The sequence below is a fragment of the Phaethon aethereus genome, assembly GCF_964289735.1.
Source record: "Phaethon aethereus genome assembly, chromosome: 15".
Classification (NCBI taxonomy): domain Eukaryota; kingdom Metazoa; phylum Chordata; class Aves; order Phaethontiformes; family Phaethontidae; genus Phaethon; species Phaethon aethereus.
Genome location: NC_138591.1, coordinates 5,364,613 through 5,507,860, shown reverse-complemented (window position 1 = coordinate 5,507,860; position 143,248 = coordinate 5,364,613). Strand labels below are relative to the sequence as shown.

Here is a 143,248-nt window from a genome sequence, read left to right as displayed (position 1 = left end):
AGCTCTTCCTCGGTCACTGTGACTGTTTTCCCACTTTAGGACATAACAGAAGATCCTTTCAACAACATTTCCTTTGAAAAATAATCCATCTAACTCTGTTTTTGGAAAGTGCTCCATGCTCTGCACAGGAAGAAGTTAATTACCGTCCGGGGGGTGAGGGCGTGTGTTCTCAAATGTTTTAAATGTTTAATTTTCTTGAAAGAAAAACCATCTCTGATCTCTGTTGGATCCTCTCCCTGTTTATACAGAGGGTTTCTATTAGCAGGGCCAACAGAACATCCCTGACCACCATGTCTGTGTCCTTTTCTTCTTCCCTCAAAACAGGAACCCCTCCCAAGGGGTGTGTGTCCCACCTCTCCATGCACCTCTCTCCAGGGAGTGGGGGTGGCCTGAGCCCTCCCACCAGCATCTGCCTCCGAGGGCTGCTCCTTCCGGACACTGAGCTGGGGTGAAGCTATCTCCGACTGCTGCAACTTCTCCTCATCTGCCCTTTTTCCAGGACGATGAGGAAGGAGGGGTGGGTTACCCTCTTCGCAGCCACTTCCAGCGAGAGACTCTGAGCAAAACGTCACTGAGACCTTTGCTGGTGGGTTCAAGCCAACTCCTGCTCACACCAGCTGAGGATGGGCCATGATGAGGAGGCATCCACAGCTACTTCAGATGAGGTTTCTGGGCAGAGGGTGTCTTGCAGACATCCCTGTCTCCCTGTCATAGAGAAGAGTGCTCGCTGTAAGGACATCATTAGCTTTGCTTACTCCTGACCTCCTCTAATGGGATTTGGCATCTCTCCTTGGCACCGCACAGGGGCACAGGCTCCCAGGCACACCCAGGGGGTCCCAGTTGCTGGCCCCCAGCTTGCTGGGGTCCTTTACAGTGTGCTGAGCACCCCTGATGTGGAGGCCAGGGGGAGATGGGATCTTTGCTGGGGTGGCCCTGAAAGCCTGGCTGTGCATCTCCTGCCAGGACACCCTGAGCCCCACGGGCTGCAGTGGAGGATTGATTTCCTGTTGTTACTGCTGCTTACCCCAGCCCCACCGGTGCCCCTGTCAGGGCATTGTCGGGGTTGCTAATTTGATGCTGATGAGAGGATAATGAGGACAACCATCAGTGCTGCAACACCCATTTGATTTTTAATTTATTACAGTAAGGAAGAGGTGACTGAGAGGAAGGGCTGGGGAGCAGCGGTCAGGGTGAGCTGAGTGTGCCGGCTGCGTGTTGTGGCATTTCCAGATTGTGCTGGAGACTGAGGTGGGCAAACCCTGTTGGGGCATCCTGATTTCAGATGTTGCTCCACAAAGAGCTCAGAGCTGGGGCTGTTGTCTTCTCGGGGCCCTTGTATGACACCATTGCATCGGGGTGGATGATGGTGTACTTCTAGTACCTCTAGGACAGCGTGGGATAGCGCTAAATGAGTGGGGTCCCACAGGAAAATGGATAGACAGGGTTTGCTCTTCATCCATGTGTGTGGAGATGGAGGGGATTAGCTTTGGGGCTGCTGAGGGGTGGAGAGGGCTTTGGCACCTGGCTGTGGGGCTGGTTTATGGAGGGACGTTGGACAAGTTGGGATGACAGTGGGGACTTTGAAGGTGCTGCAGGCTGGACCTTGTGTGTGTATCTCCTGGAGTGTCTTCAACCCTCTTCCACACTCAATTTCCAACTAGCAAGTTCCTCCAGAGCCCTCTGCCAGGACAACCAGTGTCTCACATGGTTTGCATGCTCAAAATTGTCCTCCTTCCCCCGGTGACTGAACAACACAGATCCCATCCTCCAGCGGATCGGGAATACGGTGTAGCACTGAGACCTGAGGAGCAGGCTCAGAACTGACCTCTGAGCTGCCTGTCTCCATCACCAGATGTAGTTTTGGGCCCCTGTGCTCATGATGAGCAGAGATCAGCTTGCAGCAAGCAAGCCAGGCTGGTGCCCTCAGACCACATCTGTGTCCCATCAAGTGTGCGTGGACCTACCCGGCAAAGCAGGCAGTGATGCCGGCGGAGAAATGGGAAACGGAGAGGACGGGAGGGAGAAGAGATGGGGTGGAGGGCAACGTGGGAGCACTGTGGGGGCTGTGGGCTCGTCCCGCCGAGCCCATGTGCTGCTCTTTGCACTGAAAACTGCCGTGGCTGGAGAGGGATCTGCCTGGGGAGCACTCAAACACGCCTCCGCGGGGTCAGGGCTCCTCACAGCTTTATTTTGGCTGTGGGGGCAGCAGCGATGCTTTGCAGCAGGCTGTTGGGTGGCTGGCGGTGCTGGAGGAGCACCAGCATGACTTTATTTTGGAAATATGTCCCTGTGGAGCACTCAGTGTCCCTTGGCCACCCCGGCCCAGAGCCGGCTGAGCCGCTGGGACCCCCTTTGCTCGTGATTGTGCTCACCCTGTCTCTTATCGCTCTGCTGGGAAAAGAGCTGTCGAGAAAGTGAGCCAAACCCGCGCACGCTGTCGCTCCCTTCGGCACGCTTGAGCCAAAGGCCTGTTTCTTTCTTCCTTTTTCCTTTCTTCTTTCTTTCCCAGGCACATTTTCAAGGTTGATAGCATGCCGGAGAGGGTGATAATGTGGCAGGGTCTTTGCCCAGGAGTGGGAAGGGGGGACGGCGTCGTGGCACTCAGCGGCAGCGTCTCTGCCGTCGGGCCAGCCGGGTGCCAGGCAGGAAAGGGCGTCCCCCGCCCCGCGCAGAGAGGGACGGGGAGGAAAGGAAAGGGACGGGGACAGGAAGGGCAGAGCGGCGCCCGGGGGGGTCACGCCAGGCGGGGGGAGCAGCCGGCTCCCCCCGGGCAGGTTGTGCCCTTCAGCCTCCCCGTGGGCTGGGGCTCGGGGCGGGGGGACACAGCGCGCTGTTGAATCTTGCCCAGAATAAACAGCCTTCTGCCGCTGGAGAAAACAGCCGGCCTGTTTTCCAGGCGGACGGGGAAACGGTGGAGCCTTTTTCCTCTGGCCCCGTTCCAGCGGAGAGACGCAGCAGCGTTAACCCGCTCAGCCCGGCGGCAGCTGGCGATGGGGTTTCTGCCCTTTGGTCTGCGCTTTGCAGAGCAGCGAGTTTTGGCACTGCCACTGGGTTGCCTGCTCTTACTGCATCAGCCGTGGGTCCCCTTGGACACTGTGGATTAGGGACTTGCTGCCTTGAGCCCTGATGTTCTCCCGGTGCTGGTGGTGACCTGCCGGGAGGAGGGAGGGAGCCGGGGCTGGGTCAGGCTCGATGTTCTCGCACAGCTTCCCACACACAGAAAGGACAGCAAAGAGAACCCACACCTCCCCAAAAGGCTTGATCTTTAAGGAAGATGCCCAAAGAACCATCAAAACCATCACCTAGTAGTATTATTGGTGCCAGAACCAAAGCCTTCCCTTCCCTACGGGACATGAAGCCCCTGCGTGTTTGCACTCTGGAGCGGAGCTGAGCTGAGCACAGGCACGTGAGCGAATTGGTCGCAGACCCCCGGGAGCCAGCGATAGGATGCCTCCCCATGGGAGGAGTAGCTTAGCATAAATATTTAATGGCTCCAGTAAATATTTAACTTCTCCGACATGAGTGAGGATGGAAAAAGTAGACCCTGGTGGGCAACCTCGCAAAGCCCTTGGGTGAGATGCTTCTGAGCGCCCTTCCCAACTCTCAGCCTGTTGTACGGGCTTCTAGGCAGGACCTGGCTTTCATTAGATATGTGTGCAGAGCCTAACATAAGGAGGCTGTGATCTGAAATCAGCTCATTATAAAAATAGCATGTCCTTTGCATGAGTCAAAAAAACACCCGCTCCCAATTAAACGGGAACGTCATCCATCTGAAATTTAGACCGGCACTTCAGCTGGCTCGTGCTCGGCATTAAAATCATCTCCCTGGGCATGTCTAGCTTGAAAACATGCTCCTGGGAGGATAAGTTTTTTTGAAGGATGGGCACAAAGTGTGCAGCAGAGGGAATTCTGCTGCTCTTTGCTGTTGAGGCTGCTTAATGCTACCGTTAGTGTTGACAGAAGGGTTTCTGCCCTCCCCGGCTATGGATAGCACGTGGTGGATTGCAGTAAATGCAAAATGCCTCCTCTCTGCTGAGGCATCAGGTACGCCTGGAGCAAGGGGAGACCCGTGCACTCATGCTGTGAACACATGCAAGCCAACCCTCTTGTCTGACACACTGAACCTCAAAATTTGATTGTCAGCATCATTTCCTCTCTTTTTAGATGAAGAGCTGCTTGCCAAGGGGATGTCCCACATGTGCGAGATGCTAGAAAAGCCCTTGTCCCATGTGCCCCATGGCCTCGGCACAGCGGTCTGGGATCTCAGGGAGCGGCAGGCGATCCTGGAGCTCCATCCCAGCCTGTTTTATTCCAAAGAGCCAGTTTTGCACAGTAAGACCTAGAAACGTTGCCATCTGGTTGGATGTTCCTGCGCTAATAATAGTGTGGCTAAATATTTGCATGTGGGCCTCTTTTAGCACTGGGGCTCCCAGAGGAATATGGGCCACATCTCTGGGGTTTTTAATAGAAAGCGAGCAAGGCCATGAAGTCAGAGGAAGAAAAGGTGTCAGAAAACACCAGGTCAATGGGACAGGGCAATGAGGGGACTCCAGCATGAAGTGTCCTCCGAAGGCTCTGCGTGACCAGCTCCAAGCGATGGCATGGGACTAGTATGGTGCCACGTGGGTCTGGGCTTGGGTGAAGCGCTGCCCCGCGCGAGGGAGGAAGCCTGACAGGGTCAGCAAGCTAAAACCACGCAGACTCACCCTTCCCGAGACACATCACCCGATACTGGGTCTCTGAATTGTGGTTTCCTGATGCAGCTGTTTGATAAATATTTATCTCTGCTCTATTGCAAAGCAATTAGGACAGCCTCAGAAGTGGGTTTACTCAAGAGGCACCACAAAAATAAGACAATTTGGATAATGAATGTATCTATTCATTTTCCGCTCATAAGGACTCTCCTGAAAGCTCCTGCGGAAGCAGGCGTTTCCCAAAGCCTCGTCTATGTGTCCGGTGCTGCGCAAATTTAAAATTCACATCTCTGTTCTCACTCATCTCATACTGATTTTACCCCGGTGTCCACCCACTGAAGCTGCCAGCTTGCACCCGTATAAGGGAGAGCTGGACGGACTTTAATCAGGCCACTGGCTGCGATTTGGGAGGCTTATCTCTTAGTGTCCGCACGTGCTCCCATCTTCAGCCTGAGAAGGGAGGACTTTCTCCTGGTGCAGGCTGTTGGGTATCAGTTGTACATAAATGCCCAGTAGCTGCAATTAGGCTGTGAGGGCTTGGTTTTCTCTGCAGAATAAAGTCGTGGTCTCGCCCCAGGGTAGGGGCTGGGGGGTCTCATATGAGGTGTTCGGTCATGGGGAAGAGAGTGGAGGGGTTTAGTCTTCAAGCCATGAGCTCATGAGAGAGCTGGTTTTTAGCTTTCTGCTTTTAGCTTTGCCCAGGACTGCGGAAGCACCGGGGCCATCCCCAGGCTGCAAACCCATACGGAATGGGGTGGGTGCAGGCAGGTTACACTAACCGCTGCAGGGTTAGCTCAGGGGTCAAGCCCCAATATCCTGCTCACACCTACAAGGACCCTGACTTCATTCTAGCCCCAGGCCATCTCCGCTGGGTTGCACCACGGCATTCCTCACGTCTGGTCATGGTCCTGGTGTCAAACGTGGCTGGATCACATCCATTCCTGGGGCTCAGCCTGATGGCCCATTCCTGGAGGAGATGTGGAGGGACTGAAGGGTTTGCGCATCCTTCCTGGAGGACTTGAGGTTGCTGCTTGCAGAAAAAGGAGCTCTTTTTATGGACATGTAGCACAAACCAAGCAAATCCTCCACGTGTTGCAGCCAGAAGATTAACTAGGGCTCATCCCTGGGAGGCTGACAAAGGGAAAGAGGAGAGGTCCCTTTGTTGGATTTGGGAAGAGGCAGCCCCTGCGCTCTCCTTTATGGGATCACTGCCTCTCGCATTACTTTCTTCCCCTCTCCCTTCAACTGGTTGCTCGACACAAGCCACCCCGGTATTTGGGGCCATCCCACCCCCTCGCCAGAGCCCATCACCATCTGCTCGCCGCCGCCCGGCCCCGATCCCTCGTCCACTGTGCCTCCGCAACCCTTTGTGCCGTTTTATCCCCTCGGCCATAACTCCGCCACTTGCCCCTCGCTCCCTCCTCCCGGCCCGGAAAGGCGAGAGGTGGGGAAGGGAAAGGTTTCCCCAGCTCTGTGCAGAAATGTTCAAGTGTGTCAAAAGACAAAGCCTGTCCCCTTTGCAACCCACCAGCTGCTGCTGCCACAAAAGCGGGGAGAGGAGGGGGGCCAGGAGCATGGGGGGCACTTTGTGACCCGAAAGGAAAAACCTTGAGAAAAGAACAGAATAAATATCCCCTCCTTCCGCCCCTTCTTAACAAGAGGGGACAGAATTAAACACTTTTGTTAAGTGAGGGGCTGTCCCCCACACCAGTTAACACGGCTCCTGCGCCCTGTCCTGGTGTCGGACTTTAACTCACTCTGTGTCGTGTCTTTCTCTCCACGGGCAGAAAATTCAATTAGTCTCGAGCAAATGCCTTCCTAAAGGACACAGAAAACGAAAATAAAGAGGAGAAATCTGCTTTCATCCTGTACAGAAAGAGGCTTTGGGAGGGAAATACAGATTAGGGAGATAAAGAGGCAGGTTTAAGGCTTTCAAAAGGGTTTTTTTTCCCCCCCTCCCTTTTTCCTTTCCTCTCCTCTCCTCTCCTCTCCTCTCCTCTCCTCTCCTCTCCTCTCCTCTCCTCTCCTCTCCTCTCCTCTCCTCTCCTCTCCTCTCCTCTCCTCTTGTTTACTTTCTTTCTCTTTCTTTTTTCTTCTCCCTCTCCTCTCTTTCACTCTCCCCTTCTTGCTTTTTCTCTCCTGCAACCATCTGATGACCAAAGCCTGTTCCCACACACACCACTGCTGAATCGATCCAAGCCCCTACGTAAGCGGAGCTGTGTTTGTCCTGCTATGAGTAAGACTCCAGACCAGCCCTGGGTTTTTGCCTGTCTATACATCTCCTCCATCCAGGTACTGGATACCCGCTGCCGGAGAAAGGGACGGGTTGATGCTGGGAACGCTGCCCTGCTGGGACACCCCTCCTGCAAGCCAAAGGGCTTGAGGATTGCTGTCGGAGCCCTGGCAATTAGTGGCCGCCGGAAACCAGGGGAAACGTTGCCAGCAGCTCAACGGCGAGGACCAGCTCAGCATGCGCAGGGCTCGGGCGCCGCGAGCCGAGCGCCGTGCCGGGGGGGGCACGGAAGGGCTGGGTGCCTCCTCCGCGGGGCACTCGGCGGCTTATCGAGAACGGTAAGAGAGGCGAGCGTTTCCCGGCGATCACGCTTCCTGCCTCTTGATTGCAGATGCTGGCGTCTAATCACCGCTTCCTCCCCTGCCTCTCACCCTGCGCCGGGGCTTGGGGCTCCCTTGCAGCCCAGGGCAGGTTGGCATCGTCCCATCCTCCAGGTTCACCCCCCACAACTGGTTTTCCCCATGTTGTTTACCTCCTCCTCTTCCACCAAGTTCATCTTTGTGTGTTGGGCTGGTCCTCGGCTGCCAACACTCCGGAGCAAGGGCTGGTGCCTGATATTGCTGCCTGCCAGAGATAAAAGCTAATCTCTGTTTTATGGTCACAAATATAACTTGCAGATCAGAGTCTCTGTGCGGAAATCAGGACCATACAAACACTCGCGGGAGAAGGGAGGGGGCTGGCAGCACATCCCTTTTATTGAAGCTGTTTGTTGTTTTCTTGTGGGCTTGCCCCTACAAAGTACCAGGCTTTATTAGCACGGAGGTACAGCTCCAGCAAGCCCTGGGTAAGAGGGACCAAATATATTGGTGGGGCAGAAGACTTCATTTTTTGACTCATCAGAGGCTGGGCATGGGGAGGTTGCCCATGAGCTTCCCTGGAACACAGCCTTCCTCGAAGGAGGAGAAGAGAAATAGGGCACTGTACCAAGTGATAACCCGATTTCACACTGAAATAACTCACAATCTGCCCCGAGATTTTAAGGCATTTGTAGCATCTCTGAAGGTCACGTCTTGGGAGGGAAAGAGACTCCGCAAACAACATAGGAACTGCCTGGAAGGGAGAAAATCTGGCTACGCTACCTTCCAGTATCAGCCACTGCCACCTCTTTAGGTGCACCCGGTATCTGTCAGAAGACTTTGGTTTTTTTGCTTGCATCCTTCTCCCCCAACGTCTCTCTCTATCTCATGAGCTCCCTGGCACACAAGCAATGGATACGCTTGGCTCTTTCTGCTGGCACTGGCTCCATTGGCCTCCCCACATTTGCCAGTCGGCAGGAGGATGAGCCAAGTCTCTGAAGTGCCAAAGGACAAGACCACGTGGGATGGAGAGAGGAGATGGCAGAGTCCCAAAGCAAAAGCGCGGAAGAAGATAAAAAAGTAGGAAAAGAGACAGGCTGCAGAATCAGAGGGACAAAGTCAGCTTGGAGACAGGGGTTTGTGTCCTGGCTTTTCCCCATTGCAGGTCCTCCCCGTCTCATCTCGCTCTGGCCGAAAGCTGGAGAGGGGCCGGTGAAAGAGCTGTGCGAGAACAGTACAGCCGCTCTCGCAGCGGCTGCAGCGCCTGGCGGCTGCGGCCCTGGTTAATCAGTTACTTGCTCATAGCCCCGAGCTCCTGCAAGCTGCTTTCATCTCCGAGCCAAAGGAAAGGATGGATCATTCTTCAGCAGCTTCCTCTGCAACATCTGGGCTCCACGAGAGCCGGCTCTGCCTCGCCAGGAGCAGCGCAGCGACCACAGCCCCCCCGGGCACGGGATGCTCCTGCTGTCCTGCGCCATGGATGGGTCCAAGGGGACCGCTCCAGCCCAGGCATAGTCCTGGTGCCACCAACAGCTGTTGTTCTGGCCCTGATTCAAGCTGTGGGTCTCTCCAACATGGACAGTCCCGTGCATTCCAGCCTCCTGCTCCCTGCTGAGGTCTCAGGCCGTGCACTACCCATGGTTTAAATAGTCTAAAAAGAGAGGGGATGGCAGACACTACCTCATGCCAAATCCCTCGTGGCCACTCGTGTGGTCATCGTGGCCTCCTTGACCATTGCCCTGGACTCTGGTTCTCCTGACTTCCTTGTCTTCCTTGCCTTTAAATAGCACTTTTTTTCCTGCTCTCCCTCCCATAAACAGGGCTACCAGTCTCTGTGCTCCCAGGAAAAATTCCCACTGCCACTAACCTCACGGTCTGATGAGACGAAGTAGAAAAAAATGGTCAGAGGGAAGAAGAAAGGAGCTGGTTTTGAAATGAATAGAAGCTGCTGGTCAGGCTGCCACTGAACAGACAAAGGCTTTCGAGCGTGTAACTGCTTGTCTATGCAGGGAAATTAATTGGAACAGCTTTTCCAAATTAGCTGCATCTGATGATGATAAAAATAATAAAAACAAATAGTGGATTAAGTTAAATTAGGAAAAAGCAGCTTTATTCTGGAATAGGCGTGTCCACATTCCAGCATATTTTATTCCACAATAGCAGCTTTGCTCTGCTCTTCTGTGCTGACAAGCCCTGACACCGGCCCCGTGCATGCTCCCGCTCCTCCTCTGAGGGCAATCCTGCCTGCTTGCGCTCCCCTCCTGCTGCCAGAGGCTCCTCCAGACTTCTCCCTTCAGGCTGCCATTTTCCAGCACTTCTCCCTGCCTGAAAGTCCTCCAGGAACCCATCCCAGGCTGTCTTGTGGATTTTTGGTGTTTCTTATCCCAGTGAAAGCTGGCCCCAGCCCTTCCCAAACATGTGTGTGACCCCACTCTCCTGCTGCCCCTGCTCCCTGCAACAGCCTCTGCGCCAAGTTTGGCATCATTCCCACTGTGAAAATTCATTTGGGTCCTTCATTTAGCACCCAGTCCTTTCTGCATCGCCTGCAGCCCTGAAAGCTGGCTCCCCTATTGCACAGGCGGCTTGTCTGCCTTCAGCTTAGCTCCTAAATAACATTTGCACACACATACAGAAATCCTGGATTTATTTTGGATGGGGAAAGATGAGAATTTGGCACACGCTACCAAGCAGCGACCTCTCTGACCACGCTGCATTCACAGAGCCTGGTTGCTGCATCCCACTTCATTGCTGCCAATTCTGTGGGCTTGGTCTCCAGTGGGGTGAGCAGGAGTGACTGCACTGACCGTACAGAGCTACAACAGCTTGCATCATATGAGGAGCTTGCCCTTTCTGTTAGAAGAAAGACATAATTTTAATTATCTTTACATGTTTATCACTGTAAGCCTGGGCCCGTTATCTCTACAGGTTCGTTCTCAAATGTGTAGAGCCGCAAGAACATAATTGTCTTTTATTAAAATCCCGCTTGAGGTATTCCTGCAGCTGCACTTTGTGTCAAAGGATAAAAAATGTGCAGAGTGACTTTCCTCGCATTGTTAACAGAGAGTAGCTGCTGTGAGCTTCGAGCCATTGCCTGCACAATGGGGCTTCAGCTATTACAGCTAATTTATGGGTCTGCGTGTGTTTGCCCTGTCAAACCCTCTTGCAGAGAGGGTTTAAAGCCATTTAAAAAATGGTTTGTGTTAGTTTCCCTAAAAATTGCTTCACTGCACAGACTGAAATGTAAGAGCTACTGGTTTGCCGTACATCGTGTTGTCTCTAGGTCCCTCCTGACCCCATGCAGCAAAGCTGGGACGCGTCCTGGGGGCTGGCCGTGCCCTGTTAGGAGGACAGAATCACTGTTGCCCCCGTCCACCCATGGGAGCATGTGTGGTTTAATGAGTTGCCCATCATCACTCAAACCCAGCTACTCCATCTCCCTCTCCAGTGTGCCCACAGCAAGACCCTATGGCCTCGTCTTCTTTGACCCTCATTTCATTTCCACAAAGGTTTTGTTTTTTATTGACATTGCCCATGTGTATTTGGAAAAGACTTTAAACATCTACCTTCTTAACTGCTGAGTTACCTGCCCGATTCTGCATCCATTTCGCTCTTAGACTGACCAAAGTTATCCCTGCAGATTTCCTCCTCCTCATTTGAACAGCTGGAGAGTTTGGATCAGATAGATACAGCAAATGCTCGGTGAATCATTATTTGTATTTATTAATTGCCACACCAAAGGGCTCAGGCATCCCAGGCACAGGGTGCTTGACCAACACACAGAAATGATTCTCTCTCTCCCAGCAAGCTTTACGATCCGAAGACAAAACACAAGATAACTGGGGCTCAGAAGGGCCCCAGACCACAGCGTCAGCCAGCCTCTAAATAGTCCCAGCATCATCAGCAGGGCTAAAAATAAGTCTAATGAGGTTTATTTTCATTATTATCCTGCCAGAATATGCCTTCTCCAGCTCACAGCCTCACACCAGCCCCGCTCCCAACGCTGCCAGGAGCAGCTTTCCCTCCTCCTCCTCTTCCTCCTCCCTGTCCCGCCATCCCGTCCCCTCAGGGACCCCCACACGCAGCCTCCCGCCAGCCCCGGGGGACCCGCAGGTTGCAGTAGCAGATGGCAGCCGCGGGGGCCGGGTGACCTGTTAAACAGCCACCGGTCACTGCCTGCGAGCCCCCGCCAGCCCGGGGCTCTGTGTTTATTTGTGTAACGCGGCCGAAAGGGCTGGTCCCCGCCGGCCCCGCGCGGCTGGCAGCCTTCATCCCGGCGATGCTCGTGCTTTCCCGCCTGGAGCACACTGTCGATCCCCAGGGCCGGCAGCACGCTTTCCCCCCACAGCAGCTTTCTCCGTGTTTTTATGCCGGGGTCTATGTAGCGCAAGGCAGGGCTGCCAAGTCAGAGCCCAGTAGAACCCAGCTCCAGCAATATGGGAAAGGATAAAGCAGCAATAACCCATCCAGGATAATAGCTCTGCCCCTCAGCGAGCCTGGAAGAGCATCACATGGAGGTGGCTCTGTCCCCTCCATACCTGCACTCGCTTATTTAGGGCAACGTGGGCGTCTGTCACTGCCCCGCGTTGGTCCATGGGGACCCATCTTGGCCTCCCAGCCCAGCGCTGGGGGATAAGGGACCCTTGCTCAAGTGGGCAGGCAAAGTGCTACCAGCAAATGGCAGAGTGAAAAGAGAGGGCGGCAACGGGAGAGAGCCCACCGTCACGGGGAACATGCAGGACCGTAAAAGCACACTGCGGTGTGTAATTACCAGGAGGAGGTTGGGGAATCAAATACAGCAAGTGGGTTATGAGAAGGTGAAAAGGAACAATGTGGACAACAATTTTTAATTAGTCCTACAACAATAAGGGGAAACTAATCTCCAGGCTCAGGGTGCAAATTTAATTTTCCCCTTCGCTCCCCTTCCCATCATTCAGCCGAGCACAATGGCACAGATGCAGCCTGGGATGCTTCTCCTTCCCCCAAGGGATGCCTGCCTGCTCCAGTGTGGCAGAGCCCATATCCTGCGACAAATGCCCTAATCTCAAGTCTAGAAGAGGAGATTCCCTTGGTGAATTCCTGTCTCTTGTGCCTTTCAGTTCACTGTTAGGATAAGTTTAAGTGGGAGAACAGCAAATCTCACTAGCATTCTATGGCGATGTACAGAGCTGCTCTGTCAAAAAACCGAAGAGTTTATATAAAGCAGGCAAAAGACAGAAAGCAAACTAGGGCACAAAGCAGGGACGTGACGTGCCCAAGTCCACTTGGCAAGGAGGGGCAGAGTCTTAGTATCAGCGGTAACTCATTCTCTGCTGCGCTGACAGACCCCATGGCAGCGCTGGAGCCGAGCTCGGCCCCGCTCACATCGTCGGGGATGATCATCAGAGGGACCAAGGGGAATGTTGTGGAGGGCACGGAGCAACCCTGCCAGCCCCAGGGCTCGTCCCACGGCTGATGCAAAACATGACACCACACGAGAGGAAGCCTTCAAGAAGCAAAACCCTTTTCCCGCTGGAGCATAATCGCTTTCGTAGCTACACCCAGCACATCCCAGCCCCTCTGTCCTTTGCTTAATTGACTCCAGAGCTTGTACAGTTTTCTTTTTTGGGGGTTAAAAAAAATAAAGAAAAGAAAGAAAGAAAAGCAGAAAAGAATGCAATTTTTAAAAAGCCCCCCCGTCTCCCCGGGTAGCCTGGGTCGGCAGCCCCACAGCCGGCTTCCTCCGCCGCCCGCCCCCGCAGGATGCCGGCGCTGGCCCAGCTCCCCCGCACACAGATGTGGGCTTCCCCCGGGCCCCGGCGCGGCGCTGGGAAAGGCCAAACCTGCCACGGGCCTTTTGCAGCTCTGCCGAGAATGTCACCCCCCGCACCGGGGCACCCCCCGCGCCCCACATCGTCCCCGGAGCGGCAGCCCCGAGGGAGCGGGGAGCGCTTCGTCCCCCGCTCCATCTTGCCTCGGTAGGAAGGATCCCTGGTAAATAAACAGCAGCTGCTGGCGAATTGGATCCGACGGCTTTTTCCCATTCTCCAGTCGGCTCTGTGATTGCGTCCAGGTGCGGGGAGCCGAGGCCGGAGGCTGAGCGCTGAGATGCTGGGACCGATTTGGCATCGTTCTGCTTGAACAGCGTTGGCTGCCGTGGGATGACTCCAGGCTGACCCTCAGTACGTAGAGTGAAAGGCAAGACCCCGTGGAGTGAGAGTGACCGTGCCTTGAGCCTACCACCCGTCCGCAGTACAGAGGCAGTTTTGGGGAGCTCACAAGGCGGGTCACCATCCCCAGTGTCCTCTCCTCCCATCAATCCAGCTCTCATGCCCCTCTCCACCCGAGGTGGACCCCAATCTCATCAGGCTGTGCCGAAGCCAGCAGTGGCCCTCAAGCTCGGTGGAAAGTTGGTTTGAGACACAGGAAACCAAACTCAGTTTCACTTTGGCTTATTATTATTTTTTTAAATATCAAGCTAGACCTACAGACCTGAGAACAACCCAGGCTCAAGGGCCTTTGCTGTCTGGTCTCCATCCCTGCCTGGGGAGCTCCCAGGGGAGTCTCGGTGTTGCCCCCCAGTGCGGGTGGCAGCCCCGGGCCCCCCAGCAGCAGCTCAGAGCCGCAGGGATGCTGATTGAAATGGGGAGTGAAAGGGCTCATCGCAACTCGCCCCGCGTGCGGCAGCTCTCTGCTCTCCCGCGGGGACCCGCGGCGCCCACGGGTGAAAGCGCAAAGCTGCATTTTCGCTCACCGGGGCAGGAGCTCAGTCACAGGTGAAAGGAGTCGGGCTGGCCCCGGAGACACGCGTCCCATGGCTGCCCCCGATGCCACCTCCTCTCCCGGCGCCCACGAACTGCCCGCCTTGGTCACGCCGACTCCTCCAGCAGGGACTTTCCCGTGCTGGGATGCAAACCAAAGCCGTTCTCCCTCGTGGTGCCAGTGCTCTCTCCGGACCCTGACAAAACCCAACGCGTCCCCAGCCCCGCTTTCCTCCCGCCGTCCAGGGGACATTTTGCCGTCTGCGCTCTGCGCCCACCCTGGCAATGGCACGGCGCCGCTCGGCAATGAATCACCGTCTGGCGCGGACAGCATCCCTCTCCATACCACACCTGCCACGCTTTGGTTCGCCCTTCCCCTGGACAAGTTTTTCCCCCTCCCTTTGAAAGTGGCTCTTTTCAGCCTCCCATGAAAGGAGCCTGTTCGCCAGTGATGGATTGCACCTGATTTCAATATCAATGAGGGCATCGGCTCTGCCTGCACAGCCCCAGCAGCCTGTTTAGCCGAGGTTTGTTAACAGGGTTGCCCTCCTCTTCCCTTCCCTTCCCGCCGCCTCCGCCTCTGCACCGAGGAGCCGAGGCCATGGCTGATCCCATCCTTGGGAACGGCTTCTCCTGCTGGCAGGGCGGGCAGCACCGGCGATGAGTGCATGATGCACAGGGCAGCGGAGGCAGGGATGGCCTCGCAGCGGGGTTTGCCGAGGGCTGTATGATGGGAGAAGGGTGGTTAGCTCAGGGCCTCCATGGCCGAGCATCCCGCCTGAGGAGCTTGGCGTTGCCATGGTGCCTCCTCTCCCTCTGCTGATTTACAAAAAAAAAAAAGAAAGAGGAGAAAAAGATGATCCTTTCTTTTCTCCCAGCCTTTTATCTCCCCCTCTAAGGCTGTTGCTTTGAGTCCTATGCCGAAAGCATCCATTGCTAAAGGAGCCAGAGGGTGCCATAAATTCAGGCAGCCCTGAGCAATGCCTCTTGCCCCCCACCCCGTCCAACGAGACACCTTTGTTCTTCCCACTGGCTGTGATTTATGGCCCTCAAGCCAGGGCCGTTCCCAAGAGTGCTGTCCTCTTGTCCCCAGGCTGGCAGACGAGCCACGGAGGAGGCACCGGGTGTGTGTGGGCAGTGCAATGCCTGCCCCAAAACCAGCAGCTTCGCTACATGCCAAACCCAGCCTGAACGGGGGCCTGCACCAAACCCAGCCTGAACGGATGCCCGCTGCTCCACATGTCGCATGTCCCGCGGGGATCAGAGTCATGATGACAGCCCCCTGCTAACCCGCTTTTTAAAGCTATCCTGTATTCTGGAGATCCTGAGCTCAATTCCCATCACATGGGCCAAATGGGTGTCAGCTTCCTGGCCAGCGGCAGTGTGGCTCGCAGCCTGGCGAGGCCGTGAACGGGCTTCCTAACTGCCAAGCTGCAGTTCGTTGAGAGCATCTTAGGGGTTTCTTCAGCGATAAAAATCCCCTGCTATACTAATATCTTACCCGAGAGAGCAGAAAGGGCAGAAACTCTACTGATATCAACCTCCAGCACTGAGAAATTGCAAATGAAACCATCCCGGAAAAACACATCCTTCCAAGCTGTCCTGTCTGCCATGCATGGCCAGGTCAGAGCCCCGATGAAGAGACTGGAAAGTCCCGTGGAAAAGGTGAAGAAGAACGATGTAAATTACTCAGCTCTGGCTGGCCCAAAGGGCAATCCCCTGGCCCTCCCTCTGCCAGGTGCTTAAAACCATGCCTGTATCTCTGGGGATCTTACAGAAACGCTGAGCCAGAGTTAGCCTCTTGCTCCTCCTCTCCCCTCCCCAGGCTTTAGTTAAGCTTCGTGTCATGGAGAAGAGGAAAAGGAAAACAGAGGGAGAGGGAAAGCAATGCAAACTGTAAAAACAGTGAAGGACTCCTTCAGCACCCCGGGGAGCTCGGGAATGGGAATGAGGGTCTAAATTTTCCAACAGGAAAAATAAACCCTCGTGATGAGCCAGAGAGGTGAGTCCCTCTGGATGAGACAAGATGATCTGAAAGTTCAGAGCAGCCAGAGGACTCGTCCTCCCCTGCAGTCCCCTGGCTTTGTCCCTGCAGGGCCCACGCCTCTGTCTCCCATGTCTTTGGCTGAGTTTTGGGTTTCTGTGGTGGTTTCTGTGCTAACACTGCTCCCAGGAATGTGGACAAGAGCCTGTGGTAATGCCAGCATAGCCCCTGTGGACCCTATTGCTGGGATAACAGCAGAGTTATCCCGCATCAGCTCTCACCAGGACATACATGGCTGTTAAAATTTGACACCCTGCCTGTTGCCATCCTTTTATTTATTAACTGGCATCTGTTGTCACACACAACATAAAATGGCAGCACAGTTGACCGCGTTGCCTCCAAGCCCTGCAGTGATACCCCGTGACAGCACCCTACTTGACGCGGGCACGGCTCCACCTCCTGCTGCGGTGCACCTTCACCAGGGCCCCCACGGCTGCAGCCGGGGTGGCCGTCCAGGCTTGGCTCTCGTCTCACTGACACCAGCTGAAATGAGCTTTCCACTTCTCCCTGGCACACGTGGTGACAGCGGCTACGAGAGCACAGGAACAGGTCATTCATATTGCTCATCCCTCCTGCTCTCAACTGACCAAGTCAAGCCTTTGCCCCTGGACTTCTCTCCCTGCAGCAGGAGAAAGCTTTTGCTGGCTTTTGTTGGGATTCACTTTCAAGGCCGGGGCTGAGCAAACAGCTGGGGAGATGCCAAAGCTCCTATTTCGGAGACCCGGTCTCCGGCAGAGCCGTGGGGGCTGGTGGCAGCGAGGTGAGCAGCTGCGCAGCAAGACGTTGCATCACGGAGGTGGATATAGGTGCGGCCCCTATGGCGGGCTGTTCGTGCCTGGGGGCTACTCTTTGCTGCGGTGTCTGACAGATGCTGGCAGGTAAGGGCTGGCCGGCAGGATCAGCGCTGTCTGAAACACAAACGCACACCAGAAAAAGGTGCCGGGAGGCAGGGATGGGTAAGCACGCTGGAGTCTTCTTGACAGCTGGATTTCCTGTGCCTGTGCCAGCTCCCTGCCGCAGGTCTCCCCCCGGCCCCCGTGCAGCTCCTGGGGGCCGCTGCTCCCCTGGAGACGAGGAGTCGGAGAAATCCAGGGTGCAGCGAGGGGTCTGCAAACCTCCTGCCACGCAGCTTTCCCAATGGATTTGCCCCAGTGCTCCCGGCTGGGGAGGGGCTGCAGGGGGGTAGGGGCTTGGAGCAGAGCTGCACAGCTTCAGCCCTCAGCTAGAGACTGGGTGTAATGGAAATATTCCAGCAGGTCTCCAGTAGGAAGGTAAAACCCCTTCCAAGCCCAGCTCCTTGCGCAGGTTGCCCCAGGGCCTGGCCAGCGGCTGTCTCGGGAGGTAACCCTGCACGGGTGAGACGCGCAGCCGCCTTCTGCACCCACCCCACTGCCTCCCACCAAGCCGCACTCCACGAGACAGGAGTAACTGGGATCGCATGAGCTGTATCTCCGTGTGTTTTCCAAGCGAAGTCCTGGGAAGACTAAATAGGGTTGATCTCTCCCCTTTCTTCTCCAGAAATTCCCTGCGTGTATGGGTTTTTCCATCCAGCCTGCACTTCGTAGCAAGGAATCCGGTTTCAATGGCTCCTGCCCTGCTGGTGAATCCCCTGTGGGAAGCGTGAGCATGGCTTGTACCACGGTGACGCCAGGCTGCACCACGTGCCCAATCGAGTACTTCTGGCAAGTTCTGGAACTGAGTAAAACTGCAAAATAATGCAGGACTGACACGTATAGAGACATCAGTAATATTTTCCCGGGCAGCTTTGTGGCATGCATGGCATCAGCGTTGTGGTTAATTAAACTGTGGTCTCCATAGCAACCAGGCAGGAATAGGAGGAATTATATATTTACTTTCATTTATAGTGGCAGCCTTCATCCTGAGATTAAATGGGAACCAGCCCCTCTCCCTGCACGCATGGCAGCTCTGGGGCAGCTTTTGCAGCGGGAGAGGGAAGAAAAGGCTGCTTGTTTCTCGAGATGCCCTTTACTATTCAAGCTCCTTCTACGTGGTTTTATTCAGCTGCATCTTACACCAGGCATCCAACAAGCCCCAGACTATTATGTGCTGAAAGCTTTCCCCGTGGAGAAAGCTGCTTGGATCTGCCTTGTGTTTTCCAGTCCATCTCCCCAGTGAGACATACAGACAAGTTAAAACAGGCAGATTTCAACAGGGCCCAGAAAGAGGACGGTGGAGGATCTGCCAGGCACGGAAGGGCTGCCTCCCCTTGCTCCCCACCCTTCCCAGTGGAAATCAGGAAGGTCGCTGCTTTCCCAGCTCCCGGCATGGGGGTTTTCTCCTCCATCGGCACCCACCAGACCTGATGTGAAGGACCCGGTCCCTGGCAAGGGGGAGGAAAATCTGCTGGCTGGTGGCGGGACGAGGAGGTGATGGGCAGCCACACGACGGGGCTCCAAGCGAGGGTGGGGACTTTGCCGCTAATGTGAGCTGAAGGGTGATTAGGTGAGGGCTGCTCGCAGCCCCGGCATCCCCACGTGTGCGAGCGTGCCTGCCCTGCTGCTTCCCCGCACCCAGCCCCAGGGCATCCCCAAGGCTCAGTAAGGAGGGGCAGGGTTGGGGCACCTCTTTTCTGGGGGGAGATTTTCTCTTATCCAGGGCTGGAGAGTTTCTCCAGTGGCCAATAAAGGCCCCCAAGGGGAGATTACCCCATCCTGGCGTTGAGCTTTATGGTTTTCTGGGCTTTCTGGGGCTCCAAGAATTTGCATCCAAGCCGGGCAGCAGCATTTTTTCACTAAATGACCCAAAAAAAGGGAGTTGGTGGAAGAAAGAGGTTTAGGTAAGAGGTTGGTCTGAGCATGGAGGCAAAAAGAGAAGAGACTGCAGAAAAAGGAGGAACAGGAAAGGGGAACTTTGTGGAGCTGAGAGGCGTATTTTAAGGTCCTCTGGAGAAGGGGATCTTCACCTTTATCCAGACCAGCCACTTAGTCCATCGTTTTGAAAAATTCTGCTTACAGAAGCTTGGCCCTGGAGCTGAGCTGCTTTTTGGTGAACGGGATTGTGTTCACTAAAAAATGTGCCCTTTTGTGGGGAACCAACAATGTGCAAATCCAGGTCAAATGCAAATGCAGGGCTTCAGCCAAAACAAGTGAGGGAGATCATTTGGAAGATGTCGAAACATCTTGTTTCAGCATTTTTCAAAACAAAACATTTTTTTGCCTTCTTTATTTCAAAACAGCTTTCCCTATTTGAACAGTGCTGCGAGCCAAAAGGAGAAGAAGGGTTAAAAAGGTGCAAAAAAGACACCGAAAAAGGAACAAAACATTGTGGGTTTGGTTGAAGGGATGTTTCAGGTTGGTATTTTTTTGGCACGGAGAGCGAGCGGAGAAACCCCATCCCGCGGAGCAGCCCTGCAAACCAGGGATGGAGTTTGCCATGCAGCCACTCCAAAATACCCCTCTGCTTTGTAGAAAACCCCCATTTTTCCCTTCTCTCTGCCAAATTTTCAGAACTGCGAATGCAGTCCCGTCTGCCTGGGGGAGACGCGCATCGGGGTGAAGAGCAGACCCTCCCGGGGTCGGAGATCCCCCCGCGTCCCCGTGGGGAGCCAGCTGCTCCGTCTCAAGAGTCTCCCCTCTTCCCTCGCCCCCGGCACCGCGCTCGTTTTCCACTTGAGCATGCGAAGCCGGCGCGGGGCGAGGAAGAATACGGCCCTTTGTGTGAGCTGAATATAGGCCATGTGTTGCGCTAATGCCGCCGCGAGCCCACCCCAAGCTGCACATTCAGCCCTAGATTAGCGCAGCTATCAGGACACATTTAGATATGGACGATTTCCTCCGCCGTCGCCGACGAGCGGGGACAGAGTGTGGGAAAGCTCTTCTCTGGGCGCGGGGCCCTTCTCTCGCCCATCGTTGCCCAATCCCAGAGCCGGGGGCCGGTTGTTAATCGGATTCCCACCGCGCTGGGCAAGATACAGCAGCAGCGTGTGACCTTGCCGGAGGTGCGGGGCGGCTGAGGAGCCCTGTGGGAACCAGGGCGAGGAAGGCTCTGGTAGAAAGGAGGAGATTTTTCAGGGTTCAATAGTCAAGGTCTTTTCCAGCAGGCCACCATGCCTTGCAAGCTCATGTCCCACCTGTGATGTCCCCAGTTCCCGTCCCCCCGCCACCAGACAGCCCACCGGAGCGGGGCGGCGTTAACCCTTGGTGGCCTGGGTGACTGGAAATTAATTTAGAGGGACAGAAAACGTGTAGGGGAGGGAGGGGAAAGGCAGATGCAGAACCACGGCAGAGGCTGCGTCACCCTGTGGCTGTTAAAAAGTTGAAAACCTCCCTGTCCAGGCAGGAGGGTTGCATCCAGCCTGGATCAGCAGCTGCTCACCTGCTCTGTTGTGGGCTTCGTAGCACTGAGGTACATCCCCAACAGTCCAGGTGCTTGTCAGCCCTGCCCAAAACCGGGGTGCTGCGTGGGAGCACCCTGCCAGGTGGGAGTGATATCCCCTTTCTGTCACTGGAAGGAATAGGAGCCATATAGTGGGACACCAGGCAGGACTTCTGGGTCCCTCTCCCCCCTAAAACCGTGCTGTTTGGTGCAAATGCATGTTGCATGCTGGTGCAAATGTGTGCTATTGCTGGCAGCTCCGTGCAGGCAGGACATCAGCTGTGACCGGCAGGGCAGACCCGGGCCCGGACCCCACGCGGGGCTGTGTGTCTCCTCCTCCCAGCAGCCAGCTGGGGGGTGACGGGTGCACAGACGGGCTGCGATGGGGACCGCAGCCATAGAGATCTGCAGGCACCCACCGTCTCTCCTGTCCTCTCCAGAAGCACCTAAAGCAAACACCAGGTGCCTTCAATGCTGCCCTAAGGACGGGGACCTTCAGGATGGTTCATGGAAACCTTGGGACAGGCTTTGGGGGAAGGGGCTTGGTCAGCTCGTGGGAATCGGCTGTGATGGAGAGCAAACCCCTGCGGGGACACTTCCAAAGCGAGTGCCAATCCTGCCACCTCCTCCCACCCCTGCGGTGCCTCCGCACCCGCTCCCATGCTGCCTGTGGCCTCCACACCGGGAAGGGGCTCTCATTCCCCACCTTCCCAAAGCGGGGAGGAAGGATGGCAAACTTCACACCACCGTGTCAGGCAAGCTCCCAGCACACCTCCGCAGCATCCTGCCCCTCCGCCCCCGTGCCTTCTCACCCACCTCCTTCTCCTCCCTCAGATGTTGCTATAAAGACATCAGTGGCAGTAAAGAGGTTAATGTGTGTGGGAGGAGGAGGCGGGGGAGAGCGAAGCGGTTCCCATGAACTGGGTCCAAGGCTTTTACAGCCTCCTTAGCAAAGCAGAGCATCTGGCTATGGGGTTCATTTGCCCTGGAGCAGATGGTCCTGTCCTCCATCCATGCGGCCAGGCAGGCGGGCGATGGGCTGTGGCTGACGCTGAGCCCTAAAGAGCCTTTTGTCACTTGGAGATTTCGCAGGAGACGGGGATGAGCCTCACGGGGGGAGGGAGAGGGGCAGGAAAGAGGTGCCTGGGAGAGCTCTGACCTGCTCAGTCTGAACGGGCTCCTGTGGGGGTATTCTTACATCAAAAATCTCCAGAGCTCAGTGCTGACCCCTTAACCCAGAGACCCCATCTTAGCAGAGCCCTCCACCAGCTCACTTCTCTCCCAGGGGACTGGTGTCCCAGCCACAGAGCGGCACTGGGACCTCCTGGCTCTCATACCGTTGGGTGCATGGGCATCAGTGCGGGGAGGAGAGACTGCTCTGGCTTTGGTCAGCCTGCCTGGGCAAGTCATCTCCCTGCAAGGAGGGTTGGCACGTTCAGAGCCAAGTGTCCAGCACTGTCTGTCATGTCACGCTGCCCAGGGAGACTCAGCTGGGAAAGGCTGGGAGCTCCTGCTGGGAGAGTCCTTGGGGAAGCTGGAAAAGTCACATCTTCTGTCACCTCCCCAGGGCCACGATGCTGGGCAACCCAGGCCTGAGCATGCCCTGAGGGCTACTTTGGGGCTGCCCTTCCCATAGCAGAGAGATACACCCCCCAAAAACAGCTGCCACATTTGCTACGCTGCTGAGCAAGGCGTTTGGTGGAGAACACCCTTGCCAAGGGTGCCGCAAAAAAGATTTATGACATGATGGTTTAAGGCTGTAACCAGAGCTGAACTTAGCAGGTTCCTGGTTTCCTAAGAGGAGTCTCCTTCCAGTACGCAGGTTTCCGTGCCTGGGGCTGCTGGGCAAGGCTGGAGCACAGTCCTGGAGTGGGACCTCAGCATCACGTTCCATGTGCCATGAATCATGCCTCTGGTTTGTTTTCTTTCCTGTGTGACATCTACCTGTGGTGCCTGGAGGGAACACAGGGCTCCACGTCCATCTACACTGGAGAACAACCTCCTTGCTTATCCCCCTCTGAAGAGAGAGTTGAGCTTCCTGATTTACCCATATCTGGGCTTACAATCTCTAACAAAACAGCTCTGGGCCATCTCCTCGGCAGCTGTGACATAATTATTGTTACCAGAGATTTAAGCAAATCCTCCCTTTGCTCTCCAAGCACTACAGCACTTTCTCACCATTTCTCCCTGCACTTAAGCAGGAGCCCTGAAATAGACCCTTCCAAATTTATGCTCCAGGGCCGAGGACCTGAGGTCCTTCTCTTGGATCCTTCCTCTTCCTTGGAGGACTTCATACCATGACACCTCTTCTTTTTCTCTTCTCACCAGCCTCTTAAAATAATAACCCAACCTGAGTGATGCAGGATGTTATGCAATGATTTTTAAAGATACCACATCTCTGAGGGGTGCTGAGACCTCCTCTGCTCAGGAGGAAGATCAGGTGTGCTGGCTCTTCTAGGCTTTCTCCTGAGCCTGGCCCAGAGACCCACCTGTACTGTTGCTCCTCTGGGTCTATGGAGGTGGGAGAAAAGGCTGAAGTCACCAGGGACTCCAGATGGACCTCCATCATCCCTGCTGTCCTGCAGAAACCGTGTCTTCCCCCAGCCCTTTGCCAAGAACTAAGAAAATTTATGAAATCTGTGACTTTGCCAACATGCTCCTCAGCCCTCCAGGTCTCCGAGCTTCCAGGACAGCTGTAAGTTATTCTAGGAGAGCCTATATCCTCCCATCCCGTTGGATTTTCCTACCTTGGCTCCACCATGTCCCAAAGGGAGGACAACACTAGCACAGATCTTCCTCTGCAAGCCTGTTTACCAGAGGGTGGGAGCAATTTTCCAGATGTGCTGGAGGGAAGTGGCTTCATCCAGGGACCTGCCCATCGTGTGCTTTGTATCCCCGCTAAGACATCTTTTCCTTGCACGGAGGATGCGTGTGTTCGGCAGCCGGCCCAACTTGCATAAGCCTGGACCTGCTCCCAAACACCTCGGTCAGGGCCACGTCCGACGGGCTGCACGCTCGCGCATGCCGCGGCGGCTCGGCAGCTGCAGGCAGCCAGCCCCACGCGGCACCGGGGAGAGACCAGCCTTGCGCCGGCCTTGCCACCACCTCCCCAGCTGCTGCGCGGACATTTCTACCCATCCAAGAACACCCCTCCCCATCCAGGGACATGGCGGCAGGTGACATCCCCTCCCCAGCCAGCCATCCTGGATGGCAGCCACCCATGGATAGCAGCATCTCCCACCTCATCCACAGAAACGCTCATGATTTCCCACCAAACTCAACATGCCCAAGCACACCGAGCCGCCGAGGGCTGCCTCGCAGCCTGAGAGAGGATTGCTCTTCCCAGAAGACATAGCAAGGAGCCAGCTTGGTTTAGAGAGCTGAGAATAATAAAAGGAAACACAACGAGCTGAAGTGCAATAGGAAGTGCGAGTGGCTGGGTGCTAAAGACAACAGGGGAAAGTCAATGGCAAACAGCTGTAGTGCAGATGCTGAGCAGAATCGAAAGCCTCGGCTCCTTGGGTAGACTGTGACTAACCAGCAGATGCAGCTTGGGATGAGTAAATTGGTTTATCACCAAGGAAGGAGGCCATTTGTCACCTTAGGCAAAACCAGTGTGTCACAAATGGGAAACTGCAAATTCTCCGTGACATTGCACCGCAGCAGAGAGAAACCACAGACGATGCCAAGGAGAGCAGCCAGGACACTGGAGGAGGAAGCACTGGGCAGGAAGGGAAAGGTCTTGATCCAACTACATCCCATGTTTAGTTTAAGTAAGTAAACAGTCCCATTCATGTTCAAGTGCTTTAATGTTTTATTGGGCCAGGATTTTAAAAGTGATGAAAAGTCTGTATGAATCCAGAGCAGGGGCTCAGATGAGAGAAGAGGGAGGAACCAATCAGTCAGCACTAGAAGGCTGGAGATAAGGGATCAGTCAATGGCTGGTTTATATCAGTGAGGCTTCACCAAGGTTATGCAGCTCCTCAGCAAAGAGGAGCCAGAAGTGTCTTTACATGGACCAGACGTGGTTAGTATCTGTACTAAATCAGGCATTTTAATGGGACTGGGGAGGGGTGGGTGCTGATTTCTTTGAGAAGAAGAGGCACTGCAGTCTCCTTGGACTTGTCAGTGCATTAGATGTCATCCCATTCTGGGACGGGCAGGGTCATGCAGCAGCCAGGCTCTGTTGATGCTGGATGGGGCTGGACATCCTCAGACAGGACACCCGGCAGCAGAGGCTGAGGACAGATATCCTTTCCTATGTCTGAGGGAAGCATTTAACATCCCTGTCCTGCAAATCCCTGAGTGCAAAAGAGAGTTGGAGACAGGCAAACGTCTCCTACTTTTTGCGAGAGTCTGTGGGTGCTCTGTGCCCAGGGCCAGCTCTGTCTGGCCCTGCCAAAGGATGCATGGAAGGAAAGGGAGACAGCCCTGGGATTTCCTCTGCTTTTCCCCACTCATTGCTGAGTTTTTGAGGTTGTTGCTGGTCACCCAGTGCTCTGGCAGAGCCAGGGGTGATGAGATGGTTTCCTTGTGTTGCCTCTTTCTTGCATATCCAAGGCACAAACCCAGCTCTGTGTGTGGTGTACCAGCCACCGTCCATTCCCTAGTTCTGCGTCTGTATGCGTGTATCTCACCCTCTCCATCTCCATGCACAGGCTCAGATACGCTTGCCAAGGGCATAGGGCGTCCATCCATACCTGCTCTTTTGTGGACATCTCAGTACAGAAGAGAAAGCGCCGGGAAGCAGCTGTCAACCCTACCTCTTCATTAGAGATCGGTCCCTCCGGACCACAGGAAGAGCTGCCGGTTGGACCGGTCAGGAGCACCGGTGTCTTTCAGCATTGTCCTACTGCCCCGGTACTGAGCCGTGCCGTGGGTTCCCACAGCTGCGTTACAATGGAGGCACAACAGGCTCCTCTGGGGACAAAACCTAATCTGAGAGATACTGAGGCTGAGAAAGCTCTTCCTAAAAAAGATGCAGTCAAAAGCTCTCAGATGCCCTGCGTCCACGGATACCCGATACGCCTGCCTGTGGTATGATTACCTCCAGGCAGGCTTTGTCCGCTCCGGCTCCCCTGAATGTCACACTTGTTCCCAAATACCAGCAGGGAACAATGTGGGGGCAATGCAAGGAAAAGCCTCCTGCGTCTCTCCCAGCCTGAAAGTAAATATCAAATGCCGGTGCTGAACGGGAGGGAGGGGAATGGCGAGAGAGGAGACGAAAAGGAAAAAACCCCGGGTTGAGAAATACCGTGGTGAAACTGGGTCATGGGTGTAGGGTGACAGGCAGGAAAGGGTCGCTGTTCTTGGGAAGGGTGAGCAGATGCCTCTGCCCAGCAGCTCCTCACTGCTGGTGGTCTCGTGAGCAGACAGAGCTGGAGGGTGCCCAAGGAGAAGGGGAAATATGCCGTCATTACTCCGTGTCTCTCCAGGTACCCTGTATGGTATTTTGTATGGGGTGAGGTGATTTGATGCTCCCCATAAAATCTTTTCTGGGATCTGAGAAGGGCAACTGTGATGAGATCCAGCAGAGGTTGGAGGGCAGCGGGTGGTGGTGGGGTTGTCTTCACTTTACCACACTCAGACCCTCCTCGTGCCACTGCCACCGTGGCAAGAGACGTCACCTTCTTGGGGACAAAAAGGCTTCACAGGGTCTTCTGGAGGCTCTCCCAGATTCCCCCAGCTTCCAACCCCTTCACACCACACATGGATCCGATAGCCTCATCCCCACAGGCTGCCCGGACGTGAGCTGGAAACAATCTGATTTTCCATCCTTATCTTCCCTCCCTGCTGCCGGTGAAGTCAAGTCCTTTTCAGCCCCCTTCTTCCTGTAGGCCACACATGGTTTATTCCTCTCTCAGCGACTCCCTTTGTCCCTTGAAGGGGATGTGTGTCCAGCTGAACGTGCCGCTGGGCCAGCGGCCTGGTCGCTGGCTCTCCCATGTCCTCTCCCAGATGGGGAGATGGTCCTCCCGGCATTCCCATGGTCCCTGGACCTTGGGCAGCGCAGGCAGGAGCCAGGCTTTATCAAAGGCTTGCTAGAAATGCAAATAAACACTGTCACGAATGTGGTTGCTATCAGCTGTGTGTCCTCTTCAAATAGCCTCAGAACATCCCCACCCTCTTCCCTGCCCAAGGGTGGAAAGGAAAATTGTCTAAAAACACATGTATGTGTCAGCATAGCCACCTGGGCCACAGGTCCATGCCTGGGCCAGCGCAACCAGGGCAATGGAGCAGGAAAATAGGCTTTTTGATGAGTTCAAGCTCAAGGTCTGACCTGGAAATTATTGACATTAGAGGCAGTTTTCTCACTGATTTTGTTCAGCTTTGGTGCAAGCTTTTAACAAGTCACTGGGAACATGGGAGGAGGTAGAGCAGCAGGAGCAGAGGACAGGTGAGCTAGAGAAACAAATCCAGCTGAGCACAAGGGACTGTAATGCAAGGCCTGCTCCTGAAAGAAATCCCTCTTCCTATAGGTGACTGAAAAAAATAGTCATATTTCGAAGAAACTGGAGAAGTTACTCAATACTGCACAGAGACATCCCCTAGTGAGATCCTGGGGGCAAAGCTGGAGGCATGCCATATTGTCTCCTTGGAGCAGGATGGATTGGTAGGGTGAACCACAATGGGAAGTCCTGTGATTTGAGCAGTGACCCACCGAACAAGCCACAACAGGCCAACTGCTGAAACTGTATTTTGGAGACATATAGAGGTTCATGCATTGCAAGAGTTGATGGAAGACTTCCTGTAAATAGAAGAAAACCCAAGGAGCAGACGGCCACACAGGGAGTGTGACCTTGTCTCACAAGAGAATAAGATTTATTCTGATCCTTTTGATAGGACATCGATTAAGGCTTCCAGCTTGTGAGGGCATCAGGGGTTCAAAGAGATGAGGGGACAGCACAGAGCAATGAAAGACAAGACTTTCTTGGCTTCACCCAGAGATTTATGGATGCAATTTGTCTTAGAGCAAGATCGGTATGAACATCTAACTACTTGTGACCAGACCAGAAAGGGAGACTCCATCAAAACTGCCAAAATGAGATGAACTCAAAATAAGCCTCAAGACCCATGGCATATCAGGAACCCAAACAAACCGTGCTGCCAGTTCTCGCGGGGCCGCAGGTCAGCTGGCTGCTCTCCCAGCAGTGTGCCTTGCAGTCCAGAAGAGATGAGCTCACCACGCAACGGGGCTGGAGATCAAACCCAAGGCAGAAGGGCAGTCTGTCTGTCTCATGCTCAGTCTGACAGCTAGCTGAGGCCAGTTTTGATACTTGTTCAAGAAAAATGGCTATTTTGAATAGATACAGCCATGCATTCCTCATGCTTTTTGGGTGACAGCCTCAGCTAGGGCAACTCAACGGGACTTTGCCAATGGAGCTGCATCCATCTGGAAGTAAGGGGTCCAGGAAGGCTGGACAGTCTTCAAGAAGGAAATCTTAAAGGCGCAGGAGCAAACGGTCCCCATGTGCCGTAAGAAGAGCTGGCGGGGAAGGCGACCGGCCTGGCTGAACAGGGAGATTTTGCTGGGACTCAGGGAAAAGAGGAGAGTTTATCACCTCTGGAAGAAGGGGCAGGCAACTCACGAAGAGTACAAGGATCTCGTTAGGTCAAGCAGGGACAAAATTAGAAAGGCAAAAGCCCAGCTAGAGCTCAGTCTGGCCACAGTCATAAAGGGTAATAAAAAATGTTTTTACAAATATATTAACAACAAAAAGAGAGGCAAGGAGAATCTCCATCCTCTACTGGATATAGCGGGGAACATTGCCTCCAAGGACGAGGACAAGGCAGAGGTACTTAATGCCTTCTTTGCCTCAGTCTTTAATAGCCAGTCCAGGTACCCACAGGGTATTCAGCCCCCTGAGCTGGAAGATGGGGATGGAGAGCACAATGTACTCCTCATAATCCAGGAGGAAGCAGTCAAGGACATGCTAAACCACCTGGACACCCACAAGTCTATGGGGCCTGATGAGATCCACCCGAGAGTACTGAGAGAGCTGGCAGAGGAGCTTGCCAAGCCACTCTCCATCATTTATCAGCAGTCCTGGTTAACAGGGAAGGTCCCAGAAGACTGGAGGCTTGCCGATGTGGCGCCCATCTACAAGAAAGGCCGGAAGGAGGATCCTGGGAACTACAGGCCTGTCAGCCTGACCTCTGTACCGGGGAAGATTATGGAGCGGTTGGTCTTGAGAGTGCTCACAGGGCATCTGCAGGACAACCAAAGGCTCAGGCCCAACCAGCATGGGTTCATGAAAGGCAGGTCCTGCTTGACCAACCTGATCTCCTTCTATGACCAGGTGACCCGCCTAGTGGATGAGGGAAAGACTGTGGACGTTGTCTACCTGGACTTTAGTAAAGCCTTTGACAGCGTCTCCCACAGCATTCTCCTGCAGAAACTGGTGGCTCGTGGCTTAGACGGGTTTACTCTTCACTGGGTGAGGAACTGGCTGGATGGCCGAGCCCAGAGAGTCGTGGTGAATGGCGTTAAATCCAGCTGGCGGCCGGTCACAAGCGGTGTTCCCCAGGGCTTGGTTCTGGGGCCAGTCTTGTTCAATATCTTTATAGATGATCTGGATGAGGGAATCGAGTGCTCCCTCAGTAAGTTTGCAGATGACACCAAGTTGGGTGGGAGTGTTGATCTGCTGGAGGGTAGGAGGGCTCTGCAGAGGGATTTGGACAGGCTGGATCAATGGGCAGAGGCCAACTGTATGAGGTTTAATAAGGCCAAGTGCAGGGTCCTGCACTTTGGCTACAACAACCCCATGCAATGCTACAGGCTTGGGGAGGAGTGGCTGGAGAGCTGCCCGGCGGAAAGGGACCTGGGGGTGCTGGTTGACAGCCGGCTGAACATAAGCCGGCGGTGTGCCCAGGTGGCCAAGAAGGCCAACAGCGTCCTGGCCTGTATCAGGAATAGTGTGGCCAGCAGGAGTAGGGAAGTGATCGTGCCCCTGCACTCAGCACTGGTGAGGCCGCACCTTGAATCCTGTGTTCAGTTTTGGACTCCTCACTACAAGAAGGATGTTGAGGTGCTGGAGCGTGTCCAGAGAAGGGCAACGAAGCTGGTGAGGGGTCTGGAGCACAAGTCTTATGAGGAGCGGCTGAGGGAACTGGGGTTGTTTAGTCTGGAGAAGAGGAGGCTGAGAGGAGAACTTATCGCTCTCTACAACTACCTGAAAGGCGACGAGGGTGTTGGCCTCTTCTCCCAAGTAACTAGTGATGGGACAAGAGGAAATGGCCTCAAGTTGCACCAGGGGAGGTTTAGATTGGATATTAGGAAAAATTTCTTCACTGAGAGGGTGGTCAGGCATTGGCACAGGCTGCCCAGGGAGGTGGCGGAGTCGCCATCTCTGGAAGCGTTCAAAAAACGTGTGGATGTGGCGCTTCAGGACATGGTTTAGGGGACATGGTGGCGCTGGATTAATGGTTGGACTTGATGATCTTAAAGGTCCTTTCCAACCTAGTGATTCTGTGATTCTGTGAAATAAAGCTCAGCTGCAGGTGCTGTGAGGTAGTATTTGCAGCTCAGGAGCCTTCGATGGACTGAACTCACTGCTACTGTGCGATTTTAACCCAATATCAGGCTAACAAGACCTTGCCACCTTTGTGTCTAAGGCAGGAGAAGCAGCAGGGGCATGTGTGCTCTGCCTGCTCGCTGCCTCCAGGAAGCCTTCCTGCACTATTTTTGCAGCACTGACCTCATTGCTCGTATCAGCCTGCCCTTTTCCAGCTTCCTCTGCCTGATATCTGGCTTTTGCCCCGTATTTCCTTGTGTGTTGAGCGATCACCTTAAGTCTCTCTCCACGTTTCTAGGATTCTTGTTTATCACCCCACGCGGCATGGGGCTCTGACGAGGCTCTGCCTTCCTGTCCTGCCTGGCTAGTTCCTCTGTTTACCTATAATACAAATTATATTTATTTGATTTTTTAACACAGAGCAACAATTCAGTTCCAGGAGATATGTTTTCTTCTCTCCTTTCTACTCATTTGTCCATGGTCCCTGCCACCTTCTCCAGTTCTTACCACTGGCAAACAGCATTTCTTCTGCCCTCACCGTGGGCAATCTCTAAAATTCCTGCTGCAAACATAAATTCCTAGCCCAGGGGAGCCTGGAGTCTCCCAAAACCTCTAACTGGTCCCATAACGGCCATTATTGTTTGCAGGGAGGTAAAAACTTTGATCCCAATGGGACATAGAAGGGAAATGAAAATCACTTTGCCACCCCCACCTCCCCGTGCTCCCCCATTGAACCCTCTCCCCTCCATGACCCCACACTCTTCCCTCACAAAGCAAATTCTTCCTGGATTATATTTTAATATCTGCAAAGCCTCAAGTTTGAAAGAAAAACAAATGTGAAACCAGCTCATGAATTTCCTCGATGTGAAAAAAAAAAAAAAGAGAAATGGCCTCCATGGCTCCTGAGAGCCTGTACAGGAGCCACATGAATGGGGTAGGGTGGGCAGAGCTGACAGCCACGCGCTCCATCAGACACCGGGATAGAGACATCAGGAGCTTAAACCGAAAAGAGACGGGACAGTCGCCCAGCACAAGGGGAAAGCACGACGGCAACCATCTTGAGAGCTTAGTCTCTCTCGCCCCACATATTTCTGACACACATCCCTGGCTAGTTTGTGCATTTAGAAGGCACGTTCCCAAGAAAAGTGATAAGGTGACACTGCAGGGTCCTGCCTCCTGGGGAAAACCTGCCTGCAACAACATCCCACCCTGCAGAGGCTGGGATCGAGCTGGGAAACAAAGTCTCGCTGTTCCCTGAGCTTTTCCCTTTCGCATTTGACCCAGTCTAGGCTTGAGGGAAAGGACAGCCTGTCTGCGCATGGCCCTCGGTGCGGGAAGCTCCAGCCCCGGCTGGCCCGGGCTCGCACGGACTGCGGCAGCCCCTGCAAAGCACCGCTGTGTTTTTCTGTTTTGCAAAGGGATGGGGTTGTTACGAAAGGGAAGCAAGGTGAGAGATAACAATATAATATGGTTTCCTCTTCCCTCCCAGCTGCCAGTTTGAATCCAGCCCAGGTCGGTACTGGAGGACGCCGCTGCTGCTGGGTGCCTGTCCAGCGGTGTGCGCAAACCGCGCCGTCTGGCTGCAGTCCCGCTTCCTACGGGGCAGGTGGCTGCATCCCCTCCGTGGGCTTGGCACGCTCCCTGCACCCTGTTCCAGATAAGCAGCCAGCAACTAGCTTGTTCCAGAACAAAAGCCATGTCAATCTGAGTGTAGCAACCAGGATAACTATTCTTGAACACTGTCCTTTCTCCACCCGAGTGGACAACCCACACCCAGGATGCTATTCCTGAATGGAGTTTGCAGCTAATTCTCTAACTGGGCAACACTTGAAATAAACCCAGAAGAAATGCCCTTGTCATCCTTAGATGCGGTCCTTCAAGGTCAGGGAACGGGGGACGAAGGGGACCCTCAGAAGGCAAAGGACAGAGGCCATTCTGCAACAACAAGAGGAGCAATCACTTTGCTGAGGACGCCTAGTCCCTTCCAAGAGTACAAACACGTCGCCTCCACCCTTCCTGACGCAAACCTTTCTGAGCCATGGGGAACAGGAATAAAGAATTTCCTCATTTTTTGCTACCAGGTTTTGATGATGATCACTGACCTAAGTTTTTCCCTGGTGGTATGCAGAAATATTGCACGGTTCTCCACTACATCTTGGTTTCACAGCCTACGGTACACTTGCTTGCTTCTTGGCTCATCTTGTTAGAGCAGGATAATAGGGGACCAAGGCTGTCCACAAGTCCCAGGACACCTCCCGAACTGGGACGGCTGCTCCCAGAGCAGCTGGTGCAGCGGCTAGGCTGGGTTATTTTCTCCCCTCCCAGATAGGAATATTAATTCTCCGTATTTTGCCTCTGTTTCCTCTTCTGTGTAAATAAATTCAGATCTGAAGAAAAGCTCTTGGCCTCTCTGGGTGTTGCGAGCATCTTTCCACATCCCTTGGCTGAGGACTTCCCCACTGGGCTCTGTGTGTGGGACAGGCATAGAGGACTGGGACAAGGACATTGGCTTGCAGTACACATGGGCTGTGCCTGGCTGGCAGGTCCTAAGGTCACCTGGGTGTCCAGGCACCTGCTCGTACACACGTGACAGTAACTTCAAGAGGACTGCTTAAATCCCCAAATGAGTGACCAGTGCTGGGCATCTTGGTGTGAGGTTCCAGCACACGGAAGGGAGCTGCAAACATGCGTGGGGGAGGGGGTTAGTCCTGGACTAAATATCATATGGGGGTTTGTCTATGACCGACTGATCTGGGAAGAAATGTTCTCAAGTCTCTTATTGCCACATGGGTTTGTTCTGACTTGTCTGTGTTTTGGGGTTTTAAATATTCTCTTCCCAAAGGGATCATCTGTTCTTGGTTAGCTACCACGAGGCCACCCCATGGCGTTGATGGATTTCAATGGCTAGAAGGACTTGTCATAAAAAACTCTTAGCTCCCGAAAGGCTTTAAAAAACCACATTTTTAATGAAGTTTAAGAAGTGGATCTGAATGCTTCTGAACAACGCGATCCTGGAGCAACTGGGCTGAAACCTATTCATGTTGGAAAACTGTTTCTGCCTGTGCCAGTATTGCAACAGCAAATATTGTCTTACAAGTATTGCATTTGCATCTATGAAGAATTCTTTCTCTCTTTTTTAAGTATCAGTCCTTTTCACCTGGAGCCTTTCTTCTGAATAAATCGCTGTTGTAAATTCCAGCGTTCGTTAACATCCTTGTCCTCAGGGTGTGGGTGTGTTCTTATGGGCTTCCATGGAAACAAAAAGAGAGGATCACCCTTGTTATACTGGGACAGAGTATTGCAGATTTCTGGGGAACGTTTCAAGTTTGGGTTCCCCATTTCAGCGGTTTCCATATCTGCCCATGGTTGAGCTCTGTGTGGCTAATTCCTCCTTCATCTGCAGTTGGGCAAAATGCTTCCTATTTTCAAGAGATGTGAGCCGAGAGCCTTGGGTTTGGGGGGATGCAGAGTCCAAGCACATCCCTCATCTCTGGGACAGCTGGAAGAAAACACCTCCAGCCCCAGATGCCGCAGCCCCCCTGCCCACATGGTGTGACAGCCCATCAGCAGAGCTCCTGGGGCTATTCTGCAGCACGAGTGGAGGCTGCAGCCAGATTCACTTTGAGATTTCCACTTTGAACTGTGCTACAATCTTTTCACACCGATCTGAAATGATTGTGCTGAGTGCCCAAACCCACCAGGAGTATTGCTTATAAGGCCAAGAGCTGTTCTGACATGGAGGCCACCGAGCAGTTAAACTTGCCAAGTGCAAATTGTATTGCTGTGATCCTGAGTGCTGGGGGCACTTGTGGGGGCACAGAGGGTGGTACAGGCTTCTGTGAGACCAATGAATCAAAGCCCTCTTGCATCAACAAGGCTGGTGGCTTCTTGCTGGTTGCTCTCCCCAGAAGAACACATGTAGATGGGCAATGGAGGAATCCCCAGCTGTTCGCATTCACAGGGAGATGAAATGCCTCCAGGAGTTACAGATCAGCTCCACCAGGGTCCACCCTAGAAGATGCTGCACTTCAGTGCCAGATCATATATATTAAGTGGCTTTCTCTGCCTGTGAAACCATGCAGCCTGGATGAAGGCTTCCCAGGGGACACTGGGGAGCAATTGGCGCTCTGTAAGATGGGTGGGGAGAACGGGAAGGAAGTGCTAATGCTAAACCCTGGGCCACCCTGCGGCGCAGTGGTGGGATGCTGCGCTGAGCCTTGGAGGAGACAGTGGCACCCAGAGAAAACCCTTCTCCCCAGAGGGGATGTGCTGGGGCCCTGACATGTTTCTGGGTCGCTGCAGTCTCAGAGGAGCTATTCAAGGGGAAAACCACATGCACATTCCTCAGCACCATGGAGCCCAGCGCCAGATGATGCTGTGGTCCAGGCGCATCCTCTGAGGATGAAGCCATGCAGGAACACCTGAAAGAGGAAGACTATAGTTAAACTTCCAGTTCCCCCAGAAGGTGGAAGACAATAAGCAGCCATCAAAAGGCATTTCCTGCCTATCTATTGTTCTCCGTCTCTGGGTCCTGATCAAGCTTTGCACAAACAGACAGACCTTCTAATTACGGCACCGGGTGAAGAGTGCCCTTGTTGTCTGCGTGAGCCTTGGAGCAGTCACTGAGCAGCAGGATGAAGGCGTTTCTTGCAAATGTTTGCCACGGGTGGCATTTCTCCATCTCACATTTGGTCTCACCAGTCCTGTGAGCCGTTCCAGTCTCCCACTCTGCTCCCGGGTGCCTGCACAGTGTCAGTGCCGCTGGAGGCTGGCACGGTGCAGTGGCTGTTCCCTGCCCGCTCGCCTGCCGGAGCGCCTGTGGCACGTCTCCTCTCCAGGTTAGGGCACCCGACCTGTCCTCCATCTCTGCCTGCCTTTATCTCATCCCATTTCCTGGCCCCAGTTTTTCTCTCCTAATTAAGTGGTAAAAACACGTGGGATCCAGGCCAGGCACGAATGGTTTCAGCGAGGCAATTAGCCCACGACGTGAGCGAGGAACAATTAGTGCTGCTCTCTGGAATTCGGCCATTGTGCGTCTCATTGTATATTTTTGCCTTAAAAGGGGGCTAGCGTGTTGGGAGGAGAGCGAGGGCCCCCGTTCGCAGAGCCGGGCTGACATTTGCACTATGTTAGTCATGCTACATGTCAACATTTTTGTGAGCTTTCCAAAAACAGAAATTCTAATGGGATGTTTTAATCCCATCTTCACCCCCGCACGTCCCCCTCCCCTTTCCCCCTTTCAACTCCCACCTCCCTCCTCCTCCTCCCTGCCTCGCACAGCGCTAACACCACCCTCTCTCAGCTTCGGCTCCCGGAAACCAGGCGAAGCCAGAGCAGCGAAATTCCTAGTTAAACTAACATCACATGAAAAATGAACTGTTGCTTTTAATCCCCTTTGCAGGGGGAATGGGAATGGAGTGAACAATTTCCCAGGGGTGTGATGGGGAAGGGGCTTTTGGAGACCACTGGGGCAAGCTGGGGGAAGTGGTGGGTGAATATTGACCTACCTTTGAAAAACCACTCGGCAACTTCATTGGAACACCCCAGGGGCAAGGAAGAAGCCAAGAAACTGCAGGGCCCGGAGAGAAGCCAAGTTCCCTGGGGGCAGCCAGCGTTTGGAAATAGCCTTGGCAGGAGCGTGTCGGGGCCGGGGTGACACACGGGTCTGGTCTGGGTTGGATGCAGAAGGTGTGCGCAGGCGGCTGCGGGAGCTATCGCTGCTCTGGGGAGAGCTGCGGGCACAGAGATGCTCAGGTCCGGGCAGGGAGTTAAAATGCGGCCCCGATCCTCTCCCTGGCTCCCTCTCCCCAGGAGGATCGGGAGACCTGGGGCTGCAGGCAGCTGCGGGCAGGAAAAGAGTGGCCAGCGTCCCGTCGTGAGGTCCAGCATTAAACATGGACCTTAAAGGAGTAGATTTACGTTGTTATTAAGGCAGGGGTTGAGCTGAAGGGGAGCCCGAGGAGCAGGCAGCCGCCTGGGCTCATCTCAGCTCCCTGGTGCAGCATCACAGCTGTCCCCAGCAAGTAGGGTCCTGGCACTGCTCTTGCCCGTGGCTGCTGGCACAGCTGGGCACAGCTGGGTTCTGCGTTGATGTGCGGCGTTTTGGGGCCAGACCTCACCTGCTCGCATTTTCTGCCTCCCTGGGTTCTTGCCCCCGCGCTCTTCGCACCAGATCCACGGCGGCGGCTGCCAAACACGGTGCAGGGCTTGGCTGGGATGGGGTCTGGGAGCAGCCTGCCTTTACTTGCTGTTCCTTATACTCTGGTTGCTGGAGATGGGACACTGGGTTCACCAGGACTTCATCCAGCCCAGTCCAGCCCAGTATGAGACTCGACTCCCGCCTCCTCGTTAGGGTGATCTCTGAATGCTTCCCCTGACATCAGCTTCTGGCTCATCTTCAGAAAGGCAGTGGGGAGAGGGACAGCTCAGGACAGGAATGTGAAAAAATTGGGGGCCACAAAGGACGAGAGGCCAGAAATTAAAGGCCAGGAGCTGCACGCTCCTCTGACCCCACCTCTGGCTGGAATCACAGAATCACTAGGTTGGAAAGGACCTTCAAAATCATCAAGTCCAACAAGGAAGGAGCTTGGGACAGGCTGGCCGTCGTCTGCAGCAAGCCGTGATCTCAGCTTGCTGTGCTCTGGCCCTGCCTGTACAGACGGACACGTACAGGCTCCGTCGACAGCCCATAAGGGAATCTCCCAAACAGGCAGCTGCCCAGGGGACAGGGACCATGGGATCTCTGTCGGGGGTGCGTCACCTCTTGGGAAACTGAGACAGGGTGAGCTGGGCACAGTCAATGGGAGTCTTTGCTGCTCCACTCGCCTCTGTCTGTCTGTCTGTCTGCCTAGCTGACCGTGGTTGAAGGCTCTGGCTCTGCAATATCTCATGCAGAGCAGGGCCACCAGTCGCTTCAGCTCTGCAAAATTAATTATTTTCTTTTACCACCCCAAACTCAGACTGCCAGTTAAATCTAACAGTGTGTGACAGCAAGCCTCCAGCCCAGGACAGCTCTGAAGCTCCCTGGTTTGCTGTCAGGGTCAATGCCAAGTGAGAGCCCTGCAGCCAGAGACAGCCTGCATCCCGCCCAGCATCCCTGGCCGGCGGCAGCGTCCCCCCGCCATGGCCCTGCGGCCGTACCCATGAAGAGGGGGGGCTCCTGCCCACCAGCCCAGGGGTTTTGCGGTGGGTGCGCCGGGTCTGCAAGGACAGTCCTCAGCTGCCCCAGGAGCTGCTGCTGGGAGGAGAGCGGCGCACAGACTGTGGGAAAGCTGGATCCAGCTTTTTTCAGGTTCCTTTTCCCTCCTGTTTCTACCTTCATTCCACGATTTTAACATTAAAAATTCACTCCCCAAAGGAAGGGGTGGAAGGCTTTCCTCACACACCTTACACCGCTGAAACTCCCCTGAGATCCCCCTCAACCCTGAAGCCCCGAGAGAGGCATTAAATCAGCGACGGCCGCCCCACCAACCTCCCCTCGCCCCACATCTACCTCCCCTCCCCTGGGCTGAATAGGGAGCATGAGAAACCAGGCCGGGTGGGGACGGCCCCGTGCCCCTCGCTTTCTTTCAGGATCAGTGTGTCTACGTGGCCGCTTGCGTTCCCCAAGGCCCTCTCCCCCCACAACACTGGGGGCTGTAATCTGGGGGCAGCAGGCTTGGAGATGGAGAAGAATGCGGGAACGAGGAGGGGGGAACGGGGACTGTCCCCTCCCGCCCCTGCCAGCGCCAAAGCCCCAAATTCTTAGACCTGGAGGAGTCACCACCAAATTCCATTCAACTGACAGAAAAGAAATCAAATCCTTTTAAAGAGAGCCCACTTTCCCCGCAAGAATGCTCCCTCGGCCTTTTGTTGCAGGGCTTTGCTTGCTCCCGGCAGCTCGAGGAAGCTGCTCCAATACATTAACCAGTTTAACTTGCTCGTGACCCCCTCTGCCCAGCGCACAATGAAGCTCTTCGCCCGCTTTTTTCCCCGGTTTCTTTTCAGGAGCTAAATCCCCCGCTGTTCTCCGCTCACTGCCTCTCTCGCTCAACCTTTCTCAGGCCTCTGCTTCAGCCCCGGGAAAATAATAACGCTTTGCATTTCTATAGCCCCCCGGCCCCGTGGGATCTCAAAGCGTGCTGCGCGATCCCATCGTGTCCCCCCCTGCCCTGCTGAGGGGACCCGCAGCCCTCCGAGGTGGAGGGGGAAAGCGATGCAGGGTCTGAGGCCACGGAGGGTGGATGGGGTTTGCAGCAGGTCCCGGCGTAGAGCTGTGCCAGAACTGGAACACGCTGGGGGACGATGGGGACGGGGACAGTTCAGCATCAGGAGATGCATCGTGAGCACCCATTGCAGGAGATTTAGTGCTGGGCAGAGAGGCACCGACGTGCTCCACTACCCACAGCCACCCCGATGGCACTGCCAGACCCTCTGCTGCAAGGACAGGAAGGTTTTATGTTCCCAGGGCGGTTCAAAAAACCCAACAGATGAAAAAAATGAGCCCTCGCGCTGGCCCTGAATAGCGGAGCCCGTCAGACAATGGGAAGTTAACCAAACCCGGCCCGGGGAGCGCAGAAGTCTGCCGCGGGGCGCTGCCGTTTTCCTACCAGTAATTGATGCAAAGGCTCTTTTGTGCTCTCAGAAAATCCCAGAAAGAAAAAAGCTGGGGGTGAGAGGGGGACCGTGGGCAGGATCTGGCTCCCCGGCCGCCCTCCTCCAACATCTCCCTCGCACACCTCGGCCATGCGGTTGGGGCAGCAGCCGTCCGGCCGCACGTCGGGGCCGAACCTCATTAAATACCCACAACAATACGACAGCGGCGAAGTCGGCGCCTGACAGAGCTTTTAACCCCTGTCCGACGAAGCGCGTAAATCGTTCTGGGCGGACAATGCAGCTTTGCAGCCCCGGCGCGGCGTTTCTCTCGGATGACCTGAACACTTTATTACTGGGGATTTATTAACCATTTTTAGCAGCCCTGAGAACCTGGCGGCCTCTTAGGAGACCACCTATCGAGCGCCGGGGTCAGGCTGCGAGTGGGGGCGATGCAGAGGGTTTAAACCAATTTAAACCGACCTAATACCGTGGTACGGCTGAAAGGGAGATGCCCCACGTGCAGCCCCAGCCTTGGGTCGGCACGGGGCTGAATCCAGCTGGCTCCAGTGGAAAACCAGTATGGGATTTTGGTGAGGTTAATTTGCAGTGGGAATGAGCTGGTGAGGTTCCTCTGCAAAGAGCATATCCCTGAGATTTGGGGGTCTAGGGCAGCGGGTTCTGGCTCGGACCCACCCCTGCAGAGCCGGGCAGGATGGGGAGCACACCATCACCCCTCAGCCACAGCCAGGCTCACCCTGCGGCGTCCCAGTGGGGTGAGTTACGGGCCATGTCCAAAATGAATTCCTTTTTGGGGGAGGAAGTGAGATGCCCCTCCCGGTCCAGCCTGGCACCCATCTGGCAGAGCAGAAGTGACACCGTCCCTCTCCCCCGGCCCTTGTATTTATGGGGCACTCAAATGTGTCTGGCGCTGGGGCTGCCCCGGTTAGGGTTAGGCTCTCTGCACCCAGAAGAGTGGCTGAATGCCAACGAACCTGGCACAGGGCGCTCCCAAGAGCACCCTCCCGGCGGCAGCCTCTGGCTCCCCACCCCTTGGGTACCATCCTGTGCCCACTGAGGGTAGGCAGGGTGACCGCTTACCCCTTCACCGTTTCCCCACGGGGGACAGTGCCTCGCTGGGGACGTCCACGTGGCAGACGAGGGCCGAGCCAGGAGGCCAGGCGCCCGGAGAGGAAACCTGCGGGGACACGGCCAGCGGCCGGACAGTCCCGGGGGAGTCTCGCTGCGGTGGGACAATGCCGCCAAAAGAACGGCTTCCCCCCGCTGCCGTGGCTCGCTGGCCCTGGTGCCAGGCTGAGCTGAGCGCCAGCCCCGGGAAGGGGGTTATGGGCAGCGCCGGGGGACTGGCCCTTGTGCCGGCGCTGGCGGCAGCACGGCAGCTTGGCAGATCCCACCGCATCGCTCGGGGACCGGCGGCACACAGAGCCCGTATTGTCGCTCGCCCCGCGGCGCCAGCCAGGACCCCAACATCTGGCCACGACGCGTGTCCCCAGCCAGCGCCGGGGCTGCGGGAGCGGGAGAGCAGCTGGTCGGGGGAAAAGTGCCTTTCCTCCCCCTTTGGCTCCTGGAGAAAGGGGCTCTTTCTTCATTCAGGGTTTTGCCGATCGGGCTTTTCAGCTGCCTCTCCAGCCGCGGTTGCTGTGCCATCGGGTTGGAGACAAAGGGCGCCTGAAAAAAAAGCAAATTGAGACTGGAAGGCTGGGTTCTGCAATAGCGGGAAGTGGGGAGTGTGGGATTCGGTTCCTGTGTTTGTACGGTCTGATTTTTTTTTTTTTTCTTTTATTATGGGAGGCTTCTTTGGCAGCACAGGTCTCTCCCCAGACATGGGCAGTGTCGTGCAAAAGCAAACCCCACAGCCTCCCTGAGCATTTCAAGCCTGGAGCCATGGTTCATGGGCTGACCAGGGGAATGTATAGCCTAAAATCAGAAGACAAATGCTGGGGCTTGCCTGAGGAAGCAGCTTCCCTGCTTTGTCCTGCCTGGTATTATGGTATTGTTTATCCAGTGCCAGAGATGAATGGAGCACGTGACAGCAGGAAAAATGCAAGTTGGACAAGGTCCCTGCCCAAAAATGCAGCAGCCCCTGATTATGGCATTACATTGCAGCCCAGGCCCAAACCCAAGTCCGCCTCCCTGTAGCAGCACACACGCTGGGAGAGAAAACCCCAAGAGCTCTCTGCCTGCAGAGGCAGAGGATAAGGGGGAAAAAGGCCCCGGGGTTTGGCGTCAGTAAAATAGCAGGTTGGTGGCACATCCCGGACCAGATTTCAACCCAGTTTTCCCTTGCAGCCACCACTTCTCCCACTGCCTGTCTGGAAAAACACTGTCTCATTTAACAAGGCATCATTATCACGGGGGGTGGGGGGGGCGGGCTTGCTTGGCATCCATGTAGCATTTATTTTCAGACACCCCAGCACCTTAGGGCTGCCCATCAGCACCAGCTCCAGAGCACGGTGCTCCACCCGGGATGGGGTTAGCCAGGTCTCGGAGTGTGTCCAGGTCTCCCTGAGGAGGGATGGGACAAGAACCCCCCAGCACCCCGTTCCCAGGTTTACCCACCAGACTGGAGCCTGGTGGAAGCGAGAGGAGTGCTGTGGTGTTTCGGGCGTTTTGTGTTGTTTTTTTTTTAATTATGCTTGGCCTCAGAAGGGGCTGACGGGAAACTGCCCTGAGTTTGGTCAGGCTGGTCGGCTTTCCGGTAACCTCTTGGACTCGGCTGTGAGCAAACCTCGGTGCGGGGCTCTGGGACGTGACGAGCTCTGAGGGGACGCGCCCGTTGCTGCCCATGGAGCAGCGAGCGGTGCTCCCGGCGTGCGGGGGGCTGCCGGCACCGGCCTACCCCCACCCCGCACCCTGCCCGCCACCGCCAGGGGCCCGGGCCTCGATGGGAGGGAAGGAGGAGCGGGCAGCCTGCCCGCACCCTGCCGTGCCCTCCCGGCCGTGGGCAAGGCACTGGCAGGAGATGAGTCGGCCGGGGCCGAGGGGCGGGCGGGCGCGGGGAGGGTGCTGGCGGAGAGGGCGCGGGGCAACGGAGCGGGCGCGGGCGGGCTGCGGGTAGAGCCGGGTGCGCGCTGCCCACGCCCCGCGTGGGCGCGGCCCCGGCTACGTCCCTCCCCGGGCGGGGCGGGGGCGGTTTAAAGGCGGTGGCGCGGCGGGGGCTGTCGGCCGTGGGGCGGGCGGAGCGCGGCCGGCGGCGGCGCGGCGAGGCGAGGCGAGGAGCGGGGCGGCGAGGAGCGGGGCGGCGGGAGGATGCTGAAGAGCTGCGGGAGGAAGCTGCTCCTGTCCCTCGTGGGCTCCATGTTCACCTGTCTCCTGGTGCTCATGGTGGAGCCGCCGGGGAGGCCGGGGCTGGCGCGGGGGGAGGCCGGCGGGGCGCAGCGGGCGCTGCAGAGTCTGGGGGCGGCGGCGGCGGCGGCCCCCCCGGCGGCGCAGGGTCCCCCCGCTCTGCGCAGCTTCGCCGACTACTTCGGGCGGCTGAGCCGGGCCCGGCGGGAGCTGCCCGCCGCCCCGCCGAGCCCCCCGCGGCCGCCGGCCGAGGACATCTCCCCCCGCGATGTCTTCATTGCCGTCAAGACCACCAAGAAGTTTCACAAGGCGCGGCTGGAGCTGCTGCTCGACACCTGGATCTCCCGCAACCGCGACATGGTAAGGGGACGGGGACGGTCCCCGCCGCCGGCCGCGGTGGGATGACACGGGCTGGGCTGCAGCCCACGGGTGTCAGCCGCGGTCCCGGGCGTGCGGGGTCTGTGGGGTGCTGTGGCCTGGCAAATGCCACCCCTCCTTTCCGCTCCCCCCTCCCATACCGCTGAATAGGGGAGTTACTTCGAGGCTGTCTGGAGCTAGCTGTGTTCTCAGAAGGGTGAAATGCAGCGCTGCGGGGTGAGTTTGGGAGGTGAGTGATGGAGGGAGCCTGACCTGGGCTCCTCGCAGTCGGCAGCCCCCCAAAATGCTGCTCTGGGGTCCTTCCTGCTGAGCGGCTCCCATCACAGAGCTTCAGGGCAACTGCTTTCTACCGGGGAAACTGAGGCATGATGCAGGGATGCAACCCAATCCACTGGTGCCTGATGTGGGGTCAGGTCTCCACGGGTGCCCTCCTGGAGTGGAGGGCCGGGCTGTGGGTGAGGTCTGGCAGGGACTCACGGGGTGCCAGCAGGTGGGTTGCCCAAAGGACACCTGGTTTAGCAGCCCAGGGCTGGGAGAACACTGGGATGTGCTGAGGCTCTTGCTCCCCTTGCCAGGAGCTGGGCAGGACTGGAGTGGCTGGGGGGTCTTGCAGGTCTGCTCTGGCTTGCCTGCATCAGAGCAGTTGCAGCTAGTCTAATTCCTGACCTTCCTGATGTCCTGCCCTGAGCCCTGGCAGTCCCTTACTCTGTCCTTCAAGTACTGAAGCAAAATTGAAAAGAAAAAAAAAGCTGTTTCCTTAGGAAATGTGCTTTGCCATCTGCTCTTAAGACGCTTTTTCTCTCCTTAGACAGCTTCCCAAGTAAGTTATGCCTGGTCCTAACCTTTCCATCCTACTGTCTTCACGTGTTTCCTCCTGGCCTGGAATTGTGTTTCTTGCTTGCAAACTTTTTGTTGGGTTTGTTTTTTGGGTTCGTTTCCTCCCAGCCTCCCCCACCGCCCTGAAATCTGAAGTGGTTGTGGGGGGGATCGACCTGCCCCTGCCTCCTTCATCCGAGTCTGCCAGACCCCATGGGGTCTTGGGTCTTGCAATTTACCCCAAGCATTAGCTTAATCCCCCCCCCCCCAGTCTTGTCCCTTTTTTTTCTCAGATCCCCTGGGCTTGGCAGTGTCTGCCATCTCTCCCTGGTACAGTTATTTAATGGAAACCTCTTTTATGCTCTGCTGTCACTGTGAAGGGGGTGGCAAGTGGTGGTGGGGGAAAATGCTCTTTGAGCACCTACAGATGATCCTGGGAATGGCTGCTCGCTCTCTTTTTTTTTTTCCTCCCCTCCTCCTCCTTGTGAAGCTCCGGCTTTCTTCTGGAGGTTTTTTTCTTCTTGTGCTTCGTTTGTCCGTTTGGATTCCCAGAGACCCGAGGCTCGGCTCTCACGCTGTCCCCCTGGGCAAGCTAACAAAGCCCCTTTTCTCCCGGTGCAGAGAAAAGGCTTCGCAGCCTCTTGTGTGGCACTTTCCATGGGAACGGGGGAGCTGGAGCCGGCAGTGTCCAGGTCAGGTTGCCTAGAGATGAGGGCCATGAAGCCAGGGGGGCCGCAGCCCGGCGAGGTGCCCGCCTGACAAGCCAAGCCGCTGAGTGACGGCTCTTGTACAACACTTGAGGACAAGGAGCTGCCGAGAGAGCTGGAGGTGGCACGAACTCCTGCGGAGCAAAGCGAGGGCTGGGGGGACACACATGGAGGCAGAGGGGATGGAACCGCGCTGCTGGTGGCGATTGGCTCCAGTCTTCCCACGCTGACCTGGCCGCCATCTCTGGGAAGCTTTTGAGGCACTCTGGGCTCCCCCAAACTTGGCATCAAGTTGGGGGTTTTTGCCTGATGAGTGCAGGATTGGTGCCGTGGGGCTCCTCTCTCTTGCTTCCCTGTCCGGGGATGTCTGTGCAGTTCCTGCATCCCCTCCTCGCCTGGCCCCATGCTTTCTGCCCCAGGAGGGTGGTGTGGTGACAGCAGGGTGCTGCCTCTGCTCAAACGTCTCTCTTGGTCTGAGTCAGGCCCGTCTCTGCTCATCCAGCCCCTCTCTTGCTCGTTTTGCTAACGGCCCCTGAGCACATGTGCCGCCTCGCCAACACGGGGAAGTTCCTGCCCAAGGGCTGAGAATCCCCTGTGCCCGATGCCACATCTCTCCTTCCCCTGACCCTCTTCTCCCATCAAACCCACACCTCCCTCTAGGCTGCTCCTTGGCCAGGCACCTCTCTGGGGAGGAGGGATGCAGGCACTGACAAGAAGGGGTTAAATCCAGCAGGTAACTCCAGGCTGGACCCTGGCAGACAGGGGGGAATAGCTATTGTGTCCTTCCTTGGCTGCTCTTTGTTCTGCCCACAATAGTCCCTGCTTCCTGCCCTCTGTCCCCTCCGAGACCCTGCAAGGGGCACCCCCTCCTCCTTCCTGCTTCTCTCTGCATGGGGAGGGCAGATCCCTATTCCCTTCTAAATCTGCTCCCTGGCTTGCACAATCCAGGCCGGACAAGCTGCAGTTGGAGGAGAGCTATGGCTTTTCCCCGCCTTGCTTTGGGGAGAGTTTCCAGCTGTCTCGGTATCCTTAGGATGCTGGACTGCAGTCTGGGGAAACTTTGCACTTGAAAGAAGAGAGGGGAGGAAAATGGCCATTAGGCAGAAATCCTGGACAGGAGTGAGTCCAAACCCACTGGTTTCCTGCTGAGTCGGGTGATCTGCAGTGGCAGAGTTGCACAAGAAACCTCCCCTGTCCCTCGGGCACCCCGAAGGCGGCCGGGCGGCTCGGCACACGCTGCGGTGCCCGCAAGGGGTCTGGGCTGGGCTGCCGTCCCACCAGCGTGGGATCCGCTGGCTTCCTCCAGCGCGGCACGATAATTGTAGGCTTTGAAAAATTCCTGCTCTCCAGGCAGAGGGAATGGATTTGCCTTCGGGAGAGCACGCTCCTCTGATGGTGGCTCCCAAATTCCTCTAGCACCTTGGCCAGGGTCCCCAGCCTTCAGGTGGCCATGGTGGAGCATGCCAGCATGCCAGTCCCACTTGGGCTCCCACCGGAGTGCCTGGGACCATGGGGGCTGCTCATCCCAAACCAGCTCCGTGGTGCAGCTGGCTCTCCCCTGACAAGCCCCGGGCTGTGCACCAGGGCCTGCTGAGTGCTGCTGAACTCAGCTCATGTGTGAGGGTCCTTCCCTGCTGCCCCCCCTCCCTGGACAGCCTGTGTGGTTTTAAGGGGTGGGGGGCCCTTAATTGCCTGCCCCAAATGATGCCGCCGTCCTTGTCCATAAAAGCCCCGGAGCCGGTGAGCGGCGCGCGTGGAGCGCCAGGCGGGAGGGTGGGGGACCCTCGCCGCACAATGAGCTCATTGTTTGCGAGGAGGTTATTAAAAAATTATAGCATTTAAAATTACAGCGGAGGATTCTTCCTCTTGCCGAAAGGAGCGGGGGGAGGAAGGGCCTGCGGCCTTGCAAGCCGCTTCCCTGCCTCTGCGGGTCCCAGCCCCGGGATGCCTGTGCCAGCACGGACCCTCCTGTCCTGGGGAAAGCCATGGGAGCAGGGACACTGCCACCGCAGGGACGCTGCCATTGCGCTGCTCCCAGCCCCTGAAGCCAGGTGGGGATTTTCCCCCCTAGCCCCCCCGGGCTGAAGGGCAAACATCAGCTGCGGGGGACACAAAGCCAGTCAGGGACCTGCTCCAGCAGCATCCTCGCCCTGGAGCCCCTTGCCCAGCTGGGGGCTGAGCCCCCCCAGCACCTCTTTGCTGCCTCCTTCGCCCTGCACTCAAGTGGGATGGGTGCTTCCCCCTCATCCTCGGGGTGAACGGGGGGGTGTGGAGGCGGGTGCTGTGCTGCCCCGTCCTCTCCCAGCACGAGGAAGTGAGACATGGCGCGGGGGCAGGATTTGTGCGCTGCAGGGTCACGGGGCTGCCTGCCTGGCCGAGGTTCCCCTTTGCGGCGGGCGTGCTGACAGGGGTGGTGGGGAGGGTGGCTGGCGCGGGGTCTGCTGGGCGTCTGTCACCCCGGGAAGCCGCTGGGCCGCTCGGCAGGGGGGCAGGATGACCCTGGGGTGGCCCCGGCTGGTGGGACGCCTTGCGCAGCACCCAGCCGGGAGCAACCCACGAGCTGGGTCGGTGAAGGGGGAAATGAGTCACAGCGAAAGGAGAAATGAAGGGGAGAGCAAAAAATGAGGGGGGAAAAAAAAAAAAAGAAATGGGTCCTCCCCCAGGAGGAGGTGGGGGGCTGCCGGCAGCTGCCTGGCTCCTTGCAGGCAGCTCTGGGGGGCTGACCCCATTCCAGCCATAGGGACCTCGGGTCCCGTACGTGGGGGCCGCGCATTGTGCGGGGCCGTGTGGAGCGGTGGCAGCTATTGTTCAGGAGGGATTTGGCATCCTGTGTTTCTTGAAGCTGCAGTTTTGAGAACAATGAGGTTTCCTGCAGGGGCTGGGGGGGGCAGTGGGCCCTTCCTCTCTTGCACCCCACAGGAAAAGTTACTGCAGGGGGGGCCAAGAGGTCCTGGCACCCCTTGGTGGCACGGCTGGCATGGGGGCCGAGTGGGGGAGAGGTGGAGGGGAGTGGGCGTAAGGGCTCGGGGTGCTTTCCGCCTGGGAGAGGGGTGGGGGCTGGCCCTGCTGCGGTTGGGTCTGCGGTTGGTAGGTGACAGCTCGGTTGCCATGTCCCATCCCACTGCAAAGCAGGCGCTGCCCTGGCGCCCAGCGCCTTGCACCGGGGATGCCAAAGGCTGGTCCGTGGCTTTTCCATGGTACAAGGACACAGTGTTTTCTTGTCCCCCACCTTTCCAGGTCTATCCCCTCCCAAGCTCGGCCGGCACCTCTGCTCCTCTCCCCTGCAGCCCCAGGGCGAGGAGGCTGCGCAGGAAGGGCGCAGCTCCTCTCCAAGAAATGCGGACAAATTAAAAAATAGTGCCTTCAATTTTTTTTAGTTTTAATTGAGTGTTGTGGTGGGTCTGGGGGGGAGGTGGGGAACCGGCAAGGCCCCGGTAGCCCCTGTGGGGTGACGCGCAGGGCTGTGTGCCCTGTCCTGGTCCCTACGGTGCCGCCTGGTCCACCCGCACCAGGAGAATTACAGGGGTGGACGGGGGGAGCGGCCAGAGGGAAGATGCCTCGGTAGGATGAAGCCTTTCGATGCGGGCAAGTAATAAACAATTGTCCCTGTGGTCTATTTATAGCAACTGAGCCGGAGGATTAGTTGCAGGGTTATTTTTGGAGCGGCTGAAGGCACAGTTGCTGGACGGCGTTTCTGAGCTAATCAAGCAAACATTTTCTGTCTCGCCTGTGCGAAGGCTGCGTGTTCCCCACCTCCCCTGTCCCCCTCCAGTGGGGCTGGAGCCTGGGGGGATAAACTGGGGCACCACGTGTCTTGGGGTGGATGAGAAAGGGCTTGTAATGGGGTTGTCTTGAGCATTCTTGGATGGTCTCCCCCTCCCCTGGGTCAGCTTGTACCCCCAGCAGCTGCCTGAACCTGCCCCTGCCAAGCACCTGGGGGAAATGGGGACCAGCAGCAAGATGTCGGCTGGACCCCACATCGGCTGGGGTGATGTCCTGCTCCTCCACACACAGCACTGACTGTGTCCCAGGGCCACGATGGCCACGGGCATCCTTGGCCCTGCAGCCGATGGGCTAATGTCTCCATCCCCCAGCTGTCCCCTCCTCACCCGTGGGTTCCTCCATCCCCTAACCCTTTGCTCAAGGCCTTCCTGACCCTTGGGGGGACTGACCTCTGTCCCTCCCCAAAAGCTGGGCTGCACAGCAGGCTGTGCATTTGTGAGAACTTGCCTTCCCACCTCCTTCCATCCTTTTCTTTTTTCTTTTTCTTTTCTCCTTTTCAAGCCCAAAAGGTCACTTGTAGCCCCGTCCCTGGGAACGCGCCTTCCTCCCCTTCCATTCAGCCTTCCTGCAAATCTGGGCTCTCCCTGCTCGGGACCTGAGCAAACACGGCCCGGCCGGGTTAACCAGCGCAGCTGTATGCTAATGACCGCCGCTGCCCGCTTAACTCTCCTCCGCTGAGTAAAGTCAACCCCGCTATTGTACCCACCTCCTCAAACAAACCACAAAACCCCAGCGCGTTCCCGGGGCTGGCCGGCTGCGGGGTGGCACCCAATTTCCAGTTCACTTGTAATTCATCATCCCCAGCGTTTGAGCTCCATCATCCCCCCTCCGCCGCCTCCTGCCTTCCCCCCCCCCCCAACCCTTTTGTCTTTCTTCCTTTGCCCTTTTGTGCACGTCTGGTTTTTAATAGCGCTTGGCAGCTGGTTGTGGTTTCTGTCCTCCAGCTTTGTTTGCTGCCCGCTGATTGATGGCGATGCCTTTCCCACCCTCCCGCTTCTCGCCCTTCCCCAAATCCCAGGCCAACAGCAGCTCCCCCCACCCGAGTCCTCCTTCCCGGGCAGCATATGCCAGGAATTAGCTGTGTAAATAGAGGAGGGCAGCCGGGGTGCCCGGGGAGGAGGTAGGGTGCTGCCAGGCATCGTGGGGGCCATGTCAGGGTGGGCAGTGAGGGACCATCCCCTCCTCGGGGCTGGGGAGATGCACCCACTGGCACCAGCTCAGCCACCCTGGGGTGGGACAGGGAGCAGAGAGGAGCCGTGGGGGTGTTGTGCAAGCGGCCGGGGACGGCCACGTGCTGTTGACACAGGTGGGGACGCGGTTGGCAGCCGGCGTCGCGGGCAAGCACACCTGCCTGGGCTGGGAGAGCTGCCGGGCGGCGGTTTCGGCATCCCTGGCCGCACGTGCCGGCCTCGCTGGCTGCAGTCTGAAGTCCCTGCTCAGACCGAGCCGCGCTCTGCACCCTCTCCCCATCACCCGCTCCTCTCCGCACACCCGCCTCGTGCTGGGGACGGCCCTCGCGTCGCCCGAAATCCTCCTGCCTGCCGCTGCCCCAGGGAAAAGGCGGGAGGATGGGGATGCTCAGCGCGGGCGCTGGGGTTTGCACCGCGGTGAGGCACGGCGTTGCGCGCCGTGTGCTGCCGGAACGGCAGAGGCTGCGTCGCGGGTTTGCCTGGCTCTCTGGTGCTGCTCTGGGTTTTAGCGAGGAGGAAGAAGTCACCACCGGTGCCCCGGCAGGACCGATCCCCGGTGCTGCCCAGCTGTGCCGGGTGCTGTCCGGAGCTGTGTGGCCTTGACTCCTCAGTCCTCAAAGGTGCCTCGTCTTCTCTTTCAGACTTTCATCTTCACGGACGGGGAGGATGAGGAGCTGAAGAAGCAAGCACGTGAGTCTGCGGCCCTTGTCCCTTTGCATATGTGACCAGCCAGGTTCCCTGAGGAGCTGCCACCTGAGGAGCACGGCTGGTGTGGAGTCTGCCCCGGGAACTCCGAAAAAATGGTCAAAATGACACCAGCTAGACACTAATCTCATGAGCCCTTGCCATAGAGACCTGGGCTGAGAACAAGGCAACTTGTTTCACTGATGGTGCCTAAAGCATGCTCTGCCTGGGAGCCCCAGCTGGGGATGGTTTCCTTCCCAGTCAGCCCAGCCCATCTCCTGCATGGTGCTGCCGAGGAGCACGCTAACGGCGTGGGGTGACTTTGCACCAGTTTGTCCCTGGGGCGAGCTGGGACAGATGGGCAAGGACGTCAGGGTTTCATGGGAGCATTTCCCTGGCAGCCGCTCCCCGGGACCAGGGTCAGCTTGGTCTATTCTCCCCATGCAGATGACTCCTTTTCAGGCCGGGAAGGAATTGCCTTTGAGTTGGGCAAGCAAATAACAGGTGACTGCTGCGGGAAAAAGCAGCGGGAATAGGGCAGGATCTTGGCTATCATGTCCTGGGCGGAGAAGCCAGCTCACAGACCCTCCCTTGCTCCCGAGGTGGCTGGTACATGGCCCTGGCACGGGCAAAGTGCTGTACGGTGGCATCGTGCACATGGGATACGGTTCAACCCTGATGCATCTGCTGCATCCGCATTCCTTGCTCATCCCTTCCCTTGTCTCATGTGGACCCAAAAGCCATTCCCCCAGAAATTCATCCTTTGCCCAGAATGATGTGGCACAGAGGCCACTGAGCATCAGGGACATCCATGGGGTTTCCCTGGTGCCCCTGGAATGTGCGCGGTGAAGCGTCACCGTTCGAGCGCGCGGGGCAGTGTGGGATTCCCCCAAAGCCGGGCTTTGACCCTCGTCTCTTCCCGCAGGAAACGTCATCAACACCAACTGCTCGGCCGCCCACAGCCGCCAGGCCCTGTCCTGCAAGATGGCCGTGGAGTACGACAAGTTCATCGAGTCGGGCAGAAAGTAAGCCGTGCCCGGGGCTGCGGGGGGGACGGCGGGGCTGTGAGGGCAGGGGACGGTGCGCGCAGGGGCCGTTGGCATTTTTGGGGCTGTATCTCAGCGTGGGGTCTGGGCAGCTGCCCCGGCCTGGCATGACACCGCTGCCGCCGCAGGTGGTTCTGCCATGTGGATGATGACAACTACGTGAACGTGCGGACGCTGGTGAAGCTGCTCTCCAGCTACCCCCACACGCAGGACATCTACATCGGGAAGCCCAGCCTGGACCGACCCATCCAGGCTACGGAGAGGATCAGCGAGAACAAGATGGTGAGAGGTTGGGGCTGGCTTAATGTGGGCCGGGGTTTGCTCCCTGGTCAGCAGGAGGAGGTCTCACTGCCGTTGCTTCCCCTCTCTCGCAGCACCCTGTGCATTTCTGGTTTGCCACGGGCGGAGCGGGGTTTTGTATCAGCCGGGGGCTGGCGCTGAAGATGAGCCCGTGGGCCAGGTAAGAGCGTTGGCCTCGCTCTCCCGTGGGGACTCGTGATGGTCCCAGTCAGGCACAGAGCGGCGATGACATCTTTGGGGTGAACGTTGGACCATGTCCTACCAACCTTGCTCTCTTTGCCTTGCTGGGGGTTTCTGCAGGGGGCTTGGAAGCAAGCTGGGAAGGACCTCGATTCCCCCTAATTGACTTTTAATTAGAGCTGGGCACCCACTGGCCAAGCCCAGACCCCACGGGGTGGCCACGTTCCCCCGGGCTTTGCTCCTCTGCAGCTGCTCTCTGTCTCCCCGCAGCGGGGGCCACTTCATGAGCACTGCGGAGAAGATCCGCCTGCCCGACGACTGCACCATCGGCTACATCATTGAGTCTGTGCTGGGGGTGAAGCTCATCCGGAGCAACCTCTTCCACTCACATCTGGAGAACCTCCACCAGGTGCCCAAGACAGAGATCCACAAACAGGTATCCCTGTCCTGATGCCCTGGGGTGGATGGAGGGGTTGGAGCGGAGGGTACCGTCATCTCGTTTCGTGTTGTCACCTAAAAATTGGGCATCGTGGCTAAGATATTGATTGACGCGTGACCAAGATGTCAGTGGAGGGGGAAAGGCCCACCAGTCCACCCCTGCGAGGCGACACACAGCGTGACCGGAGGCTGTGGGAAGTGGGGTGAATTTTGCAGCCCCCCCCAAGCCCCTGCTCAATCCCGATGGCCACGTCGGCCGCTTCCCCCCGCAGGTGACACTAAGCTATGGCATGTTCGAAAACAAGCGCAACTCCATCCACATGAAGGGAGCCTTCTCTGTCGAGGATGACCCGTCCAGGTGAGATGGGGAGACCCGTCCCCCCCAAGCCAGTGTGCCGCAGGGCCGCCGCCGCCCCGTGCTCAGCATCGCTCCTCTCCTCCGCAGGTTTCGCTCCGTGCACTGCCTGCTGTACCCCGACACGCCGTGGTGCCCCGCCAACGTGGTTTACTAGGAGACACGTGTCCCCTCCAACCTCGTCCCGAATTTCCCCGGTATCCGACGGGCGTGCGGGACCTGCGTGCGGGTGTGTCGGTCTGGCCTCGCCGCGAGGCGGATGGACGGACGGATGGACGTCGTTGCTGTGGTATTGCACAGTGTGTGTGTACTGAAGGCTGCTGTGCGGCCCCTTGTCCCCTGCCCTGCCTGCCCTGTGCCCGGCTGCCCGGTGGAGAGGGACGGGTCCTGAGCACTTAACCCTTCGGCACCCCCGCGGCGCTGGCGGGCCCCACGCCATGCGTGGGGAGTGACCGCAGGCGCTGGGCTCTGCCTCCCCCGGGCTTGCTTCTCCTTTTTTTTTTTTTTTTTCCCTTTCAAATGTTAAGTAAGTTTTTTGGTGTGTGCCTCCCCCCACCCTGTTGTCTCTACCCCCCACCCCACTCCCGAAACCCCTCACCCACCCCATCCTCTCTCCCAGCCCCAAAATCTCAGCAGCGAAGCTCCGGCTCCCGATTTGGCCAGCGGGTTTTGCTCCGCGGCTCGGCAGGCAGGCAGAGGGCAGGCAGGCAGAGGGCAGGCAGAGGGCAGGCAGAGGGCAGGCAGAGGGCAGGCAGAGGGCAGGCAGGGGAAGCCTCCTGGCCACGGCGAATGCCACTCCAGGGTGCTGCAAAGCTGCTGGGTGCTCGATGGCCGCACTGGAGGGAGACGGAGGGGTGGGCTGCGAGCCTGGCATGGTCTCAGCTCCATTTCCCGGAGTTCCCCCCGTCTGGCTGAACTGTTGCCAGCAGCGTCGATCTATGCACTATCTATAGACTAATGCAAAGACTTTCTATAAATATGGGGGGCAGGAGGAGGGCTTTTCCAGAGCCGCCCGTGTACAGGGTCTCCCTTCAGCGCTGCCTCCCTGCCTGCTTGCGGGCCGGCCGCAGGCAGCAGTTGCAGGCAGGCTGAGCACCTTTGCAAAGGAGCACTTCGAGGTCCGGCTGGGTGCTGCTGGGGTGGCCAGAGCACCCTAGAGGCGCCCAGCCAGACAGGCACCCACCGCGGGCAGGCAGTGTTTCCCAGCCCGGCCGTCGCTCTCTCCCTGCCCAGGAGCTGGGGAGGGATTGAGCTGGGAAGGGAGAGGGACCCCGCACCCCCGGCCACCCTGCCTGCCACCCTCAGCCCTGCCCCCGGGGTAAGCAGGCTGAGCCGGAGCCGAACGTTTCCAACCCGAAGCTGAGTGAAAATAGCCCATAATGGGTGCGTTGTAAATATGTTATTATTGCGCCAGTATTTTTTTTACTGTGCCTTTTTAAAAAAAAACAAAAACAAAAACAAAAACAAAACAAAACAAAAAAACACATTGAGAATTATGTAGATTTTAAAATGCTTTTTATACATTTTCTGTGGATCGGAAAAAAAAAAAATCCCCAACCTCCTGATAATCTGTTTAAGAAAGAAAAAAAAATTTGCCATGTCTTGTAACTATCACTTACCTTAATTTATATGTTCCAGTATCTGGAATATCACTCTGTGCTTTTTGTAACTAGGATGTGTTTAAAGCAATAGATGTGGGATGGGGAACCAGCACGGACAGTGTGTTCTCAGGGACTTGAACCCAGTTGCTGCCACGGAGTCCCCGTGGGAGCTATCACCAATAAAGCAGCTTTTTTGCTGACCACAGTCACCTGGTTGTGGGCTCTGGCGTCTCTTTACGGATGGGCTGCGCTGAACACCCCGTGTTCCCCCCACGGATGTTATCGCCTCTAACGAAGCTCTCGGGGATGCACCGAGGATGGATTGCGCCTGCATCCCTCTCTTTTCCCACGGGTACCGAGATCCACCGGCCATTTGCATCCCAGGTCGCAAGGGTCCTCTCCTCCTCCCCCTCCCCAAAAGGCTCCGGAGGGGCTTGGCGCCTTGGGGCTGGCTTTTCCCAGGCTCCGGGGTGGGAGCGGAGGCGGCGGGGGCAAGGTGCGAGCCGGTTGTTAGCAGGGTGCTGTTAACAGCCGGCGGGCAGGCGTGTGCGTGGGAAGGTTGGGGGCTGCGGGGGGCCGAGCCTCTCCCCAGCCCTCCCGTCGCCTTCTCTGCTGCCGTTTCAGCCGACACCGAGCACCCACCTGCCGGTAACAAGCCCCGACTTTCACGGGCTGTGGCAATAGCTGAGGATCCGCCTCCCTTCCTAAACCCAGCCTTGTTTGCGCCGCACCGGTACCGGCTTTCGCCTGTGCCATCCCACCCCCCGCCTTCCTCCATACCAGCATCTTTTTTTGTTTTCTTTTTGAGGCACGCTTACTTTACAGTTTCGCTTGAATCTTTGGGTTATCAGGGGTTGGCCTTGCTAAAAATACAGCCTGGCAGGAAGTCAGCATGTGCTAAAGCAACATCCCCCCCAACACCCCCTCACCCTTCAGCCCCAAAAGTCCCCCAAACCCTGCAGCCTTTGGGCTGCTGGGGGCGGGGGGAGCTCTGTATCCTGCCCTGGGGAACTGAGCATCGCCCTGACCCAGCTCCCCCAAAAAAAGCCACAGGCATCCAAAAAGCTCCCTGGAGAAAGGGGAGGGGGACAGCAAGTCCTGCAAAGCTGCCTTCCCCAGCACACCTTGGCTGGGGCCAGGGAGGGTGCGGTGGGTGCAGCATTTGGTGCCTCTCGGCCCCCCCGGCGTGCGGTCAGCGAGGGGGAACTGCGTCAGGCGCAGGAAGCCGTGCCACCCACCGCTCGCCCGCGGATTTTCCTATTGCTCACGGGGCCACGGTTTCAGCAGCGCGGGCGCTTCCCGGCAGCGGTGCTGTCACCCCTTCTGCAGGCTGGCCCTCCCTTGGCCCCCCCGGGCGGGAGGGGGAGATGCAGCCAGAATGGGGCAGCACCCGTCTCACCCGGGCAGGGATGGGTGCTGGGGGGCCTGTTTACTGCAAAACAGCCCAAATCGCGTGTTAAGTGTCCACCAAGGCACTGGGGACCCAGGGGCTGTGGCACGGGGCTGGGATGCTGCTGCAAGGAGCCGGAGCCCCTTGGCAGGGGTAAAGGCTGGGGGTGCTGGTGCAACACCTGGAGGGCGCTTAAAAAATAAAATAAAATAAAATAAAATAAAATAAAATAAAATAAAATAAAATAAAATAAAATAAAATAAAATAAAATAAAATAATTAAAATAAATTAAAAAACACCCCACTGAGCCTTCAGGAGCAGAGGCAGGCAGCACACCAGCCCTCGGGTTTGTCCCACACCAGGCTCCCAGCCGCTCCCTCCTCCCTCCCTACTCGTGGGCCGATGAGTAAATAAATACAAACATTAATAAACAAAAGGAAAACAAAAGCAAAGCCTGCTGCTCTCACATACTTGGCGGGCTCATCAGGCCAGCCTGCTTTCATCCGCGCCCCGGCGCTGCTGTGGGATGTCCTGTTTACTCTCACCAGCTCGCGGCCGCTGATAAGGCGGCCGTACCTTTTGGAGCGTGCTGGCGTGTGGTGGTGGGGTGGGGACAAGCGCGGCTGCACGGGGACACTGCCCTTACGCCGGGACCGCTGCTCGTGCCCAAGGGATGCTCCACCACCATGCCCGGCCAACGGCTTTCCTGGTCCCTGGGCGGTGGCAACATCGAGGACAGAGAGTAACACGCTGTTTTAGCCCTTTTTGTTGCTCCCCCACCTCTTTTTTTTTTTTTTTTTCTTGTCTTAATTTGCATTCGGGTGACTTCGTGCGAATGGCTGCGTTCCCAGCCCCGCTGCAGCGCGGGAGCTGCGCGGCGCGGGGCCTTCTCGCCGTGCAGCTGTGTCTGCGCGGCGATGGGACGAACACCCGTCCCGGCGCCCGCGGCATCAGAAATATTTGAGGCTCGGGATGGGAGAGGGTGTTGGGAGACGACAAAAGTTGTGTGAATCGGCTCCGAGCACCACTTCCAGCCGCCCTGGCCCAGCAAACTGGAATATTTGTGGGAAAGGAATATAAAAGCGTCCAGATCAGGGCCTGAGCAATGCACACAATGCTCCAGCTGCGGCTTTGGGAAGCGCCTGTCCCAATGCTGGGAGAGTGCTGGGTCCCCGCGCGGTGCTCTCCAGCACCGCTGTGCAGCCGGAGCCCATTAAATCGCCCACCGGCATCGGCTGCCGCCGAGCAGGGCCCCGCAAAGCCCTGCGGCAGATGGTGATGGCTGCAGGACGGCCAAGACGCAGCGCCGGGGTGTGCAGGGCAGCCCTCCCCAAAGCAGCTCCCAGCCATCATCGCCCCAGCCCCTTTATTTTTTCAACTTCCTCCCATTTCCCACCCCTGCATCACTTGCAGGTGGTTAAAAGAAATACTCCCCCAGCCCTCCAAAGTTTGTTTTTCTCTTCCTGACTTTCAAGACCAGCCTTGAATAGATCAAAACCAATTCCCTCCCCCCGGCCCGACCCAGGGCTCCAGGCACCCACCGCTTCTGGTCTGCCTCCGCCGCCCAGCAGGGCCAGCTCTGCTCCTGTAGCCATTTGGCAAGCCAAGAGCAGGGGAGGAGATGAACTGAGCATCTCAAAAGCAGCTGGAAACACTTCCCACGGCGCTGCCGGATGAGAGCCGTGAAGCTGCGGCACCGCTGCATGGCCCCGCTCCCAACCCCTCCTTCCCCCTGCATCCCCCCAAACCGGGCTGGCTTCGGGGGGGGGCACTGCCCACTGTCCCTGCTGAGGGCAGGAGACTGAACGCAGCGGCGACAGCACGGAGCAAAGCGGTGGCACCGCACTGGTCAGTGTCGGGAGATGTTCTGACCGCATCCACATCAGCCCAAGCAGTGCCCCCTTACGAAGGGGGGCACAGGAGGGGCTGTTGTGTTAGGAAACCCCTTGGGGACTGGGGGGCCGTGCCGGCTCCCTGCCCAAGCAGCTCTCCGCTGGCCCTGGAGCAGCAGCATTTGGAACAGATCATGAGTGACCGAGTGATTTATGGGGTGCAAGCGCCAGGTCCCGTGGTGCTCAGCTGGTGGGAAGAGGAAGCGTGTGGGAGAAGGGCTCCAGCACCAGCATCTGCAACACCTCGCAGCGAGAAGGGAGCTGTGCTTCCTCCCACTCCCCTCCACGGACCGGGGAGGGATTAAAAATCCCTGAGTCGGGATTTTCACTGAGGTCACGGTGAGAAACGCAGCCTACTCCAGGCAAAGACCTTCCTGCCTGCAGCCGAGGCAAACTGCCCTGCGCTCCCATGCACAGCAATAGGGACATCAGCCACAGAAGGAAAAGTCCTTCTGCTCCTGCCACCACCCATCCCTTCTCCGTCGCGCTCAACGCAATGGCACGAGGGCACGGCACTGTGACCGGCTGCTCCATCGCGGTGGCTGGATCCATGACCCAAGGTGGCCACAACCAGGCCACCCTCCTTCCCTGCTGGGCCACCTGAGCCGGTGAAGGCTGCCAGCAAACGCGCCAGACGGTCACATCCTTCCACGCTGCAGTGCTGTGACCCACGGAGCTGGTCCTGGGGGGCTGCAAACGTGGGGCGCAGAGGAGCCCTGCTGAGCCCTGGAGGGTCCCGGGCCAGCAGCAGCATCTCTCCCCCCCTCGCACCTCCAGTGGCTGCCTCCGCTTGCAAACCCTTCCAACTGCCAAGAGCAGGGCTTCAGCAGCCCCATGCGGTCAGACAGATCTCAGTCTTCCCGTTTCGGCTTTTCCTTCAAGCCGACGGGCCAGCGGGCGCTCGGGTATCTGTCCTGGCCTCCCTCGCAGTGCGAGGAGAGGCCACCACCTCCGGAAAGCAGACGGGGTCCGGCAGAGTGGGACAGGGAGAGGGGGTCATTCCCTGGGGACAGGGGTGCTTCAGAAGGGCTCAGAGGAGGTGAGATGCAATTTCAGCTGCCTGCCCCGGACACACAGGGAGTCCTGACGAGGCTCTACCTGAGGAGAGCTGTGACTCCAGCTCTCGAGGGCATCAGATGGAAGAAGCTGGGCAGATCCAGGCTCCAGCATCAGCAGCAGACACTGCAGGCACAGCACCACGTTCAGCAGAAAGCATTACCCGTAGCACGTGCCATTTCCCACCCCGAGAGGTGACAGGAGGTGGGGGGCACGCAGGCGGGAACTGCGTCCCAGCGAGCACGCTGCAGCCACCGGCTCTACCTGCCAGTTTTCCAGCCGCCAACCCACCGCCAGCTCCGCAGGCAACGCTCCTGTTAGCGCAGCTCAGCGCACCACAGGAACAAATATGTTTGAAAGCATCTCCTCAGGGCATCCCTCCCCGCCTTATCTCCGAGGCCGGAGATCTAACAGACCACTACTGAAGGCTGATCAGAAGGCGAGGTTTATACAAACACATACTTCACCCTCCCCTCTCTTTTCCCCCGGCTCTGCATCGCTGGGGAGAGAGCCCTGCCCTGCTCCCACTGGGAACGGGAGCGGCGCAGCAAGGTGAGCGAAGCTGGCGGCTGCTGGGGACGGCTGGCTGGCAAACACTGGGAAAGGTCACCGGGCAGGTGGCCTTCACGTGTTCCCACCCCTGGTGGGAGTCCAGAAACCTGGTAAAATATTTACGTGCTGACTCTGATGGGGGCTTTATTTTCCTTCACACCGTCAGATTCCCTTGACTGCTCCAAGCCCTTTGCACCAGAGAGCAGGTTTAATCATCTCAGCTCAGGGATGAAGATGAAAAACGTGGATTCCTCCTTTAGGGGAAAAAAAAAAAGAGAGGAGGCAAATCTGTCAATTATTAGCGATGGGAGGAAAACTAGTGTCTGTTGAGATTCATAGGCTGAAAGGCAGCAAAAAGCCCCGACCGGCAGGGCAGGAGAGCAAGGGTGTGGATTTCAGCCACACAAACACAGACAGCACTTAAAAAAAATACAGCATTAACGAAGAGAGAGTGAAGTTACTGCTTAGAGCAGCCCAGCCTCCCAAGCAAACAGGACGTACCTGTGCACGCGCGCTCCCACGGGGAGTGGGGCAGCACCAGCGGCACCGAGGAGGAGGGTGCCCGGGAGCCCAGCTCCGGTCGCAGGGCTGCAGGATGCGGTTCCCCTCTCCGTGGCCTCCAAACCAGCTCTGCCCCTTAGCGGTGCCACCCAGGGCCGTCTGCCCGTTCCTTCCAGCACCTCCAGCTAGTTTGGGAGCTTTCTGCTTTAACCCACACTCGGATGGAGAGCAGCCGGCACCACTGGAGCCATCTGCTGTCGCCAAACCCTACCAAGGGGCTTTCCATGCCCCTTCCCACCCACAGTTGTCTCCGCTTCCCCCAAAAGACCCACGCTCCTGCCCGAGGAGCTGCTCCGCTCCCCCCACTCTCATCCTAGGGGCCGAGTTCAGGCGCGGGGGCACCCGGCAGCGGGAGATGCTGTTTGGCTTTACCGCAGTCCGTGGTGGGGAGTTTCCCAAAGACCCGCAGCCGGTAAGCGATGGGCTGAGGGCAGGGGCAAGAGCGGCGCGGGACGGAGGCAGGAGACCAATCCCTCGACTGGACTGGCGGGATCAGGCAGAAAAGAGATCAAGGGAATTCCAGGAAGGTAAAGGTTTTAGTTCACTGCTCGATGGAGACGTGGCAGAACAGGCCTGCGATCAGAGAACAGTACAAACGAAGAACTAAAAAGAAACCCACGATCGCCTGGGGCAGAGCCGAGGAAGACGAGCCCACGCCGAGCTGCACCAGCTGCCCGCGTGATGCCACCGAAGGCACGTATGTACGTTCCATCGTCTCCTGAAGCGGGATGCTGCCGCAGCGGCTGAGCTGGTGGTGTACCCCCCGCTCCATTTTTCCACGCTACCTGTACTTCTGCTGGTGAAAACGAACCGCCAGCGTCCACCGCTGCTCCAGTGCGGCACACGCAACGCGGCAGAGGGGACTCGGGGGGGGCTACCCCACACCACGGCACTGTGCGCAGGCTGAACATCTCCACAGGCTGATGTCCGCGTCCCTGAGCTGCCCCGGCACCTTCTGCAGCGGTGCCCATAGCCCCCGGAGGTCCCTGGCACGGCCGCGGCCCCGCAGCAGGCACCAGCCCATCTCCATGCCCCCGTCCAGGCTCCTCGCCGCCAAACCTGGCCCGCCCAGGCCCCCGCTGCAGACCGCTCCGGGGAGGTACAAGCCACCTCGTTTCTAAAGCAGGATTCGTGCTGCTTCCCCCGGAGGAAACGTCAGTATCGATCACTATTCTTCAGAGGTTCTTTTGAAACTGATTCAATTTTAACATTCCAGTCTTCAAACCGGATTAGAAATCCCAAAGTCTACGGTTTCGAACAGCAACCGCATCAGGCTGAGACCGATAAGCAGCAGAAGAAATCAGCCCTGCTAATACCTGTGCACACATGTCATCTCAGAGCGGGACCGACACGAATAATTTGATTTCTGCAGTACAGGGCACTCATGTTCCTATTCCTTCCATCCTCTACTAGCAATTAGACTTCATGGCTCTATTACCCATCCTTAATTCATAGGTCTACCATAATGTACGAAAGGTAACAATTCAGACAGGTTTATGAAAAAAGAAAAAAAAATTGGAGAAAATAAGAATCAATAAATAGGAACAGTGGCTTTAAATTGTTTATTTTTAAAACATGAAACCCAAGCTGAATAGAAACCACAGAAATTACATTTAGGTTTTTTGTTTAGTATTTGCAAACCAAAAAGTTACAGTAAAAAATAGCTACCTTACAATCAATAGAACTACAGAATTAAAAGTAAAGATACAAAACCGGGCTCAATCCTCTTTAACCCTCACAATTTAAAAACATTTTGGGTAAGTGCAGGAACACTTGAAAGAAACTAGCAGGTCCAAAGTTTTAAAAAAAATTATATATATTTATATATTATATATGTATATAAAGTGGTATGATATACAACCATTATGGTTAAGAAGAGAAAACAGAAAAGTTACAAAAAGGCCAGGTACATGTTCACCGTTAGGTTTCTGTGCACAGTGTCCAAGAAAATAAACCTCCCATGGGGCCTCCCGTTAACAAGGGACCTGAGGCACGCTACTGACGGCTGGGCAACTGGACCCAGTGCAGAGGACAACAAAAGAAATGAAGCTTTTCTGGGAATCCAGTGACTTCCTGGGAAGAGGCCACTGGAGAAGCCTTGGTGTGAGATTAGAAGAGGAACAGGAAGGGAGGAGTTGGGAATTGCATAGTGAGGAGCAATGTGGTATCAAATACGCGGAGCACCTAAGAGCTTCATGCTACAGTTATCCTCTTTAGGAAAGGAATATTTTGAACTTTCTGGTTGTCCCTCAATTTATGTTCCACTTTGTTCATGCATGCAGCCACAGGGGCTGGGTGAGCACCTGGGAGCTCCCGGCCACCAGTAACCCATCCCTTCTCTCTCCCAGTTGGACAACACCGATCCCACACCCCTCCTCCCAAAAGCACAGATCACTTGCTAGCCGTCTAGGAACTGCTACCAAAACATCCCACGCTTCTGCTGGGCCTCCTGGAATGACTAGGAAAGCCATCCACAGCACACACACAAGTAATTTCTAGAAAAGGGGAGTAGGCCATGATTAAAGAAGCCACCTGGTTAAAGGTACAGATTAAGTCTTCTCAGGTCTCTTCTCTCAAGGCAGTGATCTACTCCTTGGTATCTCCCTGGAGGGCTTTTTCCCCTCCTACCCAGAAATGGTCACTGAGTTACACTAACAGACTTTTTGAGTTGGGGAAGACCCTGGCTTCTCCTTGGTCCCCAGGTAGGAAGTACTTCAGACAGCTCCTCTCCCTCACTAAAGGAAAACCCACCCACCTCATCTACTCCTCAATCAGGTGGGGTGGCTAGAATCAACAAGCCAAGACACTTCTCTTCTTCCAAGGGCTCAGCACGGTATTTCAGTTGCTGCTAGAAGGAAGAGAAGGTGGAACCAGAAGTGAAGCATGGGTTTTTCCACACAGGTACCTTGCTCTTACAGGTATCCACCCACTCCTGTCTGCTATCACCCTGCAGCACCCAAAGCTCTCACAAGCAATGGCTTAGCAGCCCCCTGAGAAACGGTTTACTCTCAGAAAGGCCAAACTTCTAATATATTTTCAGGGAACTGCTATGGAGATCCTAACTTTGGATCACTTAAAACCCCACACACTGTGTCCCCCTCAAAGTACTCAAATCTTGGCTGAGATGACTGTACACGGAAAATTAACACCTATCAAATGGAGAAAACTTAAAAAGAACAGGTGGGGAAGGGAGCACTCCATCCTTCACATTTAGATACATGGATGCACGCTAAAAATCTTAGCTTGAACCCTTTTATCAGCACATAAAATGAACTCAGTTTAATAATACATACAGGATACAAACACTACAGTTATATTCCCAAGACAGCACAAGAAATTCACAGCCAAGTCTTGATTCGATTTCCTTTACAATTACAATGCAGTCTTGAACACTGGACACAAGAGTCCAACATGCTATTTACATTTCACATTGTGGAGATGTTTGTGTGCTTGGAAGAGTTCTCAGTTCCAAAAGAAAGTGTCATTCACACATGATAATGCAGTGGAAATAAACCAAGCCAACCAGACAAGCCAATGACCACATTTGTGCTTCTGAAAAAGTAACATGAAGTGCCTTCACCGATGCAGTCAACCTTCAACCGGACAAGCTGCCTTCTATTCTGTAGTCAGCGAGGTGTCCAGAGGCCAATGTCATCTCCCCTGAATTCTGGACCCTTTTGCTAGCAACCAGTAATATGAGTAATGTTCCAATAAGGTCAGCTGGGACACACCAAGTGATATGGCCGTGGCATTTTCTCACATTAAAACCAGAGAGACACAATGGCAGAGAGAGAAGTCTCTACTGCTTTACCTCCTACAGCTTGAAGAGTTTGGACTCCCTCAACCATGAACGCCATCTAGAACAGATGAGTCTTCGCCAGATAGCACCTGCTGTTCACCCGAGAGGGAGGCACAGAGTCTGGGAGATCTTGGCTTTTGAAAGTCTTCTCCTCAGACAAAATGTGACCATATGGATGAGACTGATTATGTCGCAGCCATAAGAATAGGCAAAGGCCATCTGTTCTTCAGCAGATCCGTTCAGACCAGCCTGCAGAAATGCCACACCGTTGCTCAAGGTTCCAGTAAAAAAAAAAGTAGTAATAATAATAATAAACCAAAAGAAACCCATTTGTCTGTGTTTCCTATCCAGCGCTCTGCACAGCATGCAGCAGGGCAGCAGAGTTCCAGGATGCTTTACAAAAGTGCAATATCCATGTCAAGTAAAGGAAGTGCTGGCTGGACAAAGGTACACAGCTCACACTGCAGTCACGTTATGCTGGCCTCCAGAGAGCAAAATATTATCTCCGTAACATTCTTTCCAGTTATATTTTGAAGTCACAGAGCACATATATCCACATCTGTGCCTTGCTGCAAGCCCCACACATTGTTAGAAGTTGTTCTGGGTGTTACGAGTGGCTACGCCAAACCTTGGAAGGAAGCAGGTCAAGGTGGCTGCTCCATTACATGCTGCAAACACAAAGGGATAGGCTCGCTTTCCTGTTATCCCTGCTAGCACGAACAACGCCACTGTGACAATTTAGATCCACCCCAAAGTGCAGTCACACACATGCTCAGGACGCATTCTGCATACAGAATAATCAATATACAGAAGCACTTAGTTTTCATAGGGTTCCATACGCCCTCAAAACACTTGCCTTCAATGAGTTGGACCAGGCCACGGATTTTAGGGCAGCTCCTCTAAAATTGATGGTCTAAGTAGCAATCTGAGCACGTCCTTGCAAGGAGAGATGATGGCAGAACAACTCAGTCTTAATAAGGATTATACGGCTCTTGCTTCATTCCTTAAAGCAAGGGGAAGGTTCAGTTCCCCCAGGTAGCAGTTGTGTGCTTTGGGCCCTGCAAGCTGACCATGCCACATGCTTGTACACCCAGGTCTCCTGGTAGGCTTTAAGACAGGGTGGAAAAACCTGGTGCTCATGAGCCACAGTGTCCCTCCATACCACTTGTGACTACATGTCCCTGCCCTTGTTATTTGATAACACAGAGGTATGTTTCAGTGTGAAGCCCATCAAACATGTCTGAAAGGGCATACTCAGTCCTGAGCAAGAAAATCCTGCTTCCAGAGATTTATGGTGAAGCATGAAGTTTTCTCCAAAACCACCTCTTCCTGTCTGCATGGCGGTGCCTCTGTTCTGTCTCCCTCACTCCTTTGAATGCTAGTAGCTGGCCTACAGCTTTTGCAGTCTGTTAGTGGTTTCTATCTTAAGAGGAGTCTCAAAGCTTGCTCTTCCACAGAGTTGGTACCATTTTACAGCAGATACCATCATCCTAGTTAGCTACCCACTAGGAGCAATTCCTACCTCACTGCAAGAAGGCAACTGACTTGGGTAAAGGCAGAGTGGTAGATTCTGTGCCCCATACAGCAAACATGGGGTAAACAGACACCAAGTCTGAACATCACTGAGGCGAAGACTAACTGCCCCTGCCAATGCCTCAACTCCAGTTTGAGACACATTTCCCACTTTATTTTCTCTGCCAGTTATTTAATAGAATGCTCAGCAGCTACACTAAGATGCCCCTGCTCAGAGGTAAAAAGACAAAAAGGAACATCATAGTTACCCTACTGAAAGGGCAGTACTGGACAGTACCTCCCAAGAGGCAGTCTCCTCTTCCAGTAGGAAGCTGTCAGTGCCCTTCAGAGCACTGCTCTTCAGTGGAAAGTACAGCACCAATGGAGGATGTTGCCCTCTGCAGGCACCCAGCTGCCCCTTTGCAAGCCTTGTTCTGCCTCATGTCTAGAAAAATGCCTTACATGTGCCTTAATATGGTCAGATAGTGGTTAGCAATGTGCCTTGAAAAACAAAATGAAATAAAACAGAATCAAATAAAAGCCTGTTCTGACAGTCACAATGTTGTCCAGATGTCATTTGGGTTTTTCTGACTCTGAAACAGGGAAGAAGATACACTGTCAATCTTGTGAGCTTGTTAGGACTGAGGCTCCAAAAACCTCTTTCAATGCCAGTACAGCAACCCTGTGCTGTAAATTACAATTATTAAAAAAAAAAAAGTCCAGCAGAGTTCATAAGTCACTCCTGCAGGGAGAGCTTGCAATTGCTATAAATCCATTGGTGCTTCCAGTCTCTTGCTTTTGCAAGCTGACTGTCCCATCAGATCTAGCATCAGAGAGCTGAAACTCTTTAGTGCAAAAATACCCCCCATAGTCTTATAAGTCTTTTCTTGGAAAAATTTGGCACCAAGTGGGTGGCTGGCTCCTGTTTGATCTGTTTGTCGGCCTCGTAAAGGCAGCACCCATCTGCTAGTACCTGGGCTTCCCTGATGGAGAAGAGAGGTCAGGTTCAGAGCAATGGTCAGGATAGTTGGCTGATGCTGGGACCCCCTGCTCCTCCTCAAGAATTCACTTGCTAGATATAGTGGCAAAGAAAAAGGCATTTTCTTAATGGCTTTTTTTTTTTTAGAAGTTAACTAGGGTAGTGGAGTGGTTTGCTCCAGAAGAGCCCCAGGCTCCCAAATTACAGTGGATATGCAGTGACACCATGAGGCAGGAGCTTCCCTCCTCCCTCACACAGGGCACTGGGCTCCCACCGAAATGCTGTATTGCGCATTGACTCAGCATTCCCTCGCTGTACACTAGTCATAGGCACTGAGCCTCTGCTTCTTCAGCGTCTGATAGACTGCTAATCCCACTGCAGAAGTGAAGATCTACCACCATCTTTCACCAAGTCCCTCTGGGGAACAAGACAGAAAAAAGGGGTAGAAGATATTCACTAACTTTTTCTGATAGGCTACTCTAACAAGTTGGTCCCCAGGCAGGTGGACCCAGTTTCTGGCCTGGGTGCTCTCAGCTGCTTGCATGCATATGCTTGCTCTCTCACTCATCAGGTACAGCAAGGTGAAGGCTTAAATTCAAAAGGGGCTTCCACTCCAGTGGGCAGGTACCAGGTTGGAGGGGTGGTCTGGACTGGAGAAACAGAAGGAGCTGCACTGGATTTTGGGCAGAACAGCAGGATTGTTCTACGAGGACAGCACAGGGGCACAGCAGTTGGCACATTGTTTAGTCTGACTGCACATGTGGGTTTTGTATTTTTGCTTTTGCTTTTTCATTTTAATGCACACTGCCAGCATCTGGACGAGGTTGGTTGGTGGCGAGGTATTTGGCTCTCATGCTGGAGGTGTACTGGAGGAAGACAAGACAAAAAAACCAAAACAAACAGAAAAGTAAGTCAGAATGACCAATGTAAACACAGAATCACAGATTATGACCACCTCCCAGCTGGTCTGTATTTACAGCAAGCATATTGAGGAGCTGCTGGCTCAGTCTGACAAGGAAAGTTCACAGGTCACTGCACAGTCCACTCTGAGTAACACAGTCAGCCTGCTGCAAGGATACTGGCCAGGTCAGTGCAGATGGGCTAACGATTTATCCAAGCCCTCTACAGAGGAGAAAATCCAATACTCATTGCATCAAAATATGCCATACTTTGCTTGAGAGAAGAGAGGGAAATGATGCAGATGTAAAAACCCAACTCAAACCTTCATCCTCTTAGTCATGTTATTGCTTTCAACCATGCCAGAAAAAGAGGTTGAAAAGAAAATAGGTGTGCACTGCATTTTTTCATTGCATTTTACAGCAATGAGGGCATCAGAAGACTGCACGCATCACAGATGGGCAGGTTGAAAGAGAAGTGTGGAAGAATGAATCTCTGCACAATTCATGCCAAAGAAAGAACAGGCCCTGCCAGGCTGGAAACAGGCTGCCATCAAGGAAGATATTAGCTGGCAGTTATCAGATGGGTAACAATCCACTGTGGCTTGGGATCCAACCTGCATACTCCGCAGTAGTAGACAAGACTCCAGCTTGGGGGTGAGAAAAGAAAGTCAGAAAGATGACAGGTCGTTTTGGTTTGGGGGCAGTTGTTTTTTCTTATTTTCTTTTTTTATTCTAAGCAAGGTAATCCTAACAGCTCACATAAGCTACTGAGGTAACATATGTCATTCAGCTTTGAATAATGAGCTGAAAAGCATGTAAATAATACCAAGCAGTAAGAACAAAAGACTTTGCCTCTTAATGCCAATGTGTTCAATGCCTTCATCATGATCACATTAATGCTTCTGGGATTCTGCTACCATGATACTAACAACGAAGCAACGAGGACAGTCATTTTATTCCTCTTTTTATACCAGTTGGAGCTTGAATAATTCTATAATACCCACATCTTACTTCCCAAGAGTGCTCTTCAGCATACTGACTTTTTATCACATTTAAAACCGAACCACATAAAATAGCCGGTTAAGCTGGCAAAGAGACAACTGAAAGGCAGTTCCTCACCAGGAGGTATGATTTATCTTGCCCACTGGGAAAGAACATTATGAGGCATCTTTAGGCTCTCAAAAGCTCAGCTATCCAAAGCTGTTTTCAGAGAATTAACAGTATTTTATTGGTTTTTCCTTCAAAGACTGACCTGGGCTGAACCTCTGCACAATAGAAGAGAGAAACTGCTCCTCTGGCAGAGCTGACCACATCAGCACAAGATGAAGACACCTGTGGCTTATTTGCACACTCATCTTTTAGTGTCTTCCATAATTGGAAAACTTTCTGCAGAAAATGGATCTTAATATAAAACTCTGCCCCAGAACTGGCATCTATATTTAGAAGACAAAGGGTACATCTGTCCTCTTTTTAAGCTTTTTTTTTTTTTGCCATTGAGAAGGAAAAAGGTAGAAAATACCAAGCTGAGCCAGTTTAAGGACTATGTTCTATACACCTTATTAAATGTGATTACTGTTTCAGAAATAAAGTTTTGGGCATTAGTAAAACATATAAGACTGACCCACTGGGCTCAGAGAGGCTTAGAAGTTAAAGAACTTTCTCATAGAGCAAGTAGGGCATGTTTCAGGTAGTGCAATGCTGAAATTACCAGCCAAACATCATGCCAAGAAGGTCTTAGAAAGGAAAAAGGCATTTGATTACTCATTTTCCATTTGTATTCTATATGTGACACATTATAGGAAATGAGTATGAGCAGAGAACTTCCAGGTGCTAAGGTTTTGTAAGAAGTATTTAGAAAAAAGTCTCAGATCACAGAAGGTTATTGTGCATCTTCTTGGACAATTCATACAGCTTCAGCACACAACATGCAACATCAACTTTCTTTAGAGCATTAAAATCAAGAGGGGCCACAAACTGCATTTCAAGGATGTACAAAGTACACCCATCATGGAGAGAGAAGTCAAGAAGAATTCAATTCCTCTTCCACCAAGAAGACACCCCACAGTCATTTAAGTGTCACTAAAAGTAATCAGGAACATGAGATTTGGACAGTCAAGCAGAGGGAATTTTACATTCAGACCTACCTGCAATCCACCACATGGAACAAATCAAGACTCAGAGTAGTCAGAGTTAGGGCTGATGTTCTCTCCTTAACTCGGGATTTCTGTGCCTTTGTACCTTTTCCCATTACAGTTTGAAAGTTACTCCTTCTGTTAAAGTGTATTTTTAATGACCACGGTAAGTATGATTGAAAGCTGGAAGAAGAGAGCTAACACTTCACTGTGTACCCCTCACAACCCGCACAGCTCTATCAGCGTGCACTGGATCCTCAGTCGCTGCATTCCACGTACGAATGCTTTGCTCCACATGCTGTTGACAGCAGTCCCTCATTCATGTCCCTCAGTGCATCCTCTACTGGGAAGCAGAGGAAAGATGCTGTGGAATACAGAGATCCCAACATCTGGACAGGTCAGCAGATGAAGATGTATCAGCAGAAGCTTGCCAGTCACGTGATTGTGAAACCAAACTATATTATCCATAGTTAAAACAATTAACTCTTTAGCTCCTTTAAAAAGTAATTCTAGAGACTTACAGACTGAGCACAATTCAGGGCTAAGGAGGTCTTGGACTCTACTCTGAGGTAACCTGGACAGAGTGCAGGCATACAGTTGCATTTAGTTTCCTTTAAAGAGGAGCTTTCACAGAAGGTTAAAGAACATGCACAATGCAGTCATTCTTCCAGTACTCTCGCTGGAAGTACCCACGTGCCTATACACCCTTGTTTACCCTTTCAAAAACAGCACGGAGGACAAGTTTCAACCCATACCTTCACCACACTGTCAGCTACCCTAAAGAGAGTACCTAAAAGACTTCTTGTTATCGTATTTCCTGGTGGCTTGTGCTATTCAACACAGCACTCCTCTTAGTCACTTACCAGTCAGCTAGAACAAACACAGCTGATTGCACACAAGTTTATTTTTGCATTTCTCAAAAAAAAAAAGTCTCTCCTTCACATTCAGCCTTGTTGAGGGTATAAACTTTCATAGGTATGGTTTGCCAGCACATAGGTTAGGTGCTTAACACACATAGCCTGTGTACAAAGGAATCACTGATTGCAAAAAAAAATATTAGAATAATCAGTTCATTTTAAAGACCATAAATTCTACCAACTCCTGTGAATTGTGCAGAACATGAGTACTTCACAGCTAACTGAGCTATGCTGGAAGATCACTTACCATGTGAAACCACGACTCCCAAGTATAAACCATTTACTATTTGTGGTTAAAACCCCTACACGTATCTCTCTTCAGCTACCCTGACTTTGATTTCCTGCCAGAGCTACTGAGGTAAATCCAATAGAGACCAAAGCTCCTGGACTCAAGTTCTCTCAAGTAGCTAGAGCACAGTAAACACACAAGGTTCAGTATCATTATGTACAGGACGTACAAGATGCAGGGAAACAGGCAATTCCAGCCAGTGGGTTTATGAATTCAAAGCAATATAAGTTTTCTAAGTCAAAAGAACAGAGCTTCTGTTTGTTTTGTTTGTTTTTAAAGTCTTGGAAAGAATGCAATGCCTTTTTCTTCACCCTGCAGACAGCCACATTAAACTTGGGGTGTAACCCTAGGTAAACAGAAGACAGGGCAGACTGAGATCAGGTCATGTTTCAGCCCAGAGGAGACATCAAGTCCAGAATGAAGACACCAGAATTCCTTCCCCACCAAGCAATATTTTATAGACCCATCTAGCATCACTACAATACCACCTGCAGGAACCAAAAAGCAGAAAAACCACCACACCCAAGAGCAATCTTTGCAAGACTTAAGACTGAAGAAAGTTGTGAGCCTTTCAAGGGTGCTAGCACCATGCTTCAATACAAGTTTGTTTGCATTCATGCACCATGGCAGAGGGCACCAAGACACCCAGTTCAGACAGCACCCTTCCCAGCATGTCACAAGGCAGGCAGACAAATGGCAAGAGGCAGCAAGAACGCAGACCAAGCAGCAACATGATGGAAAGGAATCCAATGCAAGGCTGACAAAAGTCCCAACAGCAGAAAAGGAGGAACAGCAGCTTTATGGACATATATTTCTGGGAACATAATGTAAGATATGGGTCATTGACTGCCTGAGTCAAAAGCAACTGACCCTCTTTTCCAACTGGAACCAATCCCTTCCACTTACTCTGTGCTCCTTCAAGCCACACTGTCCTTCAACACCAGATGAGTATGATGAGCCTGAGAGCTCTAATTATACCCTATACTCAACCAAGATAAAAACTACAAGGCCTAATGCAGACCACCTACTCTTTCTGTACGCACATGGCATTGTCATGGACCACTGCAAAGGAATAAACGCTGGCTATCTTGGAGGACATCAGCAACTACAGCCCATTAGGAATTTAGACCGTGAAATGGTACTAGGAGGGCCCTGCTCACAGAGCCTGTGGGGCATGGATGGGATGATTTTGACACACACAGAACAAAGAAAACAATAAAAGATTTTGAAACAGAATGAAATAGATCTTAGTGCTTATGCCTGGACCTTTAGGGAAATTTTTCTTTTTTTTTTTTTTAAACTTGCTCCTTCCTGACTTTAAATACAAGGATAAAAGGAGAAGCTGCACACAGATTTAACAGGTAATGACATAACTCTTCAGGACAGGCCACCATCACCAGCTAGGATCTTTGGACAAATTAAAAATCCTACTGAGGAGCTTAAAGCATGTGCCAAATAGGTATTGGTGGTTTTCGGCACATGCTGCTATGACCAGTCAAGACAAATAAAAAAGCAGCAGGTCTCAAGGGAAGCCAAGAGGCTGAATTAAGACAACCAGTCCCAATTGAAAGCTGCCAGATTGGTTCTCATTACTTCTAGAAAAGGGCTTATTGTAATGAGAGAACTTCTATTCTGCATTTGAAGGGCAAGGTTAGTTCTACATTTGAGCAGCACTCAGTACTAGGTGTTCAAGCTGTTCTCAAGTGTGGACTCAGAATTGAAGCTGCTGTGAGTTAACCTTTGAGGCATAACCCTCACAATGTGCACCAGAAACCTTTGCAATGTTCATACTGCTCCTTGAGTCTGCATCAGAGCAAAACTGATTTTAATTTTAACCCTTGGCAGGAGGGAATGGGGTGGGAGGTGCAGAGGGAAGGAACGTGAAGAAATAAAAGGCACTGGCCTGGGATAAACAGTGCAGGGATGAAGGGAGTGGTTGGGATTGGAGAAGAGGTTGAGCAAGAAGGACCTTTTTTCCAGTACCTGTTCCATTTTGCGGGCGCTGTTACCAGTATGTCCGTGCACTGTCCGAGGGCTTAAGCTGCCAGCTCATATGGCTGCTACTGTCCATGGCAGCCAAATACAACTGTGACGATGCAAGAGAGAGAGAGAAAAAGAGAGTGCAGCCTCAACGTGCATGAAAAACACAGTGCAAGCAAGTGAAACGCTGTGGTGTGTGTCAGCGACAAGGTGGGCTCTACAACCCTAAGGGAATAGCCCTGTGGCAAGAAGGAGAAAACAGAAGGAATGAGAGAAGGGAAAAAAACAAACAAACAAAAAGCCAGGAAAAGTAACGGACAAACAATGCAGCAGGATCATCACATCTTAGTTTTCACCATTTTTTTCCACAGAAAGCTAAATGGAGTATATCTACTCTGTCCACCCACTGGACATAGCCTGTTTGGGTGGTTATCCCTGCCTCCTTCCTCCCCAAAAGAGGCAAGGACACGTGCATTGGTATTCCCTTTTCATCTCTCTTCTCCCACAGATTATTTGCTATGAAAAGTTGCAAGTTCTTCTCCTTTAGTACGGTCTCAGCCACCTGCTATGGAGAGCCACAAATACAAAAATCCCAGAAAGCCCCCTTCCCTGCTGCCTACCAATATGCAAGTAGATAGTATTTTTCTTCTCTCCACTGCTCATCTACTATCAGTATGATCCTCCAGAAAACACATCTATCCTACAGCCTGTTCCTTGCCTTGTCTAGGGAGAATCTCCCCTTGTCTATATAAGCAACGATGCACTCTCCTCCTCCCCCAGCTCCTGTGCTTCCCTACAGCCCATATTGATGGCTGCCAAGTAAAAAAAAAAAAAAAAACCTCATCTTTGTCTACTCTCAGAAACCAGCCTAAGGCACCGGACTCGGATACCCCTGCAGGGTATTAACACAAACAGCTACTGAAGAACTGGGGAACTTCTTGCATAACTAAAGCCCCTGCAGAAAGGAGTGTGCTTTCTCTGAAGCAGAAGAGCTGTGGGGGAAGGGGAAGCAGGACCCTGGTCTAACACTGAATGACCATGTGCCTTGGCAGTACCAAAGGGACAGTGCCCTTCCTTCAATAGGAAACGCCAGCGGCAAAGCATTTGCCACACTGTGCTGGTGTGCAACACGTCAGCTCTTCTCCTGAGGACCATCTTGTTGCTGACAGCAGGTAATGCTACCGGAGCGTGTGATCAGAGTACCACCAGGGATCAGGAAAAACTCTTTGTGAAGGCTGAAAGAGGTCTGGCCAAGTACAGAGACAAGGATCAACCCTCTACTTTTCCACTTTCTCCACAGCAAGACGAACTGGTCATTTTGAAGTGAAAACATGAATGTGATGTCTCTCCACCACAGTTCTTATTCCTTCATCCTCCAACCTCCTCTTCCTCCCCTTCCCACGAATTTGAACCATGCACCACGGAGTATGTTTACCTATACCTGAAGACTGGTTGATTGTTAAGCATGCTACTATACTTATCCTCTGTAATCACACCATGAAGTTAGTGAGCACTGTGATGGCATGTTCTCCAAGTTCTGGTGTAAGTAAGGCTTACATGATCCAGTGAAGGAGGGCAAGATTCATCTAGTTCTTACACATACATGAAGGCAAGCCCATGTTTCATCCAGCATACAGAAATGGCTATTCAGGCCACTCCAAATACCAAAACCTTCCATGAAAGTTTTTTCCTCCATAGGAAATTAAATACAAAAAATAGATTCTAAAGAAAGTAAAACAGTTGTGAAAGAAAGACTTTAAAAAAAAAATCTCAACAAAAAATAATACAGGTTTCATCCTACCATCCCTTTAGGGCAGATTAAGGAGAGAGGTTCAGCGATAACTCTGAATTTACTGTTTTAACAAGTTTCTTTTTAAACTTGAGGAACCAATGCCACAGATAGCAAGTACCCTGCATGCAAGTGAATCATCCTGCTGAAGTCACCCACCAAGATACTCATGCACTTAGTGGTGGCAGGACTGGGCCCATAGGATCACCAGTGTTAGTAGATTGAGTTTTATTCTTTTTATGTGCAATGTCCAAAGTAACATAGCAGGGTTTTATTCCCCATGGCAGGTGAGACATGGCTTGTCTATTCAAATCGCTGCCATTTATGGGCCAGATCCTGTGTTTGGCCACAGAGTCAGCTCCCTTGAGAGTATACAGGAGTGGTAAACGTGTATTCCCCAAAGTTGCTGAAGCAGAAAGGAGCAGTAAAGAGAGACTTACTGAGGGAGGTGGGGACTCCCGGCCAATGAGCGGGGTATTCTCACAACGGGGGTTCTGGAAATTTGCATTCTGGCTCCTAGGAAAGGAAGACACATATGGTAACAGGGTGTACGTGTCATGCTTCTCTGGGGACGCTCTCTGACAGCGAGATGGGACAGTGTATATGTACCACCAGAACTACCTGCACTATCAGGTCAGTCTCCCTCAAAGCTTTTCTTACAGGCCAGGTGGATCCCCCTTTTTCAGACAAGGGCACAAAACTAGCATTATTTTCCTTAGATTAGGTACAATCTTTACACTCTCACTCAGAAGGGCCCACACTGAATCATGTCAAGTGATTTAAAAATAGGTCCGTGTGAAAATCTGCCTCCCTGCAGTGTTAGAACTGCCAAGCTTTAGAAAGGGAGATAAAATGAGGGCAAAGTCTAACTGGAAGAACAAATTGATGTGCCAGTCCCAAAAAGATGGGCCCTGAAGGTAATCCAAGTGTGATCAGAGCTAGGCACTTCTGGAGAAGGCTCTGAAGATCCCACCTGGACTAGGTAGTTCCGGTCTGCAACAGATGTCAGAGCTGACTGCAAATATTGTGGAAGGACAGAGCCTGCAGGTTTTGTCTTGGCTCTCAGGAGACTTAAAATCTTCTGTCAAAACTGCTCCTTCTGAAGAATCAAGTCTTCTGGGGATCAGAATCATTGTGTAATAAGGAGCCTGGACAACACTTTCTAACTTCTTTTCTCTAGGCAGATTTCTAAATCCTGCAGGACAAAGCTGTTCATTTTTGGATCATGCTGTCTCATACAACTTTTTCTACTGCAGCATATTTAACCTATTCCATTCTTCCACTAGATGCCAATCAGAAAACATGGCTTTTTACACTTTCGATACAATCCCTTATCACTCCTACTGCTTGGTCAAAAGTGCCAGCCCCGCAGCACTTGGTGACAACAGAAATAGAGCGAAGCAATCTGGACAAGCCACAATGCAGCCTTCTTGTTGGGATACTCACATGTACTCTGTGACGGGAGCATTGCTGACTGTGTGTGCTGCTGCTGGAATGCTGGTCTCACTGCCATAACTACTCCCACAGCTATAGAGGCTGGGCATGTGCACTCTGTAAAGATTATCGTGTGTTTGTCTACTCCCTTGAGCAGCTGATTCTTCCTCCCCATCATCATCTGAGCTTCTGCAAGAAGGAGAAAAAGTTCCTCCTAGAACCTTACAATTACCCCACATGTGGGGTTTGCAGGAAACCATGGTAATCCTAGGAACCTCCCAACCATATTCCACACCTCCACATTTATACCCATTTGGGATGCCTTAGGGTGGCTGTGTCAAACACAGCCTACACCACAGTGACTCAGACCTCCCACAGATACCATCTGGACTTTTACACTGCGTGATCCCCTACAGTCTCCTCTCAGGGCTTGGCAGACAGCACAGTTCTGCAACTGCCCAGTCATACAACCAAAGGGTAGACACGCATCCTGAAATACACAGCATTTAAAAAAACAAAAAGCATAGAGAGGCAATGGGGATGTAGTGCCATGTACCTCACAGAAAGCATCCTTCAAAACTGCAATCTGTATCCTTCCATTTCTTGTAGCCAAGTGCAAAGAGCTTTTAAGGATAAGTCTCTGTAGACTTCTCTGAACTCCCACTCTGGTTACAAAGGATCTGCTTCAGCTTCTAGCAAAATCTCAGAAGTCTTTACAGAGACTAAGTTGCAACATTTGTGTTTAAAGGCTTTATTCTCTCAAGAATGCCAGGATTTTAAATCAATTTTACTGCAGAGCTGAGCTGTTTGCCAGCTGATTCCTTCCCCCCTTTCCGTAGTATTCTCTCGTCCCCTCCTATATAATATGCACTATTTTATCTCCTTAGTTATGGGATGAAGCACCAAGAGTTGAAATACATCTTAGCGACGCTTGACAAAGCTACTACAAGGTTCTACAGGAAGCCCTGTTGCTGGGGGAGACAGCATGGACATCACTAGGGCATCCCAAACATCACCTGCCACTTCTGTACCACAAGGTGGCACTGAAGATTTATTCAGGGAATTACAGCCTGCAGAGTCTCTTACAGGCTGTATGTATGACATCCTCCAGCTCCCAGAGGGAGGCAGAGGAAGAAATGGTCCTCGGGGGAATGCAGGAGGGAATCCTTCAGTTCGGAGCAGCAGCCTGAGCCTGCTGGGGCTGGCAGGGCAGGCAGCAGCCCACGTGGAAGACAGCACAAGAGGCAGCACTGTGCAAACCTTCCTCCTTCAAACGGGCAGACTACCATTCTCTTCTTGATAAAGCCTTTGCAGCTGTACGTGGAAGAGGTAGGAAACCAGCCATTTTCTTAAATGGTATTCTGACACGTTTCCCAAGGCTTTTTCTGTGGGCACTGCAGGGCTGGTGGGTTCTGCCTTCCTGCTATTGTTCAGGATGTTCCTTTTTACTTTGAACCTTCAGCCTGGGCTTAGACCACAAAAATCATGTTTCGGGACCACAGAAGAGAATTTGCTGCACAGTCTACTGCTCTTCTGCAAGAACAGAAAACTCAAAGCTATTTTAATAGCTGCATGTGGTGCAACAGCCAGCGAAGCAAAGGTTTGCTCATGATTTACTGGTCAGCCTGGTTACCATCACTAACACTAGTTCCAAACAACTCTGCTGCTAGATGATTGCCACCAGTTTGCATGTATCTCATCTGCCCATGCTATTGCCACCAAGAGAGTTCCTGGTTCCTACTGACTATGCAAGTCATTTGCCCCAGCATGAACAAAGCCAAGAAAGGCAAGCATGAACTGCTTCTCCTTCCAATTCTTTTCCCCGTACTAGAACAAATGCCTCAAAGCAATGCAAGAGAATAGGTACTTTACAGAAATGGCACATAGTTCAAGCGCCTCTCTACAGCTATAATCATTCATCTCTGACTTGACTTATAGTCCTACAGTGTACTGAATACTCTGCACACATAGTATCCGAGTGCAATAAGGCTCAGATGTAAATATTAACCACAGCCAGAGCAAAAGCCAACAGCTTTTTTTCCTGTTGGACCTGTGCTTATAAAGCCTCATCCCTCACACTTCTGGGATTATATGGGAAAGAGCTCCATATGCTCATGGGCACATATCCAATAGCCAGTCTTCATTAGGAAAGAACTCTACGGTGCTACAGGATCTAAGCCCTCTCTATACCTCTTTTGCTGCCAAGTGTGTGGGACGCTGCACACAATGGAACTGAACATGAGGGCTGTGACAAAGGAGAAGAGAACCAGGTAGATGAGGCCTTCCACTCCATCATAGCAAAAGCCCGTCAATGCCTGGACGTAATCCTGGAGAGAGAAATGAGCAAAGTTTCCCGATCACTAGAGAGTTAACATGAACTCTAATTCAAAAGACCTTCCCCTGGACTACATTCTCTGAAACAACTCATGAGATTGTACTCCCTTTGCCAGGGCAATTAATTTTGGGGACCTCAAGTGCTTTTCATAACTGATCTTAACCCTTATTTCCCCTCATAAAGCCCAACTCACATATAGATGTGGGGATATTTTCAACCCCACACAATAAGAGTTTAAAAGAAAAAAAGCCAGGGCAAACTTATCCACCCAGATTAAGAGACCACATTTTTTTATTAAGCCTCTCAGCTCCCTCACTATGTCCCATTGCCCAAGAACACAGGCATGGACTATCTGTTTCTCTGCCTTCAGAGACGCAGCTAGGGCAAGAGTTAGGCCATGTTATACTGCAGCTATAAGGCATTCCACTCCACGGGAAAGGCAACAAGCTACATGCCACAGAAAAACACCTGGAGGCCCCCGAAACCTTAGGGCTGCAGCTTGTATATGCATAAAGGCATGTTATCTAGTTTCCCCGTGTTCATCTTAAACCAGAAAGCTAACTTGATCCAAATTCTCATTCTCCTTTCTGCTGCAGTCAATCAGTAAAAGCCGTTGTAAACTGTTTTGGCACACCAGAAACGTGAAATTCCAAAATAATCAGTATGCTACAGGCTCTACACCCGCTTTGTTCTTTCTTAACTCAAGCCCAGTAACTGAGGACTCACCAAATGCAGACTCCGACAGTCTACTAAAGCAGTCAGCTGCTGCAAGTTGATCTCTGTTGAATTTAAAACCTCCTGGATCCGAGTAAGATACTCCTGTAAGCAACAAGCTAGCAATTATGGCAAGGAAATGGCTTATCAGGAGTTGATCTTGGGCTTTGTACAAGGGTAGGAGAAGCCAAAAAGCACAGGGAGAGCAAACTTGAGGAGAGTTACCTTGGAGGTGGGGTACTCTCTGCTTGCTGACCTCATGAGTTCCATAATATCATCCTGCATTTCCACCAGAGCCTTGTGACTTCCTGACAGCTTCTGCTCAACACAAAACATGCAATGTTTCAGCAATTCAGGCCACATGAACCAACAGAGCTCCTGGGAAATAAGACTTAAATCCTGTTCCCAAGTTAGGGAACAAGTTAAGGATGTCTCAACTGACATGGGTGCAGCTGTGATGGCGTTAAGTTTGACCTTTACCAACCTGGAAGAAGTACAGACAGAAATAAGAGAGGAAGGGAAGAACCAAAAGAAAAAAACCAACACACGTACACATACAAGCCGTACACACAGCTGGGGCCAGCTCCAGGACAGAGGGGAAGGAGAAAGAAAAGACACAAAGCACTCGTTCTCACCACAGAACACCGCTGGATTTTTCTCCTCAGAGGGCTGAGAGAGACTTAATGTTAATAGTAAAAGTTGTTTGTATTGGGGAGCTGCCTTCATGTCCCATTAAAGCATCCACAGGAATTTCACATGCAATAGCATGTCAGAGAGTGCGCTGAGCAACCAGAAATGCAACAGATGGCAACGGTGCATCATACCACAGCTTGAAGTGTTCTTACCCCACCCTTTAAAACAGAGGAAGACAAGACTTAAAAAAACCTAAATATAAATGGTGAAGCAGCTGGTGTCTGCCAAATGGTGGGTGGTGTGGGTTCATTCTGGTCTCTGATAAATAAGACAAAGTTTGGGATAGGCCCAGGTGCTGTTCCTCAGCCCCCACACAAAAGAATAATGACTCACATTTATACTTCAGGATACAAACCCTTCAACATCCAAGGGATTTAAGAGGCGTATGTGAGAATCGCTCCCTCACCCACAGAAGTGGCTGCATTTTGGGAGTGGAGTGTTGCCACTGTCTAACCGAAAAGAACCTGCGAGAAGAGATTCAGAGCAGGAAGTGTGTAGTTTCCCACCCTGGCATTAATTGTGGGTGCTCTGTCTCCACGTTGCTGCCCTTAGAACAGTGCCATGTAAACAGAGATATCACGAACAAAGACACAGTCCTTACCACATCACACATGGGCCCCTCTAATCGGGCATACCGGACCTGAAGTTACGCAGGTAGTGACGGAGGTGGAAAAAGCTGCTCACAAAATCCCAGTGCCACCTCTTTCACAACTGCAAAGTAGCTACCAAAGCTTTACCAACAGGTGGAATGGTCTAAAGCTAACACCTTGCAACCTGCTGCATGCTGGCATGAAAAGCCTTTAACCTATACCCTGCAGAGTGCTGAGAAGTGGTGAAGGGAGCTAGGATGCTTACACTCACCTGCTGGAAAGGGTTGGGGTATCCAGCACTACAGGTAATGTAATAGCGGAGAGTATCTACAAAGACAAAAGAAAAGAAAGTCATGCTAGATACATTGCTTTGCAGTATTTTATTTCTGCCACAAGGGAGGTGTTAAGTTCTGAACGCAATACACAAAATGAAAATTCAATATAAATGGAAACACTTCTCCGTCTCCATGTAAGATCACAGTGCATGAATGGCACTGGAGAAAGGGATGTAACCTGCCTTTGGGGAGAAAAGAAAGATTTGGTTGTTTTGGTGGTGGGGGGTTTTGTTGCTGTTCTCGTTGGGGGTTTTTTTGAACAGTGAAAGACAAGGGGCTGCCCCACTTATATCATTAGGTGAAACATCAAAAAAGTTTTATTCAGAAGTCAACACCATCCACAGCATAACCGTAAGACAGGACCTTAGCCTAGAACTCATCCAACTGAACGTTTAATTTCTGCAGCTTCCAAGTGCCAGAATACCGTTCTACGATCACTGGAAGCAATCAGAGGTACAGACTGCTGCCTAGGGCACATAGCAAAGAGACAACTCAACTTTCATCCAATTCTGTTCACCAGCCACAAAACGTTCGCACAGGAGAAGTGGTAGTGGTGATATAAATCCAGGCTGCTATCAAAAATACCTGTGGAAGCACACCGCTGGGCCAAAGACAGAGCAGATCCCTATGCTACTACACAAAGATGAATGTATTGCTTCCTAAGTGCACAAGTTGAAGTGTTTAAAAGTAAAAAGTTAAAAAAAAAGACCTCTTCACAATTGGCAATTCTTCTATCACATTCAAGGAGAGACTGGCTTTAAGCAGTGTGTTCTGTAGGAGGACACAAGAAAGCCCTCTTCATTCAAGAAAATTATAACTTCCAATAGTATTTCCTAAAAATGGTATCACTTCAAAAGCAAGTGAGGAAATGGATGGAAAACAACAAGTTCTTGTCTTTCTGACAAGTACTAGGAATAAACAAGTAAATAGTAGTCTGTTTTCTGACGGATGTCACTTGCACACAATTAGATTTTAATTAGATGCTTTAATTAGACTTTAACTGAAAGAGTATATGTCATTTGTTTTGCATCCTTCTTTTGACTTATGCAAAAAAGTTATTTTTGGTATTGAGTCAATACTGCAGACTCTGATCAGAAAAGAAAGCTCTTACCATGTATCAGGATACCAGCAACACGTTACCTGTTCAAGGGACCTCAGATTGTTTGCTGGTAACATCCCAAAAAGTTAGTATTAAGACTAACTCTATCAGCAATTGCAGTACTGCAGTTAACTTCCAGATAAGACTGTTAGTGCTCTGCTAATAGCACCACCCATTTCCAGGCTTGAAGAGACAGTTTTGTTTCTCCTTATGCAGATGTGTATGAAACCAGCCTGGTGCCCCCATGAGCGCTCCATAAAGCTACACCAACTGCCAGCATGTACAAGTTACAAATATGAGGCTTTCCCGTCCCATACTAAATAATGTTATCATGGGAGGGAGCTCTGACAGAGTTGACAATCGAAATACCTTTAGATTATTTCTCAAACATTTACAGTTCCTCTTCAGTCGAATTGGAGTGCATTAGCTCAGCAAAATCAAGGGTGAAGTTGGCTCGGTAAAGACAAAAGCCCCAAAACACACATACACTCTGCATTTCCCTCCCTACTAGCATCCTTTTCTCCATTCCTTTTAATCTTCTCTATAACTTCCAGTAATGCATATTCTAGACTGCAAAGGTATTCTAATCAGTCCCAGCTCAGAAATCAGTAAGACGCACAACCACAAGCGAGCAGAGCTGTGAAGGAAGCAGACCTGACTATACCTGACTCTGCCATGCTTCCCATTAATATTGAATGCACCTTTCGGCAAGCAAACACCCTGGAGACCAAGAGGTACAACACAGACCATCGGCTCCTGCACACCAGCAATGCAACCTGACAGTTGTTATTTATAATTCATTAGCCTACTTTGGGGCAGCTTTTGCCAGCTGCTCCATCTCCCCACCTCTGCCAACTCCTTCTCCAGGATGACTTGCATCTCCCCAGCCAAGCCTCTAAACTATAATTAGCAAAATCTGGGCACATAGGAGGGCAGCAAGAGCTGCTTTGAGTGCTCACCTTGGGCAAACCGCAGAAACAACTGTCCACAACTCCTGAGCCAAGGAAAGGACTGCTCCTCCCAGGCTCATAAGTCACATTCAGTGACTACGGAAAAATGGATGAAAATGCACCCGCGCTGAAACAACAGCATAGCAACAGCAATCCACAGCATCACGGAGGGACCCAAAGAAGCTATGATCTTGTCATCCATTTATTTTAAACCAACAAACGGCTAAAAGTTTCCCTTAGGCTCCCACAGTGGTATCAAGTTTGCATTGCCTTTGTAGGTGCGTTAAGTTGCATGACATACCGCTAACACATAGCTCTAGAAATGTTTCTTCAGGGCCTGCTGGATCATCCCTGGTGGGCAGATTACAGATGAGAGCTCCTGATATCATGATAGTTTGCAGCTTGTAAGCCCAGGATAAAGATTGCTGGTTACAGGCGAAGCGAGCAGCAGTACAGTACAGTGAAGTAAGTGCTTCCCTTGCTTCTCCCTGGAAGGCAGGATCAACAAGGCTTCACTGTGGTAGCGCTGTCTTTTGCGGCTGACAAGTGTGACACTGTACATAAAACGTGCCTTCCGAAACGGGAAAGCCAGCAGGAACAGCTTTCCCCTGCATTGAACCCAGCGTGCTAATAGCTGCGGTGCTTTAAAGCTAAGGCTACAACAGGCAGTGAAGCTGCTTTAAGGTCATCCTGTGCTGCAAAGCCTGGAAATTAAGAGAAGCATGATCCCTGCCTCCGTACCACCAAGCTGGGAAAGAGAAAAGAGCAGGAAGCACCTTCACCAGTTTTAAACCTGGTGGAGGCTATCCTGTACAGCACCTAATGTCAAATTTCTGCCCAGAAAACAGCTATACTAAGCCATCATTTGCACTCCGCTAACACCTCCAGGAAATGTCTTTCTATAATTATCTTTCCCATGCATTTTCCTCTCAAGGAAAATTCCTGAAGGTTGGATCTGATTTTTGAAGCCAGCCTTTAGGTGATCTAGTTCATAGGAGAAGGGTTAGGCAGGGTCACATTTGCAGCTGCCTATGCCTGCTGTTGCTAGCAGCAATCTTCCTGACCCACTCTCTTGGTGCACAGGCAGCGTAGGAGCAGAAGGCAAGGAAAGCAACTACCCAAAATGCTTTATTTTTGCAAAGTCTGTTTTTCTTAGAAAGGAAAGTAGAACTGCCTACTAAAGACCGCTTCAGCTGCTAGAACTACTTACTGCTTCTGCAACCATGGAGACTTATTATTCACTTCATAGCCCAGCAGAAATGCAAAAATGGTATTATGTACCCACCAAAAGGCAGTGAGAAGTTCTGTAGGGTAAAGAACAATCAGAAAGAGAGATCCTAGTTAAAAAAAATAAAAATCCCCACACCTAGAACAGCTTTTCCCAGCCCTTCTTCATCTCTACTTGAACATTCTGTAAGCAGCTTAAATTTTACATAGACACCCAGATGAGACCGTCTCTGTGGGCTCAATCATCAGAAATTTCAAGTATATTGCCTGTGATGTCAAAGGAAGATGACTCTCCTGGCCAGATTTTCTTGCCCAGGTAACTTGTTCTCCACCAGGAATTATGTTTCCTAAGGCAACAGACTGACAGCAAAGGGAAGTATCTGCATAACATTTATATTTCTCTCATACTGGTGAAATCAGTCATCACAAGCCTTCAGCAAAGAGCTTGTAGCCATCCCACATGCCCTCCACTCAAAGCTTGCTGCTAATCAGGAGTCCAGCAAAACCATGCAGCAAAACACAGCTTCTCACCACCAAGATCAGCTCAGCAGGATTCTTGAGCGTGCTTCTTTGGGCAAACTCTTTTCTCTGCAGTGCCCACTGAGCCCACGTAGTAACTGTGCAACCACCACATGCCCCACATGAGGTTTTGTCCTGACCTGACTTCTACAGAGGAGAGGAAAGGGAGGTGGAGGTGGTGTCAGTCCCCTGGTTAATTTGGCTCTGGGCTTCTAAGAAGAGAGCGAACCAGTGAGAGGCCGATTAGGAGGCTGTGTGCAACAGGAATGCTTGCTGCTTATTTCTGAGCAGTTAAGTCTCGGCATCCAGCCTGACCAGCTTGGCTGGACCGAAGGTAAAAGGCTCCGTTATCCATCCCCTGAGGTTCACAGTCCCTTTGGATGAAGTGAGTGGCTGTTCACCATGCAGATTTCTAGTAAGAGAATCTGGAGAAAGCTTTCTGTTGTTTAGACAGATTGTGCCTTTTTATTTAATTTTATGCAATAAGTCATCTGATAATAACATAATATAAATGAAAAAGAATGAGACTAGAAGATGGCCTCCTGCTTTGAAAATAAACGTCTTGGCTGCACCAAGTCTTTTTACTAGCAGCAGGAGCCGATTACACAGTCACTGTTCAACTCCATTGGCTTTATCTCAATTAATGAATACTGGGTGAGTTAGGCACATATATCAGCCTCTTTTGCAAAATGATTTAAGTCCCCCCTCCTCCAGGAAACCTGCATTAAAAGCTCTTTGCCCCCACTTCCCCCTCCCCCTTTAATGCAGTGCTTTTTATCTACAAAACAGGGACATCTCCTCTCCAGCTAAAAACATGACAACAATAATAATGCACTTAATCAGATTATTCTCATCTCCATTAATTCTATTTAGATTTGCAAACAGCAATTAATACACAAACAGGAATATTAACATACTAGTTGCCCAGTATCCACCACAGTTATTTTTCTGTGAAAACTCCTATAACCATCACCAACAAAAAAGTACTGCAAATACACAAACGTAGATGACTCAGTCCTAGTTTGAATGCCAGAGTATAGGGCTGGGATTAGTACAACACATTATATTTGAAAACAGCAACTAAAAATATTGATTAAGGGGAAAATTGACCCAGCACTACAAAGCTTCTTAAGATTACTTGTTGGTGCTTATATCCTTAAAAATAGATGGCAGCACTTGGCCAAGTATACCATACCCCAGCACCGGCCAAAAGCAGGCACCTAGGCAAGACTGAGAACACAGGTGCCCTTTCAGCCCAACTTCAGTTCAAGTGACTCCCAAGGTAAATGTGATTCCTACATATATGGTAACACCCAATGGATTCTTCTTCCATAGAAGCCCACCTGAGCCCTTCTATCCACTCACACGCTTAGTCATCTCCCTTCTGAACTGGAAAAACACGTGGTCAGATACACTCCGGTGAAACTAGCTGGAGCAATCTTAAAGCGTTTCAGCCTCATCTGTCTATACAGCTGTTAATGTCGGAGAGATTCACCCACAGAGCAGAGGCAGCAAACCAGAGAGTGTGAAGAGTCCATGCACTAGAACTGGGAGCCTTCGAACAGGGCAGCTTCCTCCGAGAGGACAGCATCGATGCTGGCTCCCAGCTGCCTCCCTTGTCTCTTCAAGCCCATCACTCCCACCATGTATATGGCTCAGCTGATCACAAAGCAGCTGCCACAACTTATAGCCAAGCATATTAAGGGATGCCAACACTTGTTTTAGACTTTTAAAACGTTTTTCTAAAGAGCCAGTATTGGGACTAAAGTGCCATTGAGCAGTACCACACTGCAGTCCTCGTGCTGTGATTTTCCTTCCTGCTCAGTTGCCCAGGACAGACCCGACATCAGGGACCAAGAGCTATTTCTGTAGCTTCCTGACCATAAACTATGACACAGCAGTGAAAATCCACATGGGAAGGCAGAACATTCAATCATCTTCCAACCAGCTGCCTAGTGTGATGGCAGGCTCAGAAGTTAAACCGATTTCCTTATGAAAAAAAAAGGAAAAAGGCACTCACGAACACTCAACGGCTGCCTAACAGCAGGGAGCTGACACATCAGCAGCCCACGGAAGGGGCCACCCTTCCAACTCAAGCCTGTGACAACACCTGCTCTTCCTCCTCTTCAGCGTTTCACTTAGACCCATTCACTGTTATTTATGGACCCTTAACAACTGTTATAGCTGGGGGTGCTGCCAGAACAGAGCCTGATTTCACCCGGGGGAGCTGCCTGCCCCTGCCAGGGGAAGGGGGAGGAGGGACAGGAATGTCAGTCCTGCACTCACCATTAGCATCTAAATGAATGATACTGATTAACAAAAAACTGCAGGAGCCAAGCAGACAAGGACAACTGAAATGGAGAAGTAGCACAAAGGGGCATTTCTTCAGTTTCCCAGGGTCAATCTAGTTGTTACCAAACATGTTCCAGAGCCGATTTGGGTTATCAAATTATTACAGCACATAGCTGGCATTAGCATCAGATATTCCCTTTGGCTTCACTGACCTGTCCACCTCCTTGAACAACTAGGAGACTAGCTTGGTACCTGAAGCCACATCTTTGTCACCTCACAGCCAAGGTAGGATTTTCATCTTGTGTGGTGTTAAACACTCATTCTCTTCCCTTACTGCATTTCTTTGTTACAAAGAAAGCTGTGTGGCTCTATCCTCTCCTTCCTAGGAAATCACCAAGGCATTACAAAAATAAACTGTAGGGTGGTAATATCAACCTGTACATACTCTTTCATACTATATTCTGCCTCCAGACAAACTTTTCTTATTACTTCCAATCCCTGCATCCTCAGCCATAGCTACATACCTGATTTCCTATAAGCTGCTGCCTTTTACTGCGCATTTGGCTAAGTGTGTGGCCATACACTAGACCTTCTGTACACAAGGCAAAGATTCTCTGATTCCACTAAATAAGAACCAGGAAAACCACAAGTGGCTCCTTTTGCAAATCCACATCATTGCTTATTTGTGTTTTATCATACACAGAACTATATAGAGGAACTATCAGGGGGAGAGAAGGTAGGAGAAAAGTTGACTTTGTTATCTAAGCAGCAAACTCAGTCCTGAAAAATACTTTTCCTTTTTAGCACTTACAGTATCTCTGCTGGCAAGCGCCAACCACTTTAAGCCACAGTTCTGAAAGCCACTTTTGCTCCACCAAGGTCCAAACCAAAGGCACCCCTCATCTCACCAACACTTCAGTCTAAATTAGGAGCAACAAACCCAAAAATCCATCAGTGCTTCAGCCGGATGCCACTGTGATGCGGGCATATTGCTTTAAATGGAACAGGATAAACAAAGCAGTCAAAATACTGCATTTATAATGGAAAGGGAAATTCATACTTCTCTTTGGGGCTGTTTCCATTCATTTATCCTTTAAATTAGGTTTAAAGAGACTCCTATTTATAGCCACCATTAAGAGAAAATAATGATATCTATTTGTTGATAACAGGTATAAAAATAAGTATTCTAGATTCAGGAATTCAGACCCAAGAGCAAGTCTTAAAAAAGACAACTCAAACTGCATGCTGCTATTGCTGCAGTTCTGTTGCTTAGAGGGGAGAACAAGATTCAAGAACGCTACAGTTAAAGCAAGATAATCCAGGGCTTCTATTCCATCTATCAGTTACTTCCACCTAAGGGCCAAGACAGGAGAAAGGTCTCGAGGACTCTTCTGACAAAGAAAAGTGTACGTGTGTACTTCTGGCCAGAGTATAAATGCTTCTTTGGGAAGAACATTGGTTTTCCAGAGCTCCGCAGGCACCTGCTTTTCCTACTGTACGCAAGCTCCTCTGCTCCAAACACCACCCTCAACTCTCAGCCACTGCCATGCTCCTGTGTGACAGCTGGAGCCGCAGGACCCCGTGCCAGAGCCAGTCCCAGCACTTACCAGCACTAAGCACTGCATTCTCTTCAACCACTCTGGAGACGTAAGCATCAGGATTAATACAGAAGTCACTGGAGCCCTAGACAGATGCAAGACAAAAGGGAAAAGGAATATCAAAGGACACCGGTATCAAAGCGCAGTTGAGCCAGGTTAACATCAGGGAAGCCTCTACTGTTGGGGCATTTCAGATGCTGAAGCCTCTCATCGTCACCCCCACTAGCACTGCTTTACACAACCGCAGCAGCGCTGGACCACTAGCTAGCACACCACACCACGGAGGAAGGAGAAGCTCTCTACTTTTCATAGATGCTAACTGCTAGGACAGCTACTTAGAACAAGATGCACTATAAGACAGGCACAGTGTAACATTAATCTCCTGTCGGAAAAACCTGCAGCAAAGGGTGAATGGGACTTGGATCAGAGCCACTTACCACAGCGACAGCCAACTCCAGACCCAGGGATCCCCAGCTGACAATCAGGGCAAACACCCCAAGCAAACACACCCTGTGAGAGACAGACATATGGCAGATGTAGAAGCTCTGATTTCAAGCAGATCCTTTCACCAGATGTATTATTTGGAGTCCAGAGCAATTACCAAACCCAAGAAATAATCATCAACCATTGTATCTTCAGACAAGCCATCCAATTTTACATGTTGTGGACAGCAGCAACCAGAGAAGTTTCTATCCAGTTGTTGGTTCCCACATTACCGGGCCCTGGGGCTGCAGGAGAAGGAAGAAAAGGGCGGAAGCAAAATCTTACCCTGCTTCTAGCAGGGAAGCCAAACAAAGACACAGGGGTAGCTGTAGGGAAAGCAGATGGATGACTACAATCCTATCGCTTCCACTATCCACATGCTGGACTTTACTTTCTAAGTCCAAAGATATTGAAAGGAAAATATCTCAAAAAAACCCAAAACACAAAATTAGACAAGTCCATCCCATTTACAAGAATAAATGAGTTTAAGTGTTAAGTACTGCACAGCTACAAACAGTGGGACACCCAGCCTGTTTTAGGACATCTGACTTTGGTTCCAAGCTGCATGTATCTGGACAGCACCTAAGGATCCCACATAGCCCCAGAAGAGAGATGACCACCTGCAGGCAAACAGTTCAGAGCAACAGCTTTGGTGCCTACCACAGCCAGGCGAGCGCATCTCTGCAGAGATTTAGAAGTTTTGTCCTGACCGCTGGACCTCATCACTGACAGAAACAGTGGGAAGTGTCTGCTATCAAGCAGACCCAAGGCAGAGGGATGACAGAGCAGTGGTCTCTGTGACATTCAGCTGGCACACACTGCTGGAAAAGGCTTTTGCACTTCCCCAACACATTAGCACATTAGCTCTTCACCTTTGCTGTCAGTATGAGTATTAGAGATACTTGGGCAAAAGTGCTCCTCAGCTCCCTCAGGTATGGAGTTGCAGACTACTAAGCATTTTATTTTGTGTATCCCCATCTTCAAAGTAAAGGGACACTGGCTTGCTCTCTCAGGGATGCTTTTTCCTTCAGGCTTTGAGACACAGGTAGGTTCTTCCCACCCACCCCCTGAAGAAAACAAAACAAAAGCCTGTTCATAACCACGATATTCTTTATTCAAACATAGCGCAAGCATCTCTGTGAGGAAGGGACATATCTCTTCTGCTACGTTTGTCTCATTGAAGACCAGAACTTTAAAAAATAAATCTATGGGCCTACACGTATAAAAAAAAGATCTATCCCTCAGTTTAAAAACTTATTTCAATTATGAGTAATCCCTATTCTTTGAATGGATTTGTGGGTCATCCTGCAGAAGTAATGGAGCTTAGCCAGACTGACCTCTGTGCAGCACTCTGCAATAAGATGGCTAAAGACTTTATTATGCTTTTTCCAAATGGATGCAAAAATTATCAGCCATGGATCAGCAAGGTTCTGTAGTTTTATAACATAAGGACAACACGGGCTGGTGCCTCCAGCTGAGCATGGTAATCAATTCAATAAGACACATTTGTTGTTTTACTTTAAATGAATATGACTGGGTCAGTAACTGATTGCTTTGCTAAAAGATCCAAAACTGGCATTTCACCATCTTCCTTGGCTGTGATACACTTGCTTCTTTGTGCCATGTGCTCCCTTTGGGGAATGCCTCAATATGAACTTCTGGCTAATAGGGAATGAGATTCTAATTTAAACACTGAGTTTACCATCTGTGCATACACTTGGACTTTTGTCTGTATGACCTGCCAGGTATGAAGTCATCTGGCAAATAATAAATCTGAATATGCATTCCAATTATTAACGGCATCACCATGTACCAGGATAAACTCTTGGCCATGTGAGTTGTCAAACCATCACTGTGTTTATCATACTGGTATCTTTGCCAAATATGCCAAGCTAAAGCAAGCTACTAGATAGAGAGAGGAATATTTTTTTCTTGTAATTGGGACTGGGTGCGGCAGCATTTGCAGTGTGCTTCTTAGAAATAGGCACATATTAATATTGCTGTACCATGGCAACAAGACTCCTCCTCGTAACTGTACAAACCATTGCTTGTTCTCAGTTTAACATTCTTCAGGTGTGACAGCCAAAGGTAAACAAGAGCAGATTGTGACACAAAAGGCATGCTACCAGGTTGCGTAGACACACACAATGCTTATCATCCATTAACAACTGTAGAGAATTAAAGGGAGTTTTTTAAAGCCTATAAATTTAAGGGAGGATGTTCACATTATTATCTCCCAGCAAACAGAGGCTACCAGTGCTACCCAGCAGAAGGCAGACTGCTCAGATGAGTTCCTTGCCTTTGATGCAAAAGCAATGGACACCAGAAACATCGCATTTTATAGCTCAAGAACCTACCTGTGAACATCTCCCATGTAGCCCTAATCCTATCCACAGTTACACTCTACAAAGTCTCTCTACATTGAGAGGCAAATTTAAGCTATTCAGTCTCAGAGGTCCTTGAAATCAACTGACAAGAGTCTAGAGGTTTAAACTAGCAGGCACTTGCATTCAGCTGACCTTCTCTGAGGCACTGCACCTGGGTCAGGACTTACCCCATAAGAATGGCCCTGGAGTTTCTAATGAGCCCAAAGAGCACCAGCAAACATATCAGGACATGGAACAGGAGCAGGCCCAGGTATCCCAGCCACCTGCAGAAAAGAAAAACCCCAACACAGTCTGCAAAGGAAAACTGGTGTATAAAAGGCACAGATCAAGAAGCTGGTAGACTCATGAGGAAAACACAGCCCTTTTCTTCACGTAAAAGCCACCACTAATGATTAATCTCCAGAGCGCTCTGCATATTTGCTGGGTCTGGAGTTAAGGCAGGTAAAAGCATTCACACAACACGCCCAGCGTACACAGTGGTTGAGAACACTACTGGACACCATCAGCTGAAGAACAGGCATTGCAGCTTCTTGAACTTCCTAGACATTTATTAGAAAATGCTTCAGTTATTCCACATGTGTGGATAGAGGTTTTCTTTTGTGGAATACATTGGATGCAATCTTTTATTGAGGAAGTTTAACAAAAAGGTACGTTAGGGTATGGTCTATGGGGCCTGATGGGATCCACCCGAGAGTACTGAGGGAGCTGGCAGAGGAGCTTGCCAAGCCACTCTCCATCATTTATCAGCAGTCCTGGTTAACAGGGGAGGTCCCAGAAGACTGGAGGCTTGCCAATGTGACGCCTGTCTACAAGAAAGGCCGGAAGGAGGATCCTGGGAATTACAGGCCTGTCAGCCTGACCTCTGTACCAGGGAAGATTATGGAACGGTTGGTCTTGAGAGTGCTCACAGGGCACCTGCAGGACAACCAAGGGATCAGGCCCAGGCAGCATGGGTTCATGAAAGGCAGGTCCTGCTTGACCAACCTGATCTCCTTCTATGACCAGGTGACCCGCCTAGTGGATGAGGGAAAGACTATGGATGTTGTCTGCCTGGACTTTAGTAAAGCCTTTGACAGCGTCTTCCACAGCATTCTCCTGCAGAAACTGGCTTAGACAGGGTTACTCTTTGTTGGGTGAGGAACTGGCTGGATGGCCAAGCCCAGAGAGTTGTGGTGAATGGCGTTAAATCCAGCTGGCGGCTGGTCACAAGTGGTGTTCCCCAGGGCTCGGTTCTGGGGCTGGTCTGATTCAATATCTTTATAGATGATCTGGATGAGGGAATCAAGTGCTCCCTCAGCAAGTTTGTAGATGACACCAAGCTGAGTGGGAGTGTTGATCTGCTGGAGGGTAGGAGGGCTCTGCAGAGGGATCTGGACAGGCTGGATCGATGGGCCGAGGTCAACTGTATGACGTTTAATAAGGCCAAGTGCAGGGTCTTGCACTTCGGCCACAACAACCCCACGCAACGCTACAGGCTTGGGGAGGAGTGGCTGGAGAGCAGCCCGGCGGAAAGGGACCTGGGGGTGCTGGTTGATAGCCGGCTGAACATAAGCCGGCAATGTGCCCAGGTGGCCAAGAAGGCCAACAGCGTCCTGGCCTGTATCAGGAATAGTGTGGCCAGCAGGAGTAGGGAAGTGATCGTGCCCCTGTACTCGGCACTGGTGAGGCCGCACCTTGAATCCTGTGTTCAGTTTTGGACTCCTCACTACAAGAAGGATGTTGAGGTGCTGGAGCGTGTCCAGAGAAGGGCAACGAAGCTGGTGAGGGGGCTGGAGCACAAGTCTGACGAGGAGCAACTGAGGGAACTGGGGTTGTTTAGTCTGGGGAAGAGGAGGCTGAGGGGAGACCTTATCGCTCTCTACAACTACCTGAAAGGGGGTTGTGGCGACGAGGGTGTTGGTCTCTTCTCCCAAGTAACTAGTGATGGGACAAGAGGAAATGGCCTCAAGTTGCACCAGGGGAGGTTTAGATTGGATATTAGGAAAAATTTCTTCACTGAGAGGGTGGTCAGGCATTGGAACAGGCTGCCCAGGGAGGTGGTGGAGTCGCCATCTCTGCAAGTGTTCAAAAAACGTGTGGATATGGCACTTCAGGACATGGTTTAGGGAAAATGGTGGCACTGGATTAATGGTTGGACTTGATGATCTTGAAGGTCCTTTCCAACCTAGTGATTCTGTGATGGTGTTAACATATGCAACTAGTTCAATTTTCCACTATTTAGTTAATGTGTCATACAACTACAATGCACTTCATAGGACACAAGAGTAGTCATCTCTGTGGCTGTTTTTTTTCCCCCTAGTGTTAGAACACAAGCTACAGATTTTGTATATTCAGAATAAGTTTCCCTCCAGCTGGTGGTAAACCATTAAGAAAAGAGTCGTTGCCAGGCATTTTGATTTAAACTGAAGCAATCTTGCTGTTAAGAAACAAGTCAGCTGGATGGGCGAGGAACACCTGCAGTAATATATACAGTCTTTGGCTCAGCTACCCAGAACACGCACATCACTGTTGCAAAACAGATGCTACAACCACTACACTACAGCATGCTACACACCTGTACCAGTCATAGAGGTCAATTTGAATTGCCAGCTCCTCCAGAGACAGCTCTTCATTCTTCCAAAAGGGGATCTCAGTTGTTTGCCTGACCAGATCATCCAAGAGACCTTGCAGCTTCTGGATAACATGCAGGTAGTCAGTCTGCTTCGTAAACATCTCCTCCAGGATGAGCAAGTTTGGTTCCACTGTTTGGTTCAGGGCCACTGCGGTATCTAGTACCTATAGTATGGCAAACAAACAAAATAATGATTAAAGGACAGGAAGTCAAGGAAGTAAAAGAGGATTCATCCTTACCAGCGAGTTATGGACAGCTTCCAGATTACCAGTCCTCTGTCTTAAGAGGCTCAGACTGCTTACCCTTCAAAAGCAAGTTGTAAGCATCTATAAAGTAGGTTGTAGTAGTCCAATGACGGCATCTCAGCTGGGCCTTTAACACATGTACACATTTTGCAGCCATCAGGGTTGCAGAATGATACCATGAAATTAGAGGGAGCACAGTAACAACTGACTGCACTAAAATGATACATCTTAGTAAAAGATTTGTCTGCTCTGGCCTGCCTCCTCTTCCGGGTGTGGAAGAGAGCCGATCAGAAGCTGTTTTTAAACCCAGCAAAGAGAAGGCTTCATTTAACAAGCTGTATTTGCTTTGATATTTTTAGAAGAGCTGAAGAAAGCACCACTCCACTAATGGAAATTTTAGCACATCTCTAAGCCCAGAGACTAACAAAAAAGAGGAAGAGATGCAGGCACAGCCAGATTCAAGAGAAGAGGCACTGAGCAGGTCTGCTCATTCCCACCCTCCCCAGTTGCTTGCGCGTCCCCCCTAGTGCTTACCCGGTCTTGGACACCTGCCACAGTGCGGTTTGCGTGGCGCAGCGAGTACGTCAGCCGGTGAATGCCATCACTGGTCTCTCCATTCCCGTAGAAGCCAACAGCAATTCCAGCACTGCAGAGTGAAAGCAAGAAAGGGCAGAGTTAAAGCTAAAAGGCAAGCTGTATAATGCACGGCTTACCGCTACAGCGCCCTTCGTAGTCACAGCAGCACTTTCCAGAGAAAGGGAAGCCGTGTGCCTCCACAGAGGGTCGCTGGGGTAGTCATGCCCCTCAGCAACCACTAAAAAAAATTCGCCTGTAAACATTCGCCTGCATTATCCACACAGCCACTGATTCTCTGTATAGCATCCATATTACGAACAGCGGAACACCACCCCTTCAATATGTACGTTTCATTTGTGGTGAAATAATGAAAATCTGTTAGAGAACTGTTAAGAGAGTTCAGACCTAGCCATGGGCAACCAGAAATCTAGCCAGCCAAGCGGCTCTCCAGTGGCTCCTGAAAGGGCTACCATTGCTGTCAGGAGATGCATGCCTTGTCTGGACATGAAAGAGAGATTGTTTCATTATATTTTTTAAAAGCAGGATCCAAAGAGCTTGTACAGGCTACTTGACTGTGGTGGTGGTTCCTCTAGATATGTTATTCATGCCGCCTTCTCTACACTGTGAAATATCTATGAATGTCATCTATCTTGATTTATCTTCCCATTAGGAGCATTTGTGTTGCACTGATTTAGAGTACTGGGAAGGAAGGCTCAGTAACTTACTGGGACAAAAGGCTTATTTATTTTTAAAGCAAGCAAATTTCAAGCTTGCAGACACAATTCAACTCCAGCTGCTTAGCAAATTACCACCTATCAGCTGATTTGCCATAACTGTCCACACATATCAGTCTGCCCCAATTATGAAGTAAACCATATTAGCTTAAGCCTCACTTAAAGGAGGAAGATCCTGTAAATGAGTTGCAACCAGGAGATTATCTCATGCAAGTCAGCGATACCTCTTCTATTAAGACATCGCTGCAGGAACTCACAGTTCCTCTTCCCAAGCCCATTTTTCCTAATAATAGAGGAAGAAAGAACTTGAAGGGGTCACACAACTAAACTCAGAGCAAACAAATATTACCAAGATACAAGTTTCCTATTCTCATGTCACGTTTAGCTTCGAAGCACCCAAGATCTTTTTCTGGGAAGGTTCTCAAGATACCATGGTTGTGTTTGTGGTAGTGGTGGTTTTGGTGTAAATCTAAGTTATTCTGGATGAAACATTTAGTTTTTTCACAACAACTTTGTGCTTGGGTTGTAGCACTGCCCTCAGGGTTGGTTTGAAGGAGGAATAAAAGAGGAAGGAAACAAGCCAAACAACAACTTTCAGAACAAGTAAGTATAGTGCCTTTGTTTAACAGGAAGGGCCAGTAAAGGACGTTAGGCATTCTTCACCACCATCACCACCCGACCGGGAACTAAACCCAAGCAGGCAGGCTAGAGTGGGCTTTGTCCCAATAACAGAGCCTTGCAGAGATTTGCTCTGGCATGTACATCGGTCTGCAGTCCAAACAACAGTTTCTGCTCTCGCTCCTCTCCTGTGGGAAGACAGCATCCATCCCTCCTTTCCTGGGCTCATCCACTTCAGAAAGAGTGAGCAGAACAACATAGTTCACCTGGTTGCATTTCCTTCTCCTCATACAGACAAGAAAGGGAAGCAAATATCATGCACTGGAAGTGGATCCATTATGGAAGTCTGTGCTAGCCTCATGCTTTTTCCAACACTTGAATCTCCATAAATTATAGACAGCTTGGCCCATGAAGGCCTCAGCTGATGAGTCTTCCAAGGGTCGGTGGGCAGTTTGCATCGTATACAGAAAGAGAAGCAGCAGGTACGTAGCTCTTAATATTTAGTGTTAACACAAGGCATCAGTTCTTCACTAATATCATTCCTCAAACATGTTCCTAATGCAAATGATGCTCATAATTAAAGAGAGAAAAGCCCTCTGCATTCCTCCCTGGTTGCGGCTATTATCAGAGCCTGATAATGCATGCCTCGGATGCACAGAGGTGGAGTGAATAAAAAATAGACACACACAGACCCCTCCCCCTGAACTAGAGAGATTACAGATCCAGAGCTATGCCCAGGATAAGGAAATTCAGCATCCCATCACAGCAATTACAAACCTCTGGCTTGCATTTCATCCAGACCCTTTCAACCTCCTGAGCAGCAGAAAACTTGTTGTTGTTTCTACTATAGACATCAAATAAATTCCAGAACATTCTTGACATTGAATATGCAGATCTGAACCCTTTACTTGGTGAGTGATTTTTATTCAGTCTGTTACAGCTACTAGATGCCTATTCTTTCAGCAAAGGATTGGTAAGTGCCCAAAACCTCCTGCTTGGCTCTCAGTATTCCCAGCGCAGTAGCACTGTTTTGGTGGAAAAGACTCAGAAGCAGCACTCTGAAGTAGCAGCAGTCATCTTGTCTTAAAGATGCAGCACAGCTAGGTATATTAGCCAGTTTACTCAAAGGTACCATTTATGAAATGCTAGCAACTACCAGCAAGTGCTTTGGAACTTGTTACCCTTCCAAGGCAGGACTACCCCAGCAGCCATCCTCGCAGGCTTCTCGTCCAGCCCTGTACGAGCCGCAGCTCCGACTGCCCCTAACCCTCCAGGCACAGCCACTACTGAAAGAAAACACTAAAGCAACAGGAATTGGGATAAAAGCCATTTAATTCAAGTAACAAATTCCTCTAGACGTGCATATCACACATTCACTGGAAATTACACATAAAGCATTAATTATTCCATTACCACCCAGCTAAAGCCAGCTCCGCATTCACACCCTGCGCTAGCAAGAGCCACTTCCACAGCCATTCCTTCTCCCAGGAGCAAGCTGTACGGTTTTGTGGCAGTTCCCCTTTCTATCATGCTAGAGAGGAAAGGAAGCCATCCCTGCCCGAAGCCCAGCGGCACAGGCTGCAGGCAGCTGCCTGGACCCGCGCTGTGGCTGAGGAGGGGCAGAGCTGGAGGGAACTGCCGGTGGGGGAAGAGGAGAGAACCACTTCTAAGTTTTCTGTTTGCATTTGGCTTCATCTAAATCCAACAGTTGTTTCAAATCCCTGCCTACACACACTGGTATAAGTTGCTATTGTTTAAAGCAGACTTAAGGATTTGCACTAGTTTTTAACTACCTTTTATTTGATTAGAGGGAAACAGAAGGGCTCCTTTTATTTAAGCGCGACCTTTGAAAGTAAAAATAGATCAACTCATCTTAATCCAACAGTGTAAGTCCTTGAGGTCAAGACAAATCACACTGCTTCTTGCACAAACCCAGGGAGGCTCTGTAGCCCAAGATACAGCAGATCCATCTCCCAGTACAGGATGACAAAATCACCACCCAATGGGGAAGCCTGCATTTCTGTCACGCAGCATGGATACAAGAACAGCACTCCTGAATGACACAGCTTTTTTCCACTCTAGCACCCTCTGGAAGATAATCCAATGCATTTTTAATGCTTCTATAGCAGAGTCATCTCCGCTATTCTTGCTTCTGTCACGCCCCCCTCCCCAGCACACACACATCGCCTCCTGAATCCACACCGTCCCATCTTCAGTTCTTCCTCCCAAACCTACCTTTGTCAGTCTCCTGTCCCTTCTACTACCCCCACCTCTCCCCTGCCTTCTCGCTACTATTTTTTAATAAAAAACTTTAAAAAAATCTACCAAGCTTTTACAGGCCATTTAAAAAGTTGCTCCTGCTGCTCAGTACAGCATTTAAAAAGACACTTGGCTACTCAGTCATTTTGGAAGTTTTGGGAAACCCACAGATGTTAAGCCAAGAAAACACGGGACTCCTGAGATTAACGCTGTCATTACTGGTGCACGCCCACAGAAACACGCTAGACAGTACGCAATACCAGCTCTTCAAAGAGTGATATGACACAAGACACAAGCGCAGCATGCCATCATTGCCATGTATTCCTACAGATACAACAGTAGGATTTAGAGTGCTGCAGGTTGCGTACACACACTTCAGTACCACTTTTCAGCAAGACTCAAGAAATTCCAGTCTGGAGAATAGCTTTCTTATTTTTTTGTACGCAAGAGTCACGTGGGCTTATGACATCCCTGATAAAGAACTAGAAAAATCAAGTGTAATTCCAAATTATCTCACAATGTGACCTGCAAAATTGTCTTCTGGATTACACAAGGTATACATAAACAGCAGAGCATTAATCTGATACAGAGAGCATATACATGCCTTCTGGTGGAAAGATCCTCCTGTTGTAATACCCATGCACACACAGTAAAAACCCCTCTGGGTACCCAGTCAGCAGACTGAAAAGATGAACACTAGCCATTCACATCACATCCTTAGAAATGAATAATCTAACTACACCAAGCCATCTTTAATTACAGGAACTTCATACGGAGAGCCCTTTTTAGACTTCATGTTCTCAGGAGGAATGTTAATATGTCTGTCTAATTACCACCTTGCACTTTCGCACCAGGGGGAAGCGCTATTACTGGCACTTGAGAAAGCAAGTTTTCACCATCTATTTGTACCCATTTCTTTCAGGTACCCTCTCCATGAAGCTTCCTATCCACCTTCAGAGCTGAGCTCCCTTCTAGGAGAGTTAGGGTCACCTAACTGGTGGATGAGATGATTTCTAAGACAACTTCCCATACACAGAAACTGATAAAAATTGGTAAGGACTAGAAATGAACTAGGTGTTCATGGAATAATCTAGGCAAATCATTCCTGCAGCTTTGTGGCTAGAGCAACTGGGAAGACTCAGAGACATTTTGTTGGAGAGCTCCTGTTAACCAGTTAAGCCTTCCTGCTGGCTCAGCATTCTCCCTTTTGCTCAGCAGGAAATACAAAGTCATTAGGAAACAGTGATCCCCAGTACTCAGCAGGATTACACAGTACAAACAGTCCTCTGGGATTAAGAGCTACCTAAATAAGCATGCGCTAGGCATGGCTGGACTTAACCCGAGTTAACTAGTTCTCAGCTAGGACGACAATAATCCGCTTCACAGTACTGGGACAGACCAGACCAGCTGCTGTTTGGAATCTCTTGCTGCTTCACCATCCAAGCTACTTCTCTCCCCTTGCGTACGGCGGTGCAAACCGCCTCCCCGGTCAGCCTGCGGTCAGGCAGACATTCAGAATAGCTTTATTCCCCGTCACTCTCAAACGTAGCGGCATCTGCCAGTCTAGCACTTCTGCTATGTGTAACGCACAGCTAGGAGGGGATATATCCAGTGGACTAATCTTTAACTGTTAGTATCTAATTGGGACTTCCCACTAGCGCAGATTAGATTCCTTGCTTGTTGGAAGCCGCATCCGCATTCCCAGCCAGACACTGAGCACAGAGCGCCAAGAGGCACTGGTTCGAGTGCACTGTCGCGTCCAGCTGCTCTAAAAGGGGCAGAAAACGACCCCAGCGTCGCAGGAGAGCAGGAGCGCTTCGACGGCACCCGCGCTCACCACGGAGGGCAACAGCCTATTGCTCAAGCGCGCTGACTTCAGAGGGGAAACTTAAAGCTTAATTAAAGAAAGTCTAGACAAATATCCAGTATCACTGCAGACTCAGGTAGAGTCTTAGTTTGAAGTATACGCCTGCATTTAATGCTTGCAAAAACAAATGGTACCCCAAGGATGAGAACCAATGGTTCAGATTTTGGGGAAGCCTAAGCAATTTTCCAGCATGCGGACTTGACTAGGAGTTGTATCAAGTTTACCAGAATTTATATGCCGACCTTCCAACTTTAAATTGTCTCACGCACACTCTGGGAGACATGTGGAATACCTCCTTCTCACCTTTTCTACAATTAAAAATAAACATAACTACCACACTCTGCAGTGGCTGCCTTGGACACATATGCTGCATAACAACAGCTAACAAGAGCCTGTAGCACCAGCACAGCTATAAATTGCACCAGCTAGAGCTTCTGTAGGAAAGCATTAGGACCACAGCAATTTCAGTGGATTGGAATGGATGCAGCTGAAGCTCTTGAGATCACTAAAAAGAAAGGTGAATGAGGTCACAATTTCTTCTTTGCAAGTTGTTCTCTGGTTTGCCTTTCCATTCCAGAGACTTGGAGCCAGCAAAGCATGGAAGAGCTCCTTGCAAAGATGGCAATATTGGCTAGCGCACTAGCTCTCCTCCTCAATGCTGAGCCCCTGCCTCTGCAGGCAAAGCCATCCCCAGCTGCTAAACTCACAACATAATGTCTGCTCTGGAGTGTCTGTTCCGGTACTTCAGGGGTTTTCTATTCTCTTATGTGCCTTGAAAGAGCAAATCCACAAATGCATTAGCAGCACAGTCTAGCCCTTGAACCAGCTAAGCCTGGCGTTCAAGTACCATGCACACCTCCAAAAAGATCACATACCAGATCCACCACCTATCAGCAGGTTAGGACAAAAAGTGAGCCATGAGGCATTGCAAAATAGAACCCTCTCATTTTTATCTCCTTTCTGAACAGGGGACTGTCCCCAGCCCTGCCAGCCCTGCAGGGCCAACTAAGACCACCTGGAGCCTTGGGGAAGAATAGCTGATGCTTGGAGTTGGGAAGAAACAGCGCTCAATCTCAGGGCATACGTCCATACTGCCCAGAGTACTTGTTCTGCCTAAGTCAAAACAAGCTAAGCCCAAGGCTCCCTTCCAGAAGTTTGCAAACATATTCCTGTTTTCAGATACCCCTTCTAGGAAATGGGATCCTCTTCTGTGTTGACTAAAAAAATAACCCCATGAAACAAAATGTAAATTCTCTCCTCTTAACTCATTCTGCACATGTTCTCCACTAGCTACCTAATTTTTCTTGTTTTTCACCAACCCTTCTTTTCACCTCCCCTCTGAAAGCTTTCTATTGTTCAGTCATATCGTGAAACATTGCTAACATTAGCACCATTACTAGCCACCCTTGGAGACTGCTACATTTCATTTTCTGTACTGATGTGCAGTGTTTAACACAGGCTGCAAAATCTGAACATCCACTCCAGTCACATACTGATACTTCCAAACCCATCTGTGGTGTCTTCTGCCTTAATCTAGTCTAACACATAGTCATTCTTTTTGGACACCAAATTCTAAGAAATCTCCATCTAGACCTGATAAGTATTTCTACTTTATCCACCCTATTTAATTTATAAGCTCCTGAGGACACAGTGTCCTTGATTTACTACTTGTAAAGTATCAAAGAGCAGGACATTAGCTATTCCTTTTCACATTGTTCAAACCATTAGGCAGTGCTGCAGGTAGTAGAAAGGAAGAAAATACATTACAGATATTTAAAACATCCATACACCAAGTGGACAGAGCGATTACTGCCAACATTCGCTAACTTAGTATGCTGTGTCTGTAGCATGAAGACACGTGCACAGGATACACCACCCCAAATAACCGGGAAGACCCCGTTCAGGCATCGACCGTACCTGCACACCAAGGTTGCGATGATGACGCACCATGCCGTACAGCAGCAGTCAGCATTTAGATGTTCTTCGCTCTTCCGGTGGCGGCAACACAGCCAAAACGAGTAGAACAAGAGAAAGAGCAGGTCCAGAGCGAGGCAGGAAAGAGCGATGCCGCCCAGCAGCAACAGGGCCTGCGGAAAATAGAGACGGGCATCACATCTGACCACAGCACCGCCGCAGCAGGGGGTGTGAATCAGGGCCCAGATGTTGAAGGGCTCTGCAATAAGACAGCACTGAAGGCATACCTTGAAAACAAGTTGTTTTGTGGGTTTTATATATTATTTTAAAAATATATATTTTTATTTTTGAGATATTTTCAGCCCTACTTTCTCCCCTCTCTGCACCCCACTCAATGAAACCACCTTCTGTCCCTAAGCAGTAAACAGCTGAGCCACTTTGTTTGTCCCAGTCTGCAAACAGCCTAAGTGAATCAGAGAGAGTTTCCTCTTTACTCCTCATTAGAGGTCAGCAGATTTAAAGCAAAAAAAATAGTTCTGCCAGCTGCCTCTATCTGTACAGTTCTTTAATCATCAGGAATAAATATGCAGGCTTATTCATTAGAAATCTAAGCGCATGAGTGGGTTTGAAAGGAGGCAGAATTTATTATATAGGCATGAGATTAATTTAAAAAAAAAAAATCAACCCCCAAGCAATGCTTCTGCTCAAGGTAGACTTAAAATAAATGCTAAACCCCTACATATACCATCCACATATATAGGTACAACACACACAGATGCTACAGACGCACTGGCTTGAAGCCATCACAATCTGAGTTATTGTTATACCTATTTCTAGTCAGATGGTCCTTGGAGGAAAGGGAAGCAATAAGTGTTTAACTCCATTCCAATTTCTTTTTATTCAGAAAATCCTGACCAAAACAAAAAAAGCAAAACCATTTTGTTAAATAAAATCAGGAAAAAAAAATTAAAATCCATTCTAACACCAAATCCAGCCACGCTTTCCCACATGAATGAATGAAGTATTTTACCCATAAGCTTTTTTAGATAAACCCTTGGTAGTGGTGACAAATGCCAACTTATTAGAAAAGACTTAAATATCTGGATAGGGCCTAAGTCACATGCTATCCCCCTATTTCTGGGAAAGCAGACATAGATAGGTATCAGCAAACCCAAAACAAAGCTTTGGGGTTTTTGTCAGCCAGTATCTCTTTTCCTCCCCGTGCAGAAACTCCTTAAAGAACATTTATACGCTTCCTCCCAATTGAAACAGTAACTTCCCCCTGGTCAAAGAAATTAAACAAAGAATGCTGTGATTAAAGTAAGATTCTCAACAAAACTGGCAACTGTTTCTAACAGGGTCTGGTAATAACTTGCTCTTCGTAGGCTTTTCTTCCCTTTCTTTCCCCCCCGGTCTGCTCCATAGGTGCTCCCTGCTGAGTTACTACCCTGGCAAACTATACGAGCCTCACGAGGTGCTTCGCAGCCAAGCAAACTTCAGCGTGTACAGACTGGGGGGGGTCCCGCCGCCATACGTACCGAGACCCACGCAAGTTAAACCTAACCGCTGCAGGGCGGATACTCCACGCAGCCGCATGCCCTTCGCTTCCCCAGCCTTAAGAAGCCCACCCAAAGCCCACTAAGCGCACTGGGGCGGGGGGAGCTTATAGGTGCTGCTTTCCCAAACTGAAGAGCAGAAACTCCGTCCCGCTGTGGAACGTGAACTTTCGGATTTTTAAGCGCAGGGTGGGGGTGGAGGGGAGTCAGCCCTATCCCCCTTTCCCATGACGGTGCGTGCGCCGTTGGAGCTCCTGAGCAGAAAGGGGCCTTCAGGAGGGAAGCCGCGCTCGGAGCCCCACGTTCTCCCACTTCTGAAGGCTCGCCACGTACGAGCACTCAATACTAATTTAACTAACACATTTGGCATACCAAAGCTCCTCGGGGATATTCTTTATTTTTTAAACACGTCAGGCTGCTGCAATGCAAGGCCTGCCTGCACTTCTTTCTTCACACCCTCAACCCTCCTGCACTTGCTAAAAGGCATTACCACCAGGAAGATGAACCCAGCTAAAACACATCTTCCTAGCAACTTTTTATCAGCAAAAACTTCATGCTGCAGCTCCAGATGTAGGGGAACAGACTCCACTGAAAGGAAAAAAAGGAAATGCTAAAAAGAAGAAAGGAAGTAAATAATTGAAGACTGCCATGCAGCAAGCAACCTGCAGTTCTCGCTTTGAAGGGACACTTGATATATGCTTAAATTTATGCATCTGGCCAAAAGGACTTGGCTGGCCACCACACCACGATCTGTGTTTCATTTTCCAGAGAATATTTGTTTTCCATTAATAGATATGTGCCATGACAACAAGTGAAATCATCCAGCAGAGCAGCTATTAATCTTTCTGACTGATGAGTCAGTTTAGGACCCAGAGACTGGCTGGCAGTGAGAGCCTGGTTGCAACCAAAGATATGCCTGTGCCTGCTTGTCAGGATTAAATGGCAGTATTTTAAAAAGGGATTTTAAAAAGGGGGGGGGGGGGGGGGCGGGCTGAGGCTGGATAAACCTTCAGACATTCTATTCTGCAACAGTAAATCTGGGACTCTGTTATCCAAGGCCACGTTATCCCAAGTAAATGTAAAATTATGCACTGGGCCTTTTGCCACAAAAGAGCATCAATTCGTCTTCAAACATTTGCTGAGCTATCAGAACCTTTATAGCAAATGATGCATGAACTGCCCTTACAGGAAAATGGAGACAACTTGAAGGAGCAACATTTTACCGCTGTGCTGACACTAATGGCAGAAGTGGAGACAGAGCAGTCCCTGAAAATGAGCGTAAATCCAAGCGGTATCAGCCAGACTGGCAGGAGACGAAGCTACAGCATTGGGAAGCGCTTTCAAAATAAAAGTTAATAGCAGTACGCAGGGAAGTAGCCATGAGCAGCATCGCTAGCTTGGAAAGGCACCGTGAAACCTGAATACACCCGGTCTTGTGCAGGGACAGTGCTCAACAGCATGCTGCAGTGTTAACAGCCTTTCTCAACTCCAGCGTGGTTGTCAGGATTCATGGTATTTTCTCTCCCAACACGAGTAAGAAGCCAAAAACAGGGGCAGAAAACATCTAGGTCCCCATGCACAGATAGGAGCACCATCACAGTAAGAAACACGGGGCATGGCAAAAACATCCCCCGCAAAAATACCACAGAGCTGGTTAGCTCTTCCACATGGTATGAGGGTACCCATAGGTGCTGATCTTATACTTAAGGACGTATATGTAGATCAGCTTTCAGTTAACACAATCCTTGGTCTCCGAGACCATGCCTTATGTTACTGTGGATCAACTGAACCAATATACAGCCTTGTATGGAGATTTTTTTATCCAGTAGACAAGACAGCTGCTTTCAGCTTGCAAGTTCCGAACTGCGATCCACATCATTAGTTACCTGGCTATATCTGTGGGCTCTGGCCCAGGAAGGCTAATTTTAGCTGCCGAAACAGCACTTAAGGGACATACACTCCATCCCATCCTACATATGTAGTCACAAAAAGAAGCGATCTACTAACATCATGAGGAAAGGGATATACAAGACACAACTGAGTATATTTCCTTAGAAGGGAAAGCCTAAAAAAAAAGGTCACAATGCATTGTAATGCAGGAAGTAGACACGGGGTTGCATTCACATTAAGTGTCAAGGTTTAGGACTGCCTTCAATGCTGTTTGTTCGTCACTTGACCATAGAGAGGAATGTGTTGGCCTAGGGACCCTTCCTCACCACCATGCCCCCCCCGCCATGAAGGTTATTTGGCACATGAAGTCCTGGCAGAACAGGTTTAGAAAGTTAATTCTGAATACACACAGGCTCAAAATAATCCATGTGTTTATTAAGTACAAGTTTTACCAATCTCAATTTATCCAACTTCCAATTACCACATTCTTTAGACCTTTAAATGCACTAACGGCAGCATGGTGTAGTGAGTAGCTCTTCACATGGAAGAGGTGATGGCTATTTCTGGATAGCACTGCTGTTTTATTACTAGTTAGTAAGTCCACTAAAACCTCATTCAGAAACTTGAGAGTAAAGCTGAAGCTTTCAGGTGGTTCCTGAAAAGCATTTAGTTTCACCCTTAATTTTCCATCAACAGTTTTAAAATTATTTAATCTTAAAACTTCGTAACTTCAACCCACAGGACAAAATAGATATAGCTTTTTAGCATCTCAACACAGCTGTGTTAATCATTGCCAGATTGAGAACTGTTTTACCTTAAAGTTAGCTTTTGCCAAAAGAAAGCTTTCCGCTGAATCTGCAACTAACGTTCCTCCTGGATTTTCATGCAGTGACTTGAAATTGCGATAATAAAACAGAGAGAAGAGGTTAAAAGAGTGTGGGAAGAGAAAAATGTTCACCCAGAAGAACAAATGAAGCAAACTGGGCTGCTGCCAAAGGAACACTCATCTCTATTTATTCCATGAAGGACGGAAGTCGTCTTAGCAAGAAAAGAAACTGCTGTGGGATAGTGTCATGCCTACACTACTTCCTACACCATTTTTTTTTGCAGACTTCAGAACACCTCTAAGCAGCTTGTGTACGCATAGATGGTAAATAACTATATCCTACCAAACTGATTTTTTTTTAACAGTGGCAAAAAGGAACACACTCTGACCCCGTCATCAACTTGTTCTGAACATGCTGTGTGTTCAGAGACTCGATTTTCTTTTCTGAAAAATACTGTACATGGTGTTCGTTGAGATACTTAAGTGTCTCAGGATGTCATTCATCCCACAGCCTCTACAGAAGGATGCAGGCTTTGGTAGGGAATGCAGCCAACCATGTATTGGCAAATGTAACGTGGGGGGAGGCTGTAGAAACCACTGCTGATCTCAGCACTAAACCATCCCTATCTCCTCTGCCGGGGGGACAGGCCTTCCCAGGCCAATTACTGTACTCAGCACAGTAGAGGAGCAAGGCTGGGCAGGAAACGTGCTGTGGAAGAGCCTTTTCCCACGGTACTGAGATGCGTTCTCCTTCACGAGGGATCCCTCAGCACCATGGAAGCAGAGGACAGATTCCACCATCTCACCTCCATATACAGACGTCTTACTAGAGAAAGCATGCTGTAAAGGAGTGCAGTAGATTATATGTGTGTGTGTATATATATTTAGGGCAAGTACACACTGGAGCAAGTAATATAGGCCAACACTTTGCCTTTAGCTTTTTTGGCTGTTGGCTTTCCTTTCTGGAAAAGAGAAAATGCCAAGGATTAGGTCATGCTTGGGTTTTTTTTGTCTTTTTTTTTAAAATCACCTTAAGACAATACAGCAGACATATTAGAATAAAACAGATCTATGGCTGAAACATCTCCTAGCATGACCAGATAGCTCGAATTATTTAACCAACATGGTTAAACAAACAGGCTAGTCTCCTCAATCCTGAGAGGCTATCTACACAGGCAAGGGCGTTCCACAGTTAATTGGTATCAGAGCTGCAAACTAAAGCCACTTTAATTACAAATGAGTGTTCACACAGGGGTTTAATGTAGTTTAACTAGAATGGCCTTAATTCAGTGTAGTTTAATTCACTTCAGTGCATTTAAAGTGGTTTAACTAATCTGCTTGGAATTTATTCCTCCAGTTAATTCAGATTAATTTCTCAAGTGCCCTTGTGCAGGCAACGACTGAGAACAAGGCCAAGTTGATTAAAGATTCATCATCATTTCCTCCATACTAATATTCTGACCCTTTATTTCATAATTAAAGACTTTCAACACTGCCTTTATATTTGGCCCAACTCACAGAAGCCAGCAGTACAGAGGCTGAAGAGACACAACCTTGCCGATACCTGGTTTATTGCAATAACCAACACAAAATACAAACACCGCCAGAGTTCTAAGAGCTGTGATGGAACGATATATAGCATAGGAATGTCTGCACAGCTTAACTTCCACAGGTTATGCAGGGGCAGGTGCTGGGATTCATCAGAGCATCTCATATCAAACCAAAGAGAGATGGAAAGCACAGAGCAGAAAGGATTTGCTTAACAATTGGGTTGGATTTTTTTTCTGCCCACGAATGCAGATTTAAGCTGTGCTAATCAGCAGCGAACACTGGAGTCCTATTGGGTTGTAGTCAAATAACAATCCATTTATTCCCTTAGCTGTTACCAACTCAGCAATCTCCATCTTACACAGCAAAGAAACATTCCCAGAGGTAAGGGGGTCCTCTAAATTGGATGTTCTTATCCCTAGTTTCTCCATAATGCTGGCTGAAAGCCTCTATGCACTACAGTGATGAAAAGAATGAGACACTCTCACCAAATTCAGTTTCCACTGACAGGTCCCCACAGACTAAATCTTTATTAAATGAGGCTTAGCTCAGAACTGGCAGCTTGTCAAATGAGCATTCTAGCTGAAAAGGCGGATTTCCTTTCTGGGGATTCTGCGAATTCCCTCACAGAGCTCTAAAAAAACACCATGGATGCATCAGTGTTCATGTAGGTCTTTGTCCCAAATCCCACACCAGCAAAACGTGTAAGGAATCCCCTTGGGAACAGGCCTTCAGCTTTAGAAGTTTAATCCTTCCCAGTATTTTCTGTTGGACAGAGTTAAAATGATTAGTTAACTTTGTTTAAAGGCAAGAAGCAGATAAATATTTGGAATATTGAGGTGAAGGGCACTGAAAGGATAGCTGGATGAATCCAGTGGGTGTCCTGCACCGCTTGTGTCCATGCTCAGCTTACCCATGGCAGATCTTCACAATTTCATCAGACATTCTTTTCCCACAACAGATTAGCTCACACATTCCCATCTGACAGCAGCTCCTCTACTCGAGGTCTTTCAGAATCGGTTTTATTTCCTTGGTTAGAAAGCTGTATCATCCATTAAAGTCTTAAAACCCAATCTCTTCACAAGGTAATTTTCCAGCAAACTGGATAATGGAAAGAAACCCCGTGCTATAAAGGAAATATGAATTTAATGCTCCTACAACTCAGGGATAAGCAAGCACTGCCTGCGTTACCTGGCTGAAGCCCAAGTGCTAAATTCCCATGCCAAGACAATTCCCCATCCCCAGCTCTGCAGCGGGAGCTCAGCTCTGCTCCTGCTGGGCTGGGACTCCCTGAAGACAAGATGCAGCACAGCCAAGCTGCCTGTTGCACGCGGACAGGGACCAGGGCACACTTGCACAGCCCAGCACACGAGCTAGGCGGCACTGGTATATTAAAAAAAGAAAAAAAAAAAAGGCAGGAAATGCTTAGGCCTGAAGCCCAGTGACTTAATGCAATTTCCATGCTTTCTCCCTCCCCCCTCCTAAAACGTGGGCTCTCAGAGACAATGCGCTTCGTTTGGGAAGGGGATCTCTCCTACGTGCCTATCTTTACACACTATCAAGCAAAGTACTCTGACACCACACTTTTTTATCTATCTATGCAGACCATGCATGCTCTAGAGCAGACGCCAACCTCACAGACTTTCTTTCAAGACTCCAGCTGTAAGAAGTTTGTGTTTTACTACCAGCTTTCTTCAGCTGCTCTTTAGCTGTTGCTGGTTCTTATTAGATTCAGTTTGAAACCCACGTATTCATACTGTACCCGTGAATTTCAGGACTTCTCCACAAAGATGGGATCTTCCAGCAGAAATCATTACATGCATCATCTACAAGTCTCCTGTTCCTCTGTAGGACCTAAAGCCTGTTCTTTCAAGGACTGGATAGACAATGACGTGGTACCAGTTAAGATTAAATGCCATATTTCGGCCCACAGCAGCTTTCTTGATCTTCTTAACCATTTCCTCTTAAACCAGACAACCAAATCAGAAGAGATCAGCCACTACAGAGTCTAAAGACACTGAGCTCAACCCTCAGAGCAGGAAAGGCCTGGCAGGGAGGTCCCTGCAAGCTGCATACACCATGCAGTATCCCCACAGCAAGCAGCCATCAATCTGCTTTGAGAGAAGCTTTCTCACACCGTTTCTATTTGGAAGAGGGTAAAACAAGGCACTGGGGAGGGAGGGGAAGGAGAACGGAAATGAGCAGAGCCACCCATCTAAGTGGAACAGAAAACAAGAACTTGTTCCAGTTGTGGAAACTTTGCCTAAAGGAACATCAACCCGTCAACATGGTTTGCCTGTCCCATCAGCAGGAATGGTACAGTTCCCATAAGCATGGCTGCTGTAGATAATGCAGTTTTGCTTGCTTCTGCCATTATTTTGCATTCTTTTGAACTTGCTGGATTCTCTTCAGTGATTCAGTATCACACGTGCATTAGTTGAGAAGTTTTGCTGAGCAAAGATTTGTTGAAACTTCTTAGCAGCATATGCATTCAGTTGCATAGAACGTAAGCGCAGACATCCAACACAAGCATTCTTTCTCTCACTATGTGTTTCTGGCATCTTTTCTATGCAGCTCGTGACTTGCAAACATATCAAAGCAATTGAGAGGAAAACAGTTCAAGTATGGCCACTTCCCATCTACCCCAAGTGATAAAAACCCGACACAGAGTTTCCAAATTTGTCTCCAAAATTTCCACATGAAAAGTTCATTTTAAGAGAAGATTTTTTTTTTTTAACCACCACACTTGGACTGAAGTGATTCTGGAAAGCCAGGGCAGGCTGCCTTTCACGGGTTTCCACTACAGGACCGTGCAACAGCACCTCATCCTGTTCATGACATCACTGCAACCTTCCACCGCCAAGTAATTTTGGTGGGACTGTAACCAGGATTTGGTAAGGCTCGCTGATCAGGCCCAAACAGGTAGGGAAGCTCATTCACTTTGGGAAGAAGTGCAACAACGGGTCTAACAGAAGCAGCAACTTTACTTCAGTTCCCAAGCACTGTGTGCAAATAGCATAGTCCAATGTCTACTCAGACCTACCAAGCCCATTTTTAATTAGACTATTCAGAGTAGAGCGATGATTTATGGCAAGACCCATAAACTGATCTCCAAAGAACACTAAACACTTTAAATTAGCTATACCTGGAGACAAGGTATTAGTACTCCTTGCAAGCAGGATTATGAGTGTCCTGTCTAATGCAGGAACACAGAAAACAAGACGAAACTTGAGAGATGAAAACGATTAAGACAAATGTAGAAAATGGGATCATTGCTGGGCCAATGGGGTCGTGTCCTTGAATCGTTTGCAGAGCGATGTCTTGCCCAGAGAATTCTCAACGGCAACATCTCTGCAAGCACCATTTTAATCCCATTTGTTTTAGGAGTTCTCGCACCATGCATCTACTGCCACACACTATAAACTCAAGCTTAACATTTGCTGCATTGAACCACAAGAGTGATGCAAAATAATTTGAGAGTCCAAATCAGAATGGGAACTCCAACATCAAATTGTTACTAACATCAGACTTGAAAGGCAACTAAGGTGCCTGCTAACATTTATATAACTTGTTTCGTATCATTAGCACCATGAAGAGGTCTTTCTAAATAGCAGCTATTAAGAAAATGTTTAAGCCACAGTAAGAAGCTTTAGCATTTGGAGACACCAGAGTTTAAAAAATGAGGAGGAAGAGATACACTTTCTGGCTAAGGTATCAAATCTACCACAAATGTCTTCATAAACTGCTTCTATTAGCACTGAATGGAAAGGAAGGTAAGTTGCTGTAACTTGGCTTCTGCATTTGTACACCAGTGATGGGAATGGGCTAGATCAGTGCTATTCAGTTGTCTTTAACATGGAGATCCAGTTTGTGCTTGGTCTGCAACCTGAAGTCAATCTTTAGAATCAGAAGTCAGATGTTTGGAACAACATGAAAAACACCAATAAAAATGGGGCACTGCATTTCCATTGATATTTACCTCATCCAGCTTCACTGGCAGCTGTCTAGACAACTAAAGCAGACCAAATGGCTGTTTACACAGCAAAAACTTAGTGGAGTTCATAACACACATTAAGCCTACTACAGGGCAAGAGAAATAGCACTCTGTTACATTAGCAAGTTACACTGGTCTAGCTGCCCCAATGGCTGACCTCTGGGAGGGGAAAAACAGCAAAATCAAAGGCAAACTGCCCTACATCTTTAAAAAGCCACAGCCCATTGTGCTACAGCTAGCAGTCCATATGACATCTTCCTTAAAATAATTTGTATTTGAAGTCAGCTTTAATGCAGTATGTCAGTCATGTGGAAAGGCCACGAAGAACTGGAAAGGGGCAATATCCCAATAGGGATATCTTCTTTAAATTGGGGAAGGAGGAACACAGACCTCTGACCTATCTATTGACTGTGGACCTGAACTGACCTCCTTGCACAAACAATGCAAACATGCCATTTAACTGCTGGAGACAAACAAGTGCCATGATTCTCACCATAAAGTCATTCCAAACTTCCTCTTTGAAGACTACAGTTGGGGTTAATAAGAAAAAAAGGAGGAAATCTCTTCTTTCAACTTCAAGCCATGCATTTCCCTCCCCCCAGAAAAGAGGCTCATTCATGTGCAGGAAACATTTCCACGTCGAGTCTTCCTTGGTTTTATTTTGGGGATGAGTTAGGTTCCTCCCCACCACCCTTCTCTTTCTTTAAAGAAAAAAAAGCTCTAAAAAAACCAGGGACAAAAGACAACCAATATTCACAAATGAGAACCTTCAAACCCAGGGAAAATACCATGGAGAGACTAACAGAGGAAGCAGATCAAAAAAGCTATCCAAGCTAGCCAAGACCCACCACAGTCGCAGCTGGAACCTGTGTTTCTGCACCACTGACAAGACTGGGAGCGTCATTAACCACTTCTCCACTCAGCACTGCAGCCCGAGCAAGAGAAGCTACAGAGCTAAGAAAGGCCTCATGCAGGCTCCCCGCCAAATGCCGAGAAGGAATTAGGGCCTCCGGCAGCTATACTGAAGGGAAATACAATTTGAACAGAGATGCTTTCTTTATAGCTTTCCCCATTAAGCAGTGCAGAGCTGCAGATGGGCCTCTCAGCAACCAGCGTAAAGTCAGATGCTGCCTCCTCAAGAGCAGCACTGGCAAGCGGTCACAGCCTCACCCCTCCACTTCTGCTGCTCTGTCATCGTGCTGATAAAAAGGGGAGCACACACTTTTTAAATTCACCTCCTGGATGCCATTCATGAGAATAGAGCAACAGGTAACAGCAGATGCGCATACAGATTAAAAACCCTTGCAAGTCAAATATGGTGCCACAGCGTGTATTTACAGCGGGCATCCTGCTTTGCAGCTTCAGGTCTGAGCAGCTCTTCTCAGTTTCTCCATTTCCCCACAGGGTCAGAGGAAGAGGAGAAAGTGTCTCCTTTCAACTAAACAGAACGGTTCAACTCTCTTAGGGCTTGTCTGCCCACAAAGTTGAAAGCTGTCAGGGACCACCAGCCTAAAAAACAACATTAAAGTACTGGGTTTATATCAGCTATTTAGGGACAAATACACCTCACTTCTAGGTTACCACCAAGTTTTGGGAATACGTAGGACATGGGGCTATTTTGCTATAATAGCAGTTACATCAATTCAAAGCAGCAGGTGTGTGCCCCAATGTGCCCTAGCAGGATTGTTCATTAGCTGCCCTGCTTTCCCAAGACAGATGCATAATTTCCACTAGAAATTGATGCACTTTATAGGTAAACTAACACACACAGAGCCCTCCTTCAGAGATCCTTCTATCCTGCTTGCGAAATCAGTGCTGGTAGGATTCCTCGAGTCCCTGCACAGGTATTCATTCATTCATCAATTCTTCCAAACTGCATCTTGAGATTGATTTTTCAGAAAAGTTCCCAGAGCCCTCTTGGAGATTCTGCCTGCACTGATGTCATGGCTATATTCAAAGAAGGAATCCCACTAAAGTGGTTTATAACATGCTCTGGCAGGACAGCGCAGACAGAGCTAAATCCTATTAAGCTACTTAAGTTGCTTTCCCCTCCTAAAGTCATCTGTCAAATGCTGGCCCTACACACAGCAGCCAACTATCAAACTAGCTTATCAAGAGTCATGCTTAAAACACCAAACAAAACAAAAAGATTCAATCATCACACATGAGGAAGAAAAACTGGGGCAATGTGCTGCTCCAGTAACCTCCTGGGATCCCAGAGAGTGGAGAAGGCTGGTGATTAGCTTTTCATTACAGTTAGATTGTAAGCCACTTGCACACCACTGGACTTCATTAAAGGTAAAGTAAGAATGATTGTTTCTTTACATGTTAGTCTTGACTACTTTCAAAGGATTACATGGAGAACATGTGAATGAAAGACATACTTTTCAAATAGAGATTACACTAATGGGGAGCGGTAACTGGGAAAACAAAGCACTGTTCAGCCTTAGCTCGGCACCCGACGGAGAAGGGGGAAAGCAGCCTTCACACTCATCTCCTTTCCCAGTGACTTGAAAATAGGCGGAGTCCTGAAAGATTAATTCCCATAAATGTTAAATGTCCACATTTAAAGCTCCAGTTCTATAGCACTCACTCCATAAATCAATGTTACTGCTACAAGATTTCAGAGACAAACCTCAATTTCACAGATTCCATAAAATAATAAGAAACAATAGTCTGGAAGAGACCTCTGGAGGTCACTGTAGTGCAACCTCCTGCTAAAAGTAGGTCTAATTTAATAGATGGGGTTGCTCAAAGCCTTGCCCAGGCAAGTTTCAAGTGGCTAAGGCTAGAGTTTCCAAAGCTTCCCTGAGTCCCTGCTCCAGCACTACAAAGAAAAATGTTCATAAGCGATTGCACCCAAGTGCCATTTCCCCATTGCAAGTTGTAGTTGTTGTCACTTGTCCTTTTGCTGGGCACCTCTGAGAAGAACCTGGTGCCATCTTCTCGAAGTCCCTCCTTCAGGTATGCGAAGGCTGCTCACAGATATGTCCTTTCACTCTCCAGGCTGAAGGGTTCCAAGCCTCCCAGGCATGCTCCAGTTAGTCAACATCTCTCCTGCACTGGGAGCCCCAAGTCATTATGCAGTTATACAGCATTTATGCTGGCACACCTAACTGGAGGAGAGCCCATGCATGCAAAATGGCTGATGACCCCATTTTAGGGCTATTTTCAGCTTGCTTAGAGGGCTAGGCAAAGCACAAGCCTTCAGAGCTCAAGTTTGCCTCCAGCTGCATGACCTACCCCACCTGATATGCTCACAAAGCACGAAAAGGTGACAGATCTTCCCCCCACGCCAAACAGCACGGACCATCGCTCCATGGGCGTGAGAAATGCAGCAAGCACCATTTGAGACCGAGCAAGAGACTCAACAGCATGGATGTTATTCCTCAAAACAAGACAATAAAGACAGCCAAAGGGGGAGGAAAGGAGAGGTAGGGAAGGGAAAAAAAGCAGCAATAGAGAAGTTACACGCTTCAGACTGAAAACAAGACACCTCAGGAGTTGTTCAGCAAGCCCAACGGCATGGATGCTCCTGCATCCCATTGGCTGCTGCCTTCCAGAGCTGCACAGCAACGAGCCTGGAGGTGGGAGGCTGCCAGCACGCACGAGAGCTCCCTGCTCAACCCCTCCTCTGCATCCCCACCGCCCAGCCTGCCAAGCACCGCTGCTGCTCCAGCCCTCCAGCCTTTCGCAGTATTGATCGCTCTTCCCCCGCCAGAGGTCAAGCCGGGAGAGACAGCCAAAGGAGGCAGGTTAAATGAACAACAGGGTCGATGCAGAGCAGCCACACCAGGTTATTTCAACAAAAGCAGTATTGGGCAATCCCGTTTTCTACCTCAGCCCATGGCTCAGGTTTTCCTTGGCAAGCGGGAAGACGGTACTGCAGAAATAAGGCTGGGGCAGAGGGGAAGGGGTAAGATGCGCAGTTGTGCTCATGTCTGACACAGGTCAGAGAAGTGCTGACACCCAAAAGGTATTAATACTCCTCAAAGGCAGCACTGCACAGCACAAGTGCTGCTCTTGTAGGCGTTTCACTCCATTAACTTAGGAAAGGGAAGGAGGAAATGGTCACAGAGAAAGCCAGCCAGCCCCAGCTTGCCTATGAAAGGGGCTCCAGTTCCAGGGTCCTAGAGCACACCGACATTTACAAAAGATGATCAGGGCTTCTCACAGAAGGACAAGCAGGAAACAGTACAGAAACTGGCATAATGTGAAAAGCAACTGATCCAGCTGTTGGGCTTACCTCCACCGCAGCCACAGAACAGATCATGAAGTGTGCTATGGACACCAAGGAGGAAAACTAGTTCTAGTAAGCACAACAGCTCACAGCAGGAGAGCTCGTTGCAGCTTTCCTCTAGCACAACCACCTGAACCAAATCACTATTAGATGTGAGCAAAAATTAATCTAAGAAACACCCAAAAAAGGTCACAATTGGACAAAGAACTCAAACACAATGGTTTGCAGGCTCTAGCACAAGAAAGGTCATGAATTCTTTCCATCCAGACCCAAAATCATTATCTCCCAGAAGCACCTGGAGTTACAGCCAAGCACCTTAAGGGTATCCTGCTCCTCTGCCCCGCTTCCCAGTATGCACAGAAGCTTGTCTTCTGAGCAGTCATTACTGATCAGGTGCATCTTTGCAGGCAGTGCCTGGTCGCACAGTGCTAACTGTCAGCTTAGAAAAGCAGCACTAGCAGAAAGAACAAGGTTAAAAACTGAACAGCAAGAAAACCAGCTCAACTTCTACCATTTTGGAAAGAAGGCAAATCAAAATTCTCTGTTATTACATCCCCAAGTTGGCCACTGAAAACAAAACCAAAGACCATGGCAAGGTCTTAGGGCAGCATAGCGAACATACAAAGAGTGTGACAAGTTAATGCTGGCTACTGCCAAGGCCCATACAAAATCTCAGATAAGCTACAAGCATATGGCAGGGGAAGACAACAGAATTTTGGGACAAGGAGAAGGTATTTCAGAACACAGGCACATACAACTCCTCGAGCTTCTTTCAATGGTCCAGCTGCTACAAACCTGCTGAGGAGTCCCACCACATACAACACTGTCACCTTCACCTCTTCACTGGCATAGAAAAGTGTGTTAGAGGGTGGAGAAGCTTTAGCATCTCTCCCTTTTGCCATCACACAACTTTAATTACAGCAATTGTTTATGCAGCCTGTAACAGCTACCCGCTTCCCGCTATTTATAAACCAAAAGTCATACCACTGCAGAGACAACTGTGGTTTATGTCACTGCCTCCCCTAAACTGCCTGCCCCTCAGCAGATCAAACTGCGCTCAGGCAGATGAGAAGCACTAGCGTGAAGTCAAATAGATAAGCTTGGCTCGTGACAACCAAACACCGCACTGAAACGGGAGGCCCTGAAGCAATCCGTGCTGCCAGCTCTGTTGGGGATAGAGCAGAGAGCAGATTTAGTTTCTTGAAGACAAAAAACACAGATTCCCCACACACGCACGTACACATGCCCATTTCTGCTACGGTCACCTCAAACAGAGAAAAGTCTCCAAGAAACACGGCAACTTCCCCATATGCTTTCTTGTCAGAGAAAAGTGGTAGAACCTGCCAGCATACCCAGTACAAAAACATTTTTAAAGTTTTTAGGGACTAAGAGTACAAATTCATTTGAAAAATCTGTCACGTCTTTTGTTAGTTCCCTTGAGTTATGTACAGCAAAGCTAGCTGTAAAAACATTTGATAAGCATAAAGATTACATTTCTTCATTATTCAGCAGTAACCAAAAAGGTTCATAATCATTTGTATGAGCATATTTCTCAAGCTTATAAATTACTGTTATTTCCGCATCAACTTGCTTTTACTTCAGCAAAAGAGAGGTAAAAAGCATAGTTTTAACAAGTGAGTTCTCCCCAGTATTGACAAAGTACTACTTCCCCCCATTAACAGCTGCCACTATATATGAAAGTGTCAGATTTTTTTCTTTCTCTTGTCCAGCATCACTGCTGAACATTTAGCAACAGAAGAAAAACAAGAACACCAACATGAAAAGGTTGTGACAGTTCAGCACAAGACGGGTAGGCTGGCTCTCACCAGGCTTAAGCAATCAGATGGCACCAGTGGTGTGTTGAGCGAGCTGTAGACAATGCCACGCTTACTAAGACAGAGCCAGGAGAAGAAAGAAACTGTAGGCAGCATGGCTCCTTCTAAAGCTTGTCATTTACCCCATCCACAGTGGGAAGATATCAAGGTTTTCCTCCATTTTCTTCTCATCTTACAAAAAGGCTATAAATCCTCATGTCCTTAAATGAGAGTCTGACTTTGGATAGTTGATGACCTCCGGATAGCTTACTTAAACAACACATCTTAATATTTGTGTAGTGGATATCAATCTGACCCACTAGAGCAGACACAACTCCACCCTAACGAGCAAGGCTTTTTTGCTGCCACACTTGAGGATCAAAGCTTTTCCCAGAAAAGCTATGATCCCAGGGGTTAAGACCACTTTAGTAACAGCTAAGATGGGAAGAAAACCCTCCACTTCTAGGATACTTAAGCAAACACCAATTTCAGGGTAACAAGCTCCATGCAAGCTAGCTGTTAAACTAGTATCATTGATGGCACAGCAGCAAGAATGCCCTATTAAAACCTGTAACTAAATTGATGAATTCCAGTATTCCTGCCTGAACTTAAGAGCACTACCCTCTGGGATACTAGAGAATTTCTCCTTCAAGACTACTCACCTCACTGACAGCCATGTTGCTTTTCATAATCTTGTCCACAAATTCAATCAAGCTCCAGATAAAACCTAATCAAGTTGGACAAGCTGCATTGCAAGGGCTGTCTTTTCAACCCCTTTTGTACAAGAGGTCAGCTCAAAATAAGCCTCTGATGTCCCAGGACTCAATCAGGCTTACTTCATGTAGTTCATTGCTGTAGGCACCAAAGACCATTCTAGCTCCCCAAACTATTTTTAATACTCACTCTAGTGGAGCACTTGATCTCTAGACAAGCTAGGTTTAGCCTTCTGTCCTTCTTGCTCATATCCTTAGTGGATATAGTATCCTCATATCCTATATTATCCTTATCCAGGCACAAAAATGTCTCTCCTAGGTATAGGAAAGACCTGCTATTCACAGACCTCCATTACTATAATCGTTCCTCAACTTAAGTTTGTCCCTCTGGAAAACATGACCAACCCCGAGAACTACTGCTAGCCTGAAGATAGCGACCATCCTAAAGAAAATATAAAAGCACCCGTAGATTGCCAGGGCAACACATTTACATTTAGGAAGACCTCATCATTCACATTTAAGACATGTTGGTCACTTCAGTCTGTCCTTTAGACACACCCTTTTTTCTTTTCTTCTACCCCCCAACTGAAAAGACAAACTTTAAGCCATAGCAAAGATCTAGATCCTTTGGCTACTCCCTACCAAACAGGCATTGGGAAAAATTTACTCCCACAACAATTAAGAGAAGCCCTTTCACATTTATGCACTTCAGACTAAAGCATTCAATAGTATCAACATAGCTTACTATCTTTAAAGTAAAGCAACTCTTTTGAATATTGACCTGTATGCTGATATTGTAAGAAAAGAGAACTATTTTAGAGGTTCTCAGTTCTAAAGTTAATTTAAAACTTCTTCTATGGAGCCCAAGAATAACAGCATAACATTTACATACCATATGTGACCAATGTGACATTGCAAACCAATGTGATGGGGCTGAAGTATGTCCAGCCATATCCCATGCATGGCTATCATCTGACTGCCATTCTCCTGTTCAGCAAGCATGTCAATCTTTATAAAAAGACTAATAGTTCTGATGCAGATTCAAGGCAGCTCTCTCTAGTAAAGGCGGGGGGAAGTTATGTAACCATATTAGTCACAGATTTTACTATAACTAAAAGCTTACAAGACAACCACTTTTCCCCAGTATCATACTTCCATAGATAACAAGACAGCAAATGCTCCAACTCACCAAATTCCTAACTTTTAAAAAAGTAATTATTTCTAAGGTACTGAACAGATAAACAGAACTAACAGGTTTCCAGCCAGCAAGCCACTCCCCACCTTCCCCTTGTTCAGCGTGTGTAGCTCAGGTCATTTCCGATTTTGATTCCAGCAGGAAGAGCTATTTCAACCAGAGCACAGAAATAAGATGCCCAGAAGCCCAGACTCACTGACTCTGGGCTGCGTTAAAAAAGCACTTGCAAAAAAGGCTACTGATTAAAGGAAGGGTGCTGTTATCTCCAACACACCAAACATCTGAAAGGATGTTCCCTCCCAGACACATCAGTGTATGAAGTTCAGTTCCCTTCCTTTTTTTTTGTTAAATAAAGTCTTTATAAAACAAAAGAAGCTGTTTGTTCATTTGACTGTTTATCCAGCCAGCTTCAAAATTAAAATATCCCTGCCTCCTGCCTTCCTGTCTCCACTCCAGCTTGATCCCTGGTGAGTATCTCCAATATTTTACATATTAATATTTCTTTCTAGAAACTAAACTCTAGGGAGAATGAAGAAGTGAAGAAGCTCGAGTGTATTTATCAGGCTTGACACTTTTATCTGTATGCAGGACTAGAAAACAATTTCCCTGATAAATGGATGGGCCCGAACTAGTCACACAGCCCTGTATCTTGCTTTCATCCTCATTACCCTTTTGAAGAGGTACACCTCTGCAAAGAGCTTCAAAATGCAGATAGACTTGCAACTGAACTTCTAGGGAAGCTGGAGACTGTAGCTACGTTACTGACACACAGCTGAACTCCAGGGCTCTTGTGAAGACAGTCATTTGTGTTACTGCTTGTCCCACTGTAGACACCCAACGTGAACAGAATATGGCTGCGTGCGACTTCACAGGTCATGTCCAACGCTTTAATACACTTTGAGGAGGAGATGCACATGTATCACCCAATGAGAGCATTAAGTCACACATAATCTACTGCTGTAGAAGTGAAAAATTGATCAGCTGGTCATATGGGAAGAAGAACAGCTCAAGACTGTTAAAGTGATAAAGAGCATGGTCTTCAGGGCAGAGAGAAACAAAGAAAGAATAAACTCTGAAAAGAATGGGTTGAGCTAGCACTTTAACATGAATATTCCCTACTCAGCTACAATTCTGCAGGTCACAAAGTAACCAGAAATAAAATACTATAACAGAGCCCTTTCAACCGTGGTACAGTGGCTTGTTCTATCAGCTTTCAGCATTGTTTCCGACCCCAAACCAGAAAGGAGTCATAAAGGGCAAGAAACAGCTATTCTCTTAAGCCAAACCCAGAAATGTGTTTTTTCCAGGATTGTTTTTAAAAAGCTACGGTTTAGAAAAAACTATGGGGTCACATGAAGACAGAAGTCAGGCAGGGACCTTTTATTTGGCTCCTGAATTCTTCTTATTGATTCAACACCTCAAAATATTCCAAAAGGGAGATCCAACACAAAGCCTTGTGCATCCTGCACTTTTCCACCCAACTCTTAGTGCGGAAGCACTATGAAGCACAGGTAGGTACCTTGCTCCTGGCTCACAGTTGGTTCCTACGCCAGGTTTATGCTAGACCAGGGTTACAACAACTCATCTGACAAGAAGAAAGAGTTTTACACCTGGATCAGGTACTCAGTCAGGTCCACTGGGCAGCCGCTCAAACACCCTGGCCTCTAGTTAGCAGGACTGCTTCTTTTCGCACCAGGGCTAGTTACGCTATAACTTGAATCACACATACCTCTGCGCCGGTGTTGAAACCTGTTTTCGGCCAGGTCACTTCCTTCATTTAATCACTGAGCAGCTCCAGGGTGCAAAGTGTTGCAGCTGCCCTCCTGGACCGTGACCCCAGGAGCCACAAACTTCCTCTTCAGATAGGTATGATTAAAGGGTCTGAAGCTGTAAACTTTATTAGGGATATAAAAGTTGCATCAATTTTAGGATTCCCCATGCAGGCCCTCAGGTTTAGGCCCCATTTACACAAAAGCACCACGTTGAAACCACGGTTTTGCACTATTCCTCCGCTGAGGTCTTGCCTGAAGAGACTTAGCACAGACAAACATCCTTGTTGACAGCCCAAATGCAATTTTAAATCATGCTATCATTTTTTTCTCTTATACAGAAATACTGTCCAACAAGGACTACAGAGGTCTTTATTCCAAATCGGTGCTGGAAGCAGTTGCACCAATGCACATGGGTTTTAGCACTGCAGCAGCAATACAGCAGTGCCATTCCACAGCAGTTCAGGAGCTAAAAAGTCTTTGATGCCATCGAAAAAAAAAATAATAATCTGGCTTTCCAAGGCTGCAGCTCAGTGCTGAATTTGTGCAAAAGACTTCCATAGAGAAAGCTAACAGGGAGACTTTGAGCACACAGCTACAAATAATGCCAGAAAGAGCTAGTTAGAACCTTGCTCCCCATAAACGACACTCCCTTTAAACACAGCATTCACCCCCAACTTCTTTGGAGATCTGTACTAGCTTGCGTTTACCTTTTTGCTTTACTTATAATTTCACCAACAAACAATTCAGTAGATACCACCTTGTACTTTCAGGCGGTTTAGGAATTGCCAGCAACAGCACACTCCACCCTTGCTGTTTGCAGCACAGCCGCCATCCAGCGCATTCGGAGCGAGCACGCAGTTACGGAACCTGGACATCCAGCTCAGCCACAGGCAGGGGTTACCTGTGCACGGCGCGTTATCACTCTCTCTTGTGCATTATGCAAGCATGACTTCCAGCGTGCATTTCAAAATCAGTCACGGCATTTCAAAAATCAGTCCACAATTTGTGGATGTTTAAAAAAAGAGCTGCCACTCCATGGAGAAATGGATTCATTCTCCAAACATTCAGATTGCAAGTACAAACCACGCAAAGGTCGGACTGCATGTAATTAGGCATTTCCTGAGTTCTCAGTGTACAAATAGTCAAACCTAAAGTCAATTTGTTCTCAGACTTCTACAATGTAAAGGTAGCTTTTTTTGTTGCTTTTGAACAACTTCAAAACTTCTGTCCAACTTGTAATGAAGGTGACAATAGTAAGTTTTCTCTTGGACCCTTTGAGTATATCTAAGCACCTGCATGCTGAAAAAAAAAATTAACAGACAACAAAAACCCCCAAACCACACAGGACCTGAGAATAGCCTGTTTTCCTGGGTTATTAGAAAGAATAGTCTTTCCAAACACAGTACAAGGGAGGAAACGTTTTGTAATGCTTCACAGTTCCCAGAACAAAGAGTGACCTCTTCTAGCACTAATCCCGGCCTGTGTGCTGCAGGCTTGGACACCATCAAATCCCTCCGCAATTCACAGATGCAAAGGAGGAAGTGGTGACACTTCAGGCAGCCAAAGCTTTACCATTAAAGCCCAGGATTGAAAAATGCGCAAGACAGCAGAATTGTAAGTCACACGGTCATAATTTTAGCAGGAAATAGTCTGCTCTTATCAGCATTGCTTCAAGCCACCCCTGTTAGGCTAATCCAGCAACTCGCAAACACTGAAGCGCCCTTGATAGAGAGGGCCATTGTCAAAAAGTAAGTCCTTCAGCATTTGTTTTCGTAGCAGCTACATCTGGGGAAGAAATTACTGCAAAGCATCTACCTCTCAGCAGAGCACTGCTTGGATCAGTTTGAAGCAGAAATGCCAACACCATACGCCCTGCTGAAGCTTTAGCTGCGTAGTGCTTCACAGACCCACGCCTCATCAACACGTGCCACCCCAGCCCTCCGCGCTAACCGCGCCGTGCGCCTGCCACCTGGTCGCAGCCACCGAGCGCGCTTCGCTGCTTGGGACTGCTGCTCCGGCGCCGGCCTGGAGCACCGGTGTCAGCACTGGGATAACAGCAAACGCTCCCCTGTCGTTCCTGTCACACCTCGGCCACCTGCCAACAGCCACCGAGAGGCCAGCCATCATCCCGACGGGCCTTCATCTGGCAACGCTGCTCCTTCAGGACTGTTCTACGCATGATTTACACACTGCTACCAATGCAGAGGTGCACTAAGTGCCAACTTTTGTCTAGGAAAAGTGACCCCCACAAGCTAAAAGCAAAATGTGCGCCTCTCAAAGGCACTGACTGCAAATTGGTTTCCCCACTTATGATCAGCTTACCCTTCGCAATCTTTCACCTTTTATTTCATTGGGAAACATAAGCCACTTTTGACACTTGCTGTTGATATGGAGACTTTCCCCATTTCTCCACCCACTAAAAGGCTATTCATCTCACCCCTACAGCTCTGCATTTTGAAAGCATCACATCCTCCCACCAATGGACAGTCTCTCTAGTCAGCAGCCCTGTGCCTTTGACCTTGAAAACCTCAAACACACTGGAGCCTTCCTTCAGACAGCAGCAGCAACACTACTCACTGAGGACAAAATTATACAGAAGCAGCATGTACTTTTTCTTTCACATCCTAAATTGGCTGATAGTTTCCCCCCTCACAGTATAATCCTGAGCTATGCTTCCCACCAGCCCTTTTTTCTTTTGTCTCTAGCTAGCTATGCTGTAATTACTGTATGCACTGTATATTTCTGTGTCATCTCAATGCTACCTTTAGATTAATAACCAGTGCATGAGATGAACCCTTTCTACCCATGGAGAATTACAAGCCAGAAGCACTACAGCTTAAGAGCTTAACAGGTCAAGTCCAAGGTGTTGCATGGCCACCCGGTAAACCTCAAGGGAAAGGCTTCTTCACTCAGAACAGCTGCCGTGAACACACTCCCATCACGGCATCTGCATCTGGCACATGAGTAAAAGCAGCCAGCAGAGCAGGACTCACACCAGCACCACCTGAAGAACCAGGCTGCAGTGCTCCCTGCTCACCTGGTCCTCACACAGCTGTGAGGGACCAACTTCCAACCACAAACCAGATTCTTTTCCTCCATCATCTTCTCCGCTACTGATTGGCAGAAGAGTGGCAGATTTTGGATTACAAAGTCTTTCAGAAAGAAAACCCAGGAGCACAGACTCTTCACCCTGCTGTTTCATTTTCAGCCTCACATTGGGGGACAGAAACACAGACCCTGACATTCAAACTGGAAATATGAGGAGGGATGCAGCGGAAGAAATCCAATGGACAACAGTCAGCTGCCTCATCCACTGACTATTATGCACTCATGTGCTGCAGCACTTTGAAGCGACATGGAGTCAGGATAGATTCCTGGCCTGAAAACTCTTGGAAAGGACTAGTTAATCCAGCCTCCCATGCAACATCCAGGCCACAGCCATTTGACAGCAGAGCGGTGGGCAATTCCTGCTATGAACCATCCTTGTGGTTCCTCTGACCTTTAGCTTAGCAAGTGATCCACACACCTTGTGGTGTTTCGTAATGACTTCAGTATGCTTTCTGCAACATCACCAAAGTTGGCCACTTCTACTCAACAAAACAAAAAACCCACAATAACAAAAAAAGCACTTACCAGTCCTCCAGGGAGCTCTTACAGAAACTAAAAAAAAATTGGGCTATTTAAAAAAAACAGCTGTTAGGCTGCCACCAGTTTAGTGTTCTGAAGTTAGAGGTTCCCCAATGTTGAACGCAGAAATATATGATCTCACCTCTTCTGGCTGTTAGGGTTCCTGAAACACATTTTCATCAGATCTACACCAGGAACTGGTGCCTAGTTACTTATTTGCTATTTGCCAACCATCTCCTGCCTTGTTTATTTTTAATTCAGTGTCTTTCAGTTCACTACTGCAGCTGGATGGACTTTCAGCCAGCTATCTTGACTAGTCAATCACATTCCTTAGCTTTATAATAACCTCCAGTGTTAATATCCACATTTACCTTCATAGTTAACTTTGCATTTGAAATAAGCTCTTCTGAAGCATCAAACACCTTGTTAGCTGTGCAGATCAGTAATTTGCCTATTTGGAACATTATGACTAAAGTGGGATTCACCAATTTGTAAGTAGAAATGCCCCAGGCTCATTAGGAACTCTCCTATAAAAGATGCCACAGAAGGGAATTGAGTGTATCTTTTTGCATTTGAGTAGTTCTATACATACTTTTAAGCCAGGTTGCACCAGACATTCAATTTGCACTTGAGGTCTCAAACTTAAGAGTTGTGTGTAGGGAAGGGTGGATCTTCTTTCTACTCTTTATAGACAGGTATTGTAAGCCACATTTGTGAACTTATTTTCAGAGAGTACGCCAGTGAGGAACAAAGAGAAGCGAAAACTATAAGCTTCAGTATAGGGCTCAATGTGCCTTACAGAAGCTTATTCTCTAATAAGGTGAGCCTGGCAGACCTCACTAAGTACAGGACCATCAGTATAAATACATCCATTGCAGGTTCTCTGAAGATAGAAAGAAGAGCGCCATGCCCTCCTTCACTCTATCACCACTAGTGATCCCTTGCTACAAACTCAATTCACTAAAAATGCCATCAACAAGAGAGGTAGTTTGGGCAGCAATACAGAGTTAGATCTGCTCTGACCAACCACTTTAAGTTGGTGGGGAACATTATCTGGCTCCCAACCTATACAGAAAACTGGATCTTTCACAAGAGACTTTTTGCAGCACTTACAGGCTAGCAGCAGTTGCCTGGAATTCTTCACTCTTTTAGCAGGTGTTAAGGCTTCTGGGAAAAAGCCAAGCAGTACTTTTGACTCACTGAAGCAATTAAACCATTCGTTACATCACCCAAACACTGCACAAAGTGAAAGCAATTCACTAGAAAGAAGTTTTGAGCAGCCCCAAGATAAGATACCCTGAAGCCACAAAGCAAATATCTGCAATAACTCTAGTGTCTTCACATTGCTTTTTATTGAATGGAAGCGGTGCATAAACTGCAGAACAAAGTAGAGTAGGGCACCTGCTCAAACACTCTTACAAAGCATTCAGTGGTTGTTTTCATTTAACTCTGTGCAGCATAAAACCCACCACGATACCTCTTGCAGTAACTGTGTGCAAGTAAAGTAGCTCTTTCCTTTATGGGTCTGCAGAGGAACATCACAAGACACTGTTAGTACTCACTGCAGAAGGAGCTAAAGAGAAGCTTTTGATTTTGCTGGTTCTTCCCATCATCTTTAACAACAAAACAGCCAGCTCAAGTTTTTACTAAAAAGAGAAAGCAAGCTTGAATGTGTACTGAGAAAGCATTTTAATTCAACTCTACAGACAGTACTAGTGGGAAAAAAAATGCAGTACTTTGTAGCAGACAAACCTTTCCCTCTCCAGACTGGGAGGTAAGGGTGTTCTTGATGGAGGAGTGAGAAGGAGGAAGGTGGGAAGGGAAATGGCTAGAATATGCCCCTGGTGCCTTCAGGGTTTTAATCACATTAGAGGAGACAAGGCAGCCTGCTGCACTTGCACCTTGAGGTCAGTAACAGGCTCTCTGTAGGGTTTACCTTGGTTTGCTGAGGACACAGATTCACCTTCTTAAGGCCTTGTTGCATTAGTTGAAGGACACACGTCATGCTACACACATGTATGTGTACCCTTCCTTCTGGTGACGCTGCCCCAGGTGCCACACAGCATGCTCTCCACACATACGTCACTGAATTTACCATTCTTCGCTCCACGTTAATGAGGGTATTTACACGAGGGGATCCTTCTTTCCTAAATTCTTCATGCCCTCCATCTGTACTGGGCACCATGATCCTGTTGTACAACATGCTGGTTGCTATGGAAGTGATTATATTGTCACTACATTAAAACTTCAGGTGGAAAACATGTAAGTGAAGGAACACGAGCAGGTTTTTGCATGTATTTAAAGATGTGACAGAGCAATCCCTATGTAATGACTCTGAGCTTTAACAGCAGCTTTGAAAGGCAGAATCTGACTATGAGGAATAGCATCAAGTTTTCATTTGGTTTTCTCCTAAAAGTCAGATATTGCGTTTTCTTGTCATTGGCTCCCACTATTTAGTTTTAGACAGTGCCCTACAGCTGAACAGTACAGCCCCAGCCACTTCCCCAGGACTCTGGAAATTTTTCTGCACTCAAAACGCCATCTCCTTAGCCCAAAGATCAGGGTGAAAGTAGTGAAAAGATCACACAACCAAGATCCAGAACTTTACTGCCCTTTTGTTGATCGCTGTCTTTTATAGAGCAGGGATTCAGAGGGCAGAAGCAAGAGACAGACCGTCGCAGATCTGACACGCTTGGTGAGACGCATGACTAACCCAGCTTGAGTTAGCAGAGCAGGACAGCGTACGTGCCTGGAATGCCTAACCCCACTCTGAAGCCTATTTACCAGGGGCACAAGCATAGGGGGTTATCTGGGTGCTGCCTGGAAGTTGAATACATGACAGCTAAGAGTGCAGCATTAATAGCCTAAAGACCCCATTCCGTGCAAGCAGCTGGGAACCAAACAAGACACTTTCCTACCTACTGAGACCCCACTTGGCAGCACTGGAGGAGCTTTAATCTTTAAAGCCAGGATCATACAAGGAGCCAGCACCCCGAGTACAGCGTTGATGCTCACATGCAGTGCCTAGCACTGTTCCCCCAACTGTAGGTACGTATGTATGCGTGCACACTTCTGAACTCTTCCCGGCCTATAGCATGGTTACAGCTATCAGGACACGAATCTAGATCAGGCGATACAGAAATACCCTAGTATGGCCAAAGAGCCATTGCACAATCCAAACCACAGCTGCACCAAGAACAAGATTCTTATCCCTGTATAGTTAATGTTTTGACTACAAAAAGAATATATAGCTTGCAGTTAACATCAAACTTTGCACCATGTAGTACCTCCTTACTGCAGGATTAGAACAACCCTGTGGTTCTGTTTCACATGTGTCCTATTCAAACAGAAAAAAAATATTCCTCACTGAGAATAAAGCTGAGGACTACACTGTAGTTTCCAGAAGCTCTGAGCCCTGTTTACATTTAGCCTATGTTCATAGCACATGGGAGAGACTGCGCACTGACCAAGGTCAGAGTGCACCTACACAGAAAATACTCAGCATCTCCGTTTTCCCAGAAGTGACCAGTGACTTGTCAGAAGGCAATAGCATGTCAAAAGCTAGTTGAGTATATCCCCAAGGATGAGAGACTTGTAGGACTAGTGTTAGTATAAAAGAAGAGGTAGTGCATGTGCTTGAGTAGGAAGTAAAGAACTAAATTGCTGGTGGACCCTGTGTGAAGGCACAGCTGTTGGAAAGAAAGCTCAGCATTCACCACATCAGACATCAGGCAGCACTTCGGAAGGGAAAGAAATACAGACACGCCTGGTTTGAACTCAAACCGCAATGAGCATTCAAGGCCTATCCTCAAAACTGGTTCTTTCTTAGGAACCCGTCCTGGTTTCATTTATTGCATCAAATAATCAAGATCACTCTTACTGAAGCCAGCACAAGTAAACCAAACCTAATAATTAAGTTAGTGCTGAAAGTCCTGCCATAGGTTATACCTGCAGAACTACATTTCACCTGTTGGATACGCCACTGCTGTGGTACAAGAGGCACATCTCCTCCCAGACTAAAGTGTAGCTGACATCAGCAGAAGGCGATTCAGATCTACCCACTGAAGAAACTTGGATCTGCAGTCCTCTTCAGCACTGGGAACACATAAAGAGGTGGGTCAATCACAGGCAGAATACACGATAGCTAGCAAATAGCTATTAAATGCTATTAGGAGCAGTAATAAGACAAGCAGCAGTCTCTTACAGCAACATTTTCTTGAGAACAAAATTAATAGCGATGAAATACTATAGCAGCCAACTGAATTTTAATAGCTGCAACAAAATCCACACAAACACTAAAAAGGTTGAAAGGGCACTGGAGTGAGACACACATGTGATCCAGTAAGTAAGTTGCCTCACTAAGAATTTCAGACTTGAGATGCAAGTACATGGACAAGAAGGATTAACACACCAAGGAAGGATTAGAGTAAGAAGATCCCCATACCTTCTCACCATCTTCTGCTGGGAAAGGAGGCGAGTTAACAGCTTGTCCCTTCCTCCGTCTACCCATAACCTCCACATCGCCCGAGGCAAAAGCTAAGCTGCACTAATAAAAACAGCAGAGCTAGTGTAAACTGTCCAACCTTGTTATTTACACCTCAGCAGAACGCTCCCAGCATCTACTATCACTCACACAGCTTCTCCAAGAGCTGCCTGTTAATGCACAGGCATTGGAAGCACATCCCAGAGTACCACTTGTCCATATGGAAGATTGTCAACAGCACTGGACATTTTATATTCATCACCTTTAGTCTACCCTTTAATATTAAAGCATTTAAAATGCTTTTGAAGAGCTTGTGTTTGAAGAGATTTTAACTTCCAGCAGGTCAAGCTGAAAAAGCTCGAAAAACAACCCCTGCAGTGATCAAGAGGTTCACTGTTAGAGCATTCAACCTGCCCCAGAACATGATCTCTGAGACCGGCCATGAACTTTGCCAGGATCTTTACCTGGCTGTACTTATGAGAATGAAAGGCTATTTTAACCTTAGAAATTTGTTGCTCCCACCAATTTGTCTACTCGGGTTGATTCAACATCTGTTGTCTAACCTATAAGAATGTTGGGTACATACATGTATAAGGAATGGCCAGTGATGCAGTGTATTCGACCTCAGAAACCAGGGATGAAACCCTGCCCTACCCAAGCTCTACACACTACTCAGTCTCATAAGCTGACAAAAACTCAGGCTGAGGACAAGAAGGATAAACAGAAGACATTGGACACATTTTGAAATACTAAAAAGGCATACAAGGAAGCACTGTACTGTGCTTTTAAAATAGCACTCTCATCTGAAGTAAAGACTTCTGTTTAGCTACAGGAGAAGTGTCAAGCAAATCATTCTATCTTCACTGGATGTGCTATCTGTGCTTTCCACTAAATCCAGACAGAAAAAGACCCAAAACACAGCTGATCCATTTTTTTTCCTGCCACCTACTACAACCAAAACGGTTTCCCTCTTAAGGGAGCATGAACATTAGTACTTGTCATTGCCTAGAAGTACCTCTAATCTTGTGCAATAACTCCCATTTACTCAAGTCCAAGGCGTTCAGTTTAGCCTTACTCAAGTTCAAATCCTAAGAACAAAAAAGCAAATCTATCTTTTTAATCATACCTGTCCAAGTCCAATGACAGCCAGCTATCACCGTCCCTAGCCTTTTCCTAGGTCTGTGCCTTTTGGTATTGCTTGCACTTGACAGCCTGTCAGTCCAAAGCTAAATGGAGATCATGTTTTCAGGGTCTACCATTGCACCTACAGCAATCCTAACAACAAGTAGAGTTGCAATAGGGTAGAAATAACAAGTCCTTCCCTGAAGTCCTTTCAGCCCTCCCTCTAGTTCTCCTTCTGCAAAAAAAAAAAAGCACAAGTATTTCAAAGATACCAGAAGTAGCACAAACTTCTCTCAGAAGACCCTAGTCATCTGTTGCTGGGGATCACCCACACAAGTTAGTTCTTAAAATTGCCTTCCTTGATATTTCAGAAACAAGAAGAGATTACAAAATTATGGAAGTTTACTATTGATTTCACCCCCCACCGCAGAAGGCTCAAAAAAAGTACTTTTTGTTGTAACACACTTGGCCATTCCCTAAGTTCCAAACAGCAGAATGGGCGCTGTTTGCAATGGCTGCAACAGCTCCTGTTACACTGCAAAAGTAAGATTCCCTCAGGTGCTAAAGTTTTAAGAAAAGATGTTTGCATAACTTGTCATTAGAGTCTCCTTCCTCTTTTCTTCCCTTGAAAGTTACATTATTACACCTCCCAAGGAAAAAAAAAATATTTATAAGCAAGACAACTCCACCCTTTCCTCTCAGTTAACAGCACCAGGCAAGATTCAGCCAGAGGTCAGCCACTGCGCGCTCTCGGCTGCTTCCTTCATTTCTCTGCCCTTCCATGTTCCTCACCAAAAACCAAACTGAGTTTTTGTGAGCTCACCACATCTGCATTTGCCAAAAAGCCGTGATTTCTGCAATTGATGCGGCACAGCTTATTACAGCTGCAAACGCTCCTAGGCTCTGATAATTATAAGCCCATGGCTGGGTGTCTAATTAAAGGAGAAATGAATTAATGAGTTTTACCAAAGGCTTTTGAGTCACCGTTATAATTCTCACCCTTAAGTGGCAGCAGGACACTCAAAGGACAGAGGGAGCAGGATCAAGAGCAGAGAGGAGGGATAAACCACCCCCAGCTGATGCTTCCCCCCCATCACGTTCCTCTCCAACATGTCGCTGTCATTCGGACCCCGACAGCCAGATCAAACCCAGCAGGAAAACGCCTGGGCCTTTCGGACAGCCGAACACAAAAATGCTTCCTGAAGCTGCCACAAAGCACACACCAGCCTTTGAACGCGGGGAAGCGGCGAGACGCCGGGCGAGAGGCTGTGCAGAGCGCTGACTCCACCACTTCCATTCACCCACCGCCCCAGCCCCCACCCCGCGCCGACAATCACGGTTCAGTCTCAGGCTCCCAAGGAGGCAGAAATTGAAAACACGTTTTCATTGAAGCACAGCTTGAATTTCATGAATTCCATTACTCTCGGCTTTCTCAGCATTTCCTGGAGTGAATACTGTAAAACAAGGCAGAAAGGGGGCGGAGGGGCCGTATGCGAGGCGGCAGTTGTATGCCACCCCTCTGGCCACGCCAGCCGAGAGGAGACTACAGAGGCACTTGCAGCGAGGAAGCAACATGAAGAAGGACTATTCCTAAGCTAAAGAAAATAATATATGCTAAATGTAACTTTAGGGAGGAAGGAAAATAACAAACTGCCCGAGGCCTCAGAACAGTAACATCATCCGTTATGACTGGCACTTAAATAGCAAGACTACAGGCACAGCCCAGATGCATCGTGTTCAGCAACGCAACAGAAGGCATCTCTTTGGTAGACTGAAGAAATCTTAGCTACTATAGCAAGTATCAAAATTACCAGTTTATCAGCTACAGGAACTTGAGCACACTTAAACTGCAAGAAAGCTTACCCCAAGAAAAGAGCAGGACGTACGGTGAGGTCATGCTCTGCCCACCACATTATTCAGAAATGTACTATTCAACACTAAAGCAATTGTTAATAAGAGAAAACAGGTAGCACCAAGCAATCGGTCATTTCTTCCACATGAGCAGTTGTAACCCAGTCAACTTTGGGATTACTCAGCTTTGCTAATTAACACCCTATGGATAGCTTTGATACCATTACCAATACTCTTAATGGTTCCTTCAACACCCTCTTCCCTCCCTACCCCCAGCTTGGGCCTTATCTTAAGGAGCATTACATCATCTACCACACTGAGCCCTCCTTGTAACAGACACTATTATGCAGCTGAAGTGTCTGCATTTGGATTTTGGCGTTATTTTGAATTTCGGTGTTGAATAGAAGGCTTGTTTAAATTCTCTGCATGAACAGCAGCATTTTACAGGCTGAAAAGGGTGTCCGTGCACAGACACCAACACTGGCATAACAACGTGTCTGAATGCGTTATACGTTTGTGAAACATCCATTCCCCACATTCCCATTTCCCCTTGTCCAGGAATAAGTCTGGCATTGTTAGGACTGATTAGCAGTATTTTTCATCCCAAATTTCACACTACAAAGGACTTTCATGCATATGCGCGTGTGGCACCATTCTGAGACATATCAGCCAGAAAAAGCTTTTAGCACTGACCGAGGAAATCACTATCTGAGGGTGCAGCTCCAGGTTAAGTGAGGGTGAAGGGGAATGTCAGCTCTTTCCCCTGGCTGGTTTCAATGTTGCTCTTATTTTAACAAATCAGCATTTTTTCATCAAAAGTAACTTAAAGGAAGTCTGGCACACATTACACCTGCTGGAGAAAGCAACCTGATAACCATGTGAAAGCACACATTATTGTAAGTGTTGCCCTCATACCCAAGAGCTTAGAGAAGGGAATTTGTACAAGTTACTGTGACTGAGTTACAACAACTGCTGTGTCCGTGTATCGCACACTAACCTACTTTTTCTTTCTTGCAGCCTTAAGCACACGACTACTTTGCAAGAACATGCACATTTGTGGCTTACCAAATCCTAAAGCTCACAATTATAAGATCAGACTCAAACTACAAGTGGATCATTACCCAGAGATCTAAAAAAAAGAAGTCTGAAATTAAAGCCTTTGCAGCATGAAAGTGCACTGTATTTTGCTCTTTCCTAGTTCATCTAATATGAAAAAAATAGAAAGAGAAATAGCATCAGCATGGCATTGCCCCACAGTGACTACTCACTAGATACCTGCAGACGCTTTCACGATGCAGCAAAAGCTATTTCTGGTTCGGGAATAAACGTAACAAATTCCTAGTCTTTCACCAGTGCAATACAATCAGTCTCAGCTACTCCTTGAAGTGGAGGAAAGTGAAGGATTTCTAACAGTGATGGCTTTTTTTTTTTTAGACTGTTATCCGAGTGCATACCCAGGACTAAAAATATTGCATGAACTTGATCCTCCTTGATTTTAACTCTCCTGTCTTGTTAATCATCATCAGCTAAAACAAAGAACTGGTAGGATGACATACTCGGAAAGTACAGACAGCCTTGCTGAGAGGGAAGCAGGGTTACTGGGTTTTGTTTTTATTTATATTATCATTAGAGACAACTCTCCAGCATATGCCAGTATGTCCCTGAGTATTTTCAGTCTTATCCATGTCTTGAAAGTGGGAATTAAAGTTCAGTACAGAAGGTAATCCTGATATATTCCAAAGTTACTCAAGTTTCATCTGAATCTTAGAGAAAGTAAATTCCCAGACATCACATCCTTTCCCCCAGCTATGGGAATTACATTCAGTTGAAAACAAGCCAACTTCTCCTACCCTCTCAAGGGGAATGGGAAATCTCAGCGTAACTGGTGGAAAGTTTACTACTGAAAGATAAAACAGAAACAAGAGGAGAACCGACAGTCATCAAGACGTTAGGTGACTCCCCTCCATCTCAAGAAAATTAAGAGTGAGCACCATCTTACTCAGTGCTTGCTTGCTTGCAGCCGCCCAAGCGTATTCACTTGACATCAAAGAACGTAAAAGAACAACTTCAGGAGAAGCATTAGTCATCACCATGTCTTCAGCAACTGATCCTTGTAGGTACAGAAGTGACCCCAGAAAGGAGTCACACACAGCTGACCAGACAAGCTCTGACAATACAGTCTTACCACATCAACACAAATAGCGTGAACCATTGATTCTGGACTTCATCAGTAAGTGTGCTGATAGGGGAGTAGAGGTATAACATTAGCCTTGTCCTAGAAGAAAGGGGACAAAAAAAGAAAAAAAGGGAGAAATGCCAAGGGATAGGAAGGTACTTGTCCCTCCAACTGTCTGTTCTGAAGATATGTACGTCAAGAAACCTGATGTGACAAAGGCCCATAACTTTTGTCTATCTCATCCTCAATAGACAGAATTTTGTTTACTGGTTCAAAAATAAATCTAATTCCAAAATACAAGTAAGAGATCAAGACAACTTGTGGCACAGCTCCTTAATCCACATTCAAAGCCTGGGGATTATGAGAAAAGCACCTGACTTCCCACCCTTAATCTCCAGAGTCATGCCTAATGGGATATGTTCTTCTGAGTGAGAATTTCTCACTTTCCCTAATAAAGAAAAATAAGGAGCACTAAAAATCCACACAAACACCTGCTTGAAGCACTGCTTCTTTTATTGGATCAACATTTAAACAAAGGCTTTTTGTTAACCTGAAGAGCATGGATTTTCCTCTGCTCAAAAAAGCATTAAGAATTGAAGGGAAGAAAAAAAAACAGGGAAGAGATGGTAAGACTTAACTGATTTTGATTGGTCCTTTCTCCAGAATGCTAGAGATCAGGCTTTGCAGCTGGACACCAAGATAAGCTTCCTAAGTAGCTATATCATTTTGGAGGCAAACTGAAGGTTAGAGACTCTCATGTGCATTTGCAGTTCCTGTTTAGACTCCCTTTTTCCAAAGCAAATGCACAATATAGGGTTCTTGAATGTCAGCTCCTCCAAACGGATAAACTCTTGTGTACACACAGGTAAGTGCAATATATAGGCAGCACTCAGGGGAAGTGGATGCATTACCCAAGATTTACTTCGTAAGTACTTAAATCCAGAGCAGGAGACATAAGCTGTTACACTCATGTAGAAAATAGAGTATTTTCAACAGGACAAATGTTGTCTTGGTACAGAAGCTCCAAGGTGCCAGTGGCTGACCACCACCTGACCAGACTAATGCTTTTAACTCTGGTTCTACTCTTCCAGCTAAGACCAGCATGATACCTTCAGAGCACCACATGCTGCATAGAGGTCTCCTAAGACTGGGAAGCTCACCAGGCCTGGCAAAAGCATCTTCTCTCTGCAGGATTAATATTTTTAGGATTCTAGCCAGATGAAGCAAGCATGGTTTACATCTTTGCACACTCACTTGCATCTCCTTCCCTCCTCTGCCCACAACATGGTTCACGTTTCTCAAAGTCACCTTTCACTCCTCTGTGGGTACTTTGGTCTGCTAAAACCACACCTTCAGAACAGTTACTTTTTTTGACTAGAGTAAGGTAATCTCCAGTCCAGGTTTCCTGAAGCTGTCAGTTCTCAGGAGACCATCTGAAAACATAGCAGCACAGCGTGGGTCACCAGAAAAAAAAAAAATATAAGACTGCAGACAGAAAGCTGGCAAAGGTTGGTTTTTTTCCTGGCTGTATACTGTATGCTGCTCCATGACTAGATGTACGGTCAACAGAAACCATTGGATGTCTACCTTTGGTAAAAATCAGCCATCAAAAATCATCTTGATTCTACATTTTTGGTTATTCATTATGCTGCAGTTCCTCTGTAAAGGCTCTTCCAGACTGAACGCAGAATAGGAGTCAGCCTACAGTACCAATTTGCTGATAAGCGGTATTACTGCATGGTTACTCATGCAACTGAGACTTAATGAGTAAAGGGAAGAGGGAATTTACCATCAGTTCTTAAAAACCTAAAAGCAACTTCAATTTAATTAGAAAACACTGGATTCTACTAACTGGGATCACCTAAACCTCCTGGAAATATGAAGAAACTAGTGCTACAGCAGGATAGCTGATCAGATGTTGGAAGTGGTCCATGTATTCTTGAAAGAAACCTTCAGTCTAACCCCTTTAAGAAAGGCACATTACCCTCTGACTTTGAGCCAACTAGACAAAAACACGTCATCCAACTTGACTAATACATATGTTTCCAATTTACAGAAAGACTCTTGGTTTCAGAATTGAAATAAGATGCCCGTACAGTAGAGGAAGTTCTAAAACAATCTCTCTAATCCAAGTTTTTTGGCAGTTCAGGATCCATCGTGCTTCTGCAGCCAAGAAATACTTCCAAAGACGACATTAGCTGCTATGTGTAGGGAAAACAGCCTCACAGAGACAGAAAGTACCTGACAATTAATTCCTTGCTGAACCTTTGCCTACAGATCCAAACACATATGCATTGGATTAGAGTCTGCAAGCCAAAAAGAGGGAAGCATCGTTGGGCTTACACAGCACCTTTCACTGCTGGATCCCCTCCTCAACACATACAGTACTAGAAAAAGAATGCTACAACACAAAAGCACTGACAGATATACCACAGGAAACTCCTGGGTGACAACACTGAAGAGACCATCTCAAAACCAAGGACCAGAGCATACCTCTGTTCTTATCAATGCTTCCTTTAGCATGGTTCTGCATCTCAATTGGTGTGAATCAATCATGCAGTATTTTTCCAGAGCACATACAGTTGCCATTACACCTACTATCCATGCATTTGCAGTTCTGACTCTCACAGAAAAAGCATGAGAGTGGTGCAAGGAAAGAGTTTCAAAGATGCTGGAGAATTTTGCTTTATTCTAGCCCAATTCACGCATAACCCATGTGTTTACACAGATTCAGGTCAACATTGCCATTTTCCAGCAATTAAGAAAAAGCAGAAATTCAGGTCAGGGTGCTCTGTAGCTTAGCTTTTACAGCCTCTTTTCTTCTTCACTGTTTATAGTACACTTCTCAGCACACAGTGTGACTTAAGAGTTACAATAAAGTGTTGCAGGCTCCTTTTCTGTCAGTACCAAAGACACCCTGTCTCAAGCAGATACTCCATTACCTGTTGTTGTGCTGTATTAAAAAGCTTTTCTACTTCTTTCCAGCACGTAACTTCCATACTACCTCAAGCCTCTTCACCAACTCTACCCTGAGGAATAAAGTAAATTCAATGCAGTGCAACTAAATCACAACTAGAAGTACTTACATTACTAAATAGATTAAACTAGTGACAGCAGCAGTCTCAGGGCCATCTTACTGGTCCAATTAACCAAACTGCAAAGTTAGTAGACAGTACCGGCAAGATCATCATAATTTCTTCAGCAGCAAAAGGTACAGAGACCAGAACTGGTATTAGCATGATGCTGTCAGAAGAACCACGAGCGAGCTTTGCTCCATTTTTACATACCCTTCACTCCAGAGTTTGTGACTCACTACACGATGAAAAGGCTTTGCAGAGCACTGCAGTATGACTCAGATGAGAATACAGCCAGAACAAAACTGTTCATATCAAGATATCTTCAACCCAAATGATTCATGGGAGGATTAGGAAAAGAACTGGTCCGATAAGATCTTCCATAGGGATGACTCCATGGAGCAAGTCCTGCAAGCAGCACAGGAAAGCAGCTCTGACAGGACTCACCAGCATGCCAAACCCCCTGGAGAAGGATCACAACCCCAGCTCATTCTACATTGAAGCTCACCTCCACTCCCCCAGAAAAAGGAAACAAGTAGTACTGCTGTCCACAGCTTGTCATGACAGTAGTAAAGCATCTGAAGGACATACGTATACACATACATTTTTAAACAATCTAGTCCAGAGGGGAAGGATCTGTTCTGCTCCTCCACACTTGCACACACACTGTTCTAACCTAATGCAACAAGATACACTGTGGGAGAAGATAAGTAGTAAGTAATACCAAGAAAGAACATTTTAGAGACCTACTCGGGTGAAGAAGGTACACAGCCAAAACCTGCAGCTGCATTGATCTCGCCCTTGGCAACAACATTGCCGTAAGTATTTCCCATGCTCTCAGACAAAAGGAGGAAGCCCCTGTAGGTTGGTACACAATGAACGCAGCCGCCTTGAGACAGGCCAATGCACAGTGGGTATCCCTCCTGCTCTGACAAAAGGGACTACATGGGACAGGACAGCATAACTAGCCATTAGATCTACATCCTTCTAGATATTCCACATCATCCAGGGTCCCAGAAGACACAACAAAGACCTAGATTTCAAAGACCAGCAGTACATACTTACTTACAAGCTACACACACTTCAGACAGGTTTCAGGGAACAATAGCTCGTCTGCTGCTTCAGTGGAATAGGGGCTCACACATTACAGTAATCCTTCCTAGGGAGGGGTGGAAAGGCTGTTAAATCAGCAGCCTCCTCACCTGCAGGAACATGTGGCACTGCAACGAGTGACATGACAACATTCAAATCCAAGCCACTGTATTTCACTTTTGGTTGAAGTGGGACGTTCAGCTGATGCACAAGTTCAAAGTCTATCATCAAAACATGAGTACAAAAAAAGGTAGGTCCTTACCAAGAGGTTACTAAAGAAAACAGTTTTATAAGGAAAGAAATGTTTTGCCACGGTCATGGGTTGGGAAGTCTTTCCCAGAGAAACACTGAAGAATCAAAAAGATTAAGTTGCTTCCTTCCTCATAACAGATCGGAATGAGATGGGACACTGAGCCCTGCTGTATGCCTATTTATGACAACAGTCTACCTACCCACTGACTTGAAGTCATGGAAACTTAAAGGTATTTTCAGTTTATTAAAGGTAATCCTTCCTTACTGCAGCTAGGGACACTCTGCCCTTCCCCATCCCCATAAAATCCCAGCTAGCATCCCCCACTGACCTCTCTTCAGCCACTGGAGAACTCAAGTGCAGCGTGCAGTTTAACAGTTTATACTTAAGAATCGGGGTATCAACCACTAATGGAATAGAAAATACATGCAATTAGTGCCAATGAGACCTACAAAGAAAATAAAAATATGCAGAGTTTAAATTGAAAAAAACAGACTTTCTTATTTTCAGGATGTATATGATCTCGCCTGACAAATATGAAAGATTCCTAAAGAAAAGGGGAGACTATGCAGCATAGACTGCAAACAGAGCAAGAGATGCAAATCCATAACAAAGCTAACAGAAAAAAACCCTAGGATTCAAACCAAAAGGCCTTCAGAACAATTTAAAGCATGAGAAAGCATTTAGCATTACAGTTCCCACTCCTGGATTAAGTCTCCCTGTTTCACTGCATTAGAATTAATCTACATGGCTATGAACTCCAGAGTCAACTTGCAGAGCCACAGCAGCTTCGTTACATAACCGGCGACACCGACAACATGGGCTGCGTTACCGGAGCCTGCTTGCTATCCCTCACCAACGCTGAAACCAGCAAAGCTGCTGCTACTCAAATCATTCTCTTGATGACAGACGTTTCAGTAATCCAGACATTTGGGTTTGGATTTGATAAGACTTTTTCTTGCGAGCTGATGTTAAGATTTAAAAGGCCATCTACTGCTGTGCAAGAAGTCCTTAATATCGTCAAGGGAGGGGAGGCAGCTACACAGGAGGAGAACAGCAGAAGGCTTTAAGTCAGAATATGATTACTATAGAAAAATTATCTGACAAATGAACACAACCCCAGATTGTTGCAAGGAATGCTTTTAAGCAATTTAAGTGAAAAACAATATATCTGCTGTCAATTCAAAGGTCAACAAGTGCTTGTTTCATGATAACAGACTCCCAAGAACATCTTTCCATGAACTCTTAACTTCCAATCTTCAGCATCTCGCACTCCTTGTTTTAAGGGCAGCTACCCTCTGAGGTCACGGAAATACGTGAAGTTGCTGTGCAGCGTTACATCAGTGCGTGGCCATCTTGAACTCTGCTAAGGCAAGGGAACTAAAGCAAATGAACAAATTGAAGCCCCAAATAAGAAAGTTAGGTCAAAAGTCCATTTTGTTTACTGGTTTAAAGACCAGTATGTACCCATTGCTCTTTACATACATCTCTTACATTTTGCTCTGCTTCAGCCCACAGATCTGTTCATCGGTTTCAAACAAAAAGCCAAAACACACTGCTTTCTAAAGTATTTCTAACAGGTTTTACTTCTAGGATAAACGAGAACCGTTTGGATGCCCTAGCCTTTCTGCCTGTGTGCGTGATAGGAGGCTGCATATATAGGACACTGCAAGTATGTTCAGAAAAGCAAAATGGTGTTTTCAAAACCAGAGACCGTGGCAAAACGAGGCAGCAGAGTCACTGTAGCTCTGTTCCAAGATGACAGCAGAGAACACAGATGTTAGAGCACACAGATTCACTCCACAATCACTTTAATTACATGCCTAGCCAACCAAGCACGGGATACAGGCTAAGCAGCATTTAAAAAAAAAAAAAAGGCAGCAGACAAGTAGTCTACGAGCATCTTCCCGTGCACTTGACGCTAGCGCCGCTCTCGTGCGTTAAGCCACCCGTTTTCCACGGGCGGGCAGGCAGGCGGTTCTGGGGGGCACCGCCGGCCTTTCCGCAGGCCGCGGCGGCGCGGGGTCGCGATCCGGCCAGGGGCAGCGGGGCCGCGCCGATGCCTCGGCCCGGGCAGCGCGGGGACCCGGCGAGGGCGCCCGGCCCGGGCCGCCTCCCGCCTGCCCTTCCAGGGATCCCCTCACCTTCCCCCAGGAGGAACGCGGGCTCCCAGCCTGCTGGAAGCAGCTCGGGGCTCCTGCCCTCGGCCCAGGCCGGCGAGACCCCCGCAGCCCCGACCCAGCAGAGAGGCCGCCCGCCTGCCCCGCGTGAGCTGGACACACACCACACGGAACCGGGAAGACATAGCACCCACAGACACCCACCCCAGGAGCCCCAGCCGGGGCCGGGCCTCTCCTTCTCCTCCCCCTCCACACCTCCGTCGGCGGGCCGAGCCCCCTCCGCGCCTCCTGGCCCCGCACAGCCTGCGGGCGTGCGGACACCCCCCGCCCGGGCTGCGAGTAGCCCCCACGCGGGACACAGCCTCACAGCCCCACACCCAGACCCTGCGCGGGGACCCACCTGCTGGTACTCGGCGTCGTGCGGTCGGAAGTCGGCGGCGGTGAGCTCCCAGCGCAGGCTGAGGTGCGGCAGGCGGTGCAGCAGGCTCACCCACCAGGGCGGCGAGTAGCTGACGCCCGCCATGCCCGCCGCGCCGCCTCGCCTCACCCCGACCCGCCGGCCATGGAGCGCCGCCGCCCGCGCTGCTCGCTCACTCGCTCGTCCGTTCTCCCTCCCTCTTCACCCGCGCCCCGGCCGGCGGCCCCACATGGCCCGCACCCCCCCTCCGCCTCCTCCCTCCCTCCCTCCCGCCGCGCCGCTCGCTCCCTCTTTGTTCGCCGAGAGGCTCCACCGCCCCCGCGCCCGGCGCCGCCCGCCCGCTCCCATTGGCGCCGCCGCGCCGCGCCCCGCCCCGGCCGCCGCGGCCCCCGCGGGCTCCCCCGGCCCGCGCGGGCGCCCCCCGGGTCGGGCGGCCTCGGCGGCGGGAGGGCCGCCGCCCGGCCGGGCCGGCCTTGCCTTTCGTGCCCCCTCCCGCCGCGGCCCCCGCGCACGGGGGTCTCCCGCCCTTCGGCAGCCGTGCTTCGCCGCCGCGACTCGCGCTCTAACATGGCGCCGTGGCGCGTGGCCGCGAGTTGCGGAGGGTGGACGTCCCACACCCCGCATCAAACGATGTTCCCTTCTCGCACACCAGCGGCTTTCCCCCCAAAATAAGCCCCAAGCGGACCCAACCGCGTGGCAGCTTACGCCCCGCGGTGCCGCCGAGGAAGGGGCCGTTCCCATGGCCTCGGACACCAACGCGTTCGCTCGAGCTGGTGCGCCTTGTGCCACGCGCTGGGTTCCGTAGCGCTGGCTCCCTGTTTGCTTCCCCGGCCTGTCCTGGCGTTTCCAAAAACCAGGGGGAAATTTCTAAAAGTACCGAGGTGTCTAAAGATGCAGATGGGCCCCTCGTGTGATTTTCAGGTGTGCCCAGTCTTCACCTGCCTCTTGGAGACATGCGGTGCTCTGGTTTAGCTTCCACCATTCATAGAATCATAGAATCACAGAATCACTGAGGTTGGAAAAGACCTTTAAGACCACCAAGTCCAACCGTCAACCCAACACCACCAAGCCCACTAGACCATGTCCCGAAGTGCCACATCCACAGGTTTTTTGAACACTTCCAGGGATGGTGACTCCACCACCTCCCTGGGCAGCCTGTGCCAATGCTTGACCACTCTCTCTGCAGGCAAAGGCTTGGCCTCTTCCAGACCCTGACCCAAAGCTAATTACATTGCTTCGTTAACTTCAATGAACTTGGACTTGTCAGCTTGTTTTGCTGACTACGTAAATCAGAGGCATGAATTAAACGCCTTAGTATTTAAACAATGGCAGCCTCTCACTGCATATCACAGGAGCTGTGCAGAAGGCAACAGATCCCGTGTTGTGCTCTCTGCAGAGCCGCTCCGACACAACTTTCCCAAGGATTATACTCTGACCCCATGGGAAAGGCTCTTCATTTCTTTCTAAACAGGCCAGAACCAAACTATTTTTAGTCTTAAAGGTGAAAAATATGAGCATACCTTTTTGGGGAACGTGTTGGAAACTAGTAAGTACCTGAATACTCTGGATGACGTTAGGATAGTGTAGTAAAACAGAAGATAAAACAGTAAGCAGCAGCAATCCCAATTTAATTTGCTTCATGACAAAGATTGCGTTGTTCCTATTATGAATGAAATGTACAAAAATATTTGCTCTTCTGTCAAAAGGAATAGATCAAATAATTTCATTCTTGCTCTACGTAGTGTGGTCCAGCATTAATACAGGAGTCCCCGAACTTTGCCAGTCTATTCAGACCATCTCCTCCCCGTCCCAGCGCTGCGGCAGCACACCTCACCTCCTGCTGAACCAAAAAGCCTGAAAGCAATGAGTTTGAAATATCACTCAATGCAACTTGGAGTTGGAAGGGCAAAAAGGACCATCCAGCCTTCTAACAGACTTCAAGCAAATGTCTCACAGGTCTTACGGGTTTGAGAAACTCTCATCTAATCAGCACTGGTTAGAATTGGGAACCGCTATGGCCCAGGAAAACTCACAAAATATTGGAGTGCTGTGTACCCCATTGGAAAAAAAGGGTAACAACAATGGCTTTTTTCTCCTAAGTGGTGTCAAGTAGAGATTATAAAGACATCTCTTTTGCAAGTATGATTTTATTGCTTTTCCCCAATGCAGTGAGGACTTTGGACTTTATGCTGTCCTCACCAATGCATTTTATAAATACGGAGAGCAAAAACGCTAAAATAGGCTGTTTAACACATTAGGACCAAATAAACATATTTCTGCTGATGTTCTGAAATATAACATCAACTTTAATAGCTTTAGAATAGGACAGGATTTTCATATGAGTATTATCAACATAGCTAAAAAGAAATCTTACCGTTCACAAATAGCATTAACCGCAGCCACGCAGTGTGTGCACAAGTACAAGATATACAAGGGTACAAGATAGAAGACCTCAACTCCCTGCAGCCTTCTCCAAGAAAAGGTTTTGTTTTTCTGCAGGACAGCTGAACGACGGCCAATTTTGTTTTCTTCCTTTTTCTTTTCTTTTTTTTTCCACAGGGCCAGTGAGGATGAGGAAGGAATTATTTTAAAGCCCAATGACCTAACGTATCTCACCTCCAGTTCAAACAACCCGAAGACAAGGAGCGGAGAGACCTCGCTCCAGGCAAGAGATCTCTCTGCGTAAGCCACTTATGCCACAGAGTTTATGCAATTCAGCACTAAAACCCTCAAGGCTGGAATCTGTCCTGCAGATGTTACTGCTGCCACGGGCCTCTGGGTGGATAAAAAAACCCCACCAGGCTGCGAGTCCAAGTACCTTTGTCAGCAAAATGATGGACATGGAATAGAAGCAGATGCAGCAAGCACCCCACACTGAGATCTTGTTTGACAAAATGTTTTGGAACAAATGACAGAAAAAGCTGGATGCTATTAAATGGGGGTGTAAGCACCGGCGTATCAGCGCGGCAGCCGGAGGCACCGTTATGGGGG

At 49.9% G+C, this 143,248-nt stretch overlaps 2 protein-coding genes across 2 annotated transcripts; one reads left to right on the top strand and one right to left on the bottom strand.

Moving 5' to 3' along the window:
- Positions 1–41,264: 41,264 nt before the first annotated feature.
- LFNG (LFNG O-fucosylpeptide 3-beta-N-acetylglucosaminyltransferase) lies at positions 41,265–52,426 on the top strand. Its single transcript, XM_082006608.1, has 8 exons — positions 41,265–42,151; positions 49,307–49,355; positions 50,275–50,374; positions 50,524–50,677; positions 50,770–50,855; positions 51,146–51,311; positions 51,586–51,671; positions 51,759–52,426. The coding sequence occupies exons 1-8, from the start codon at positions 41,756–41,758 to the stop codon at positions 51,823–51,825; spliced, it is 1,104 nt and encodes a 367-aa protein (XP_081862734.1). The 5' UTR covers positions 41,265–41,755; the 3' UTR covers positions 51,826–52,426.
- Positions 52,427–65,804: 13,378 nt separating this feature from the next.
- TTYH3 (tweety family member 3) lies at positions 65,805–140,362 on the bottom strand (the record flags this gene model as incomplete). Its single annotated transcript, XM_082006817.1, has 14 exons — positions 65,805–65,876; positions 73,457–73,532; positions 74,463–74,639; positions 76,641–76,777; positions 77,512–77,604; positions 77,725–77,817; positions 79,054–79,109; positions 86,812–86,887; positions 87,240–87,312; positions 89,840–89,935; positions 92,227–92,447; positions 93,063–93,174; positions 100,500–100,669; positions 140,240–140,362. The coding sequence occupies 14 exons, from the start codon at positions 140,360–140,362 to the stop codon at positions 65,805–65,807; spliced, it is 1,575 nt and encodes a 524-aa protein (XP_081862943.1).
- Between the last annotated feature and the right edge of the window lie 2,886 nt (positions 140,363–143,248).

What these genes read in the sequence shown, in the direction of transcription:
- LFNG (XM_082006608.1), top strand. Translation starts at nt 41,756, where the DNA reads ATGCTGAAGAGCTGCGGGAGGAAGCTGCTCCTGTCCCTCGTGGGCTCC. An exon ending in TTCATCGAGTCGGGCAGAAA is followed by an intron (nt 50,375 to 50,523) that starts GTAAGCCGTGCC and finishes CTGCCGCCGCAG; the next exon opens with GTGGTTCTGCCATGTGGATG. An exon ending in GGATCAGCGAGAACAAGATG is followed by an intron (nt 50,678 to 50,769) that starts GTGAGAGGTTGG and finishes CCTCTCTCGCAG; the next exon opens with CACCCTGTGCATTTCTGGTT.